The 144,179-nt window shown below is 35.2% G+C and overlaps 1 protein-coding gene across 1 annotated transcript; it reads right to left on the bottom strand.

Annotated features, from left to right (window-relative positions):
* Positions 1-36,415: 36,415 nt before the first annotated feature.
* Positions 36,416-91,603, bottom strand: HPR (hydroxypyruvate reductase). The gene is made up of 13 exons (XM_089800174.1): positions 91,451-91,603; positions 91,293-91,376; positions 91,063-91,203; positions 55,480-55,601; positions 55,215-55,296; positions 54,951-55,023; positions 54,552-54,643; positions 53,757-53,831; positions 53,553-53,660; positions 53,249-53,326; positions 37,249-37,293; positions 36,997-37,111; positions 36,416-36,917 (listed from the first exon to the last, which is right to left on the bottom strand). Exons 1-13 carry the CDS (start codon positions 91,571-91,573, stop codon positions 36,895-36,897), a joined length of 1,161 nt encoding a protein of 386 aa, XP_089656300.1. The 5' UTR covers positions 91,574-91,603; the 3' UTR covers positions 36,416-36,894.
* Between the last annotated feature and the right edge of the window lie 52,576 nt (positions 91,604-144,179).

Below are 144,179 nucleotides of genomic sequence, written 5' to 3'. Positions count from 1 at the left end.
TTTTCAGACATGTAAAGAGTTTGGTCATTTCACATCTAGATGTCCTAAGAGAGTAAGAAAACTAGACAAAATTATCTTTCTAATGAAGATGAAGAATTTAAAGAAAGTATGGAAATATTCTTAAATAATTGTGATGATAAAGATAATGAGCTTGAATTGGTTAAGGAAGAGGAAGTAGTAGAAGAGATAGCTTTGGTAACTATTGTTGATCCAAAAGCTAACCATGAAAATATGGAAGTTGTCATTGTGACTAACAATGACTTGCAGAATGATGTGCTAACTTTTGAGCATAGAGGAGAATAGAGTTATGAACCTAGAGAAGAGATAAGAGTTGAGATGTCAACTCCTACCCCTAAAAGGAATTTGACAAAGAATCACCCTCCTGAACATATAATTGGAAGTAAAGATAAAGGTGTGATGACAAGGAACAAAGTTAATGAGGAGATATGTCTGATATCTGAAGTTGAGCCTAAAACCATAGATGAAGCAACTAAAGATAATCATTGGATCCAAGCAATGAAGGAGGAATTGGATCAGATAGTGAAGAATGATGAATAGGAATTGGTTCCTAGACCTAAAGATAGGAATGTGATAGGAACAAATTGGGTATTCAAAAATAAGATGAATGAGAAAGGTGAAGTTGTGAGGAATAAAGCTAGACTTGTATGCAAGGGTTATTCATAGCAAGAAGGCATAGATTATGAGGAAACGTATGCACCTATAGCTAGAATGGAAGCAGTAAGGATTTTACTAGCTTATGTAGCGAACAAGAAGTTCAAGATTTATTAGATGGATGTTAAATCATGCTTTCTGAATGGAGAACTTGAAGAAGAGGCATATATTGAGCAACCTAAAGGTTTTCCTTTATCAAAAGACAATGACATGGTATACAGATTAAAGAAATCTTTATACAGTCTGAAGCAAGCACTAAGAACTTGGTATGTGAGGTTAGACAATTACTTGGAAAAGCTTGGAATTGATACAGTTATGACTGACAGTAACTTGTATCTAAAAGAAGTTGAAAATAGTTTCTTGATTTTTGTAATATTTGTTGATGACATCATTTTAGGAGGTAATGATGAAGCTAGTGATAAATTTTTCGAAGAGATGAAGAATGAATTTGGAATGAGCATGATAGGAGAAATGAAGTTTTTCCTAGGATTGCAGATTGTGCAGAATAATGATGTTATATTCATTTTACAAGCTAAGTACATAAAATACTTTTTGAAAAGGTTTTTTTTGGGAAGTTGTAAACCTATTGGTACACCGATAATAAATGGTCACAAGTTATCTAGCAAAGATGAGACACCTACAGTTGAGTAGAAGATGTAATGCCCCACCCAAAGATCCTTGGAACAAGGATGAAATACAAGCCAAGATAATAAAAAAATTGAACAAGTATGAATGTACATGAAAACATCATATAGGGATCACAAGGATTGCAATAGATAACTTCACCAACAATCTCGACAACCAATGAATCTCCAAACATCACTACCGAACTGACACACACACAACAAGAACTGAAAACCAAAAGACAATAATACAAGGAATCTAAGATCTTTCAGAGCATGGAAAATTAAGTAAAGCCAATGGGTACTAGAATCTCCAAAAATTGATCCCCAAAAACCAGTGGAGATGCCCCCTATTTTTTGCACGAGGGTCAATAGTAAATAGAATTTTACATAAAGATGTGTGAAATGCCCCATGAAGAAATACCTTTTCATGTGATGATGTGCACCAACTGGCATGAGAAGATACTTGGCCAAATAGCCAAGACACCTAAAATTGGTGTTGGGTTTCGGACAAGAAAGTGCCCAATACCACATAAAGAAACCCAACACACCACGTGAGATCATGCATTCTCGTGTGAGATCCCAAAATAGAAAGTTAGAGAACAAAAGGGTAAAAAGCTAAGGAATGAATTTCCTTCGCACAGGGGAGTACCGGATCCATATAGATTGAGGAACAAACACTCAAGTGCATAATCAACAAGATGGCATGAAACAAGAAAGAGGAACATCTATCCATCTAAACCATAGTAGTAAAAGGGATGTATTGAATGCAACATCGTAATGTACAGAAGCAACATTGCAATGTACAGGAGTAACATCGCAACAACTAAAAAACCAATGTAACTATGTGGTTCCTCCCAACTATCAATAGCATCATAAGACCATTGTGGATCCTAGCCCTCCCCCGCGCGTAACATCCCAAAATACTAACTATATCATCAGTGTTATCTTATGAGGATGTCACTAATAAAATGTGCTACAACATAAGAATAAGGGAATCTAACATGCTATTAGTAAAGCATTAGATAATCCAATAAATCAACCACATCATCTATCATATGCTAACATCATATGAATAGGAAATCTAACATGCTAAACTAATAAGCAATAGATATGTTGATAAAGCAATTCACATCATCTAATCATATGCTAAAAATCATAATATAGAAATGTGTAAAATAAACTAGCATCATCTAAACATGATATCCAAGCATTCCAATGAAAGTATAAATCACAAGAAAGCATACTCCAAAACCCAAAGTATCAAGTGAAAATATCCAACAACGGTCACACTAGGATAAAAGACTGTCTTTGTACACTAGTCCCCAGCAGTGGTATGGGTAGCTACACCTCCCAACAACATGAAACCTATATTATAGTAGGTCTTGATTAGACACTTGAAGGGTTGCTAAGTAGGGGTTGACATCATGGAGAGTTTCTTGGCATCAACAAGCCTAAGTTTGGATCGTGTGTCCTCAAACTTAAATAGGTGCTCACACATTGTGTCCTCAAACTTAATCAGGTGCTCACACATTTTATTTAGTTATCACTTAATTAAAACCCCCTCTACCAACCTATGGTGCCATGATCACTAGGCTATAAGATAGAAGCCCCCTCCATATGCTACCCTACTCTATCCATGCTCATCCAATGATGAGTTCTCGTAGGCATACAAGCTCCCAATCCAACCCCAATGATCATAACTTTCAGAAGTACCATAGAAGATCAGACCTCACAAGTCACCTAACGAATGTACACACACGTACTCATGTGTGGTGCACCACCATCATGAGGATCATAGCACAATGACTAGATGAGAACACAACCAAAAATAACTCAGGAGGACAGATTCTACATGAATCCCAATGAACAATAAAATTATACACCATGAAGTCACTCAACCAACCTCAATCTAGGAGGATGGATTCTACATGAATCTCAATGATGCAACAAGACCAAACATTGTGAACTCACTCAATCGACCTTAATCCAAGAGTATTGATTCTACATGAATCCTAGTGTCCACAAACAATAACAAGGGTCCAAAAGAAACAAAAGTACCAGGTATAAAATCACTCAACCAAACAAAAATCAAGAGTATGGATGTGACATGCATCCCAATGCAAACATAAAAGTGCAATAATGTTCTGACTGACATCTAAACAGATGATACTGTTCCATGACCAAACTCATGCCAAGAAAATCTAAGAAAATAGAGTGATACAAAACAAGGTAAAAACTCCAAAAATTGGAAAACTTCAAAATTAAAACCCATTTGGTCTTTGGGCACAAAAACCTTGAAAATCAAATAAAATTTGGGTTCAAACATTGTATGTAATAGCCAGCATAACGGAATGAAACCCCAAACCCCCATCCCAAAAATAGGGAAAATGTTCATACCTAACAAACCAAGCAGAACTAGCAAATAGAAATGGAGGGCAACACTAGTTCTCAACCTACTAACAAATGACTACCAAAAATAAAAGTTGAAATAGAGCAGAAACAATAAAATGGAAGAGCCCTACCTCATAGCCAAAAGGGCCAAAATGGAATTTGAACCATAAAATAAAAAACCCCACAAAAGTAGCCAGAAATTGCTACGAGCTCGATCTCATGATGATCTCATTCCCGTAGCTCCTATAACAAAAAAGTAGTAAATCCTCATGAAGAGGATTTTGGGTTTTACTCTCAAACTTTCTATTTCAAAAGTGAGAAGTGAGGAATTAAATTCCTTTTTGGATACTTATTCATTTTACTAGTGAATAATCGATTAGGGTAAATAACTAGCCAACCTAGTTAAACCCTGAATCAACCCAAAAAAAAGAGGTTATTCCTAGAAATAGGAATTCATCTATGGAAAAGCTGCTAGAAATTAAATTCAATAAAAATAAAAGCCTAAAAACCCAAAAATACATAAATTTCCTTAACAACTTTCATGACAATGTGAACCTCTAAATGCACAAACACGCTCACTGGTCTAATCACATAATGCAATTGAGTTTAGATTTAATAATCATCAAAAGGTTTAATAAAATAATTAAAATAAGGATACGTCGACCATACAAGGGTCACATTGGTAAAATATCAATGGTTGAATAACTAACTCTACATGCCACTATCGATGATATAAATCATATATACTAAACAACACAATCAAGTGCAACTGCATATAATAATATAGCTAAAGCAATAAATGCATTAAATCACCTAATTTAACCATTTAATTTATTATACTAAAATAATCCATTTAGATCACTCACATTTGCATAAAGCATAACAACGCAAGAATGAAGTAAATAACCATAGCATTAAATCCATCACATAATATAATTAGAGATATATGTCCAAATATCGGATAACCAGATATCATCATTAAACACACTGTCATCTCAAAATGGCATCATCATACAATATGATCAATTGAACATCATAGTAGTCTAACATCTATGATACTCAAATCAAAGTATAAAATCTGACCCTCAAGTCATATCAAATGTAAAACATAACATGAGTAACAAATATCTCTCAAATCAAAATATAGCAAATTAAATATCCACAATACATAGCCAATGAATCCAATGTAGAAAATCCATTTCTAATTATTTAAGCATTTAATAATGGTTGTTTAAACAACATGAAAAGGGCACTTAAAACACATAAGTGAACACAGTCATAAACATGACTAACCATTGCCATAGGAACCTAGTCCAGTGTAGCATAGTAATAGTACACAATGCAATCTCTACTCACATCTTAGGGTAATCACAGAATAACATCATGATACAACATTGATGTTGGTAACCAGGCACAAGCCTTAGTGAACCATAAATCACATCATACTCTTAGAAATCAGCCAAGGCATAATCAGAGCAATAGATATAGAACATAAATCCAAACACCTCAATGGTGTAGACCACTCATGGTCCCAATCATGATTCCATCACAAGGAGAGATCAACAAGGTTGCATCCATCAAGATGACTTATAGAAATCAAATAGGAGAGGCATTATAGAAGAAGTATAGATCCATGATTGAAGGTTTGCATATCTCACTCACACCAGACCAAATATAGAAAATGCAGTTGGGATTGTAGCTAGATTTCAAGCTGGTCCTAAAGAATATCATTTTGTAGTAGTTAAGAGAATATTTAGATATCTAAAAGGGACATCTAAGTATGGAGTTTTTTATGACTGATCGAGAAATTTCACTCTATGTCCATATACTAATGTGGATTAGGTAGGTAGTATGGACAATAGAAAGAGCACCAATGATGGAACATTCTTTCTTGGAGGAAGATTGGTTTCTTGGTTAAGCAAGAAGCAAGATTGTATTGTGTAGAGTATTGTTGAGGTAGAGTATGTTGCAACAACAAATAACTGTAATCAAGTTATGTGGATGAAGTAGATGTTGAAGGATATTAGAATTGAGATTGAAGAACCTATTATCATTTATTGTGATAACACAACTATGGTGAGTATGTCTAAGACTCATGTATTGTATTCTAAGACTAAGCATATATTTATTTAGTATCATGTGTTGAGAGAGAAAATAGCAAAAAAGAAGATCAGATTGGAGTATGTAAGTACTAAAGATCATATTGCAAATATCTTTATGAAGCCTTTTCCTAAAGATAGATTTGAGTACTTGAGAGGTACGCTTGGGATTATGCACCCACCTACTTCTAAGTAGATGATGTGGAGAGTGCATCAGTCTAGTGCTACAAAGCACTATTGTTTGACTAGACTAAATGCTGATGTTTCCCATATGGGGCAGTATATGTGATGGACTGAGTCATTGAGGACTCTTGGTATTTGGTATTGAATAGTGTTTTTGAGATGGTTGAAAATTTTATGTAGCATATTAGCAATTACTATTTAACAATTTGTACATTGAGATTGAGGTCCTTGACATTGATGTCAATGGGGGAGAATATGCATGAAAAACATCTCCTAAGGCATGGGTAGAGTATGTATGAGAAGAACTCCTAATTTATAGGGGAGTGATATCTCTTTAGAGGAACAAGAAGAAGAAGAAACAAAGTACTAATTGGTATTCTTAGAACTTCGATATTTTTTACCTATGTTTTTTATTAAGTAAACAAAGTTTTAACAGGTGACTAAAATCAAATAGTAAATGAAAGAAACTGACATTAAGTTCAGGGCATGAAATAATTCAATAAGAAGCAATAGGCCATAGAAGGCCACAAGAACTTGACAAAATAAAACATAGCCTCTGAAAGAGCAGGCAAGCCTAAGAATAAAAAAACAAAGGAAAAATAAAAATGCTAGTGGAGCCAATTAGGGCACCATATTTCTGACCAACTCTATAGCATTGATCTCCAACATTTCCATTGTTTTCTATCACTTCACTCATCAACTATATGTCATTAGGAGAGTCATCATTATCCCTCTTCTTCTTTTTCGATCTTGTTTTATTGCTTTGGCTCTCAACAAGGGGTTTGACATCATCTTTTAATACCCTATTCAACTCATTTTCCATGTCATCTTTTACCATTGTACTAACCTTCATCATAGTATGCAGTTGTTTGATATTATCATTTAAGGCTTTGATAATATTGAAGCTTTGGTTAACAATTTTGTGGAGAGAGCTCTCCATTCCTTCCATTCTTTTTTTTCACATTAGTAACCCTATTATCTAGTTTTGTAATTTTTTCAATCCTAACTTCCCCTTCCTTCCTTTCCAAACCCTGCAACCTATTCTTTATCTCCTCAATTTCATGAAAAATCCACTTGTTAGACCAGAAGTTGTCCAACATGTTGTTTTAGGCATTGTTGAGGCGATTCATCTCCACCTCCCTGACATTGTCACTAAGAATCACCATGGACAATTCAAAAATTTCCTCCAAATTAATTCGGCCATCATTACCCTCCAAGACCTTGGGCTAGATAGTTTCGCTCACAATGTCCATTTTTGCAGCCCAAGTTTCAAAGTTTCTTCAAACTTTTTTCCTACCCTTAGAGCCAAAAGTACAGGTGGTTTTTTTGTGCCATAATCCTCATTTATCTCCTATGGGCATGGAGAGGCATCTCTTGTCCCTTACAAGAATCTTGATCTGCATCCATTTCATTGCCCCTTCTCCTCTTGGTAGGGCTTTCCACCTTCCTTCAAATAGGGACCTTGCTAGTACCCTCTTCTTTCACATTATTCTCTTCTTTTGTTTCCATTCCCTCATCCTCTTCATTATAGTCCTCAACAAAATTAATCTTAGACTTAATAATTTTACCCATCGAGCCTTTCCCAACCTTGATTATATTCATTTTGGGTTCACTTTTATTCTTTATTTTACCCAAATCCTTTATATTCTTGGCTACCTCCTCTTGATCATCTGAATGAAGCCCATCACTACTTTCAGTGTCAGATGGGAGATAGGAGCTTTTTGTGCCCTTCAAGGACTCCACTTTTTGGTCTTTGAATCTGCTATAGGTTTGAACCTTAAAATGATCTTAAATTAGTAACAACAAGACCTCATGGAAAGTCAAGTTAGAATAAGATAACTTTTTATATCCCATGATATTCTTATTTACAAAGAAGAAGAGGTAGTAGAGGATGGAGATCTTAGTGCCATACCTAAAGTGGTAAAGGATGACAAAGTGACGGGTATGGACTCTATCATACCTTGTGTCCAATGTAATGTAAGAGATGATCACCCTAAAAATGAACCTCTAGAGTTTTTTATTGAAGATGGTTCATAGTACGCTCTTGTCTTCACCAAATCCTTCATCTCCTTAGCATTCTTGCCAAATTCTTTAGCAATATTGAGGGAAACCTTCTTATCCCTAAAGAATTTGATTCCCTCAGAACAAGAGTTAGTGACCTCTACAATAACACCTTCATTAACCTAAAAATTAATTCTATCAATCTTAACTTTCCCTTCTCTCTAAGATGTGACCATAAGTTGATTCCTCTTAGGGTTCCAACCACACAATTTCTCAATGTAATTTAAAATTCCACCTTCCCTTAGCTTCTCCCAAACCTTTGACCTCCTTTTCCATTTTTTCACTTCATCCTCTGGCTCTATGTGATGCCTTCCCCCCACCATAGTGTTGTTAAGAGTAGGGATGATTCTCTACAAACTGTGAGAATGAAGAACAAACCTCTAATATATCTCACTGAAACTAAACTTTCTTTTGTCCTCAGGAATACAAGAGCAATTATGATTACAAAACACCTAGAAAGTGTACCAAAAAGCCACCATATTAAGTTTCCTCATGTTTTGTTTGTGCTTAGCTTTCATTAAGTAATATGTGTAATTGACAACATTACCTTTCATCACTACTCTTTATATTACCTGTCCTCCCCTAGATTATTTCTAGCTCAATCATGCCTTTAACTGTCATCAAGAGTTTTTCACCATTAATCCCCCTTTTTGATGTGTCCCTTTTGACTACCTCGTTAGCCATCTAATCAACTACCAAATTTTCCTCTCTATATTCATGCGACACGTAGACCCTCTCAAAACTAAGAAGGATTTTTGTAGTTTCATCCACCATATTCTGAATAGACCAAGAAGGAGAATGTTCACCTTTGAGGCACTTTATGATGTTATTAGAATCCCCCTCCAGCCAGAGGCATTTAATGCCTATATCTTTTATCATCTTAGTAGTATAAAGGGTAGCACACACCTCAGCCAAGTGGTTAGTTTGGTGCCCCAAAGAAAAGGTGACAACCACTATGCCATGATCAAAGAAATTCCTAATCACCCCACCACTTCTAACTTCTACCAGATTACCTTTTTTCATCCCATCAAAATTCACTTTGTGCCACCCATATGGGGGCAATAACAATTGGCATTCTTTTCTTCTTTTCTATATGTCATTACCTCTTATGGTGTCTCCTGCAAATGGGTTAAATCCTTTGCAAAAAATATAATTTTCCATAAGGGCATTTAGAATTTTACCTGATTCAATCTTGGTAGGAAGGTTGGTATCCCTCAAGATACGATTATTGTGTTCTTTCCATATTCCCCAACCGAAGTGGGGAAGAGCCCATTTTTTATGGAATAAAGACTGGAACCCTTCCAAGAATTGTCTCATTTCCTAAAGAAGTCTATAGTCAAGGCATGGGCACACCAATCCAAACCAAAACCTTGATTAAAACTAGGCCACACCTCTCTCATAAAAGTGTAATGAATAAACAAGTTGTTTATAGAATCAGCTTGATTTTTGCATAGAACACATCTATTAGGAATATAGAGTCCCTTTTTGCTAAGATTATCAATAGTTAGAACCCTATTCTAGAGGAAAAGCCAAAAGAAGATGTTTACTTTAGGAATAAGGTTGGGGTACCAGGCATTCTCCTATAAAGGTTTGGTTTTTTTAAAATCTATGTTGCCATCAATGCCAAAGGGTGAGATTTTTAGCATGAATGTTGAATACTACATTGGGGGAGTATCTTGAGCATTGGAGAGTATTGATATGTTGCATTCATGACTATTTTTTTCATTGATGTCAACATAGCATGGTTTTTGTAAAGATTGGTTGAGTAGAAAACAAAGATCTTGATGGTATGGACAATGGTTTGATTGTTTGATCATCCATAGTTATGGACATGTTTAGCACAGTGTCTTGATGGCGTGGTCAACTGTGCAAAGTCTAAGTCAAAGACGTAAAAAAGTTGTACCTAATTTACAAAGAGCATTTTAGAGATAGAGTATTAGGAAAGTAGTTCCTAATGATTGTTGGATATCTTACATCTAGGATGTAATGAAGAGATGCGCTGGCAAGTAGTGACAGAGGACAACCTGTTGATGTCGCTAACTAGTGTGCAAGCCTTAGTATCACATGTGTGAAGTTTTGTATAGATTGTGAGAAAACAATGCTATTGTAGTTGTAATTAATTAATTATATTATGTTAATTAATTGGAAAAGCCTCAAGACCAACTTAAGGAATTATTATAAAGATATGGTATAAAGGAAAGATGTTTTCCTTAATTGTAAAGTGTATGATGTGTATTGAGATCATTGTTGAAGTATGAAGTGTGAAAAGAAGCAAAGTGATTCCTAAATGCATGTAAGTGATCCAAGGGATTATTGGATGTGAGATTTATGATTTGATTGCAATATCTAAAGGAGAAAAGGTACAATTAACAAGATAGAGAAATAGGAAGGAACAGTATAGTATCATTCTATTATTCTACAAGGAATAATACATAGATCATTTGGATAGTAGGTTCATTTTCCTTGCCCTTGAAGCTTTTCGAGTAGTGAGTCCAACTATCTTCCACAACTCCTAACAGGGTTGGCACAATTCCTAATAGGATTGGAATCTCCTAATAGGGATTCAAAGTCTCCTAACAGAGTCTCATATGTACTGAATGTTGTAACAGACTCCTAATAGGGTCTATCCTCTAACAAGGAATATTTATATTAGTGCATGATCTAGTGGGTCCCATCCCCATAAGGGTTTTCCCTCTAATCAATGGTTTCCCTAGTTAATATATCTAGTGTTATTATGTATGACTATCTTGTTGTGGTTTTAGTTTATATTACTCGTATGGTTAAGATTGTTAATTATGATATTAGTTGTATAATTGATTTACCCCCCCCCCCCCCCCCCCAGTTATATTAGTGGACTATATATTTTAACAAATGTATCATAGATTTCTCAAGGCCAAATGAAATATTTGAAAGAGTGACATCATCAACATGTCTAAGCTCCTCCTTAGTCATCAACTAAAAATGAATGAAGATCAGATACATGTATAAGTTTGTATGAGTTAAAATTATTGTACTATAAAGATTAACTTTAAATCAACTGTCATAACAAAATAATGTATACACTTACCAAAAAAGAAGGAGCCCATGGCTCTACATGCCCTTCCTCTCTCACATAAGGGTCTATAGTCTTGGTAGGTGCATGTGATATATCCTCCCCCCCAAATAGAAATTGATACTCATAATGATCTTCAATAGGACCCACACAAAGATTCTTACACATTATGCAAGTATGGGGAACATTAACATTTGATGTGCTCATCGATGATGAACTCATGCTAGCATCATCAACATAGGGAAGAAACACTAACCTAGTATGGGAGATCAATAGGCTACTCAATCTATGGATGGATCTAATAGTCTTAGAGATAGCCTCTACAATGATATCAAGATGTTGCACTGGAGAGGGGGGAGACATCAGTAGGGGGAACAAAAGTGTCATCTTTCTTCTATTGGGAAAAGGGTCTATTCTAGGGAGCTCCTCCTCCTATGCCAATGTTGGGCCTCATGCTCTAGTAGTTCACCTTGAGGCCCAATATAAATTCAACATATAGTTTTTCAATTAAATAGAATGGGACCTCTAAATTTTTGTGTGGTAGTTTGTCAAAAACCATCCACCAGCAACCTTAAAAATGTGCATGTATAGCTTTATTTGTGCACCATTTAATTGATAATTTGGATTTTATGTGTTCTACTATTTTACCAATTTTTGGGTTCACAAAAGGTTGAAGAAGGTCAAAGTGGTTATTGCCAACTCCTCTTTTGACGAAGTCACCAAGAGACCTCTTTTACCCTCCAAAGACTTAACTCCTCGTATCTATGATATCCCAAAGATCCACAAAGCCAACTTTCCATTAAGGCCCATTATGGATACTATGGGTTCCCCAACCTACAAGCTTGCTTCTTTCTTAGCTAAACTCTTATCCCCTCATGTTGGTAATGTCAACTCCTTTGTCAAGAACTCTAACCATTTTTTGAATTCATTAGAGATGCCAAATGTAAAGATGGGGATATTTTAGTTAGCTTTGATGTTGTTTCCCTCTTCACCAAACTCCCCATCCCTGATACTATTAATATCATCAAGTGCAAGGTTAATTCTAAGGTTGCCTCACTGGTGGAGTTATGTCTTTGATCCACTTTCTTCTCCTTCCAAGGGGTTATTTATGAACAAGTAGATGGTGTGGCCATGGGCTCTCCCCTCTCCCCACTTGTCGCCAACCTTTATATGGAACATTTCAAAGAGATTACTCTATGATCTTTCCCCCTTCAGCCTAAATGGTGGAAATGATATGTGGATGACACCAACATTTTTTGGCCTCACGGCCTTGAAAAACTTGAAGAGTTTCATGTGCATCTCAACAATTTGGTTTCATGCATTTCTTTCACCAAAGAGGTTGAATCGGCTAAGCCTTTCCCTTTTCTTGATATCTTGATCATTAAGAAACCTGATGGCTCCTTAAGTTGTAGGTTTTTCTACAAAGCCACTCATACCGATCAATATCTTCATGCAACTCCTCACCACCACCTGAGCCAAAAAGCTGGCATTATCGAAACCCTTGCCCTAAAAGCCTTCCATATTTGTGATGAAGAAATCTTAGACCAAGAGCTCTCCCACTTTTGCCAAGTCTTCAGATGGAATGGCTATTCTCACAAACAAATCTCTAGAGCTTTCAACCTTGTTGGTTCTTTCTCATGCTCCTCCACCCATCCTTCCACTTCTCCCTAGGATACCTCTTTGTTTATATCTCTTCCTTTTGTGGCCAGTATCTCCCACAACATCTCCAAGATTCTGACCAAAAATGGTGTTTGTGTGACATTCAAACTATTGACCACCTTGAAGAATTGCATCCCCCGCTTAAAGACACAAGGGATGTCTCCTTGGAATCTAGTGTCTATAAGGTACAATGCTCATGTGGCACCTCCTATTAGGCAAAACTGGATGTTCTTTCCACACTAGGATCAAAGAACATGTTGTGTACATTAAGCATGAGCGGGTTGTCAAACCTGCCCTAGCAAAGCACTCTTTTGCCACTAAGCATCATATATGCTTAGAAGACACACAAATCATGTTTAGGGAAGACAATCTTTTCTTTTCGTTTATTTATATATTTTTTTGCATATGCTTTTTCATATTCATATATATCAATATATACTCTTGTGTGTGTGTGTGTGTGTGTGTGTATAATATCTTTATGTCTTATCTCTATATTTTTTTCCTTATTTTATATGGAGACTTTTCTAGTTTCTCCTTTTTTATTTTTGACTGCCCCCTCTATTTTTATGTCTCTTAGTATTATTTTTTCTCTTTATGTATTTTTATGTCTTTTAATAGTTTCTCCTTTTTTATTGTTAATTATGTCAACTTAATTTTAGGTGCCCCCTTCCATCACCTTAGCCTCTCTTTTAAATCTCCCTTTATGGGTCTGGAGTCCATACTTTAGTTTTCCTTGATTCTCATGCATCCTGATGATGGATCATGTAGTATGATCCAAAATGTTGATGGAAAAAAAACTTACACAATCATTCCCAGAAATCTAATATAACATTATATATGGATTGTGGAAATCTGATAGTTTTGATCTTTGGTTATGTTTAGGGCTACAATCTCATCATAGTCCAACCTGTCATCAAATAAGGCATGCATTTTTTCACACCAGTGATTGTAACATTTTTTTGATCCATAAGTGTTTGAATATTATCCACTATGATGTTTAATGTAGAAAACATGGGAGCCACCAATGAATTATGTCATATGTAAGGGGTAAGTGCATCAAATGGGGGACAACAAGATGATCTCCAAATGTCACTTTTTTCCCAAGATCAACAAACTCCGATCTTACTGAGAAATGAAAGTAGTTATGTTCAAATTGAAGATGCAACAAAAAAAAAGTAGTGCATTTAATCTACTTTTCCAAACTAGTAAAAAAAATTTTAAATGGTTGAAATTAAGGATTAAAGGGGAACATGCAACACTGATACATTTGGTACCAAATTTTGATAGTGGAATTATTGCATCACAACTTGTCATCATCACAATCTTGACAGAAGACCATTAAAATTGCGACGATGATAGGTTGCAATGCCATAATTCTGACAAAATTGTTGTCAAAATTTGTTACCAAATGTAATGTAGGCATATCATTATATGTAGCTTGAAAACCCCTCAATTTGGTAAGATTTTATTGTATCAAATCTTCAACTAGAGGAGGGTTTCAAGGGGGTAGTGGATCATTTGATGGAGGTTGAAGATTTTGATGGGATTGTTGAATGTTTGGCAAAGAGTTTCGAGGAATATTATTTTGTGGCTCAATGCTATCAACATCATTTGGGCCAGTCATTCCTATTAAATTACAAAGAATCCAAAAATTACTAATTGTTTTGATAGTTTGTAATTAAAATGAAAAACTAGTGATTTCTATTTAAAAAATAATTTTAAATAGAATTCAATGAAAATAATCAAAAAGGGAAAAAAATTGACTTACTATTTATGAATTGAGGTTGCCTAGATCCTATACCCGATCTTAGATTGGATACATGAAATGGGTGCCCTTATTTGCAGCAAAAAAAAAGTGACTTTAGTGAGTTGACAATGAAGAAGTAGCACTCTTTTTTTTTGTAGTCACATGTTTCGGGTACCCATTATGGGATCAGGTACCTAAAGAGGTATGGATATACCTTTTTTCTTTGGTATCAAGATTGGTGGGAAAAAAGTCAGAACAAATTTTGAAACACTTTTAGACATTTTGAAACTACAAATTTTTGGCACACCATGATCCTACACATACCCTCATGTAATCTCTACCACTTGCAAGATGTCTCTAGTCACACTCAGTCTATACCTTCTAACTATAATAATTCTCAAATATTTAACTAGGTTCCTCATAGCTCAAGTAAAAATTAACCATGAATAGCCTCATTGTTAACTAATCCCTTGACCTAACTAACATTCACATGATTGACCATCTAAAAACTAGTGTGCCATTGTTCATCATCCTCCTTAGCATTGTCAACCTACAAAAGCTTGTCTTCTACCACCAACTTACTAAACCCCATTAAAATGGTTTTCGATACCATATATCCTCTTCACCTTCCACCTCTCCTACCATAATCTCTTCAAATTTATTACTACATACAAAAAGAACTTGTGGGTGGATACTGCAATACATGTAGTCACAAGTAGTTGAGCAAGGAATGAGACCAACTAAATAGGAAATAGCTTTCCTGGAAAATGAATCATGTCTACAACTAGTTCCTTGAGGGATGATTCACATGCCCACATCAAGAGAAAAGGACGAGCTAGAAAAATGGGAAAAACATGGGTACTTGCATAATAGGACATACCCTCCAAAATGCCACCATAAACTATCCAAGCATTCTCTACTCCAACTCTTACCATCTAGCCCATATTAAAAAATGGCATACGAAAATAACTACCATCATAAATTTCTTATCTCAATATATATAGTACTTCTTACTACCTCAATCTCTTGACAATTTTTGCATGCCTCCATCCAATCCTACAACATTCTTGCAAGTAACTTTAGATCTTTGGTTCCACTTACAGCATTGCAACAAACAATACTATCACCCACAATAGGAGCATTCAGAAGTTGTTCTTATTGGTAGAGAATGAAGTGAAATAGTATCACTCTCAACTTTGTTTTGTGTGACCCACAGTAGACATACATATGTGTGGCCTTAGTTTTAAATGAGTGCATAGTCCCATTAAACCTTTTGCAAGATACTACAAGTTACTTACAAATTTGTTATAGGGTCCTTTCAATTGTTGAAGGTGAACTTGCATCCTAGACCTCATTGTCCATCTTACTGATCTATTCGATCACTCTACATGTCACACCTCTTTTTAGAACTACTATATTTTATGACATGAATTATTTCGCGCCATAAATGGTTTGTCTAAATAAATGAAATAGTAGTTTTGTACATATGCCCTAAGTGGTTTTTAGTTTCTAAAACAATATTTTTTGTGTCGTAAGTGGTTTTGGTTTTACAAGTTATATAGTGGTGTTAGAAGTGTACCCTAAATGGTTTAATTTGGGATTAACTGTGGCTCTTGCAGGTTGTATCCTAGACAGGTATTGGTTTCTAGTTTAATGAATATTGCATAAATGGATCTTGCATAGTCCAAATTATGATTTCAAATACTATTATTGTGATAAAGGTAATTACTAAACTATATTTGGTCTATGATGCAATAGATGTTGAAAACCATTCTTTTTGTTTTGGATTAAGAGCAAAAATGAGTTTTGAAGGGACCCAAAACCCTTTGCATGAAAAGACTCTAAAAATTTAGCAATTCAAAAAGAACATATATGAAATAGTTACCCAAACTAAGAATAACACCACGATACAACAACTAACTATAACCTACAACATAGAACAGGAAATCAAGCACAACATAGAAACCAAACAAGGCCAAGACAAGAACCCTAGACAAGATGCAAGAGCATTAGCTCCATGTCCTTTTCCAATCTCTCCATTTTCTTCATGGTTTTATTTAAGGTATCCTCCTTTAGCTCTTACACCTTGGTAATTATAATGTCCCCTCTTTCGAACTAAATTTGAATGTTGTAACATGTAGCCATTCATTACTAAATATTAAAAAATTATATGTGGAACACATTAAAAATATTGGATTATGTAAATATTAATCTAAATACTACCCATACTACCCTTGCTAATCCTTCAGAAGTGATCCTTCTCAAATCACCTAACCCTCTAGTGAGAATTATATCTCAATTAGGTAATTAGCATATAAATAATGTCTTCCTTAAGTCTCTTTGGGATCTCTGGTAACACTACTTAGTAGAGATCACACCTTTAACCAAGTCTCTTATCTTTGACGTATGTATATATTTGACCACTACAATATATATTGTCTCTAAGAAATTCTCTACAAATCTCTCTCTAGGTTCCAATTTGAAATCCTAACATTGAATCAAGAATGTCTTCTAATCTTGAGTTTTCTTAAAAGAAACTTGACATTATATCGAATGACCTCTACCAAGTTCTTACTTGATCTTTATGAGAACTATAAATTTCTCATCTCAATCCTTCATCTAGGTTCCAATTTGATTTCCTGACATTCAATCAAGAATGCCTTCTAATCATGAGTTTTCTTAAAAGAAACTTGACATTATATTGAATGACCTCTACCAATTTCTTACTTGATCTTTATGAGAACTATAAATTTCTCATCTCAATCCTTCATCTTGATAATTTTATCTACCAAATGGTTTTTAATTTTATAATCCTTCATTGAATATATATTACTTCAATTCCCACCATTCAATATATATTAGTTTAGTTTCTTTACTTTTTCTACTATGGTGGTTTCGTAGTTCAACTCTCTTAGGTATAATTATTTTCTAATCCTCCCATATTTTATTTATCATCAATGTCCTTTTCAAAGAGTTGCAACCCTTCATAATCACAATCCTTTTGAAAAGTCACAATCCTTCACAATCATAATCTGTTGGAAAACTCATAACACTTCATAATCAAACTCCTTTGAAAAGTCACAACACTTTATAATCATTAAAACTACCCAAAAGGCATAACCTTTCATTTAATCAAAATCCTTTTGAAAAGCCACAACTCTTCATAGTTAAAATATTTTTGAAGAGTCACAACCATTCATAGTCACACCCTTTCATCATTGAAAATATTTGAAAAAATACTTGTTTTCTTCTCATTCCTCTTCTGATAATCCTTCTTTAACTCTTCTCTTCTTCTCCTCTTCATTCCTCTATAAAATGAACTCTCCTCCCTTTTATACCTTAATTTTAAAGAGTCGCATATTTTTATTACATCTCTTGACTTTTTATTAGATTTAGTTATTTTAAATTATATTATTTATTTACTTATCTATTTTATATTTATTATCATTTATTATTAAATTTTATTTAGAAAGATAACATACTTTCTACAATATTCTCTTGTATTTAATTTTATTTATTTATTTATCCATTGTAAATTTATTATTATTTTAAAAAAAATTTGAATATTATACTAAATATTATTTTATTGATAATATATTATATATGTAATTTTTATTTCTTATTTAGGAAATAGCCTACAATACAATGGTAAATTATGAGCCTCTTATCGGAGAGGTCTTGGGTTTGAATCTATTCACAATTTCACTTAATAAATAATAATAATTAATTAATTACAACACATAATAATTAATCTTGGCTTTGGCCTCTTACCAATCCAAAAAAAATTATTTCTTATTTCTATACTTGAATATGATTTTATTATCATTATTTATTTAATTATTATTAAGATTATATATTAAGATGGGGACATGACCTTCCTCAAATTGCTTGTCCTCAAGCAATTAGATAGTTCTTCTATTGATTTGAAAGATGCACCTCCTTTATTCTAAATTTTTAGGTTTTTTTTCATTGGCATGATTGACCTTATTCGAATTTTTATTGGCTTTCATATGAAGTATTTTTCTCCTCTTTTACCCTACAAGATGGCAAGATCATGCTATGATACCACTGTAATGTCCCCTCTTCCAAACTAAATTTGAATGTTGTAACTTGTAACCATTTGTCAATAAATAAAAAAATTAAATGTGAAACACATTAAAAATATTGGATTGAGTAAATATTAATTTGAATACTACCCTTCCTAATCCTTCGAAAGAGATCCTTCTCAAACCACCTGACCCTCTAGTGAGAATTATATCTTGATTAGTAAATTATCATATAAAGAACATCTTCCTTGTGAATCTTTGGGATCTCTGGTAATACTACTTGGTAGATATCACACCTCTAACCAAGTCTCTTATCTCTTAATATGCATATGTTTGACCACTACAATATATATTTTCTCTAAGAGATTCTCTACAAATCTCTCTCTGAGTTCCAATTTAGAATCCTGATATTCAATCAAGAATGCCTTCTAATATTTGAGTTTTCTTAAAAGAAACTTGGCATTCTAATGAATGACCTCTTCCAAGTTCTTACTTGACCTCTATGAGAACTATAAAGCTCTCATCTCAATCCTTGATCTTGATAATTTTATCTACCAAATGATTCATATTTATTTATGCAAAAAACATATCAAATGAACACGCCTTTGGTTCCCTTCAATTTTTCATTTTATAATCCTTCATAGAATATATATTACCTTAATTCCCAACATTCAATATATATTAGTTTACTGTCTTCACTTTCTCTACTATGATAGTTTTGTTGTTCAACTTGTTTGCTCCTGAATTAACAACTTTTTAATAACCCAGTGATAAGAACACATATACCTAGGGGAAGCTAATTCTCATACTCAATGCACCTATTTAGACAATAGGGCCAACTATAAGGTTATTCTCTCCTTCTCTTTAGGCTTTGCAAGACCTAGGCAGGTGAACCTTAGATTCTTTACATGGTACCGGTGTCAAAGCATATAATTGAATCTATATTATAGATAAAACCCTTGAATCTTATATGTTTATGCAAACATTCATGGAGATGAGATAGCTAATAATAGGGCACATGAATTCGATAAACTAAGTGAGGGTAACTCTTTTAGCTCTTCCAACATGAAAGAGAAAAGATTTGATTTATGATGTTGAATATCAACAAGACTAAGGTATGAATAACACAAACATGCATTCCCCAAGATGATCAATCCCTTATCCATTGGGCAATAACTCAGTGATAACATACATTTGGATACCCCAATACACTCATATATTAAGATATTTGAACAACTTGAAGGGGATGCAAAAGGGTTTAAGTTATTTGTCCCTAAACCACAAAATATTGCAAATTAAAGAGAGAGGAGATGAGAATAAGAATGAAACTAAGAAATTGGTTGTTATTTTTATTCATTTCATTAACACAAATGCATTAAGTGTATGCAAAACTTAGATAAGATGCAACAGATGATTGTACAATCTATTTTCTTCAAGGAAACTACAACAATGTTATTCATAACATAGAAATACTGAAGAATATGGTATCATAGTAGTTAGGAAATTATCCAACGCTGGAACCCTAGAACCAAAATAGGAACCCTATTAGTCTCATAGTGATAAAATTGGAGCCAACCTCTTTTCTCCTCATCCTGGAAATCCTTATAAAGGATTCAACAAGCTATAGATGAGAGGAGACATGTCATAAATCTAACTGGAAAATGCATGCAAAGAGATCAAAGTGATATTGCATTTAAAACATTCTTTATATCAAGACTAAACCAGGATAACGACTATTAAATCGGCATGATGGAACTTGCTATAGGAGTCATCAACTTGATTTGGTTAGTCCTCTTCTACCTTCAATCATGGAATTCTCAACTACCTCTGCAACTACCTTCAAAATATTTACTTCTATTTGGTGGTCATTCTATGAAATTGATTCTATTTGATTTTCTACCATATCCTTACTCCACCATAAAATTTGATCTACATCAAGATTGTGTTGCTCGAGCCACCAACCCATTTATCTATTCAGTGCCAACTTGCACCATACTTTTTTTTATTTATTTTATATCAATATTCCATCCGCCACCCTCAGGGTCAAAACCTAGCAAACTACAACATTTTACTTCTTTCTATCACTTCGTGGGCGCAAAGCACCCACAAGTTTTTGACCCTTTAATTAACTTTAATTGTGTGGTTACACCATTCCACCAATGGTTACACTTTTTTCTTGCAAATACACGAAAACCTTTGGTCAATCATTAAGTCGTGGCTTCGCACATCACTATGCACTTTAGACCTTTGCTCTTGCAACTAAGCAATCAACATATTATGCTTTGAGTTTGACTATATCACATGGTCGCAGTCTAATCACCTTTTATATTTACTATCGTGGCACCATGCAAACAAAAAGTCCCTATGAAAATGGCCCCACCTGCCACATGTCAAACTGTCACTTTGTCGCTATGGATATTGATCGTGCAACTTTCGTTAGTGACAAGGCAACATCTATCGATCTTGAAAGGATCTGATGGCTTTGACAAAACACCTTTTCTCCATAATGTTTACCTCCATGGAAAATGAAATTTTGACAACTAGAAACTTATTCAAGACTAAAATTTATGGCAATTTCCTATAAGGGTTGGTCCTACCACCTTCCACATGTCAAACGGTGGCTATGTCACTATAGTTAAAACATGCTCATCTTTTCAAAGAAATATAACAACAACCCTTTATCTCAAAGAAAATCAAGGGCTATCAAGATTTAGTTATTACTCGCACATAAAATGTCACCCCCGTAAGATTCAAATAAAAGCTTGGGTTATATTGCGAATTGAGACTTAAGCTAAGGCAAGATAATGCAGCAAAATTTAAAGGGCGCATGGGAAAATATGAAAGAGGATTTCTAAAATATTTTCAAGAAATTCCCGTGCATTTTCTTTAAAATGCAAACTATGTAAACCTAGCTTAGGGATTTAGGAAAAAACTAACATTAAAACAACCGACACAAAATAGGGATTTTCCTAGGGCAAATAATGATTTAAAAGCACATAGCCCTAATTTCTAAAGGAAAACTAGACTTTTCACAATGATTTTGCAAAAAAAATTACATGTCAAAAACCAAGCCAACACAACTCTCTTAGGTGTTATTGTTTTTTAATACTCCCATATTTTATTTATTATCCATGTCCTTTTCAAAGAGTTGGAACCCTTCATAATCACAATCCTTTTGAAAAGTCATAACGCTTCATAATCACAATCCTTTGGAAAAGTCATAACACTTCAATCAAAATTCTTCAAAAAGTTGGAACACTTCATAATCACAATAATACCAAAAAGTAACAACCTTTCATAATCAAAATCCATTTGAAAAGTCAGTTAAAATATTTTTGAAGAGTCACAACCATTCATAATCACAACCCTTTCTAAGAGCCACATCCTTTCATCATAGAAAATATTTGAAAAAGTCACTTGTTTTCTTCTCATTTCTCTTCTAATAATCCTTCTTTAACTCTTGTCTTCTTCTTCTCTTCATTTCTCTATAAAATAAACTCTCCTCCCTTTTATACCTTAATTTTAAAGAGTCACATATTTTTATTACATCTCTTGACTTTTTATTAGATTTAATTAATTTAAATTATATAATTTATTTACTTATCTATTTTATATTTATTATCATTTATTATTAAATCTTATTTAGAAAGATAACATACTTTCTACAATATTCTCTTGTATTTAATTTTATTTATTTATTTATCCATTTTAAATTTATTATTATATAATTGTTTTAAATATTTTACTAAATATTATTTTGTTGATAATATATTATTTATGTAATTTTTATTTCTTATTTAGGCAACAACCTACAACATAATGGTAAATTGTGAGCCTCTTATTGACGAGGTCTTGGGTTCTAATCTATTTGCAATTGCACTTAATAAATAATAACAATAATTAATTAATCACAACACATAATAATTAATCTTTGCTTTGGCCTCTTACTAATCCCAAAAAAAGAAAATCTTATTTCTATACTTGAATATGATTTTATTATCATTATTTATTTATTTATTATGAAAATTATATCTTAAGATGGTGACATGACCTCCTCAATTTGCTTGTCCTCAAGCAATTCGATAGTTCTTCTATTGATTTGAAAGATGCATGTCTTTTATTCTAAATTTTTAGGTTGTTTTCATTGACATGATTGACCTTATTCCAATTTTTATTGGCTTTCTATATTACTCTTTCATATGATGTATTGTCCTCCTCTTTTACCCTACAAGATGGTAAGATCATGCTCTGATACCACTCTAATGTCCCTTCTTCCAGACTAAATTTGAATGTTGTAACTTGCAATCATTCGTCAGTAAAAATTAAAAAAATTAAATGTGAAACACATTAAAAATATTGGATTAAGTAAATATTAATCTAAATACTACCCTTCCTAATCCTTCGAAAGAGATCCTTTGCAAACTACCTAAGCCTCTGGTGAGAATCATATCTCAATTAGGTATATATCATATAAAGAATGTCTTCCTTAGGAATATTTGGGATCTTTGGTAACACTACTTGGTAGAGATCACACATCTAACCAAGTCTCTTATCTCTAACATATGCATATGTTTGACCACTATAATATATATTGTCTCTAAGAGATTCTCTACAAATCTCTCTCTGAGTTCCAATTCAGAATCCTGAGGTTCAATCAAGAATGCCTTCTAATCTTTGAGTTTTCTTAAAAGAAACTCGACATTATAATGAATGACCTCTACCAAGTTCTTACTTGATCTCTATAGAACTATAAAGTTCTCATCTCAATCATTGATCTTGATAATTTTATATACCAAATGATTTATATTTATTTATGAAATAAACATATCAAGTGAACACACCTCTAGTTCCCTTCAATTTTTCATTTTATAATCCTTCATAGAATATATATTACTTCAATTCACAACATTCAATATATATTAGTTTAGTATCTTCACTTTCTCTACTTTGATGATTTTGTAGTTCAACTCTCTTAGATATTATTGTTTTGTAATACTCCCATATTTTATTTATCATCCATGTCCTTTTCAAAGAGTTGCAACCCTTCATAATCACAATCCTTTCGAAAAGTCACAACCCTTCATAATCACAATCCTTTGGAAAAGTCATAACAATTCATAATCAAAATTCTTTGAAAATATGTCTTCCAATCTTTGAGTTTTCTTAAAAGAAACTCGACATTCTAATGAGTGACCTCTACCAAGTTCTTACTTGATCTCTATGAAAATTATAAAATTATCATCTCAATCCTTGATCTTGATAATTTTATATACCAAATAATTCATATTTATTTATGAAATAAACACATCAAATGAACACACCTCTAGTTTCCTTCAGTTTTTCATTTTAAAATCCTTCATTGAATATATATTACTTTAATTCCCAACATTTAGTATATATTAGTTTAGTATCTTCACCTTCTCTACTCTGATGATTTTGTAGTTCAACTCTCTTAGGTATTATTGTTTTGTAATACTCCCATATTTTATTTATCATCCATGTCCTTTTCAAAGAGTTGCAAGCTTTCATAATCACAATCCTTTTAAAAAGCCACAACCCTTCATAATCACAATTCTTTGGAAAAGTCATAACACTTCATAATCAAAATCCTTTAAGAAGTTGCAACACTTCATAAATACAATAATACCAAAAAGTAACAACCTTTCATAATTAGAATCCTTTTGAAAAGTCAGTTAAAATATTTTTGAAGAGTCACAACCATTCATAAAAACAACCCTTTCTAAGAGTTGCATCCTTTCATCATTGAAAATATTTGAAAAAGTCACTAGTTTTCTTTTCATTCCTCTTTTAATAATCCTTCTTTAACTCTTCTCCTCTTCATTCCTCTATAAAATGAACTCTCCTCCCTTTTATACCTTAATTTTAAAGAGTCGTGTATTTTTATTACATCTCTTGACTTTTTATTAGATTTATTTAATTTAAATTATATAATTTATTTACTTATCTATTTTATATTTATTATCATTTATTATTAAATCTTATTTAGAAAGATAACATATTTTCTACAATATTCTCTTGTATTTAATTTAATTTTTTTATTTATCCATTGTAAATTTATTATTATTTAATTATTTTAAATATTATACTAAATATTATTTTATTGATAACATATTATATATGTAATTTGTATTTCTTATTTAGGCAAGAGCCTACAACACAATGGTAAATTGTGAGCCTCTTATCAATGAGGTCTTGGGTTCAAATCTATTCATGATCATGCTTAATAAATAATAATAATAATAATTAATTTAGGCAAGAGCCTACAAGACAACGGTAAATTGTGAGCTTCCTATGTGGGAGGTCTTAGGTTCAAATCTACTCAAGATTAATACTTAATTATAATAATTAATCATGACACATAATAATACTAATGAATCTTGGCTTCGGCCTCTTACCGATCAAAATAATAATAATAACAATTAATTAATTAATTACAACACATAATAATTAATCTTGGCTTTGGCCTCTTACCAATCTAAAAAAAAAAACGTATTTGTATACTTGAATAATTTTATTATCATTATTTATTTAATTATTATTAAAATTATACCTTAAGATGGGGACATGATGTTCCTCAAATTGCTTGTCCTCAAGCAATTAGATAGTTTTATTGATTTGAAATATGCATGTCCTTTATTCTAAATTTTAAGGTTGTTTTCATTGACATGATTGAACTTATTCCAATTTTTATCGGCTTTCTATATTAGTCTTTCATATGAAGTATTTTCCTCCTCTTTTACCCTACAAGATGGCAAGATCATGCTCTGAAAACACTGTAATGTCCCCTCTTCAAGACTAAATTTGAATGTTGTAACTTGCAACCATTTGTCAGTAAATTAAAAAAAATGATATGTCAAACATATTAAAAATATTGGATTAAGTAAATATTAATCTAAATACTACCCTTCCTAATCCTTCGAAAGAGATCCTTCTCAAATCACCCAACCCTCTAGTGAGAGTTATATCTCGATTAGGTAATTATCATATAAAGAACATCCTCCTTAGGAATCTTTGGGATCTCTAATAACACTACTCGGTAGAGATCACACATCTAACCAAGTCTCTTATCTCTTAATATGCATAAGTTTGACCACTACGATATATATTGTCTCTTAGAGATTTTCTACAAATCTCTCTCCAAGTTCCAATTCAAATCCTGACATTCAATCAAGAATGCCTTCTAATCTTTGAGTTTTATTGAAAGAAACTCGACATTCTAATGAATGACATCTACCAAGTTCTTACTTGATCTCTATGAGAACTATAAAGTTCTCATCTCAATCCTTGATCTTGATAATTTTATCTAGCAAATGATTTATATTTATTTATGAAATAAACATATCAAATGAACACACCTCTGGTTCCCTTCAGTTTTTCATTTTATAATCCTTCATAGAATATATATTACTTCAATTCCCAACATTCAATATATATTAGTTTAGTATCTTCACTTTCTCTACTTTGATGGTTTTGTAGTTCAACTATCTTAGATATTATTATTTTTTATTACTCCCATATTTTATTTATAATCCATGTCCTTTTCAAAGAGTTGCAACCTTTCATAATCACAATCCTCTTGAAAAGTCAGAACCCTTCATAATCAAAATCCTTTGGAAAAGTCATAACACTTAATAATCAAAATCCTTTGAAAAGTTGCAACACTTCATAATCACAATAATACCAAAAAGTAGCAACCTTTCATAATCAGAATCCTTTTGAAGAGTCAGTTAAAATGTTTATCAAGAGTTACAACCATTCATAATCACAACCCTTTCTAAGAGTCTCATCATTGAAAATATTTGAAAAAGTCACTTGTTTTCTTCTCACTCCTCTTCTAATAATTCTTCTTTAACTGTTCTCTTCTTCTCCTCTTCCTTCCTTTATAAAGTGAACTCTCCTTCCTTTTACATCTTAATTTTAAAAAGTCGCATCTTTTTATTACATTTCTTGACCTTTTATTAGATATAGTTAATTTAAATTATATTATTCATATACTTATCTATTTTACATTTTTTATCATTTATTATTAAATCTCATTTAGAAAGATAACATACTTTCTACATTATTCTGTTGTATTTAATTTTATTTATTTATTTATCCATTGTAAATTTATTATTATTTAATTATTTAATTTCATATATATATATATATATAAACAGATAAATCCTTGAATTATATTTTATTTTAAAAAAGAAATTATAAGTCATTTGTTCCAACAGGCACTGGTAGGAAAGAACGGGGAAAGAAAACTTCCAGTCTTGCTCGGGACATAGTCCTTTATTATATAAAATTTAAGGGGGCATTCCCCAGTTTATTGATTACATCTTAAAATATCAATTTGAGCTTGGGCTCATCAACATATTAAAATTTTACAAAGTTTACACTGTGCGTTTCCCTCAAGTGATCCAAATACATTATTAGAGACAATCGTTACTGAAAAGGTAGGGTTGATTCGAGCCTCTACTATGTTCCATTTGGTTGATCTATGCCCTGTGTCAATAGTCATAAACCATATTGCCAAAAAAAAATAGAATAAACCTTTTGTTTCCAATTGGGTTAGTAAAATTAAGACTGAAAATGTAGGGGTTAGAGACAATATACTTCTAAACCAAATTGCATCAAAGAGATCCAAGAGAGTAAATATTTATTAGATATCCCAACCAACTGCTTATGACTTTGTAAAAAATCAATCAATGCTTCAAAAGATAAGCATTCAGACATTAGCTTGTGATAAAGTCGGAATATGATTCAACCTTTAAACAATTAAGCCCTATAAATTCATGGAAACTTACTTTAACAGTAAGCCACATAGTGTAAATAGATTAATCATGAATAGAGTAACCCTAAACCTTATCATTGAGAGAAAATAGGACTTGATTCATTCTTAGCACCAAAAGAAGAACATCGAACCAACTGAGAGTTAGGTGGCCAAAAAAACATAGTTACCTATCTAACCGATCAATCTAAAAAGTAAAGCTAAGAGTAAGAGAACATGACATGGTTAATGGACATGCATTGAAATTGGCACAAGTGCCAAGTTAAGCTGGTCCTACAACCACCATGTGTATATTTGAAAATAAGTGTTGACCACCAACTTGAAACATTCATATCTACAACGAGTTTCATTCAAGCCTAAAACCAATATAAATTAATCTTAAGTAACTTAAAATGGATAGAGGAACCACATTCTACATGGGTAAAAGTCGAAAGACCCAATTTAAACCAGAGATTAGTTGAGCCACAAACTAAAAATTGAATGATTTGCAAGAGATTGGCATTTACAAATAATCAGTAGTTCTTAATATATAAAAATTTATAAAACTGAGAAACATTTAATAATAGCCATATTCTAACCCATAATAAAAAATATACAAAACATACATAAATCATATCTACAGACAAAATCAAGATTTCAAAAAAGCCCTACATACAGAAGGGCAACATAGTGGAAGTGGCGGACTCCATGAAAGTAGGGAGACAGGGGGGTTCCACAAGTAATACGCTACGAAAGGGGCACAAAGCTTTCACGGGGGATGCAAATGAATGGAGGCCCTAATATTTTCGGTGAATGACCATCATAATTATAACTAGAGAGAGAGGGGAGGTCATTAATTACCTAATGAAAGCCTTACTGACTGGTAGGGGAATGATGAGTTAATGGGAGTGTGAAGTAATTATTGCTTATAAAAATGTTACGCAAATTGCCTCATTTTTCATATGCTTACATATTAGATTCCAAATAACTAAAGAGCCTAAGACTATACGTTAAATAGCTATTAAGCCAAAATGCTTATTAATAATATCTCCTGCAAACAAGGACAAGCCACTAGGCATCTAAAAGTTATGATATAGCTAAGTGTTATATCTGTCGATACCCTTATTAGCTAAATTATCTGCCAGGGATAATTTTACTAATAATAGTGAAAGTTACATTATCCAATTTGGATTAAGAGGGCTATTCAATTTTTGGTTAAGTTATATATAATTATAGATTAAGATATTTTCACCATCAGCACCCTTATTTGCTAACTAGTCCGCCACTTTGTTACCTTCCCGAAAAATATGTAGAATCTGAATATCTTCAAAGAGGTCTAGGAGTTTTAGAACTTCTTCTAGTTTAGAATTTAAAACCCAGTTTGGGGTCTCCCATTTTCTAATGATATTTAGGACAATATGTGAATCTCCTTCAATAATAAGTTTTGAAATACTTAGATTTAGGCAAATTTGGAGAGCTTCTTGGAGGGCTTCTAATTCAACGAGGTTGTTAGTGGTTGAGCTTATAGATTTGGCCCTTTTAGAGATCCAATTGGTAGAATCATTATTAATGATGCAACCTATTCCGGCAATCCCAAGATTGCCCCTCGAGGCTCCATCAAAATTTAATTTGGTCCAACCACTTGGCGGGGGGGTTGGAATCCATCTACACTTGTCCCTCGCATCTTTATTTTTTTTTATACATAAGTTGGGGATTAATTAGATTTTTCCAACTTTTTTTCATTAGACCATCCCACCCTAAGAATGATCCTTCCTCTTTTGGGGTTTTCCTAAGGTGAGAATTTAAGGTTTCAACAATACAAGCCTCAATTTTGTTAGTAAGCTCAAATATAGTCATGTCCTGATTGTGAAATATTCTTCTGTTTCTTTCTTTCCATACTTCCCAAACAAGGCTAGATGGACAGATATTCCAGAGTTTAGCATAGATACAGCTACTACTATCAGTTAGCCAACCTCAAAGAAGATCATCCAAATATTCTAGCAAAGGAGTGGTCTAACCCAGCATTTGTCAAAGCCATTCCCAACAAGATTGTGTATATGAGCAATTATATAAGAGATGATCAATATCTTCACTATCATGCTTACATAACACACGTCTTGAAGGGCCCTCAATGCCAATCTTTCTGAGTCTGACAGTGGTTAGAATCCTATTTTGGGAGGCAGTCCACAGGAAGATGTCTGCCTTTGGCAAGCAAGAAGAGTCCCAACAAAGTTTAAGGGGAGTATTAACTTCTTCCCACCTCTGTGAATAAGTGATTATTCTATATCCATTTTTAACATTATATCTGCCATCTTTTGATGCTACCCATATGAGTTTGTCATTTCTCACTAATTGCTTTATTTTCCTCTTATGAATGATGTTTTCATAAACCTCTTTTACTACTGGTTCTAGGTCAATATTATCCAAAGTTTTCCATTCCCAACTTATATTTCCATTGATATCTTTTTTAGTTTTATAATTGTTGACCTTATGCCCGCAAAGTTTGACTCATTGATCTTTAAGGATTATTGGGATACATGTGCTATCTACTGGGGGGTGGCCATCCCAAGAGTCCTACTAGAAGAGAGCTTCATCACCATTACCAACATCCCAAGTGAGATATTTACTAATCAGGGATCTGCTTTTTACTATAAAATTCCAACTTTTGAATCCTTTAGGTAGGTTCCTCATTCTAAACAAGTAAGGATCATCTACATTTAGGTAATTTTATTGATAATATATTATTTATGTATTTCTTATTTCTTATTTCTATACTTGAATATGATTTTATTATCATTATTTATTTAATTATTATTAAATTATATCTTAAAATAGGGACATGACAATAACCATCATTTCCTTCCTAAAGCTTGCCCTCATTCTTTTGCTAGGTCCCTCCTTCATCTAAGCCATTGTTCCTTCATCCCTTTCCAAATTGATGACCTTATGACTTTGTAGAAAGTCATACAGACATTGTTGGTTCATCGTCAAACCATTTAGCCCTTCTTGGCTATGAAGCAAAATAGTAGTTTGAATGGTTTCTTTTTCTCAATCCTATCATTCCTTTGCTTCATCTTATAGTATTAATCTCCTCTTGGTAGTTTCTAACCTTATTAGCATCATTTCCATTCTGGACACCTTCCAATTTCATCCTAACATCTTGCAGCCCTTCATTGATGTTTTTTATTTCTTGCACTATCCATTTGTCAAATTGAAAGGAATGGCTATATTTGGCTTAAGCAATTTAGAGGATATTCATATCTCCGTCAACATTAGCTCCTTTGGTGTTTTGAATTTTTTTGTTTTCTTCCTGGACCTGATAATCTCCAGCATTATTATCTTTTTGGTTCCCTTCTTCGTCATCTTTGTCCATTTTCCTCGCATCTTCCTTGAAGTCCGCACGAGGGGTATATCCTCTAGTTGAAGAGCAACCTTGTCTTTAGAGCCAGTGGAGAACTTGTTAGCCCCAAAGTCCTAAGACACTAATCGAGCTTCCATCTTAGTGGCATCATAATTTGCTCCTTTTCGTCTTTTGAAATACTAGTAAATTTTACATCATTAGAGTTCTCAAGCTTCTCCTCAATTTCCTAGTAGAAGTAAATTTTGATATATGCCAAAGTTATTAGTTCCTTGTTTATTCATCATTGGTCTAACTACTTGCTTTGGATTTGGACGCAAGAATCACGTGATCACTTATGAAGGGGAAAAGGTATCACCGAGAAAGGGGGATGTTGAGTGGTTGTATCAAAAGACAAATCTAAGGATGGTAAGATTTGCAATCATAGAGTTAGTATACTTCAATAGCCGAGGTTAATAGGTCTTAAGATCAATAATTGATATTTTCCCTTCTCTAAAAAATCATGGTACTTTTCTATTGAACTATTTCGTCATTTTACCAATAGTCTTGCCCTTAGTATTGTGAAATTAATTTTGATATTATAATCCATTAAGAGAGAATTCCTCCTACCTATTCCACCTCTTCTTAAATCACGTTACACTTGTTGATAAATTTTTTATTTTATTTTTTAAATTAAATTAAAATTAATACATTATAATCATTAATTAGTTTTTCCAATGCTTATATTAAAACTCAAATTCGATTCATTCACTTATTAATCTTATTAATGCATTGAGATATCCGCGTGCTCTACTCTTGTCACTTTAATTCTTCGTTCTACTAGGAGGACATTCGCAGACGGGAAAATTTGTCATTTTTTGTTCTTAGGATGGATATAGTTGGGATTTACAAGAAGCCGAGCATCCGGGCCACCTCACAGCATCGAACGGTGAAGAATGGTGCATGCCCAACGTTTTGAGCGATGGGAAGGCATATGTATAGTTTCGAAATTGTATCAGGAATTAGAAAACATTGAAGAGAAGATGCAGTACACATCGTACCCTCAGACTAATTCTTTCTAGATTCTATCATTGTTAGAGAGAATTCTTTACTCATAGCTGACAACAAGGAACGAGTCTTGAGTTCCATGTTTTAAGACTTCCATAGCCTGTAAGCTGACGGAGGTCGTGTAGGAAGGAGTAGAAGTTGGGCAGATGAAAATGAAGAAAGCTAAAGGAGAATAAGATAACCACCAACTTGCTAAAAGGAAATCCTAAGCGTAGTCGAATTGGCCTGTTGATCAGGCATGTAACGCATACCCATTCTTTTCAACAAAAGCAATGTAGTTTTTTGTACCTGCCCTTTTATATACGAACAAATATGGGTAGTATTATCGTTTAGAAACTTGAAAAAGATCGATACAAATTTGAAACTTTTCAACTGTTAGTTCTTGTATGTGTTTCCTTAATTTTGTAATAATGAGATAATCACCCTTTTCTTCTCTAGTTTGAAGGTCATAACAGTTAGTCCTGCGGTATTCATTTCAGCACCAAGAACCAAATACTGGAACATTTCATTCAATTCAGATGTTTACCATTCTCGAAACTACCATTATTTTTGTGCGTTACATATAGATGAGAGAAATAGATGATGTTTTATCGTTTTTGTTCCCTTATTGTTGCTTTTGTTCATAGGTCTATGCGGGTGGAGAAATCTAAGCCCGAGAAAAAATTCATAAACTTACTTATCATCTAAATGTTCAGGAAACAGTTCTTCTGCCTATGAAATGAGTTCACAAGGTCTCATTCCAAGGAAGAGTCTAAACTCACATTATTGGAACATAATCAATTAGTCTTGTACTAGGAAGAGAAAGGGAACTGTTAATCTTGGAGCGATTACCTAAGGTTTCATTTGATCTTAACCTTGAACGTTTTTAATAATCTGGTCCTATCATTTAGTTATATCTTTTATCAATACAAGTTAAAAATTTAAGATGGCAGTTTCAAATATGAATTGAAAATTGAAGTGACTACTTATGAAAAGATCTTTTTCAAATTAATCTATACATGGATGTCATTTAACTATACCAACCTGACAGAAGAACATGACTGAAGTAATCTGTTTGGGCAGTATGAGCTGTAGACAACGATAGTGTAGTCAGAAGAAGTATTTAATTCCAACCTTATAAAAGATTCATGTAGAAGCAAGGGTCCCTGTGACAGTGGATCAGGATAATCAAACTTAATACCAGAGTTACAACTAAAAATTATGTATGTGCAAGTGGGAAGGGTGAGAAGCTGACTCTAATTGAAATAAATCCATGGCCAAGGTATACAAATTAGGTGATAGTTAGAATGAGAACGCCAAATACAATTAGGTTAGGCATCGTGCTGAGTTAGCATACACTATAGGGTACAACCGACTTATTTGTAGGTATTCTCATACTAGATCCTAGATACTTGACACAAACACTCACCATCCCTTGCGGAGGATCAGGTATGCTTCAAAAGATGAAGTGGGCAAGGGGGATTAAGTTATGATCCATGGTAAGATGGATAAAGTCCCTAGTGATTCCTCCACCCCCCCCCCCACCCAAGTCAAGGACAATCAAAACAGCCTCATCACTCTACTTCTTAATGCTCTTTAAGTACTCTTAATTTATCATTTATACCAATAATATTGTTTACGTAGTAATTTAAGTTTCCATAGTATCTGCATTTACTTTCCTACTTTACAAATATTGTAAAGTTATTCTCTATGTTGTTCTTCCTTAAGTTGTTCTCAATATATGCATATGCAAGATCATTTATGGTATCCTGTTAAGTTTATCTTTGAATTTAGTTACTTTTACTTATTCCTTAATTCAAACGAAAAAACTAGTCATTGCATTCTTGTTCAACACCAGCGGTTAAGCCTGCACTTGGGGGATTTGAGAAGGGTTTGTCCTCTGTTGTGCCTAAGGCTATTGGTAGTACTAGAAAGGGCTCTAACGTTAGGATTTCAGGAGGTTCATTACCTTATGCTGCTAGGATTGCAGCAAGGTCTTCGGTTCCTTCAAAGGGGAAGGTTCCTATTCTTGTGTGTAACCCCTACGTGCTCAATTTGGAGGAGGATGTGGTGCAAGATATTGAGGTACAGATTGAAAATATTTCAGATCATGCAGTGGTTTGTCGATTCTAGGATCTTTGGCCGAGTCTCTTGGACTTGCATGCATGGATTTCCAGAGAGTGGGAACCGATTTTATCAAATATTTCCCACCTTTTCCCCATGGTTAAGGGATTTTTCATTGCGAAGTTTGATTAAATTGAGGATTGAAAGTCCATCCTTTGTGGCCCTTCTTTCGCCCGGTCGAATCAGTTCACCCGTTAATGGTGAGACAGTGACATCTTGATTTCTCCCCTGCTATTGAAACTTTCTCTAAGTTTCCGATTTGGGTTAGTCTCCCTTTACCTTCCTCTTCATCTCTGGGTTGATTCCCGATTGGAAGCAGTAGGAGATGCTACCGGTAATCATTTTATGGTTGATGAAGACTCATCAAATATTTTGCATTCCACTTACATGAGAATCCTTTGTTGAGATGGACATTATTCAGGGTTTACCAGAAAAATCTTAAGTCGAGCTTCCTAATGGCAGAAGCTGGATTCAAACACTAGACTATGAAGGAATTCCCTTTAGATGTAGAAAATGCTAAAATACTGGACATTTGGTGGCTCTTTGCAGTCTTCAAAAGCCTAGGACTAATAAGGCTCTTTGTGGTGGAAGGGGGCTTCTTCTGAACACTACATTGTTTCTAAGAAGCTTGCTCCGGCTTCCCCCATTGTTGAGCCTTCCTCTCCTGTTGTTCATGCTGATCACATCCCTGTGCATGTTCCGATTGTTGCTAATTGTGTTACTATGGGTTGTGAAGTGGCTGATTTGGATGCTGTTGTGAGTCCCCCCACACAGGTAGAGGTTGTTCGTGTTGAGGTCCCACTGCTGCAGGCCTTCTAGCTGGTTCTGTTGTTATTGGCTCTAACTGCACTTTGGTGGGATCCACTGCGACATATTTGCTTGCTCTGGATTCTCAGGTGGTGATTTTGTTGGCTGAGGGATGGATCCCTGTTAATGGAAAACATTGTAAGAAGTCCTCTCCTCATTTCGAGATGAATCTTCACTCCCAAAAGAAGGGAGGCAAAGGAAAGTCCTAGTGTTTTTCTTGATTTATTTGGTTTAGGGTTTCTTTCACTCGGGGCAGATTGACACTTTATTCTTTTATTCTTTAATCTGTCAGTCCCTTTTGGCCCTGTTTTGTAGGGCTCTTCTTTGGTCTATGTTTCAAGTTGCTGCAATCTCTTGGCAGTCGGTCTTTTTGGTTATGCTTAGTCGAATATCTTCTGGCTGAGAAACTGTAAAGGGTTTTGGGGTCCCTTCAACACCAGTTTTTACCATTAATCGAAAACATTTTAGCATGTTACATTGCATAGTTTGTGTTGAGAAAATGTCACACCTTTGTCATGGTGATGTAGGTTAGTATTTTTCTAATGCACTCAAGTCTAAGAATGAATGAAAGAAAATTATTCTAAGGATAGAAAAGCCTGCAAAGTTGATGTGCTAAGCTAAGAAATTATGAAATGTGGATTGTAAATGTCTTTATTTTTCTTGAAAATATCAGGTAACCCATATATAAGACTTGCAGGTATCTTCCTTTAGCCTCTATTTCATACCTCAAGATATTTGCCCACCAATACAAAATTTACCTTCAGGGAACAGCCTCCATAATGCACCTTGCATTTATTTTATGCTTCCCAAGAAACAAAAACAATCTAAGGATAGAAAAGCCTGCAAAGTTGATGTGCTAAACTAAGAAATTATGCAATGCGGATTGTAAATGTCTTTACTTTTTTGAAGAGATCAGGTAACCCATATATAAGACTTGCAGGTATCTTCCTTTGGCCTCTATTTCATACCTCAAGATATTTGCCCACCAATACAAAATTTACCTTCAGGGAACAGCCTCCATGATGCACCTTGCATTTATTTTATGCTTCCCAAGAAACAAAAACAATCTATAGAAACAACTTACCTCCTTACCAGTAATGAATCTTTTGAAGTGAAAGGGTCTGTCTTTATTCCATTTCACTGTTCCTAAAAAGATTTCAATATTGAACTTTCTTAGTTTATTTGAATTTCAAATATAGAGGGGACTTGCACAAGTAAAATGATGTTTCTCCCTAAATGTGAAGTTCTCTTACACAAAATACATATTTAATCTCCCTTAAAGAAGCTTGAATGTGTAACCTACATCTTTGCTTCTCTCCCAATTTGAAAAATATAGTTCATCACCTTTTTACTTTCCATATGAAATATCAAATAAAATATAAGTGGATGTAGGTTTGACTTTAGGTGAATGTTATGATCCCTTGGTCTGTCTCTAGTGCATGCAATTTTTTGTATCTAGTGTGTAATGTACAGCCTACATATGTGATTAGAAAGGTTTAATGAGATGTAACTAAACTTCTGTGAGATGTGCTATGAGCAGGTCAATTTGACATTGTTTAGCTGTCCCATTTCTGCAGTAAATGGACACAATTATAGTGGTTGTTCTCTAACAATAGCATTTATTCTGTCAATCAGGAGAAATAGATCAAGCAATCTGAAGATTCTATCAGTGAAGAAAATGTGTTACGAGGATGGGCATTTCTATTACCATTCTTGCTGGCCAAGGCTCAACAATCTGCCACCTATTAAAAATTTCAATTATATATGATCATGCTAGTTTTGCAAAGATTTGTCAACATTGCAATCAGTCTCATCATCCTTCATGAAGATGAGGAATCATATTAACAAATGTCACATTAGTGAACATGTAGAAAGTCAAATGACTGTGTATCACCTTCATTAGACAGGTTGAACCAAAATGTGTCAACGTCTACTAAATAAATTCCATCATACAGATGCATCTGATTCTCTATTCAATCAAAATGCAAATTAATATATATTTATATATACAGTGGTAGGTATTCTATCCAGGACTTGAAGGATTTATTGCATAAATTGCACTATACATATAACTTTCATTTGAGATTCTAAATTGTTCACCAAGTCTGGCATTACAAGCAACTGGCAATTAAAAGCAACACTTCGGAATGTACTAGCCTTTTTTTAATATATGAATGCCTTTTTCAATATTTGATGCAAAAAAACTAAATAAAAAGCTGGCCCTGTGCATTCTATATAAACCTTCTTTAAAAATGTCAAGACCCTTCTTAAAGCTTGGAAGACAGTAAACCTGCACACATCATACCAAAATTCAAAACATGTCAAGGATCTCAAAGATGTGAAGTGGAAAAAAAATATAGATACCGTACCTAATGCTTTTGCATTGACAATGCTTGGACAGGCAGCTGGAGGTGCAGAGCTCTCATCTAAGAAAGGTTCTATCTTATTTGCATCCGGCCATATAGGGTAACCTTTAATCTTTCCCTGCCGAAGTAATTCAGTTTATCAAAAATCATCTTACCGGACTTATAGAAAAGAAGGTTAATATCTAGATGATTGAAGCTGAAATTCAGATATTACCCTACTAAGCATGAATGACAAAATGTGTTGCCTCAACTTACTAAGACATTTAATGCAGCGAGTGTAGCCATCCCTTCTCGAGTCCACTGAACAGAGAGTTGAAAAGACCATTTAGCATTTATTCTATGATTTACAGATGTCGCTGCTAGCAAGAAATGGTCCATACCTAAAATTGAAGCTTCACTAGTTGTTTGGGTTTTAGTACTTCAGTTTATCAAAGATTCACCAATAAAATTCAAAGCCAGAGGACATTGGCTCCAAAAGTTAAAGTTACAAAGTGCCTATTTCTAATCCCTAATCCCTACAACATGAATAAAAATAATTTCTTATAAATGCAAATTAAAACTTGCAAAATACTCTAAATCAGGGATTGGAACAAATACTAAATAATTTGGCATCAACAGATGAAACAAGAATCAGATGTTATGACAGTCCTTTTAGTAACTACGTGTATTTTTAACAGATAGAAGATCAAAAGTTCTATTAAGGGATCCCAACCCTATTTCTGAAAAAAGGGCTATATAACTAAAGCAACCAAAATCATGCCTACAAAACCCCAGATAGAGTCTGCAGGAAGAGACCAGAGCACAAGCCAAACCATAACATGTAAATATAAAAAGTAACAAAAAAAAAATGCTAAACATCTGCATACTCAGCACACAAATGTGAGTGTCAAACTTAAATATAATCAAAAGGAAACACAACATAAATAACCAATGGATTAAGCATAAACCAACAGGAAAAAACTAATCACTCAAAGGGGACACCCCCCAACACTCGATGCCATGAGCACCCAAAGCCTCATTCCAATGATTTAAAGCCCCATTGAGAGACCCTCCACCAAAGACCACTTAGCACTACCCAAGTCAGCCAGATCAACAATGTTATCCATCACAATGTCTTTTAGCATTTCAATGCATTTGAAACCAATGCACCAAAACATCACCTTCCAACCATGGCATGATGTAACCACTAGATTCTTCAGGGATCCCTTTATGTTATGTTACCAACAAACATGTCATCACCATTCTCCAGTCTTGGCAGAATGTGGATCCACATTCATTAACAAGGTCTGTATTTCTAGGCATCACCTTCTCCTATAAATCCCAAGTCTTGTCTTCGATCTTCAAAGCACTACCTAGTTGATTCGTCAACACAGCACTTCCCTCCACAAGTTACACAACACTAACCAATTTGTCATTCACCAATGCTATTAGCATTTCAATCCCTTGCTTCATCCAGAAGTACCACATTTGGCAATTTCTCTGCAAAATTTGTCAATACCAAGAACCTAGACCAAAGCGAGCCATAATCAGCTGGGCACTCCTCACCCAAAAGTCCTTTTGCAGTCAGCATGGCTAGATTAGAACGCTTAAAACATTGCTCAAAAATGACCAAGTACCCTACCCCAACTATGAGCACCATTATAATTCAGAACAAATCAACTCAAAGCCACTAAAAAGCAAAAAATCATGCTTAAGAAACCATGAATCACAATCAGCAGTCCAATTCACCCCAACCACCATACTAAAATCCATTCTTCCCTACTTAGTAATCCCTTAATTTTTAGGCATTGCCTAATTATTGATCACGTCCAAACTTCTTTTAACCATATTTCACAATGAAGACTTAAAATAAATATTATCAAGGCAAAGGATCACCATTCACATAAAAGTTTGAAACAAGCAAAGCCAACCATTAAAGATGGTGTCATACAATTACAGATGAAGTGTCCTACTAAGGACTATCCAACCATTCAACCTCATTGAAAACACTTATAATCAGTGCATATTGAAATTCAAATGTCAACACAATCTGAAGATAACAAATTGAATTCAATAAATATATGCTCAATAATAAAGATTATATCCTCAGTTTTTGTTGCAAGGGCATACAATTAGTCTGGATCTTAGTCTTAGTTTATAATACAATTCAAGAACTTCACATTAGTGTGGCCACAAGAAAGAGCATCCTCAAGCTTATCGCTCTGTCCTCGCTATAATTCTGTGATACTTCATCCTCAGATGTCTCCTTGCTCTCCATTGTCCTTCCACAAATGCATTGGATCTCCTTTTAAGTGGATCTTAGCTGTAGAAGGATCTTAGTTGACCCAAAATAAGAATTAAGATTCCAAACTCATTCTGGCTCTAAACACAAACCTTCTTAGGACCAATATCAATGTAATGCTTGGATATTTATTCTACACATAAACTAGGTCTTCTTCATTAGGGAATTTGACAAGTCATCTCATGAACGAACAATTTGAGAAATCGCATTGCATTAATGTAGAGAAGCAAGCCTTCTTCCACTTTGATATCACACTACAGCTTTGGAATCAAATTGTGGTGCCATGCAGTTGAATCCATCGTCTAACCTGAATGCTCAACAATTGACTGCAGAAAGTGTAACTATGACAAACCCATATGATTGGAAAAGAACTGCCAAACTATAGAACAAAAAAAGAACTGAAAGTAAACATTTTGGGTTGATGAAAGATTGCTCTTAGATGCTCCTGGATTAGCGTGTGGGCAAAGGAAGACAGAGGTTGAGATAATACAAGCCAAATTATGATGACACCAACCAAAAATGGTCAATGATCCTCAAAATGTAATTTCTCCAAATTGGGTATAACACAATACTTGCTATAACACAAGATGGCTGTATTGTAAAATGCTGATTGCTTGTATCCAATACTGTGCTGATCCAAATTCCTTGATGAGTCTGGGTTATATACAATGATTTCTAATTATTTTAGTTTTCAATTCTCTTTCTACTATGTTTTCTTCTAAATCTGCTAAATGTCTGTTCATAATTCTCCTTCAGGTTTCCTATAATCCTGATTTGTCTGCCTCTATATCTTCCTTTTATCCACCAGATACTTTTTTGATTTTTCCCAAAAATTTTCTATTTATTCCAATTATGTCTTTCTCAAAAGGAGTGACTCCTCAAGAGATACAACTTCATGAAGGAGGTTGGCCAACAACAAGTAATTAACTCTAATCACTGCATTTTTAGTATGAGGTTGGCCATACTAATTATCGTCTTCGCCAATCTTCATTGCTTCTTTACACTCATTAATCACTGCCCTCTTATATTATTTTCTGCTCTTCTCATCCTATTCCTAATCTCATTTCTACTCTTAAATATACAACCTTATCATTATTCAAGAGGGAATCCACTTAATTCAATGAAAATAATGTTTAGTTTATTCTCCTGATGGTCAGTCTTAACAGACACAATTTGATTTTATTGAACTTTGTTTTGAGTTGACTCTGGGCATAAAATCATTATCTCAGGCTGGTCATGACACAAAGAACTCCAAAAGATTATAATGACAACTAATTCCAAGCATTGTTAATCACGGGTAATGCAATCAAAACAACTCTATTGTCCCTACATCACAAACAAGCCTTTGAAAAGAAATGAAAGCCATTATATAGATGGGGGAATACCAACAAACAATCACAACCATCCAAATTAGACAAACATTATAAAGATCAACAGCATTATTGGCAATAAAATCTACCACTTATTGTGTTCGCTACAACAATGTACCACCTCTACTGAATCAAAATTGTTTGTCCTTGTGAAAAAATCTTCCTAAAATAGCATAAAGCTTCCAACTGAGGCAAAGGACTTTCTTCAAAGAATTAAAAACTACTGAAGAGTCTCTACACTGCTATATGACAGAAGTCTTCTATATAGGTCATGATTACGCCAGCTAAGGGTGCTTCCCATTCAGCTTCAATATTGGTTTTGTACTTGAATAGGGTGACCCTCCAACTACAAAAATGCCCAAGCCATCCCTAACACAAAGCTGGGATTCGCTGGACAAAGATTACTACTGGAAGCTCCATAAAAGTTGAGATTCCTACACTAAAAAGGAGCTTTCCAGTTTTCCTCAATTCTATTAATCATAGAGAATACTAACCCATTCAAGGGAGAACTTAAATAATATTCCATTGATTAGCTATGTGAACTACAAAGTTTGACATGAGCACCACACTTTTTAAGTTTTTTATAAATCACCTTTCACATGTTCACTAGTGATACTCTCATCCAAGCTCAACAATGGATGGGGCTCCCTTTTCAAAAAAAAAATTGGTTTATTTCAAGCCATATGTTACCATAATGATAAAACACAAAGCAAAGTTCTCCAAAGTGCCTAAAGTTTTTAGTGCCCACAGGCCAGCTGTAGATGTGTTGTTCCAAAGAGACCAAAATAAAACAACTTATCAACAATTTTGAAGTAGATTTTCACAGTCTACTCCATATGCCAGATGCAAAAAATGTGATGCAGCAAAAGATGATTTCCAGTCTCACAAGAATTAGACTATAATGGGCATATTGAGAGGCCAAAAATGATATCTTCATAACATTCATTAAAAATTAAAATTTTGCTGCTCATAGCCAGCAAAACAAAGGTGTTACAATTGGGAGGCACAGTGGCATACCAAATTAGCTCTACAAACTGATGTTCCAACTTGGGCAGCAGTCATTTTTTGTTAATGTGATAACATAATTTGACTTTATAGTTTCCTTATTTATTGCCAAGCCAAGATAGGGAATCAACTTTTAAAAGTTGCAGGATCCTTACTGAAGTCAAGTGCGCCCTTAAAAAGAAATTGTGCATTTGGAATGGGAAGCTGATCAAAGTTGCACCATTTGTCTCGACTCTCCATAATCCATTAGAATTATAGACCTCCCAATAGTTCTTCACTTTTGGGCCCATTCTAATGTTAGAACTCTTTGAACCACCCTAAATCTACAAACTTGCCAAAGGAGTGTTTCCAGCCCACTACTCTAGTCAGAAACCTGTATTTTCAACATTTCCTATATTCCAAGAAAATCTAGCAGCCATAGTATCTCTAGATGAACAGAAAGTTTCAGATCACTCAGCTGGCCAGAAAATCATCAGCAGCAAAAAAAAACGATGGATAAAATATCACCAAATATTTTAATCTTAAAAGATTGCACCAAAACAGATTGGGGTCTGTAAGAAATTTCCCAGCAAGTTTGGCCCCAAGAGCCAGGAATTGAAAAGGTAGATCCTTCAAACCTGCATCACCTTGATGTTTGAGACAGCAACTTTTTTCCCATTTTATCAACATGTATTGTTTCTCCTCCCCAAAATCGAATTTCCAGTAGATCAAAATAATAGAATGATTCACACCTTTCAGAAAACCCAAAACAAAACAGTAGATAAATGAGTATAGCTTGTAGCACTGTCTTGATCTTGATATTGTGGCAAGCCAAGCTTTAACACTTTCTACTCTGAGAAGATAACTTAATTTAAATTTTCACAATAGTAGTAGATCATAAATTGCTTTTGATCATACCAGTTAAAAAAAATACTCTAGATATTTCCTAGCTAGATTTCTAAATTAGAAGCCATTATCTCCCAAACCTTTTTCTGCAATTTCAAACTTATATTTGAATAGAATATTTCGGGTTTTGATCTATTAATAGACTGAATTGTGCTTATGCAAAATCTGCCATGTAGTAAACATGGTTACCACATATTTAGACTAGCTAATCAATGTTAAAGTTGTAAGTTGTAACCGACACTAGATTTTCTAGAGGTTCAGAATTCTGTAAAAACTAGAAATGCATATCTGTAAGCAAAGAAAAGCACAATGATCCACAACCTAAATGAGAGTTCCATGGTTACTAAGGGAGACCTAGATGGATATTGGAACACCAGTTTCAGAAAAAGTTGGAGACGAATACTTGGAGACATTACATTTTTTTTTTTAAATATTATATATGAAGTAAATTAGAAGAAAACATTACACAACAGATATGCAACTTTAAAGAATCTAAAATACTGATATGCATAAAAATTGAAGTATTAAACATTTTACAGTATTGCACTACATATCATTTCATGGCCATTACCATGATATAAACCTTATATTTTTAAACCATAATAACTTGGAGATGGAAGATAGAACCGGGAAGGGAATGTTATAATTTTAGAAACAATTTATGGGGATCCTCAAACATGACTATATTTTCAATCAATTGATAAAACTTCAATACAAAACATCTAAATCCTTATTATATTTTCTCTTCATACTATTATCCTTTTAGGATTCAACAAGGAAATCCTCTCCTGTTAAAAATTAGAAAGAGTCTTATTAACTTTTTACACCAAAATAGATAATTACAAGTGCAGTACTGTATTACTTCAGTTCTTTTATCTTGTGGCAATCAAATAACAACAATTTATGAAAACTCGAAAAAATTTAATCATGAAATTGAGAAAAATCTATAGAAAGTTTTTAAGTTCCCAATTTTCAAGGAATGCTTTTGGGACACATATAGGAGCATCTTAAGCCACCTACTATTTGGAGATATTCCAGCACCAAGGGCCAAACCCTAATGGAAAGTGGGCCCCCTCCATGCTCTCTAAGCTCTATTACCCTCAATAATATTCACATTCACTCAATTTCATTTCCTCGGCTAAGTTGAAGCGGATATGCAAGTCCAACATAGGTGAGGAGTGTAATTGAGGTGTTGCCAATGCAAGAGGGGTGAGGAGCAAGAAGAGAAAGAAGAGGATTCTATACCATGTTGGATTTACTGATTTTTCAAAAGAAAAATTCAGTGTTACATTGGTGCGGGGGTGAGGCGATGCGAGGGGGACGTTGAGACGAGTTCGGGTGTGGGAAAAAAAAAGGGCCTCAATTTGGGGGCAGCGGTGAGGGTGCGGAGGGGGGAGGTTGCATAGTATACATAAATGACTTAAAATGCTAATCATGAAATGATACATCAATATAACATACCAAATATAGTTGAATATAGAAAATTGAAACACGATTCACATACCATAAATTCAAACTTCATACTTCAAACTTCATAAGCATTACCAATGACCATAACATACTCATAATAATTTGTAACATTAATAACATTAAACATAATGATAAATGATAAATATAAATCATACATAGTACCATGTATGTCTACCATTGACTATGAAATGACAAAGACAAAAGATTCATAATTCATTGTTCAAATATGACATATCATAAAGATGCTCATGATTACAATGAGAAGAGCAGCATGAAACAATGAAATGAAATAATGTATCATGGCCATATCAAAGTGAGTACAAACTACAAAATGACAATAATGAGAATGTAAAAAACAACACCCAATTAGGGTTCCCATGTAAAAAATGGCAATAAAAATATAATATTAAGAAACTTCAAAAAATTGACTTTTTTAGTTGGGTACCAAACGCACCCCCGCACATCCCCTAGGCGCACTCAACATGCACCCGTGCGCGCACCGAGATACTTGCATCCCACATCCCCAATAGGTGCTCCAATTGGTGCAGTCGTGGTGCGACATCGCCCAAAGGGCAGTGGCGGAGCAAGGGTGCACAATGCTCCTGCACCCAGGACATATGCACACCTAGTGCGCCTGACTTTTTACCCCGTGTGCACGCTGGAAAAATTTGGTAAGTTTCAACTTTTTCTCAATTTTTAAATTTGATAATAATTCCATAGACATGGCTGCAAATGCATATGATTCATCGCAGTGTTCAATGTTAAAATTGTTGTCAAGATTCACATTGAAATTTAAATATTTTTCAAATTCGTCAAACTAGGCTGAAAAGTATAAAATCTGTATTTATATTGTTTATCACTAAATTGCCAATTCAAATTTGGGGATGGATTCGGGTTTGAGAATCCAATTCATGAATTAGTGAAAAACAAATCTCATTGTGATTTGTATGGATTCATGTATGTATGCATTATATATTCAAAAAAACAAGAGAATTATACATAATTGTACAACTAAGTCATTTTATAGAATGAATCTATGATGATTAATGATTGATCAATGCCAAATATAAGAGATAAACATTATGATTCAAAAGAAAGTCATCATATGGAATTACTAAATTAAAAAATGAAAATTCAAAATATACTTATAGTTCATTAAAATTTGAAACATGATTCAATATTTATGAATCATAAAATATTTCATCAATCAATAATGGATTAGCAAAATGAGAGAGCAAGTGGCTGATGACATGTGTTTGTGAACTTTAGGGTTAGAACAAAAAATAGTAATAAAGAATTAACTTTCATTAAGTTTGGCCCCACATTTTCTTATTTTGTCCTGCGGGTCCCTGGGGATTTGCACGGATTCATGCCAGATTCCCCCAGGTAGATCCTTGCCTGGCCCGTCCTGGATTCACACAAGGTCCAGATTTTTAACCTGAGGGTCCATCAGAACTGCCCTAAATCTGAAGCCCAAACTAGTTCCATGGCAAGTGCAGCTGCAAGAACAGAGTGCCTGTCCACATTACTAGCTAAGTATCCTTTTGATCAGAAATCTCCTCTCAAACAGTTTACAACGAAATTACAAAGTAAGTCAGGGACATCTAGTAGCAGAAGGTTGTGTAAGTGTTACTTTTTTTATCAAGGAATTTTTCAGCAGCATTACAAGAGTTAATGCACACATTTTTATTGGAGGGAAAGGTGTGGATATTTGTTTGTTTTGACGAAAGCAGAAAACCTCAAATACAGAGCTGACATCTATGGGGTGTTCTTGATGATAGTGCAGCTACACCTATGCCTACTACCTACTACTTTGTTTTATTGCACACAAGTTCAGCAGAGCCAACCATAGAGTTTTAATCATAATTTGTGGACAATAGTAGGATTATGCCAAGTTCTTCAATGTACATGTAGGAAAGGGTAAGGAGAAAGACAAACTAACAAGTAACCCCATAACTGATTTTTGTTCAATGTGCAACTAAAGGATGATATAGATGATGCTATTGGAGAAATATTCTTTGCCAATAGCATCGCATTTCATGTAGCTAGATATCCTTATTATAAGGAGACAATTTCAACAGAAGCAAGGGGAGAACTGTCATATGTGTCACTAGGTGAGACAAAATTGAGGATAGGCAAGAAGACTACTCCAAGATCAATGTGTTGATGGAGAAAATGAAGGATTATTGAGTGAATAGTGCATGCCATATAATCATGTATGGGTGGACAACATTAGGAATCATCCACTCATTAGTATCACAATTAGATGTACAGAAAGCCAATATTTTATTAAGCCAATTGATTATTCATGGCATCAAAAAGATGCTAATTTTCGGTGCAGGGTCTGCACCTCATACCCACCCACTAGGTTTGGGTGCATTTCGGCCTAGTGGCTCACACACCGGTACATCCAAGTCTTCATAGGGTGCACCGTTGGGCGGATGCACGCACAAGCAATTTTAACAATTCTGATTCTGCCCTTTAAAATTCTGCAATTTTGGCAGAGATTTTCCATAGAGCTTTTCCACAATTTTTGGCAGATAGTTTATACATGATAATTTATCCATTCCCTGAAAATAATAATATGTTAGATAATTTTTACCTAATAATATAATATATATGGCCCATTCATCGATTGTACTAATGTGTGCTTTTGTTCAGATAATTTTTCTTTTTTTAATTTCTACTCGTACTATAATATATTATTATAGCGTAATAACAATGTAAAGTATACTATTATTATATTAGAATTATAGTATAATATATTGTGTAATAATAATATTTGAATAATAGGCAAGAGCATACAACACAATGGTAAATTGTGAGCCTCCTATCTGCGAGGTCTTGGGTTCGAATCTATTCGAGCTGAACTAATAATCATAATAATTAATTACAACAAATAATAGTGATTACCCTTGGCTTTTGCCTCTTACCGATTAAAAATATTATCATTATTATATTATAATAATTACAATGTATTATAAAATATAATTAAATTATTAATATAATATTATTATAATACAATTCCAAATATTTCTACATATAACTTTTTTATTTCTATATACATGCATGTAAAATTATATATATACATCAATGTTACCAGGGGATGCATCCCCAAACTAAAAAAACCTGTCCCCATATTGGAAATGTTTTGAGGACTTAAGGATGACAAGGGGACTGAAAAAACCTGTTCCCACCCCATCCCCTTTTTAAAAAAATTCACTGAAAGATCCCAGAAACATGGGGACTTCAAAAAAAACATTAGAGACATTCGTACATCCTAGGGACAGTTAGGGATGCCTTGGAAGTCCTTGAGACAAATGGGTGTCCCCAATGAGATAGGCAACATCAACACTTAAAGTGGGCCCCTCATTCCAAGCTCCCCCTTACATGCTTATTACTATTTTCCATTTATTAGTTAATTCATGCTATTGGGGTCTTTGATTAGTATATGACACCACTGCATTAAGGATTGTGAGATTAAGAATGTTGTTATAGTCAAGCTATACATGCAGAATCATATGGTAGACTATTTGCAAGATGTTGGGAAAGTTTGAAAAGTGTGTTACAGACCTATAACATGCATTTTTATGTCATTTTGTGGCAATATGTTAGTGTTAGGTTGGTCTAGCATACCTAACCTAAAAATTCTAGGGCTAGGGCTAGGCTAGGGATAGGGCCCTAGAATTTTGAGGTTAGGTATGGGCCGTAGCCTAAAATTTTATGGCCTATAATTTTATGGGGGCTAGCCCTAGAATTTTTAGGTGAGGTTAGATATGGTATGGGAGACCCTCGAATTTTATAGGCAGATTATTTCCCCCTAAACAAATCCTTTAGAATAGCAAGGGACTGCAATATGTTAGTGTTAGGTTGGTCTAGGGTTTATTTTTGGGTCCTTTGCGGAAAATGTGGTGAATATTGGTGGTTGCATCACTATCTTATTGTAACAAACCTATAACATGATCGGAATTGTATAGAAAACCTTTATGTATTGATATTAGTCCACTTACAATGAGTTTCAATTTGGAAGGTGAAATATTGTTTTTGTTTCTATTGACAACGAATTCTGAATTTTGTTCTTGGGTGTATTTCAATTTTGTATGTTATTATTTAAATATTACATGCATATTGACAATAATTCCAAATTGTATATGCATATTAAGGATTGAGTTTGACTATTGAAATGTTGTATGTTAAGGTTTTGTGATGTTTAAAAGGCATGCTCTATCCATATTTTGATTTTCATATGAATAGAATGTATATACACAAATTTCCCTATATATTTTAAATTTTCCCTATATTTATATAGTTGTCTCTTTTGTGCCTTGAACTTGGAAAAAAACCTTGTCGTCCTAGAAACTTGTTCTCTTGTCCCTTGTCTCCCCCATCTTAGAAACTTGGGGTAACATCTTGGAGAGAACAATTGAGTTACAAAAGTTACTACAACTTGTGGTTATGACAACAAATAGGAACCAATGGGCCGAGTTCAAGACATGGTGGGGGAAGAGGGTGAAGGGCACAATAAAGAGTGATGTACTTTGGAGTGATGGAAAATCTAGTCTCTATCACTGCTCTGATTTTCTAGATGATCAAATATGCAGATAGAAATGCACCTAATCTTGGAGAGGTTTATCAATGCTTGATTTTGTGCTTGACCAGATGAGGGTTGTGTGAGAGTACCCATGTTAGTATTCTACAATGAGCACATTCAACTAATCATTCATCAAAAATAGGAAATTCTCAAAACTCCCTTCCTTGCACATGGATTGCATATGCATTGAATCCTAAGTGGTACAAAACTAGGCTTGGTAAAATTACAATAATACAAGATGTCGAGGTGAAGGGAGGGATCTTTAGGACTATTGAGAAGATGTATAATCTTGTAGATGACAGCACAATTCACACTAATTGGACCAAATTTACAACTCTAAGGGATTCCCTTGAGGCAACCAAGGTGGATATGGCAACTATGGCCCAATTTTTTGGCGGAATTACCACAAAATAGAAATCTTTGACATCCACTTGAGCCATTTATTTTCTATCTCGGATTTCTAGTTCTTAAATTATTAAGAGGAACTATTCTACCTATACCTTCATCCACTCTCTAAAGAGGAACAAACTTAACTCTTGGAGAGTAGAGAAGCTTGTAGTTGTAGATAGTGTTTTGCATCTCATTTACTGCAAGAAACTTGTGTACAAAGAGTCTTACAACGCAATGGGATGTAAGGCAAAAGAACCAACACAAATTGATGAGGATGCTAAAATTTCACGGCAAGATTGGTTGGTATGAGTTTGGTGGAGTTTGATCGTGTGGAGTCTAGTAGTTCTAGTGATGAGTAGTTTGGGGATGATAGGTCTTCCTTCACTACATTATGTTATTTTGCTACCATGCTACTTAGTGTAATCATCTTTATGATATTTTGGATATAATAGAAATCTCCAACTTGATATTTTCATTTACTAATTCTCCATTTGGATATTTTACTAATTCACCAAAGTTTTATTTGAAATGTAATTTTTATGCATATTTTGATAACAAACTTTTAGAGTACTTTATGCATGTCAAAACTTCCTCCTATTGTCATCCCCCTGAAATCCCTAATTTAGGCAACTTTTGTCAGGAAACTTAGTGGAGCATTGCAAATGTGTAGTAGAACTAGTCTTTGTATTAGAAGAGGAAGCTCCATGTAAAACATAAACTAACCTAACATGAGCATATCTACTTGCTTTTCTTGCTATGAATAAAACTAGATTGTGACTTTTCTGGATTCACCTAGGGCGAAAGGCAACGATGCTCTTAAACTCGAGGCAAGAGATTTGTATACCCTTTGATTAAAAATAAATCCTACAACTACATGCTTTCACTATTTATCTAGAAGCTCAGTTTGACTAATGCAAGAACACATAAAGATTGACTAGGTTAAAACCATAGTAACGAGAATCGCCATGAAAATGCCAGTTTGGCAATTCAATTCATGGTTCCTGATTTTTTTTGAACTAGTGAATCAGATCAGCAATTTCATCGCATGAATCGCTGATTCATGTGATTTATGCAAAAAATTGCTAAAAACACCTTTGTGAATCGCGAAAAAGCGGCCGAGCTTGAGGATGATGATGAGGGTTGAGCTAGAGCCTTGTTTTTTCATTTTTACAAATACCGATAGACATACATTTCATGGATCTTCATCTTACATACATTTATGATTTGATGTCTTATGGATCTTCATCTTACACACATTCTATGATTTGACTCATTATGATCCTATGATTTCTATTTACTTTAACTACAATTTTAATTTTACGTGTAACGTAGTTGCGTATGTGATGGATTTATCATTTATGTTCTATGTTTATGTATGTTAGCTTCTATTTGATGATGTTATAGTGTGTTTAAGTTATATTCAATAAAGGGTGCATGAAATAAGTTTTAAATTGTTAAAATCTCTAAATTTCAAGGGTTTTTTAAATTTGTCGATTTGTGGCCGATTCATGGCCGACTCCAATAAATGGTTGATTCATGGCCGATTCACGATTTGAATATGCCTTGCCGATTCCGATTCTCATTACTTTGGTTAAAACACACATGGGCAAAATGCTTTGGTAAACTAAAATAAGGGATCTATACAAAGTCACAATCTTCAACCTTGTGGAAATTGCAAATAAAAGCTTGCAAACTCAATAAAAGTAATTTATCTCTTAGTATTGATTACAAAACATTTCAATAGCTATTTTAAAGAAAGATTGGTTAAATAAATTCTATTGAATGAACAATGAAAATATATATTACTACTAATGCTGAAATTAATTCCTTCGCTCGATAGCACTTTTGCCTTACTTGGGAACTCCATTGAATAATGTGGGGAGTGGTTGGTTGGGAGGAGGGGAAGTGAGGTGGGAGAGGGATTTGGGAGTCCTCATGTGGACCACATGCAGGACACTGAATTATAGATTAACATCAATGCAAAATACTAATTTCAGCACTATGCAAGCATGGGAATTACCATGAAAAAAATCTAAGTGCAAAATAACACTCATTTATAATGTTTACAAAGCTATTGCATATGAATGACTAAGAACTCTACTACTATTTCAACTCTAGCTACTAACTTGATTGCATTTGATCCTATCTTTATTACAAAATTCTGTCCACTAAAATTGAATACTGAACTCCAACGAACTCAAGTTGATTGCTTAGAAGTTAGAACTCACATCTCTCACATGGCAAGAGATGATTAAAATAGCAAACTCTAGGTTAAAAATAGAGATTGCTAAAACTATCATAAAAGATGAAAAAAAAAAACACAAACTAGAATAGTAAAAAATGATGATGGTTAAAAATTGATGTGGATGGATAATACAAGTTCTATAACTTTTCTGATCATGGCAAATCCTCTGAAAACATCTGAAAGAACCTTAAAAGTGAAATTTCACATTTTGAATTCCTTCGAGGCCTGCAAATCGGATTTACATGCACACCAATACTCAAGAAAATAGACTCCGAACTTGTACCTTTGATTTCCATTGTACAAGGATGCACTTGATCACCAAGTGTGCACTTGATAACTGAATTTTGAAAGTTACTTTGAAATTATATTTTTAAGAGAAGTGTCCAGCTACACCCAAAATGCCCACCTAAAAAAAACCTTCTTTTCATGTTGCATTTTGAATTCCCTCCCTTGTTGAGGCAAGCACTTCTCTATGCACACCTCTTTTGATATAAGACTTCTTTTGATCTCCAATATTAGGTGTGCACTTGACATTTTCATGCAGACCTATACACTATGGTTTTGAACACTTGACTTTCCCTTTATACAAGTCAGCAATTCAGGTGCTGCAGGCACCTGACAATGGCATTTCAAACTTTGACACGACCTAAAACAATTGTTTAAGAGGTGTGTAACTACAACCCAAACACACAACCAATAAATAACTGGATTTCAGTATTTTCTTCATGAGGTATACCCTTCTTGCTTAAACATACCTATGCTTGATCACTAAGTATGTTTAGACACCTCCCTTATGAGGCAGGCACCAAGGAGTCAAGCCCATACCTTATGATGTAACCTTCAAGTTTTCAACAAATTTCCTTTGATAAGATGTATGTCAATCCTCCAGGCATGCAAGGTAAACCCTCTTCCTTGGAATGTGCTAATGACGCTCTAGCACAAACCTATATGCTAGACTTTGATCCATTTTAAAGTTTCTTCTTTTAGAGGCACCTCAACCCTGAAAATGTGTACCTCTGTATGTGAATCTACCCTTGCTTTGTTAAATACACCCTTCACAATTAGATGTGCACCTATATACAGGGTTTTATATATGATTGTACTTACACCTTTATCAGGTTTACACTTCTTCATTTACACACCTTTGTAGACTATATCTGACTTTGACTCCCCTGTATCCAAGTGCATCCTTGATCTTATTCTTGAAAAACTTCTTTCTTCTACCATGACGGAAGTTTTCAAGATCCTCATTCATGAAAACATTCAATAAAGGGCAAAAAGACAACATGGCAATGCAGACTGGACAAGAATTTATCGTGACTTGCAGGTAAATAACAGACTTCAATTTAGAAACTTGACAAAATATTAAAGTTTCATGTGCGTACAACAAAAACTAAATCACTATAACTGAATAAAACGGAATGCCACAGCAACTATTAATTACTCACAGAAGCTAAGCAGAACTCGGAAAAACAGCATTTTATTTGGTTATAGCGTTTTAAAAATTAAAAAAATTGATGGCCTATTACTTCCCATGCAAGCCACTTCCTTCACAGCACCCACAGAACATAGAAAAGGCAAAATAAGCACAAATAACAATAAAAGAGGCCCATAATGCTTCCCAAAGATGTGTTGACACCCATGAACTCTGATAGAAACTACCCTGCACAGGACACGTTGGACAATTGCACCCATGGCATATGTCACAAGTGCAATCACAATTATTTTTTAGAGCCTGTTGTCACAACAAAAAATACAATAATATGGTGAATCGATGACTTAACATCCTTGAAAATATCAAATAACCTTCCATCCACAAAATGTGAATAGAAATAATAGGACACCACAGACCCACAATATTTCTAAGCTAACTACTGTAACACAACAATACTTAAAATTCCTATTTAGACTTTATATGAATTTCTTAGAGACAACTAGAAAACTATCTGTGACCAGAACCTTCACTTTTTTCCCATATCATTATGGTTTTAAAATATACTAAGAGTTTGTGCAATAACCTTTGAAGCTGAAGCAATATGTGGTACTACAACTGCATTATTTTGCTCTGCAAGACCCGGCTTCATGTATGGCTCATCCTGTAAAGACCAAAGAACAAAATGATTTAATATCAAAAGCTTTTGGATTATTATTTTATCCAAAACCAGTAAATACTTTAAAACGATGGTTTTTCTTCTACACTAAGTACAATTTCATGATTGGTAAGGTTGAATTGGGAGTTAAACATATTTTTTTACATTGGACTACATCAATATTCTGATAATGTAGTCTAAAAAAATTTATCTGATAGCAAAATTAAATCACCTCAAACACATCAAGTCCTACACGAAACATTGGATTTGCTTTCAAATGCTCGACTAAGGCCGCTTCATCAATCACTGGACCTCTGCTGGCATTTACAAGAACTGCTTCCTGCCATCCAGAAAATGGTATGAATTTCAGTCATTCAAATGTGGTGCCAAGAATTAGATTCCACATACCCAAACAGACTAAGAATAAGAACCTTACCTTCTTCATTATGGATAATCTGTCTTTGTTAATCAAGTGATAAGTAGTCTTGTCTAGTACAGGATGAAGGCTCACCTGTCAAAAAACAGTGTACATCAGAAGGTAAAATATAAACTAGTCTATATATCTTACCTTCAACAGGTATTTCCAAATCTTGATGTAAGAAAATGAAGTAAAAATAGTGTACATATCTTGGCTTCGGTAGATATTTCCAAAGCTTGATATAAGAAAATAAAGCAAGATAAAGATGCCATATAAAGATCAAATAAAGCACTAGCAAGGAATAAAAACACATTCAGGCTTCAAACAAACATAGGTAGAATTTAGTCCAATGTAACTACTTTTTAATCTTGTAGGGTTATGTTATGCACATAAAGTGGGTGTGCCTAAGGTGATTGGGATACTGAACACGTCGTAAAAAACAATGCATTATAATGCTTTCTGTAACCATCCTAAAAAATTCTAAGATTGATGACGCGGTGTAGGCAGAATTCTATCTTAAAATAGCCGCAATGAGCCGATTCCAGAATGTATCTACTATCAATAATCTGGAAAACAAATCCTTAAAACTTTAAAAAGTATCAATCCACCAAGGAGGAGCCAATGTTGAATTCCACATCATGTAAACTTTTAATATTAGTCATAGCATTTTTTTAAAACAGAAATTTTCAATCTGTAAATAATCTAAGTATATGTAAGCATATGAGCAGTCTGAAAAATAGTCTAATAAACAAGTCTCAAATCAAATGATTACGATCTATAATATTTTGACAGTGTTTCAGATAAGACTCTAACCACATCAGCCTCTCTGAGCACCTCCTCAACAGTGGGTGCCCTTTTCCATGTAATTGGTGTTTCACCTTGGGATTTCAGAAATCCACCATAAGCTGCCAAAAGCCACCAACATAGTTAGTCAAAAGTAGAAGGACAACTCTAGCAACCAAGAAAACAATATGAGGATCTATAAATCTCCATTCAAACTAGAAGTCTGATTTAAACTGACAAAAGTTGTCTAGACTGACAAACAGGATAACGTCCATCTAATGAAAAAACAATTCTAGCAAGCACATATACTCCACGGCAAAATGCTATCTTCAGAGATAAAAAATCATATAGAATCACTACCCTTATTGCTTTAATTTAATCAATAAGCCACTTAATGTATTGACTGCAAATCAGTCAAAAACTCCCAACCTGTCAAAAATTTCTCAAGTCGAACCGACTGATATAAATCATAATATATGAGGTTCATTTTGAAACCTTCAACCTGAAAGAGACAGCAATAAAATTAAGCATATGGGTATGCAATACTGTTCTCACTGCCTTCCATTCCACTCAATTTTCAAAATTAACAAACCAGAACTGGAAATGGACTAGCTATGTATAGCTCTATCACTTTACAAATGCCGGCTTCTATTCTATTCTATTCTATCCAAAATCATTATAAGATAGTCATACCATCATTCGAGCATATGCAGAGCCTATCCTTCCAGCACCAACAATGCCAACAGTTTGTCCCTTGAGCAAGTTTCCAACAAATCTACCATCCAATAGGATTATTTTATTGTAAACAATGCAAGACAAATCTTGAAGACACTACTGAAAAGGACTATTTATATAAAGGCCTGCGTCAAAACAAGGCTATTACTCTTCACATCAACGTAACTGCTTCTTTTTCAAAGGAGGGAGTCTCAAAATACACGAATAAATTCAGATAACTTACAAGTGAGGTAGCCAACCATCATATAGGCCTGCTCTCATAAACTGATCTGCTTCAACAATTCTTCTAGCAGCTGCTACAGATAAAGCTACTGCCAACTCAGCAGTTGTTTCTGTTAGAACACCCTGCCAAATGACAAATAGGTTTATGACAGTGATTAAATAAACCCAAAAAATCATTTCTCATTTTTGTCAATAGTAAAAACATTTTGCATTATATTAAAAATTAATTATAATTGATTACATACTGAGACTTGCTAACCATTCTCAGATGGCATGAACATGACAAAAGCTTATTATTCAAACCAGAGATTAAAATTAAAATCCTAAAGATAGTCACCAAACCAGCCAATATCTCTGCTGATTCTAGATCCAGTATGTCCTGGAAGGTAATGCCCAAAATCCCCGTGGAATTGAACAGGCTTCAGGAATTTGGAGGGCCAGATGTTTTTAACATTCTCTTGCTGAATGCAAGAAAATGCACTATCAATGCGGCATTTCCAGGTAGATTCCATGGTAATTCAGAAGTTGGACATTATATAAAAAAAAATCCAACGTTTTGAGTAGGCAAAAGTGAAAATCCTAACCCTTTATTTTTGTGTTCATATTAACCTTTTAGCCAAAACAATGAAGAAGTGGCAGATAACAAGTCTAAAAGAAATCATTTATCTGCAGAAAAGGTCAAATAAGTAGTGTCGACTAATTGGCATAGGCTCTAAGTCACATATATTTGATCACACTCTGAAAACATATGACACTTCTTGTTTCTCCTTTTCATAGACCATTCCACTAATTCAACTGTCCACCAAGTTTTGGTTTACTAAAATGAAGTGGCTTACTACTCTCAGTTATTATCAAGAGTTCCAGAATATTTCATAATATATTCCTCTTTTGTGCAAATTATTTCATTACAAGTGGATGTAATAATTGGTCTAGAATGCTCCACACCATGCAATATTTAACTAAAGATTGTAGCCACCTGAGATCCAGGAGCTTCAATGAAAGCACAAGAAAGATCAAATGCAAGAGAATAACTCTATACAACCAAAAGATGCAAATGTACAATGAGATGACTAACTGAGAATACACAAGGAACCCCTTAGTTATATAGAAACCCATGAAGATCTGACCTCACATGTCCATTTTGGACAAATAAAAAGACTAAGCTTTCTTAGAGACCCCAAACTCAATGGTGATCTCAAATTTGCACCAACAAGCTCCAAATGAGCCTGCAATACAAACACCCCAAATCTGGTAGCTTATCAGATTTTTTTTCATTCTCCAAGGCATCATTCAATGCAAGAGCATCTCAACGTTTCAAGATCTATCAAGATTTGCAACCTAGATCTCTCAATAAAGACTAGCAAGAAACAATCCCCAAGCTCTGATAACATGCAAGAGTTAGCATAGAATGCAATATTTGATTAAGATCTTAGCCACCAAAGATCTAGAAGCTTCAATTAAAGCACAAGAGAGATCAGATATGAAAGACTAATTCTATTCTATCAAAGGATGCCAACATACTATGATGATCTAACTCAAAATTACAAAGGGAACTCCTTGGTTGAATAGACCAAGATCAGACAGAATTTCATTAGATTATGAGGTGTCTTAATCTTACGACTTTAGACATAAAGTGATTACTATCCTATGAGTATCTTAAGTAAACTTCAGTAACTAATGAGAATAGGATTTAGATGATGAACTAGCAAGGTAATACACCCCTTTCATACCAAAAATTTAAAATGTGTATTTAATTCATTTTAACCTTCTAACTTAAAACAATGAAGTTGTAGTGGACAACAATGAGAATGTATAAGAAGTCATTTATTGGCAGAAAACGTCAAATTAACAGTGCTGCCTAATTGTCACAGGCTCTAAAACACATACATTTGACTGTGTATTGAGGACATATGTAAAGTGATAACTATCGAACGAGTACCCTATGTAAACTTAAGTAACTAATGCAAATAGGATAGCAAGGTAATACACCCCTTTCACACCGATAAATTTAAAATTTGTCTTTTATTCATTTTAACCTTTTAACTTGAAACAATGAAGTTGTGGTAGACAACGAGGAGTTGAGAAGAAATCACTTATTGGCAAAACGGTCAAATCAAGTGTTGCCTGATTGTCACTGGCTGTAAGACTATTACACTTGACTGCGCATTGAAGACATGTCAATTGCTCATTGTTGCTCATTTTGACCGACCTATCTACTAACTCAAACCTCTACCAAGTTTTCTATTTTCTTCATTTTTGTTAATGATTGGTAGCTTTAGTTGGATAAACTATAGTGCAAATAAATATATATATATATATATATATAAGTGTAAGATATAATATACATTAATATAATATATATTAAATATATGAGATATTTATTTGTCATTATATTAATTACATTATAATGAATAGACATGTCCTCTGAAGAGAACATGTCTATCCATACTTCATCCTATATTAGAGAGAGGGCTGTCATTTGGAAAGTATATACCAAATACAATGGCAGTACTATTACATTTGCAGCAGATCCGGAAAACTCAACATGGTATCAGAGTCAGGCTGCAAATGTGCTTATAGTTACACAACATCCAATCTATGAATGATTTGACTATCCAGTCAAAAGGAATATAGAGGAACAAATATATCTGGGACATTACTTAATTTATTCATCATTGGAAGACATTGCAAGCAATTTAGAAGTGTTCTCAGCACAGGGGGAGAAGAACATCAACAATACTCTATGTGGGTTGCAAGCTCTTTTGCACCTCCATCTCCACAAAACTCTAATAAGATCTGTGTCAATGTTCTCATCCAACCAGCACGTGGGTTCTACCTTTGAGTGTGATCTGACTTATCACCTTTGATAGTTGCTGACTTGCGGCACTATATTGCATTTCTTGAAAAGATATCGGAGATTGGGCATACGAGCATTGGTGGCATCCATTGGTGAGTGAGATTGATTGGCATTGATCTAGCACACACACCTGAGTGAGAAAATCCCGATCTCTACCTCGGAAGCATATCAATGAATAAGGAGTTTTTTGAAAAATATAATGATCACCTAAGGAAAATAATATTTAGGGCGGAAGCAATCGAGTTTCCACTTAATTAGCAATCAATAATATAAAGATTATTGTCTCCTTTCTAATGGTTGTGCGATTAAGGAGAAGAAGACGATGAGCACTCAGTACAGATATTGTGCAAAGTAAAATCATCAATGTGTGTGTTGCTTCCTTATCTTTCTGTGGAGTAAATCAGTGTATTGACCCTCAAATTATTTGCGAATGCTTCAGCATGATCCGATGTTGTCTCCACAAACATCACAAAATTCAAAAGGAAAAGGGTATGTGCCTAGTCATTTAAGCACAGTCGGGTGCACCAAGCGGTCTCATTTGAAGAAATACTACCCAGTAACGATTGGCTGCTATGCATCGTGGTCTTTTAAGTCCTCTTGGATGGTACATACTACAGAACGCATATGAACGCATCTTTCAGCTTGATACAAGATCTGATAGATAACGACAATTATAAGTTATCACGATTGATAAGAAACATGGTTTTTAACATCAATGAAAGTCAAAGCGATAAATATTCAATGGAGGATGAAAATTGATTCATGCGTTATATTTCCTATATGAGCTCACCTTATGAAAGGAAATATTTGAAACACAAGGACGAAAGCATGTGGAATTCAAATTCAAAGGGAGTCTGGCATCTTCAAGAGGTCTAAATGTCAATGAACTCGAGCTTCAGAGGGAGCAAATGGGTTTAGTCAACTTGTGACAATCTCGATCTAAGTTACCAGATTCTCTCTAGCAACCCTCAAAGTCTGGTTCAATTCTGTCCAAAGTCTGATCCTTGTCAAATTCTCGCCCAATTCTCCTAGAGAGCCACAAATTTGCTGCAAAATCTATCAGAGGAATCTGGGCAGAATTCAGAGCGAATTTTGAAGAGTTCACTGTCCAACAGTCAAACCCGAGCTGAATTTGGTCTCAAAACAAATTGTTTTTACTTTTTTAAATGGTTTTTTTGCCTAATTTGGTTTATTCAATCCTCCCAATGTAATGACCCGTACCAATACTGGTACTATCCTGAACCTGATTTCTCTGTTTCCCCATTTTTTAAAAGTGAACCTCAGAGTATGAACCCAAATAACAAATAACCAACAATGTGAATGACAAATAATATTTCAAATAGGTATTTGTTAGAACTCATTCAATAACACATTCAGAAAAATACCCGCATGCAGATGAAAATACGAGCAGCAAGGTAAACCCGAACTTTCGCCAATAAAATTGTCTTCAAAATGATATTAAAGATTCAAGCATAAGAGAATACATCACAAATCAAAAGCATTAAACCAGCAATCTCACAACAATCCGGTAGCTGTAATATAATTAGCAACTTCCAAACAACTCTTAAGACGTTATTGTATTATACAACAGTAATACAATAACCAGCAACTATAAATCCAATCTTAAACATAGTTCTATAGTCAGATTGGAAAACTAAAGAGAAGAACCTGTAAGCGCAATCAAGACACCTGAAATGATATCTCCCCTGACAATGGGTTTTCGTCCACTGCCTACTTGCACGAGGGGCTACGTCCTCACACTAGCTAAAAGCTGAAGCTTTCTGAAAACTCTCACAAGAGAGAACTAGAAATCTAAATAGTAAATCAAGCATACCGAATGAAAGGGTCTCTTCTCCTTTTATTCTCACAGTTTTGACTCTTTGACTACCTTTCTGTCTTTTCATCTTATCTCTCCTTGTCCCCTTTTGCCCACTTCGAATATTAATTTGACTTTTAATTAATGAAGTTTCAGCTCTCCTAGTAAATTTTAATATTATAGAGATGACCCCCTTAATATTTCTAATGTCCCCAGAAAGGGACATTACAAGTCTCCCCTCCTTGAGATTGCTTGCCCTCAAGCAATTATACCAAGATCCCATATGAATCTACAGTTGACCCTGTGGCCTGAACTAAAAACAAATCCGGCCAAACTGTAAAGCAAGGTGTCACGCTGTAAACCACCTATCAACTGGGTTCCTAGATCCCATATTACTCTCTGGAAGAACTCGACACCTGCACCTATAAACTGATCAGCATGGATCAGCACCATAACCACAATAAAATCCTCATTCGACCATAGATACAATTTGCCAACACCTGGATCCCAAACTCTGTTATGTCATTCTAATGCTATGATGAGGTAGAAGCATATCAAAGGTCCATGTGTAACCCAATAGAGTGTAAAGACCTACCCTAAATGGGTGATGTAGGAAATGAGTTGCTCATAAGCTAAAACCACTATCTCAAGGACATCAAAACCAATAGTATTGTCATCAACCTGGAGAACTCCCAAGCATATAGGTGCTATAAAAATTGAAAGATGTTGAAAATATAACCACATTTCTCACATAGCTACTCCACCAAGAATTACTGAGAAGGAAAATCACCCAACTTCTGAGCAGGTTGGAATCAGAAAATATGTTGGGGTTGATCAACTAATAAGCAACAGAAGTTGATTCATCATTCCCAAACTGAGTCCCCGAATCACTGTCAGGATCTGAATCAGTATTCCAAGGTCTGAAATCAATTTCTTCCTCCTCAAGGCAAACAAGAGAAACTCCCTCATCTATCATAAAAAGTGGGTTATTGGACGTCCAATCAGCAGCCACTTCAAACAAGGGGTTATCTATCAACTGAAAGCGATCTAAAGTTTTGCTACTTAATCATTTGGGGCAGCTATCCAAGTCATAAGTTTGCTGAATGCTCTCAAGTTCATCGATGACTTCTAGGAAAAATTCCCGTCTCATTCTGTCCTCGTGTTCCCAAGATTGATTCATGACCTTGATCTCATTTTCTGCTCCTTGAAGAGAAAATCGAGCATCATCTAATGCCTCATGAGAATCCTTGAGCTCCTTTTTGAGCTCCATAATCTCATTCCTTTCTTCATCTAGCTGACCAACATGAATTTCAGCAACCTTAAGAATGTTATCCCTGTCGGAAAGCAAATGCAAATAATCTGATTTCATAGTCTCAAGAGCTGTCATGATCACCTGCAGGCTAAGTCACAGGGTTCGCCGAATTTTCGGCTTCAGATTCGAAATTCGGCGAACCCCCAAAAAACCGAAAAGAAATCGTTAAATTCGTCAAAAAATTTGTATGCCAATAGTTGCCTTGTCGTTTTACATAGAACAATATGCATCTGAGGGTAGCATCGAAACAAACTCTGGCTTCTGAAGTTCTCATTCATCCTCAGCTATCGTCAACCTAGACCGGCCGCAGAAGCGTCTAAAACTACGGTCCATCTTTGGAATCTGAAGTAGCTCCGCTGTTTTGAGACACGCCCAGTCACCGACGATAGCATTGTAAAATATTTATGAGGTTTTCATTTTGTTGTTTTAGGTTTGAAGTATATTATTTTTTATTAATACTTTTCAACTGTGAAATGTCATTATAAGTCTCAACGTGTCTTATAATATATAATATTTTTATTACTTTTGTTAAAGTTAAATATTTTATATATTGTTTTTAAAAAAAAATTAATTTTTTACACATTTTATTTACTTTTAATCAGTAATATATTAATGTTTTGTACGTTTAGTCATGATTATTAATATTTTTTTTATTTCAGTATTTTTTATGTATAAAATTAAATAAGAATATTATTTTTTAATTTTAATTTTGTTTATTAAATTGTTAGTAAGGATAATTTAGTTGATTTTCTATTGTTATATTTTAAAAATTTAAACATATGATTTATTTCACACTTTTTTTTATGGCTTATATCTTTTTGTTTTGTAGATTTGAATAGAAAATTTGTTTGTGTGGAATTTATAAACATTTTTAAAGATTTTATATATATATATATATATATATATATATATAAAATTATAATTTTTTGATATTTTATAAGGCGAATTTAATATCGAATTTTTTTCGATTTTTTTGCTTTGTCGAATTTCATTCAAACTTCATAATTGTCGAACTCGAACTCGAACACGAACCTTGTGACTTAGCCTGCAGGTTAGCAACAAGCCAATCTCCTTCCACTCCCTTTTGAACCTTTCTGTATAGATCTTCCACCAATTTATGAGTGTTGTCGTAACGTATCAGAGAAGTTACAATACTACCTTCATTAACCTTCAGCTAATTCTGTAAGGCATGTATTTCATTATCTCCCTGCTGAAACTATTCATTGTCTTGCAGTGTCATCTTCAGTTATTCCTCTAAATTCACGTTCTGAGTATCCTGAATATAGGCTTTATGATGCCAAGGTCCCAAACTGCTATTATCTTGAGTGCAATTTGCTTCATTATTCTGCTTGACAAGGCTTACCTCCAATTCACCAACAAAGAAAATTGCACCTTGTGTATCATCTGCTATGTGATCGTGAGAAGGTTGCCCATCTCTGGAAGTTGTCTGCTCCTTTATTTTAAGATCCAAAAGATAATTCTAATCTATCAAAATTTCTTCGCACACTCCTGTGTGTTGTTCCTTTGCAAAAAGATCCTGGGCCAACTCCAAATACTTTCATTTTGCCATATCAGTCACATTTAGTTGCTCAAGATAAAAATCCATACAATCATTGAATGATAGATCATTCTAAATTCAGTTAAGGAGTCTTTGATAATCCATGTAGATGTTGAGGATTTCAGTTTTTACAACAGAATCTGAATTCTGGGTTGACGATTCGTGTGGCTTCATAGCAGCTTCTTGAAATTATTCTAATCCCTTCCTGATTTTGTAGTCCAGTCAATCTAGCAGCGCTAAAACATTTAACCTTCCTCAAAGAGCTAGAAACCTAATTAAGAAATCTGCTATGTTTTATCGATATTGAATGTCTCAAAAGCTCTAATTTGAAGTACTCACATTATCCAAGCTTACGAAAGTGCCGACAAATTTTCCTATAATTTTGTACATGCTTAAAAACCAATATATCACTGAAGAATCATTGGATAAAATGAAGATTTCAGGAACATAAATTACCATAGTCATGCATTATTCTCTTCCAATACAATGATTACAGTAACACTCAAAATGTTCTTCAGCAGCTGTTGTATGCTCTATAAAAAATTCTCTGTCACCACTCTGTTATTATCTGCATGATGTTGTGGACTGATGATCAATGCTTAGCAAACCATACTCCATACCCGATATAGAGCCATCTTTCAAACAAGAATCAAGTACTCAGAATATTACAACTGGGCTTAATAGTGTAACCTCTACTACATGCTGATCATGCTTGTGAAAGCCACTGTTTACTCTCAAGCAAAGAGCTCTCTAATAATTTATATTCTCCAGCTCTAATAGGTAGATTTCTTGCGTCGCCTATGAGACTGTTAAAATCCTATACTGAGGGAGACATGGAGGAAAAAGGAGCCTTAAGGTTCCATGTCAATGCAATAGAAACCTCCTTAAGCTTTGTGATTTCATTTAATTCCAATCCAAGTGTTGTACCACTTTTTACAAAAAATTTAAGAAAGCAATCAGTTCTTTAACTTCCACTATAAGACTACTACTGTCCTCATTGTTATCATGAGCAACATTCCATGCATTCTAACTATGCAGGAGCAAATTTCCAGATTCCAGTAGTTTCACTGCTTTAATACGCCAGTCTCCAACATTTTCCAAGGCTTTTTGAAGGAAACCTGACTCATTAAGTGTGATTTTGAGATTGGCAAATGGTGTTTGTTTTCTTGCCACCTGATATTTCTGCTCTTTCAACTTGGGCAACAATGCCTCCTGCACTTCTGCATGGTTCTCCAAATCTCTCACTTAAAAACTCAGTCATCACTCTATGTTAGCCATATTCTGTGTCATCAGATATCAGAAAAGCACATGCATGTTTGCAAGGTCACAATTGAGGATTTGATTCCACAATTTCTTCTCTAAAGTTTTTCACCTATTTCTGAGTTGTTGTACCTCAAGCAGAAAAAAAATCAAAATCTTTTGCTTTTGACAATGTCTTCGAGCATGGAAAAAAAATCAATGGTCGTGACACATTAAGCAAATATATAGTAGATTACAAAAAAAATTTAAAATATCACTCTATACCATGTTCTAGAAAGAACCAAACACTTGAAACCATTTCTCACGACACTCTATATTAGAAGGAGAAATGTTGCTTTCAACTTTGTTGAGTGCTTCTCCAAAATCAGACATGGTGATGGGGTCTTTTGCGGTGTCCTCCTTTGACATATTTTTTTATTTCATCACGAGTCTTTCCTGCAAGCTTCCGCCTCATCCCATTCATGGATGCATCTCAACAAACATTGGTCAAATCATCTCCACTATAACCATCTGTACGTCGTGCAACTTCATCAATGTTGACGTTTTTTGATACCTGAAAGCTCCTGCTATGATAACATTCTGCTACAAAATTTGGCTCCACTGTATTTGCGGTTAACTCCTTGCACGTCTCAACCAATTCGCTCTTGATCTCCATATACTTCACATTTTCCTTGGCGTTACAAATTCCAATTGTTTGCTCCCCTTTCAGTTACGCACATTGTCTGACACCTTACACTTGCAGTTGTCGTTACGAATTTGAGGATTAATGAGTTACGTATTTAGATGGGTATTTGAAACCTCTGCAATCATCCATACATACAAACCGACAATTTTCTTTGCATGTGAGTCAGAGGGAAACAACAAATGTCGACCCAATACTCCTTTCACACCACCAACTTACGATATACTACAATGACGAGTCGCTCCCACAAGAAAACGCTCATAACATCTTGAATGTGAGGTTGCAGTAACACCCTTCCCACAAATAGCAGCTACAGAAAATGACAGCCAATGGCGGGAGTCTATTAAATTTTTTGACTATAATCTCCCCTCTGCTCGATAAAACTAATATTTGGTATTCGGATGTGTAGACCTACCAATAACACAACTAAATCAAGTGATTAAATTTAATAATCAACTCGACCCAGACTGTGTTATCCACAACCGTCCAAGGATAATAATCTCTGCAACATATAATAGCCTCCCATCAGATTGAATTAGTCCCACGATAATAAATATTTCAGGGTCCTCAAACGATTTGTTTCCGCTGCATGGCAAATATACACTATTAATATATTTGCGTTGCTCACATACAAGGCACCAATAATCTTTTCTTGAAGTCTCGATTCCCGTCGCAATCGTTGTTCACTTTTATTTGCCACGTCGAGGGCAGCATTCCGAAACAGATATAAATGGATTGGCTGGAGTCCTGCACTCTTATGACAAGCATTTGTTTTGTCTTCTCCTCCTCCTGAGCCTGACTTGTTACTTCTTATCTTTTCCTTCTATAGATTGTTCTCAAGTTTGTAGAACATTCAAGAATCACGTTAGTCCTTAAAAGTTTTCTTTGAAGAAAATCAAACTGGCTAAGCTTTGATTATGTAGACCCTATCTGGAGGCTGCAGAAATAATCTTAGTGCAATAAGCTAGGTTACTTTCCCTTCTAATCACCAAAGGCTCCGAATTTGTTCTTCTGCCAAAGGTTTGTTCTATCTCTGCAGTAAGAATAGATAGAAGAAGTATCTTGGTCTGCACATCATCAATAGGCTGAACTCTAATGTTAAATGGACTACAATTCAAATATGTCAATGTGAAATCTAGAAAATCTGAATCTTTCACATAGCTCGCTGCTCTACAATTCCATTCTAAACCCAATGAATGACATTGTGTGTTGATTTCAAAAGTTAAGGTGAATAGAAACTCATTTCAACATTCAGATTGTCACTCAGTCAGTCGGTTGTGAACTTCAACTCAATATTTCCAAACATTCATGATATCACACAACATTTCAAGATTCTCACTTTTGCCACCAACTCTGCAAAGTAATATTCCCATAACGTTGTACTCTAAATACTTTCCTTTGGGCTAATTATAATCTTTGCTGTAGATTTGTCTTAAATCAACCCTTTTTGAAAATACGTTTCAGATAAAAAGAATCTCTCATTAATATTTTTTGACTAAATTCCACAAGATGGCAGGACCCTTGGCTCTGATACCACTATAATGACCCATACCAATACTGGTACTGTCTTGAACCTAATTTCTCTATTTCCCCCTTTTTTTAAAGTGAACCTCAGAGTATGAACCCAAATAACAAATAACCAACAATGTGAATGACAAATAATATTTCAGATAGGTATTTGTTAGAACTCATTAAATAACACATTCAGAAAAATACCCGCATGCAGATGAAAATACGGGCAGCAAGGTAAACCCGAACTTTCGCCAATAAAATTGTCTTCAAAATGATATTAAAGATTCAAGCATAAGAGAATACATCACAAATCAAAAGCATTAAACCAGCAATCTCACAACAATCCAGTAGTTGTAATATAATCAGCAACTTCCAAACAACTCTTAAGACGTTATTGTATTATACAACAGCAATACAATAACCAACAACTATAAATCCAATCTTAAACACAGTTCTACAATCAGATTGGAAAACTAAAGAGAAGAACCTGTAAGCGCAACCGAGACACCTAAAATGATATCTCCCCTGCCAATGGGTTTTCGTCCACTGCCTGCCTGCACGAGGGGCTACGTCCTCACACTGGCTGAAAGCTGAAGCTTTCTGAAAACTCTCACAAGAGAGAATTGAAAATCTGAATAGTAAATCAAGCATATTGAATGAAAGGATCTCTTCTCCTTTTATTCTCATAGTTGTGACTCTTTGACTACCTTTCTGTCTTTTCATCTTATCTCTCCTTGTCCCCTTTTGCCCACTTGGAATATTAATTTGACTTTTAATTAATGAAGTTTCAGCTCTCCTAGTAAATTTTAATATTATAGAGATGACCCCCTCAATATTTCTAATGTCCCCAGAAAGGGACATTACACCCAACCCTAAAAGTGACCACTAAAAAGACCAAAAAATATGGTTTATATGTCATTTATGCATTTGTGAGTGAAAATGAAAACTTGCTTATAGAGGAAATACAAATTGACAATTGATGAAGTCCAAATTGACAATTATAGAGGAATTTCTTTTAAAAACTATGATATATTCTTTAAATCCAGGGCTTCAAATCTGAATCTCAACTTTTGAACTAGCTTGGTTAGAAGTCCTCTATTTGCACATATCTTTTGATGATTCCTTTCATTCTTAAACTGTCCTTTGATATGGAAATATGTCCTATGCATGCAACCAAGCAAATGTATGATGTTGTATGTATGGCTAAATGATGCAATTAGTATCCTATTATATTGAAACATAGATATGGTGGTGTATTGTTCTACGTTGCTTTGCTATTAGCAAAGTGGTTTATGAACTTATTTTTTCTTGAATACACACGCACATATATATATTTTAAAAGATATGTTTTGGTACGAACGAACCCAAGTCAAATCCGAACCCAATCCCAAAAATATTTGGACGAATTTCAAACCTGAATCTCGAATCCACATCCATACCAGAATCTGAACCGGCAACTTAGATCTTGATCATAATGATTGCGAGGGAGTTTCACTATTGAAAGTGAAACACTTATGAGGTAAACTTGATTTACTTGATTATTATACAGTATACTAATGAAATCATTTAATGCCTTATGGGCCCTATGTAAATCATGAGGAAATGACGACTTCCATATTACACAAGTAATTGGTAAAAGATTGCTTGTTATTAACAAAGACTAGATGGTCAATTTATACAAAAGAATGAAACGATGTTGCCATAGGAAACGATCATAAAGAATAGAAATATTCTATTCTAGAGAAAGCAAAAAACGAAAGCAAACTAAAGCTAACTAGATATTTACAATAAATAACCATTAACTAAAATAGATGACTTATCTATTATTGCAATAACCTCCCTTAATGGTTAATCTATCTAGAACACCAAGTTGTCCTCTAGATTTGACAAACTTATCAAGACCAAGAGGCTTGGTGAGAATGTTTGCAGTCTAATCTGTGGTAGGAATATACTGCAAATCTATAGTGTCGTCTTCAACCAGCTGTCACATGTAATGACAGTGAACATCCACATGCTTGGTTCGTTCATGGAAGACTAGATTTCATGCTAACTTGATAATGCCTTCATTATCAACAAACAGAGTAGTTGGTCCTGCTGGTGACATCTGCATATCCCCAAGCATCTAACGAAGCCAAATAGCTTCACATCTTACCTTAACAGTCCCTTTGTATTTAGCCTCTGTAGAGGAGAGAGAAACTGCCTGTTGCTTCTTACTGATCCATGTGACTGCACCGGATCCCAAACTGAACACATATCTAGATGTTGACTTTTTATCATCAAAAAAGCCTACCCAATCTAAATCTGTAAACTCATTGAGTTTAGGATTAGAACTTTGAGAGTACAAAAGTCCATAATCTGAAGTGCCTTTCACATAATGAAACACACTTTTTTGCCATCCAATGGTCAGCCTTAGGAGCTGTCATAAAGCGTGAAATATAGCTGACTGCGTAGCTAATATTAGGCCTAGTAGCAGAGAAGTAAATAAGGCTGCCTACTAGTTGCCTGTATGTAGTATCATCAACAGAAGGAGAATCAAACTTTGTTGATAACTTGAGATCTTTCTACATAGGTGTAGATGCAAGTTTGCAATCCTACATATGGAATTTGTCTAACAAGGCCCTAGCATATTTGGACTGAGAGATGAATATACCAGAAGACTATTGCCAAACTTCAACACCTAGGCAATAATGCATGAGCGCAAGGTCAGTCATATCAAAAGATTGGCATAAATTCTGTTTGATTCTCTGAATCAAAGATGCTGAACTGCCAATGATGATTAGATCATCCACATAAATAACCAGAAGGATGATGTCACTGTCAATAATCTTGATGTACAGATTTGAGTCTGAAGAACTCCTCTTGAAGCCTTGATCACTGAGGTACTTATCAATTTTTATGTACCATGCCCGAGGGCCCTGCTTCAAGCCATAGAGAGCTTTTACCAATCTGAAAACCTGATGGTCTTTACCAGCAACCTTGAAACCAAGAGGCTGCATCATGTAGACCTCTTCATGGAGATCACCATTCAAGAAAGCACTCTTAACCTCCACCTAATGGACCTTCTAGCCAAACTGTGCTACTATGGCTAGGACTAATCTGATGGTGCTCATCTTTGCAGTAGGAGCAAAGGTCTCCTCATAATCAATGCCCTGATGCTAAGAAAAGCCCTTCGCCACTAAACAAGCTTTGTCCTTATCCAAAGTACCATCCGATTTGTATTTGATTTTGTAGACCCATTTGCAGCCAATGGGTTTCTTCCCTGGTGGAAGATCAGAAAGGACCCATGTGTTGTTCTTCAACAGGCTTTGGTGTTCAAATGTCATGGTCTGTTCCCACTCTAGAATTCCTTTAGCCTCAGAATATGTTTGAGCTTCAAACACACTGTGAATGTTGGCCATGAGAGTAAAGTTAACAGAATCTGTAGTTTTTCTCTTTCTCCAAGCAGTTCTCCCATCAATGAGCTCATCATCACGAAGATCAGCAAGTGTCTTAGCCCACCACTTAGGTCGGATAGGAGAATGACCAACATTAGTACAAAGAGATGCTTGATCAGCAGGATCCTCATCAGAAGAATCTATATCAAACTCGGGTAAAGCATCTACAAAGTGAGGTGATCCTGCAGGAGAAGCCGGAGGTCCCTGTACAGGTATCACTGGTATAATTTGAGCTGCAGGAGCTACTGGAGCCCTCCCATCAAGTGGACCTAATGGAAGTCGAACTCCCAAATCATGAGCCTGCATAGGCTGGTCTGTTGGATCAAGAACAAGAGAAACATGCATGAAAGGTCCTCGCTGCTCATCAAAGACTACATCACGATTGTAGATGAGACAAGATGTCTCAACATCGATTAGGCGGTAGGCCTTGTGAAGACCTCTATGTCTAGCAAGCATGAGTTTCTGACTCTTGGCATCCAACTTGGTGCATGAAGCATCAGGGATCCAAACAAAAGCAAGGGAGCCAAAAACCTTCAATGACTGATTCTGGGCTTACGACCTGACCAGGCCTCTTCCAGAGTTTTACCTTTGACCGCCATTGTGGGTGATCGGTTCAACAGATAAACTGCAGTGTTAACCACTTCTGCCCAAAACTGCTTCGAAACATGTCTGTGTTTGAGCATGGATTGAGCCATCTAGCTAATTGGCCTGTTTTGACATTCAACTACATTGTTCTGTTGTGGCGTATGGGGTGTGGTTAACTGGCGTTTGATGCCATGTGTATCCAAGAAGCTAGAGAAAACATTACAACAAAATTCCCCCCCATTGTTTGATCTAAGAGTAATAATAGATTTCCCAAACTCTTTTTCAACTAAAGGTTTAAACTTCCAAAATACAGGAAATGCATCTAATTTCTTTTTAAGGAAATATACCCACATTTTTCTACTGAAATCATCAACAAACAACAGTAAAAACTTGGACCCAAGAACAGGAGGAGTGGCCATAGGGCTGCAGATATCGACATGTACAAGTTGAAGTATCTAAGAAGCTCACCACGAGTTGCCACTAATAAAAGGTATGCAATGTTGCTTCCCAACCTGGCATGCATCACAAACTCCAAGTTGTTCAGTTTGAATCTTTGGCAATCCAAGAACAAGCTCATCCCGAGCAAATTGTGAGAGATAATGCACATTTAAGTGCCCATATCGTTGATGCCAAAGTGTGCTATCAAAAGACCACCGAGCAGCCATAGCTAAGTCCTGAGAATCGCCAGAATCAATAAGTCTGAAAAGACCATGATCCTCAAGACCCACTGCAACAGTAGACTTAGTTGCCTAATCAATGATGGTGCACTACTGTGAACTGAAGGTGACTGCCAAGTGTGGAGAATGTCGCAGCAACTGACTGACTAAGAGTAGATTTAGTTCCATCCCTGGAACATAGTACACATCAAGGAATACAAGATTCTACCCAACAGACTGAACCTAAATGTTGCCTTTGCCGACAACCGTGTACTCTTCTCCGCCACCAAAAATAACAGTCTGAATAAGGCTAGTAGTCAGTAAAGCAGTCTCTACGATGAGTGAAATGATGAGAGGCACCTGAATCAATGTACCAAGCAGACGACTTCACATGATCTACAGGTCTTTTAGCCATGAAGGCATAAAGGCAGATTTCACCCGCTCAGTGTGCTCTGAACTGTTCACTTTGGGCTGCGAACCTGATTGCTTAGACTAGGCAGCCAAGCTTTTCCGACATTCAACCTTCATGTGTCCAAACTTGTGGTAGTAGTTGCATTGAATATTCTTCTTTTGAGAACCATCTGATGCTAGAGCAAAAGACTTCTGTTGAGATGGCTACTGAAACTTGCTTTTATCCTTCTGACAGGATTTCGCAACAAAGGCTTGTTCTGTGGAGGTGGAACTGGAGCTACTACCGAATCGTTGTTTCCACCGATCTTGCTGAAGCAACAGTGTGCAAAGATCAGTGAACTTCAAATCAACACCAGAAGATGTGATGTTGAGAGTCTCGATAAAATGCTTATAGGATTTTGGTAAACTCCGAAGAGTGATAATCCTCCATCTTGCGACCGATGGCAAGTAACTGATCACGAATTTCCTAAATCCAATTCAAGTGTGCCTGGAGCAAGGTGTGCTCATCCATGACAATAGAAAGAAGAGTGTTTTTCAGAAAGAAGGCTCTGCTTTTGTCAGAAGTCTCATGAAGACCTTTGAGATGTGTCCAGATCTCAACAGTTATCTTGCCGAATGGAATCTGAGAATGTTGATCATCAGCCATAGATAATTTGAGAAGCATTACTGCCTCTCGATTATTTAGATCCCATCTTGATCAGGACTTGGAGAAGTCGGACACTTCGTAACACCCAGAACAAGTTGATCGGTGTTCCAATATTCAAAAATTGCGATGATCTACTAGTTCCAGGTGCCATAATTTTGACCATTGAATTTGGAGTTATGCAGAATATTTGTCAGAGATGCCATGGCACATTTTTTTTAATAAAAAAACTGTGAAAATCTGTGAAGGCACGTTCTTCGAGGCAAAAATACAAAAGACCTAGAAAAATCGGAGAGTGACTCAGAAGAGAGCTCGAAAAACCGAAAAAGAATATGTTATCGTTTTCTAGATCCGCTGGCTTGAAAATCAAGACACCTAGAAAAAACAAACAACCCAATTGAGCTCTCAAAAAACCCACCAAGAATCTCTGATCAAAAAAAATTCTGAGGTCAAAAAGCTAGGGTTTCAAAGAAAACCATATGCGGCAGCTATGGAGGTCAATAGTATCAGATCATTCACGACATTATTATGGAAGATTTGTTGTCAAAAAGGGTCGTAAATGCTGGATTCAACAAAAAACGGCACTACAACAATGATTTTGGCATATAAAAGACATGTTTTCAGCAAACGTTTTGCAGCTCTAGAAAAACAAGACTCGTTTTTTTTTGCAGGCATTTTTCAGACTGTCGCTGCCAGAGAGTAGACGAGGTCTCTAGTGGATGCAAGCCGTGAGTTTCCAAGAAAAAACGTAAGAAAAAATCTACGAAAATGCCCAGAAAAAATCCACAATTTTCCAAGATAATGACTGCTATATCCACAAAAACACCCAGAAAAAGTCCACGGTTTTGATATTACGAAGCAAGTATCATAGAATAATTACGAAAATAGGCTCTAATAATTTCGGAAAAAGAAATTATAATTTTCAAAAAAATTAAGAAATAGACTATGATACCATATTACAGAAGTAATTGGTAAAAAATTGCTTGTTATTAACAGAGACCAGATGGTCAATTTATACAAAAAGAATGAAAAGATGTTTCCTCTGGAAACAGTCGTAAAAAATAGAAACATTCTATTCTAGAGAAAGCAAAAGACGAAAGAAAACTAAAGCTAACTAGATATTTACAATAGATAACCATTAACTAATATAGACGACTTATCTATTATTGTAATATTCCAAATGATTATCACTTGTATTTGTTGATGTTACTGGAAGATGACAATCTTACAATAACTTAATCTTCTATCATGATAGACATACGTGTGATGGCTAAAACCAATCACATTAGATTATGAATGTTCCTATGGTAAGTTCACATTACCTTTGAACAAATTTTGAGTTATGGCACGAATATCATGAGACTTGTTATTCTTGGTCAAACCGTATCTCTAATATCATATTGAGATGATATCTAAAACTAGGTATCAAGTGTTAAGTGATTCCTCATATCACGAGTTAGGTGATATGTAAAACTAGGTATCAAGTGTTAAGTGATTCCTCATATTACGAGTTAGGTGATATGTAAAGCTAGGTATCACATGTTAGGTGATTCCTCATATCACAAGTTAGGTGATATGTAAAACTAGGTATCACATGTTAGGTGATTCCTCATATCATGATGTTAGGTGATATGTAAAACTAGGTATTATTTGTTAGATGATACTTCATATCATGTGTTATGTGATCATGAGATATATAATATGATTATACCACTTATCTTCCCTAGCTAAGAGGGAGTATTGATGATTGTTGCATCAATCAGATGTCATATGAGTTGACATTCTCGCAATCATTATTTACATTAAGATAATATGTTATTCATATTGTGTATGAATCTTGTTTATCCTCTCTAAGCTAAACGGGAGTGTTAATGATTGGTAGCTTTAGTTGGATAAACTATAGTGCAAATATATATTATATATGTGTAAAATATAATATAGATTAATATATGAAATATTTATTTGTTAATATATTAATTACATTCTAATGAATAGACATGTCCCATGAAGAGACATGTTTATCCATACTTCGTCCTATATTAGAGAGATGACTGCTATTTGGAAAGTATATACCAAATACTGTAATGGGCACCCTAGATATGCCCAAGAACTAAACCAATTGCTGAAAGAGATTGTAATGTCTTTGCATAGATTTAAACCACATAACATGAACAAAAACAAAGGAATTCATGCAAACTAAAAATTGAACTACTGCTGAAATAATATTAGTTCTCAAACTAATAAAATTAAATACATAGCAACTCACTAATTACTCCAGCATTATCAAATACATAACAAACTGTTCAACTCACTAATTACACCCAATCTGCCTATGGCTGGAAATGCGTCCAAGCTGCCTGTTAAAGAGTTGATAGCAATGAATTCCAAAGGCCAAACCCCAAGGGAATGACATCTAAAATGTCACAAGAGAGGATGAACGTCCTCTAATGCCAAGAACAAAACTGTACATCCAAGTTCCTATCAAATGCAATTCACCATCATCCGATGCTAAACAATGAAGCTCCCACCTCTATTTATACTTTTCCTTTACCTTTCTAGAAGGAAATAAAATATTAATTAATTGCATTTACTAGAAGCTTCCTCCTTCCAATAATTAATGCATTCTCTAGAAACTCCTCCCTTGCAATACAATAATTAATTGTGCTTCTAGAAAATTAAATCACTGGAGGCTTCCCCCTTTCCAATAATTAATGCACTGTCTAGAAGCTTCTCCTTGCAATACAATAATTAATTAAATTAATTAAATATAACGTCACCTTTTAATTTTAATTTATTTAATGACTTTATAAGAAATTAATTTAATCAATTTCCTCTTATTTCTCCACCTAGCCTTTGGAGAACGTGAAGGCTAAGAACTCTACTTAGTTGCTCAAAAAATGGGGACATTACAGTCTGCCCTTCTTGAAATTGCTTATCCTCAAGCAATCTCAGTCCTGTTTGTTGTAGCACCTGCTCACTCTCCCAAGTAGCATCTTCCTCTGACAGATATCTCCTTTAGACTAAATATTCTTTAATCAACCTGTTTCGCAAAGTCCTTTCCTTAGTAGCCAGAATAGCCTCAAGAATCAATACGAGTTTTCCCTCCTCATCTAATGGTGGCAATTCTGCAGAAGGCACAACTTTCTAACCGATGGCTTTCTTAAGCCTCGACACATGAAACACATTATGCACCCAACTGCCCTCTGGAAGCTCAATCTCATAAGCAACCTAACCCACCTTGCGAATCACTCTGTAGAGGCCATAAAACCTAGGCCTCAACTTCTTTGCTTTGCTCTTCTTGAGTGATGATTGTCTATATGGTTGTAGCCTCAGGTAAACCATATCCCCAACCTCAAAGCTGTGTTCTATCCGGTGCTAGTCAGCATACAATTTCTGTTGATTTTGGGCTTGCTGTATATTCTCCTTGAGCACCCTCAAAATATCCTGACTATCCTGCACGAAGTGTTTTGCTTTGGGCACTCTACTATCCCCCAAAACCAAATCCATGAAACTAAGTGCTTCATAACCATACAGTGCCATGAATGGAGTCATCTTGATGGACATATGATAAGTGGTGTTATAACAGTACTCTCCCATATGTAGCCATTTGACCCAAGCCCTCTGTTGTGCAGTCACATAGTTCCTCAAATATCCTTCCACCCATTTATTCACAATCTTTGTCTACCCATCTGTCTGTGGATGATAACTAGTGCTATGTGTAAGATTTGTACCACACAACCTAAACAATTCCTGCTAAAAAGTACTCATAAATTTACTATCCTGGTCGCTGACAATAAAACTACGTAGCCCATGTAACTTGAATCTCTCTGAAGAAAAGATCAACCACTTGTGTTGTTGTGTAAGTGGATGGAATAGCAAAATCTTTCTCTTGTACTCATGGTAACCCGGTGATGAAGTCCATAGAAATACTTTCCCATTTCCTATCCGGAATGGGCAAAAATTGTAACAACCCTGTAGGATATGTGTGTTCTCCCTTATTCTGTTGACAAACTGCACATTCCCTGACATGCTTCTGAACATCATTCTTGAGCCCTTTCCATGTGAACCGCTCACAGATCTGCCCATAGGTCTTAAAGACCCCAGGATGTCCAATTGTAGGTGCATCATGAAATGCCTTCAGTATTACCTCCCTAAACTGTGATGAAGGAATCAAATATATCCTATCCTGAAACTTGATCAATCCATCCATCACCACATAATGATCATCTTGTATGGTGCCTGCAATCACTCCAGAGGCCCAAGTGTCCCTCGCATACTTTGCTATAATCTTATTTCTCCAATCTCCTGTAATCTTAGTTAGAGCACAAATATGAGGTCTCTTGGATAAAGCATCTGCCACCACATTCTTTTTACCTTTGACAAACTCAATGTCAGAGTCATAAGCCTGTAACTTCGTAATCCACTTATGTCATCTATCATTCAAATCACGCTGGCTCATGAAGCATTTGATGTTGTTGTGATCAGTTTTGATAACAAACTTTCCCCCAACTAGGTAGGGTCGAAACTTAGCCAATGCATGCATAATAGCCAACATCTCTTGATCATAGATGGAATAGCTCCTCTCCACTCCACAGAGCTTCCTACTCTCAAAAACTATGGGATGCTTCTCCTACATCAAGACTGCCCCAATCCCATCTCCTAACGCATCACAATGAAGCTCAAATGGTTTCATGAAATCTAGTAGAGCTAGTACTGGACATAATGACATCACCTTCTTGAAATGATCAAAACATCTCTGAGCTGACTCTGTCCATGCTAAGGCCCCTTTCCTAGTAAGGTCTATCAAGGGTGCAGGGATCTGTAAAAATCCCTTAACAAATCTCTTGTAAAACTCACAAAGACCAAGGAACCCCTTAAGCTGTGTAAGATTCATAGGAGTAGGCCAATCAACAATAGCCCTAATCTTTTCGGGATCTACCCAAACTCCATCTACGCTGATGATATGCCTAAGATATAGTAGCTCAGTCATCCCAAACTCACACTTAGATTCCTTGGCATATGGTGACCCTTTCTCCAAAGTGGACAACACCATCTCAAGATGTTGTAAATGCTCCTCCCAAGTCTTACTAAAGACTAAAATGTCATCAAAGAAAATCAAGACAAATCTCCTAAGTTGCTCCCTGAATACCTGATTCATGCAACTTTGGAATGTAGCAGGGGCATTGGTTAGCCCAAATGGCATAACCAAAAACTCAAAGTGGCCATCGTGACACCGAAAATTTGTCTTCTCAATGTCCTCCTCCCTCATCCTGATCTGATGATACCTTGACCGTAGATCAATCTTTGTAAAGAAGCATGCACCATGTAACTCATCAATCAACTCATCTATTCATGGGATGGGATATCTATTCTTGATGGTCTTCTTATTTAATGCCCTGTAATCGATGCACATGCGCATCGTTCCATCCTTCTTCTTTACCAACACTACTGTTGAAGCAAAGGGGCTCTTATTAGGCCTAATATGCCCCATCTCCAACAACTCCTTAATTGCCTTCTCTATCTCATCCTTGTGTTTCTTAGGATGACAATAAGGAGTAATCATAACTAGTTTGGCTCCCTCCTTGAGCTCAATAACATGCTCTATCCCCCTGTCAGGAGGAACCCCATGCTCTATCCCCCTATCAGGAGGAACTCCCTCTGGAATCTCGCCAAATACGTTAGTGTGCCTATCAAGTATCTCCTAGATATATGGTGGATGACTCTTCACCTGTGGTTCCCGTGAAGCTAGCATAGTCAAACATTCTGCCGCCCACTCTATGTCATTATGCCGAAGAAGTCTCTGCATTCTCCTCAGGGAGACTACTCTGCATCTCCCGTCTGAAAGTCCTCTAAGTACAACAGTGCTCCCTTCATGCTGAAACCTCATCTCCAATTTTGCTAGGTTGAGTGTGAACTCAACTAGCGAGGCCATCCATGTCATGCCAAGGATGACATCATAGTCTCTCATATCTACTACATAGAACTCATCCTCCAACTCATAGCCATCTCCAAACCCGATGTGAAGATTAGATATCTTCCGAGTGCATAATAATTTGCCACCATTAGCTACCATGACTCTAAACCTAGCATGTTCCTTAGTCTATAAACCTCTCTTGGCTACCAATTGTGCATCTATAAAATTATGTGTGGCCCCAGTGTCAATGAGTGAGATCAATTTCTTCCCATGGATAGTACCCCTGACCTTAAATGTGATTGCCTTCTGAGCCCTCGTTAATCGTGCCAATGACTTCTCATCTTCAGGAATGTTGCTCTCCTTTGTAGTGCTATCCTCATCTGAATTAGAATGTTGATCCTCCCTCTCTAATTGTGACTCCTCTGCTAAGAAATACTCTATTTGATTTGCCTTAGCCTTGAGAGGACACTTATGAGATAAATCTCAAGGCTCTCTACAATGAAAACCTAGCTTCTTCTTTCCCAAATCATTCAAGGTGTGATTATCCAACTTATCTCTTTTTGGCTAAGCATCCTTGTGAAAAGATTTTTTGTCTTTCTCCTTGTCCTTTTTCATATAAGAATCCCTATGCTGAAATCTGATCCTAGAAGAAGGTGCTAAGTCATGAGCCTTTTTAGTGGCCTCCTGTAACATAGCTGAGTCATGCCCCTTGACCCAACCGCGCAAGGGATCTGAGGGTCCATCCATAAACAACACTACTAACCTCCTCTCTGAAATATCTGTGACCAACATAGCTAATCTCTAAAATTCACTGATATACGTCTCAACTGATCCCCACTGCTTGAGTTGTGCCAACTCCTTAAACTGTAATTCAGGATCCCTGGTATCAAATCTCTCTATGAGCTTCTTAATGAACTCCTCGTAAGATGTGATCTAATTATGTCCCAAGGTCACCATGCCATGGTGCCACCACTCATGTGCTAGTCCATCCAAGTGAATAGCCGCATACTTCATAGCCTCCTCCTCAGGCATAGGATTCAGTTGCAAGTATGTATCTATCTTCTGCACCCAAGCTTGTACGGTCATCTTCCCTAAAGCATCATAATAAGGTAAAGAAAGTTTCCCAACTTTCTTCCTCAACATAATGTTTTGACTTCTTCCTCCTAATCTGGGCATGTGTCTCATCCTCAAGTCCATATTATCTCTGAGGGAAATATCCGCCTGAAACTCCGGTCCACTAGCCTCCCAATCCCTCCTAAATTGATCCTGTAACTCCGTAATCTGCAATTCATTAACTGGTTGAACTAGATCTCTGGGTGGGAAGGTGGGTAGAAGAGGTCTCGAGCTTGTTGTTCGAGTTGGGCGTGCAACATGTCTAAAGTTATCAGCCTCATTCCCATTGTTGCCATGTCCATTATTAATGTTATTCTCAAAACCATTGTTGTTGCCTCAGCCTCCATTTTCATTGCCCCTATTGTTATCGTTTCCCCCATTGTTATTGTTTCCATTGTTGGCATCGCCTAGATTAATATGGATGCCCATCTGTCTAGCCATGAGCTATAACATCATATCCATTCGCCTGTTCTGCTCCTATTGCAGACCCTGCCCCTCCTCTAATGTACCTAGTAACCTGAACATTACATTTTCCTGATCTGGACTGGTATTCCTGTCTCCATCTAATCTTGTATTCCTGTCATCTCGGTCACCCATATTGTTGTCTTGTTCAAAGAATATCTCTTCTATATCTGTATGATTGGATTGTATGTCCCTTTGCACGGATGAACTAGCTTGTTCGCTCTGCAAGTCTGAACTCCTACTTTGTCTTGCTCTGATATTGTGGAAAATTATAAAACACTTGTCGCATGCTCAAACATAAATGTTGTTTCAAATACCCTATAAGACCTCCATAGGATGGCAAGACTTATAGCTCTAATACCACTGTAATGGGCACCCTAGAAATGCCCAAGAACTAAACCAATTGCTGAAAGAGATTGTAATGTCTTTGCATAAATTTAAACCACATAACATGAACAAAAACGAAGGAATTCATGCAAACTGAAAATTGAACTACTACTGAAATAATATTAGTTCTCAAACTAATAAAATTAAATACATAGCAACTCGCTAATTACTCCAGCATCATCAAATACATAACAAACTGTTCAACTCACTAATTACACCCAATCTACCTGTGGCTAGAAATGCGTCCAAGCTGCCTGTTAATGAGTTGATAGCAATGAATTCCAAAGGCCATGATGGAGCCAAAATTCATCAAGTTTCCATTTTAATGTTGTAGCATAGAATCAAACTTTAAAGTTTTTGTGACTTTGACTTCTGTTATTTCCAAATTTGGTCTACCTAATTAGTGCCTCATTTTAGTCTTATTTTCTCTTTTAATCAACTGATCAGATTGCTAATATTACAAGTGTGTGTAGTTACTCCCTGTTCTTAACTATATGTGGCATTTATCTATTCAAATGCGGTCATTGAAAAGTATCAAATTAATGTTATGAGATTATATGTTCGTATTTGATACCAGACATCATTGCAAGGTTCAGAACAGGAAGATGCTCATAAGAACAGAACCAACGGTTTAGAGGATCAGAGATGCCTATTCAATCTTATTACAAGTCGTCAAATCTGTAATGGAAGCCTCCAAACTATATTTATATATCATTGACTTCCAGTTTTCAAATATAGAAGTGCACAGTAATCACTCAGGAAGTTTACTTGGATATTGGTACTTTGCATCAGAATGAAACTTCTTTGGACAAATCAATGAAGGGCCATGTCAGTATTTGATATTCTCTGTTGAACATGTAAACTACAAGTGGTGAGTTGCAAATAATATATTCAAATGGATAAAATTGCAGAAGCACTTTTGAGATGGCATTCATTATAAAGGAGTAACAACATACAGTAACAAAAAATCCTTTGATCATCTTAAGGAGGGCCTTCAATGTACCTTGGATGAAAAAGAGCTAGAATTCTTTATGGCTTTCATTTCAGTGCTGACACATCTTTTCAAGAAACCAGGAAGTGATATTGATGATTTGACAGCACTTATTTGGAGAGTATATATCCCTATGTTGAAAAGAGCATTTATTGCACATTTCATCTTGCATAATCAAGTTGTAGAGGCATTGGCTGATATTGCAACGGAAAAGCATTTATGGGGAGAGAAGGACGTGCTATTTCTACCTTATTGTGTAAAGGCAGTCACATCTTGTGTTGCTTTTGAGCCACTAGACCATTCATCTTCTAACTTGCAGGCTTATGTATGCCCCTCAGTTATGGGTACCATGACTAGCATGAACGCTTTGAAATTATGTGGAGAACATTTGGGACTCATAGATGGGCTTTTGCCTTTATCAATGGCATGCCAGTTATTGGCTACAGTGATGCAAGCTGAGTTCTAGTGGAGTTAGGTTACTTGCAAATGATGGCTGTGGCAGTCATAGCTCTCCTGTCGAGATTTTTTCTAGCCATATAGTTTCATATCTTCTAGATGCAACATTGAATATGCTTTCAGAATCTTTGGATTGTAAAGTGCAATATTATGCGATACCATCTCTTTTGAAGACAGTCGATAAACTTGCATTGCTTGAAGCCAACTCTCCAGGGAAAGTAGATGTCAATTCTTGGGTACTTGTCATGCAGAAAGTTTGGAGCTCTTGCAAGTCTCTGTTTCCCAGGGATCACTTGAGTGCGAAGATGGATACACAGCATTGACTTTGGTTTTGGAATTTATGTTACCTTCTGTTAGTGGTGGGAGAGAACATTCTGAACATACAAATTCCTTTAAAATGTTTGATGTACGGGAAGAAAAACAATTCTGGAGTACCTGCGATGAAGGTTTAGGAATTAATATATTGGGGAAATCTAAATGGCAGACGTTCACGTGATGAGTCCATGCCCTGCTTCTCATCAAATACAGACATTAATGTGCCGACAAGTAATAATGAAACCATGATTCTTTGTCTTCTTTTGTTTCATTCCAAATCAGGTCGAGATCTTGAGGAATTTCTCTACACGATTGCGGGAGTCTTCACACATTTATTGGCCGTGGGGGCTATGGAAAAGAATACAATTATTTGTGATGTTGTCTAACTTCATTTTTTTTTGTGGCAGGTATGCTGTCAGGTCTGGAAGCTTCACGTGCAGGAGGGCAGTAAAGGAATTTTCCATGCGAAATAACACTTCGCAGACAAACAGCATAGCGGATAAGCACCCACAGGAAGGGAGGCTATTGCATATAAATTATAATCCATAGGAGAGATAATACTACCAATTAAAATTCGAACCATATTAAAGGATAATCATCATTGGTCAGTTATTAGTTTTGAAGAGGTGTGTTGCTTGGTTGAGTAACCGATGTTCCTCAAATGTTTATAAATATGTGAGACGTAGAGCCAAATAGCCATTGGTATTACTTTCAAAAAAGAACAAAAACTTTGCATATTCAAAAACATGCATGTTAGTAAAATTCTTTAAAGGGAGATTTTTGAAGTTCTGAGCAAAGCAAGTGGAGATTGAAAAATCGTTGAGCATAAATACTGAAATTGTTTGAGATCGAGCTGTGTTGAAGAGAGCATCAGCAATCTGAGTGTCTTCAATACAAGCTTTCCAACAATAAAATTAGTAAGAGTTTTATTTGTTTTAGAGTTAAAATTCATTTGATTTGTCCTTTATGATCGTCTCATTATTTGTTTGTTTATAATTCATTATTACAATAAGCAGGTCAAATTGTTTGCTCCTATTTAAATCTGATAAATACGAATATTGCAAATATTGTTGTTTTCTTTATTTGTATCTATTTTGTCCATTAAATGGTTAAAGCATTATAGACTGATTTAAATAAGTGGAAAAGCGAAACAATTTGAGGCATTGTAATAACTGAATCATTTGCAAATATTAGATGATTGGCATCATAAAGTTGTATGAGAGAAATATATATTTGACTCTATTACCCATTAAAATTTGGCACTAATCATTAGTCTATTCAAGATTTTCAATCCATATGCTGGCAACACTTTAATTTATTTCCTTTGAGAATTTGATCTTATTTGTTGTAATTATTCATTTTAAAAATTTCTTTTCAGCAACGCTCAATTCTAATAGTAAAAATTTGAAGAATAATAATCATTAATTACTATCCACAAGATTTCCTCAAAAACTTGCCACTTGAGGAATTTATTTTTGCGTTATAATCCGTTGTAAATCATTTTGGATCCGAGTTTTTGCTATCCAAGATTTGGGTGAACAGGCCTTGGTCTAGCGGAGCCAAAACTGCAGAGGATTTGAATTGAATAGATTAATCCTTTCAAGTTGGCCAAAATCGGTTAGATACCCAACATCGAGCAAGCAAGGCTCATAGATTTCTAATCAGCGATTTTGATAACCAACAGGCCAAACCCCAAGGGAATGATGTCTAGAATGTCACAAGAGAGGATGGACATCCTCTAATGCCAAGAACAGAATTGTACATCCAAGTTCCTATCAAATGCAATTCACCATCATCCAATGCTAAACAATGAAGCTCCCACCTCTATTTATGTTTTTCCTTCACCCTTCTAGAAGGAAATAAAAATATTAATTAATTGCATTTACTAGAAGCTTCCCCCTTCCAATAATTAATGCATTCTCTAGAAACTCCTCCCTTGCAATACAATAATTAATTGTGCTTCTAGAAAATTAAATTACTAGAGGCTTCCCCCTTTCCAATAATTAATGCACTGTCTAGAAGCTTCTCCTTGCAATACAATAATTAATTAAATATAAAGTTACCTTTTAATTTAATAATTTATTTAATGACTTTATAAGAAATTAATTTAATCAATTTCCCCTTATTTCTCCACTTAGCCTTGGAGAACGTGAAAGCTAAGAACTCCACTTAGTTGCTAAAAAGATGGGAGCATTATAGATACAATGGCAGTACTATTACATTTGCAGCAAATCCGAAAAACTCAACAATTTTCAATTCCTAGTTTTCATTTATTTTAAAGTCAACTTTCATTCATAGTTGAAATTCTCATACTCAACAATTTCTTCACAATGCCTAAGGAAAAAACTCTGCAAAAAACCTAGCATCTTAAAAAATTGCTTAAATTTAATTAGAAATATTTTTTTTGCAAAATTCAATGAGGACATGCATCTAATGAGTCAGAAAATGAGTAAACAATAGAAAGAAGTTGAATCTAAATATATTTAAATGCAAATTGGGTACAAAAAGGCATCCTTATGTGGAATGTTGATGGCTGGTAGCCTAATAGTCTAAGCAAAATTAAAATTGCAAATTGTATCTGTAAAACTATTAGGAAAAAATGACATCTAAACAGTCTACATATTCATCTTCCTCTTCTCGGCAGCTCTAGTAAAAGCTATGGGAGGGGTAGGGGGTTTAGTCTAATGAGTCCGTTCTAGTTGAGCCTCCTCGCGTGGCACAATTAGCTACAACTTGACTTCCATCCTAGATATAAATGGTGCTAGCACTAGCAATGAGTCTTCATCATCCTCAACCTCCTCATCCTCCTCAGTGTCATCTAGTTCTAATCCACCCCCTCCTCCATAGCCTGCTTCTCCAAATCATAGATCTCATCCTTTATAAACAATGGAGCTTTCTCTTGTGATGTCCAATCATTGTAAGGATCGATATCATCCAAATCGAGTGGATCAGTTAGTGTTCCTTTTACCTTGTCTACAACTGAAGGTTATATTGCACAAAGACAAGGTCATTGAGGTGTTTTTATGGTAACTTGTTCCTCTTCTTCATGTAGATGGACTCGAACAAGCTCCAATTGCGCTCAAAATTGGATGAGCTAGAAGGTTGACATAAGATTTGGAGGGCAAATTTCTGCAAATTTGTGACATTTCCACCCTGATTTTGCCACCAACCATCTGCAAAATAAAATATTGAAGAGTTAGAAAGTAGATAAAACCATATTTTAATTTTTATCTACTTATCATGCAGGAGAAAGATTCCAAATTTCTAAATATTAAACAATGAGTTTGAGTAGTTCTTCCTCTCTTGGCCAAGTCTAAAGAGAATAGCTTGCCCCTTGCATTCTAGTAAGTGTAATGTCCCTATTTTAAGCAAGTCTCTACAGTTGGCTAGGTGAGTTTATCACTGCGACCCTCATGAGCTATCGGTGAGATTCAAGGGTCTCTATTGTAGACTTGCTATTTTTAGCAAGTCTATTTTGGGCAGTTGCCATATTTGGCAGTGCAATTGGTGGTGCTAGCAACTAGTCATCATCTGCATTGGATTGACCTATTTAATGGATGGAGTTCATATTTATTAGAGCACTTTATATTATTCATGTTATAAAAGAAATTGTGATGATGAAGCCTTTTAAGCAGAGTTGCCAGAAACTCCTTTGTCCCTCCTTGGGCACACGTATCCCCATATCCAATTTGGAAACGTATCCAATACTCCCTGAATACATGTTGAATATTACACCCATGTCAACCTAAAAAAGTTGATTTCCAACTGCACCAAATACTACATAATTTGATGTTTTTTTAAGATTAGGTGCAAGTCTTCCCAAATTTAATGTAAAAAACTTTATAATACAATTGTTTTAAAAAATGGTATAAACAAAACCCGCACCAAATGAGAAAGACAACTAAAATGCTGTATCAGCAACCCATTTTGTTGGGTTATCTTCCAATGCAACTCTAGTATTTCTGCATATTGTAAAGTGTAAAAATTACTTATAAATATTTATGTAGCATTTGTATGTCAATATTGTTTCTGAACTAATGAAAAACTCCTCTAATAACTTAGAAAATTGTGTTAAATATATGTGTATGTGATATTTATTAATGTCATATCCAACTGTATCCATATTGGGGATCTTAAAAAATGGCCGCATCTGTACCCAAGACCATATCTGTATTTCTATCCATATCTGTATCCATGCAACTTTGCTTTTAAGTGAAATGTGTGAAGAAGCTAAGTGCCAATTTGTGTTATAAATATGGCTCCATTTGAGAGGGAAAGGATCCAAATGTTTATTTGCTTTTTGATTATTTCATGTAAGGGCTTTTCTGTGTCCGTGAATTTCAATCCACTGCTGAAGTATAGTGTGATCGAGTTATTTGGTAATCTGAATTCTGAAGCTATTCCCTTCTGTTTTTCACTATATCTGGGAAGCTTCTCAATGCCGGAGGATCTGATGTTGAATGTCTGATTTGAGTATTGTTATTGTCTACGTATGGGCATGGGTTCCTGATGTTAATTGGTGGGCATTTCATCTGCAATTGAATGGCTAAGTCTATCTTATAACTGACATGAGAGAGCCTGCAATCTGGGCATTTGCATAGTGGAATTGGTTCTGCTTTTTCCTGAGAATTGTTGTAGGTTTCTTTCATCACTGTTATTACTGTTTCTAGGAAGACAATTGTGCTGGAAGTTTGACGACAATCCTATCTGCATTTGGACGTAAGTTACACTGGCATTTAGGTGTCCAACATCAAGAAATCTGGGTCAAGTTATTCCTGCATTTCACAATGCCAAATTCCTTGTTATTGGCATTAAGTCTATCAGCTAGGTGTTTGGAAATTGTTGCATTAGCAGACATAGGAAATCCTGGGCCAAGGCGGGGTTAGTTCTGCATATCGTATGTTTTTCTTGGTGGACACAATGTGTCTCATCTCAAGCTCATGAGCCTGTGGTTAGCATTCAATCAGGAAAAGTTTTGTTGGGACATTCCTCAGCTGGCGGATCTGTTCAACACCAATTTACCAGGTGTCACTATCTACTGTTATCCAATGCTCTTTGTTGGCATTAATTTCTAGTTGGCCACCTGCAAATGTGAGTTGCGTTTGGGTTGCAAAGGAGTTGGGCAACATTTTGGTTTCCGGCTTTATTATCAGGTTCCTTATTCGAATTTCATTGTGAGATAGAACTAAATAAATTTGTGCTAAGAAAATTTGAATAGGCTGTAAAATACGCCAAGTCTGTGTACTGCTGCAAGTGGTATTACTTCTAGTTTTCCCTGCCTAATGAAAAATAATTTGTCTGGCCATGACCAATTGAGTTGTACTAATTATTGCTTGAAATTGATGCCACTTAGTGGTTGTTGACATTGTTAGTTGTGGGATATTTGCCTTTATTTGAGTTTGATGTTTCATAAAATAAGGCAGTCGCAAATTGCAAAGCACCCCGAAATACACATTCCCTCATTTTGGTTGATGTGAGCCAGTTGGGCTCATTATAGTTGTATCAAAGTGGTTTCCTGCCAGCCTACAGAAATTGGCCTCAGAGTTATTGAGATCAGTACATTATTCAAAGATTGTGAATGTTTATTCAGTGATTTATTATTCAGTAATGGCTTAGAGATTTATTTGGGGTAGGCATTATACCTGCAGAGGATGCACTTCTCCACCTAGGGATGGAAAACTTGGGATATAGTTTGGTACTATGGGCAACGGAGGTGTTGGTAGTCTAGGTGGTTCCCCTGATACAGGTTGTAGGGATGTTAGAACTGGTTCCGAGGTGGATAGAAAGGCCCAGGAGACATTACAAGATCTTGCGCATTGTCAATACCATGTTGCCAAGGTGTTGAGCAGCTTTCTGACATACTCTAGCGGATTACACTCCCTAGAGATTGGAGAAGGGAGCAAGGTGCTTGTGATGCTTCTATTAATTCACACAGGTCCTGAGTGGATGACAAGTTTACAAATGGTGACAAGATCAGAGCAGAGGGCAAGGTCAAGATGGTGGAGTTGACAAGACAATTCATAATGGCACAAATGATAGGCCACAGAGGCCCACGTTCCTGCAACCTGAGACAGATGCAGTCAGTACCAAGACAGAGGTTGCACCCTTTGCAAATGACGTGGTAGCACACTTTGCAGAGCGGGATGCTCTACTGCAGGCAATCAAGCAGCACTTGAATTTCGATAGATTCCTGACCCTAACGCATGAGTATTCTAGAGGGATGCCTACACCTGAGAGACACAGGCCTCGACAGACTGATTTACGTGAGGTGGCCCGTAAGATGACATTGGAGCACTTCAATGGCAGTGGTACAGTGACAACTCGATCTTGGATCCATAAGCTCAATACTTATTTGGCTTTGCATCCTATGACGAAGGAGGGCACTATAAGAATTGGAGTGTTACACCTGGACGAAGTTGTCAATGGTTGGTGGTACCATGCATTAGTCTCCTTGCGGCATGATCTGATCACTTCCTATCAAGAGTCCGTTGATCGATTGATCGAGAGATCTGATAGGAAGGATCCTGAGGTGTACTTCAAAGAGTTGCCTCAGCTGAGGCAAACTGGTGGCTTAGAGGCATTGTTAGTCTGCCCTTCTGGAATGCAATCAGCATTGCCACAACTTGCATGAGTAGATCATAATCTTCATCTTTATTCTCTATGACTAACTCTTTAACTCCATTAATCAAACATTTCCCAGTGTTCTTACATACCTTTCTGTCAATCTTATTCAAGGATTGCAATTTGTGTAAAACTCCATATCCTTCAACAACATTTGCATAACCATCATGCATTGCCTTCGTGTCAAACTGCCATGGTCTTCCCAATAACATATGACAAACATTCATTGACTTAACATCCCATAAGACCTCCTCATGGTAATCTCCTATTTTAAATTTATAACTAAACATTGTTCACTCACCACAAAATTTGATCATCCTGCAACCAAGAAATCTGGTATGGATGCAGATGCCTTCTATTTTTAAGCCGCAACTTGCTTACCATTTCTTCTGAAACAAAAACTGTCCGTACTTCCACTGTCAATAATGACATTCTAAATCTTGCCCTCACAAATACATCTTGTCTGAAATAAACTTTTACTCTGAACTAATTCTTGTCCTACAGTCATTAAGGTTCTTCTTGCAACATGTGTTTCTCCGTTCTCTGCATCTTCCAATTGTGATGACTTAGCATCTTCTTCATTTACATTTGTGACTCTCGCTTTGCCTTCATCTCTTCTTCTGATGCTTGCATGCTGTGGACATTCATATGCCTTGTGTCCTCCACATTCAAAACAAGTAATCTTGTAGATTCCTCTTCCAAACCCTCAACCCAATCTTCCTCTTCCACTGGAATCTTGTTCATGGGGGTATGAACCATTATTCCTTTGATTTATATTGTTTTTGTGGTCTTCATTATTCTGATTTTTCAGATTTGAATCCTTATCCCAACCTCTGTATGATCTTCCCTCTTTTTTTCGTCTTCGCCACTTCTTTGCTTGTTTTCAAATTTCTTGTTTATTTTTTCTTCAAAGTTCAGAGCATATCGGAATTCTTAGTACACTCAACTCTTCTTGAATGTTTGGTCTTAGCTCATTGATGTAATGAGCAATCTTCTACTTATCTGCTTCAAAATGGCTTGTTCTAATTAAAATATTGTAAAATTCCTCCAAATATTCTCTTACCGTCCAATTTCCTTGTTTCAGGCTTTGAATTTTCCTCAACAAATCTAACTCATAATCACTAGGAATAAATTGTCCTTTCATCATTTTCACCATTTTATCGCATTTGTAAATTGTGATTTTTCCTCTTCTTCCTCTTCCAATCTATACCTCCTTCCACCAGATTTTAGCATGCCCTTTTACTTTTCTTTAGCAAACCTCACTTTGTTTCGATCCTCTATTTCTTCAAATTCAAAGTAGTACTCCATACGATATATCCAATCTATTAATTCTTTTGGATCCAAGTTCCCATTGAAGAAAGGAACATCAATCTTTTGGTTTTTTCCTGATCCTTGTCAATGCTTTAATAAGAGAATCATTTAGAGTTGTTCTTTATGCTTCACCTTCAGCGTTTTCTTCTTATTTTGAAGTTTCTTCCGTCTCATCATCTTCACTCTAAGATGCTCTAATCTGCACAAACTCTCTTCTGATTTCTTCTTGTTTAGCTTCAACCTGCCTCATGGGTATCATCTAGAGTATTTCTTACTCCAGTTCTGGTTCTAAATCTACCCCAACCACATCAAGCTCTACTTGTATACATTTTCACAACACCCACAAGCTTGATCCTGGTGCAAACTGCATCCCTCCAACGAATCAACCTAAACACTCGGAATCAACCTACCCTAATACCACTAATGCAGAGGCTAAGGCACCACCCTTCTCAACTGTCTCAATCAGCACTCAAAACACATACAGTCTAGAATATATAACAGAAAATACAAGGAAATAGACGGTAGAGTAATGCAGCGATTTTCAAAATTTCCAACTGAAACACAAATAAACTTGCATTACAAAGTGGTGAGAGTCTATTGGCTTCACTTTACAACATTCTCGCCTGGATTAGGTCATTTACACCCCCCCACCCTGACACCTGCAACAACATAAAATAAAATCTTACACTCACCAAAACTCCAAAACCCAAAAAAACTCCCCAAAGCTTTTCAAGACAAAAATCTGCCACCCACCCGCCTCCTCCCCACCCACCCCACCAGAGGCTATGATGTCTCCTTTTAAGGCCACCACCCAAACAAAACTTACATGCCCATCATCAGGGCTGCTACATTACATTTGCAACCACTCTAATTTTTGGTGGGGGTTAAATTAGAACGAAACGAAGATATTAAAAGACAATTTATGGTCAAGCTATGGAGGAATGTAACCCATAGTAAATGCGTTTCAATATTCTGTAGGGTTCCCTCCACGTGGATACCCCTGCATCAATAAAGAGGAGTTTAGTCTGAGGTGTCATAATGAGAGAGAGAGAGAGAGCGAGAGCTTCGTTCAATTTGTCCAAAGAATCAAACAGCATGACAACATTTGATGGTAAATGTTAAACTTGTAACTGAATTATGCATACATTGTTCGGAATGGTAAGATAAACAGGAAGCCACTTGATTGCCTCACTTTTCATTTGTATGGAGCGAATGACAAATTAACAAAACTACTTTTGGCCGAAGGTTTTTAAGGAAAGGAATTTTAGAAAAATGAGGAGTAACATACAGGAGTGTTGCCAACTGCAACACCATATTTATTCGCAGCGTTGACATCGACATTGTTGTAACCAACAGCCATATTGCTATATGCACTTCCCCCTGCTCTCTTGAGGCATCCGAACAAGGTTTCCCCCCAGTCCTCTGTCAGCTGCACACCAATTCAATTTAATTTAATTCAAGAAAGTCAAAGAAAACATAATCCAAGTTAAATGAAGCTATTAAATTCAGTAGATATGCCTGGCCAATGACACCATCGCATTTGTTGCCAATCAGTGCCTCAATGTCTTCGAGACTTAAAATTGTCTTCTTCTCCATGCATATCTGTAATCAAAACCGAGATAAATAGCCATTTGTCAAATTAGCTTAGGACTATGTAAGATGTTTTGCGTGCATACCTCGAGACGACAGTCAGCGAGGGTTAGGAGGTTGATCCAGCGCATGCCAGGCATGGGTTTAGTACTGACAACCCTGTGCTTTCCCGATGGATTCCACACCTCTATCGCCAGTGACTTCGCCATTGCTCTCACACCTCCGCTAATGCCTCTTCTCATTATTTCTCTGCTCGTCCTCATATATAATGGGATCGCCTTCTCATCTCTTCCACACAAATTTGCTTGCAAACAAAAAATCCTTATTATTATCCGCTCTCACTATCTCCTCCATCTTCTAAATTCCTCATCATTATCCGCTCTCACTATCTCCTCCATATTTTTCCATCGGAGTCCTCGCGTTTCCTCTGAATACATGCGCAAGCTGACCGAACCAAGTTTACCATTTCACATACTAGCATTTAACTTTCAGCAACAAATAACAATATCAACAACTTATGTTTCTTATTTTTATCATATTTATACGTTGACATATGGCATACATTCTACAAAACCATATCAGTTTATTTGTATTAATTCTTACATTCAAAATGAAAAACTCTATCAATTGACTCTATCAATTGACTCTACTTTACGCATTTCTCACATACAGATAAAATCTCTTAGTTAATTTATTAATTTTTAGATTTCCATTTTGTATCCAACTTTTGCATTTGTATTTGTTTGTGGTCTTTTGTGGGATTGATTTTTTTAGTATAATATCCTCTTCTTTCTACAATTTACTTTGTCTCTATAATTATCTCTTCTTCTTTTTTTCATTTTTCTATATATACATATTTTCTATTCTATTTAACTTTTATTTTTCAATTGCAAATTCTAGGCTAATGACATTCATTCATATTCTTCGTTCTTTATAGAGATTCTAACAACCAAATCATCATTGTTGATTCAACTACAAAGACTATAGCCTCAACTAAAACAATCTAGCATTAGATAATGTCTTTTAGTTAAAATTGTTTTTGATTAGTTGTCTTTGTAAGGTTTATAGTTGTCTATGCAAACATCAAAATTTGACTTTTATTTTGTCATTAATTTCCTTCAAGTTAATTGTTCCTAATTATTTATGCACTTCCCTAATCATCCCTAATCTTCCCTAATTACTTCATACTCATCCTTAATAGGTCCTAGTCTTCTCTAATCATAATCTAATCTCCATGAATCACCTCCTAATTATCCTCAATCATGCATGATCTTCCCTAATTACTTATAATTATTCCTAACCATTCCTAATCTTTTCTAATTGCTTCTAATCATTGCTAAATATTCCTAATCTTCCCTATTTGATTCCTAACCAATCCTAATTATCTCTATTATTGTGTTTTCGCTCAATAATATCCATTGAAAGGTTTTTATTCTTTAATAAATCAACTATTTTCTCATAATTAATCAATTTCATTATTATGTCCCTTCTTAATTATTTAATTATCTAACTTCTTTTCTACAAATGGATAAATCATTTTACTTCATTCCAATGCCACACATACAATGAATAGTTTTTTCACATATCTTTGCAAGAAAAAAAAAACTCTAATACTTTATATATATATATATATATATATATCTTAGTCAAAAGAATGAATAGATATTTATTTACTCTAGGTTATCTCATGAAAATAAATAATACTAATTATTTGTTCTCCTTTTCCCACTCTCTTATGGTTTATGTCATTCGACGTCATATTCCTTTCAACATCTTTCCCATTGTCCCCTAGCTTTCACAAACTTTCTCCTATGCAATTTTCATTGCTCATTCCTTCTGGATTGAATTCAATCTCCATTGTCCATCTCTTCCACTCTAAATCTATCAATGTGAAGAAACTTGTACATATTTTCTTAAAGCACACACAATAGATCTTCCTTTTATCTAATTAACTTGTGTGTAGCTTTATGAGGGTACCACTTTTACATTTTGGAAAGAGACATAAGGAGTATGGAGATTTATAAGAGAGTGTTTGCTTCATGTATTTCCTGTTGACCTTATTGTGCCTATGGTTTTGATGTTATTTTGTGTATCACTCTTGTTCCTCTCTTTCTCCATTGGATAGTTTGATTTCACATATCTGTAAGAGTGGTTTTTGGTTTCCCATTTATTGTTTATGCAATTTACATTTCAAGCTATACATTTAGATTTCCAAGCAGGGAACCCACGTCCTAAGTTCAATAGATTTTTGAGTTCTTGTCAACATTTGTAGGTTCTACAACAAAAGGGTGCTTCCATTTCTTTGATAGCTTTGTGTTTAGGCCATTACATATGTAGAAGGGCACATCCACTAAAGATGGATGCTATTGAATTTGCAAAGGGATGTTTGTGCTAGAGCAAAGAGGTGGTTCTATGTCTCATATAGGTTCTTACATTGGGTATAATGGTATTAAATTGTTGAAATTGCAGTTTTAAAGTTAAATCATTTATTTCATGTTTTTAGTTTGTACTAACTTGCATATTGATATTGAAATATAATCTAAACCATTTTTCCAGCTATCTTATGGACTTTCTAAGGTAACTAAAACTCCTAAAGATTTTGTTGTAGACAACAAATCAAAAGTGAAGACCTCTAATTCATAATTTCATAGCATTCTTGTTAGAATGGGGTTGTCGTTGCACCAAAAGACTGATCTATCAATGTCTGATATAACCACTCAACTTATAGTACACAAAAGGTAGTTAAGCCCTTGTCACAAATCCTGATGGGAGCACTAAAAAAATTTCTAACAATCCCCCCTTCAACGTTACTTAAGGGTCTAAGGATTTGAGCCTATGACCAAGCTCTGATACTGCTTGTTAGAATGGGTTGTTGTTGCACCAAAAGACCAATCTATCAATGCTCGATACAACCACTCAACTTATAGTACACAGGAGGCAATTAAGCCCTTATCATGAATCCCAAGGGGAGCACTAAACAAATTTCTAACAGTTCTAGCACATTTTCATTGTTTTCTTAGACTAGAAAATGTATATATTTGTTGGTTTGAAAAGAACTTTATTTGGTGTATCTTATGTCCTTGTACACTTACTATTTTTTGTTTCTCAATATATTGTGAAATTTCCATCTACCCTTGACTTCATAAACCTTGGGTGCAAGATAAATCATAATTTATTTGTTGACCATTTTGCACCCCCTTGTTTTCCAAATATTGCCAATCTCATGAAAACCAAGATGGTAGCCATGTCTACGTCCTTTGGACTATTCATTAATTACCATGCATGATAGGGATACGTAAAAACTCTATTCTTTTCTTTTATATCCCTAAGTTTTAATCTCTTATAATTATATGGCATTTTCTTATGAATATTCCAAGTCGCAACCATGCGACTACCTTTCATCGCTTGGTCGCTACAGTTTATGGCTTAACCATTAGGGAAGCTATGCATGTGTGACACAGTCTTCTCAGCAGTCAACACAGCTTCATGGTTTAAAGGCCAAACATCCAGTTAACATTTGCAATGAAGCAATTTGCTTTTGTCACATGATCACAGATCAAGTTCTGCCCTAAGAAGACCTTTGAAGGCCCACGATCTTCTCGGTCGTTGGATGAAAGAAGATCAACGCTTGGCATTTCTGTGCTTTCTAAAGTTGTACAATGTTTAACTAATGTGCGGAAGCGACAGGCTACCACGTGTCATGCTGGGCCAAATGCATATGGATCCTCTTCATCTCATCGTCATAGGGGATTAAGGATAAACCATTGTTAGAGTGGTGATGTTGCGAATTACTCTTGATCGCTTGCTCGCAAGAGGTTAGGTATAAATTAGGGTTAAGATTGTGATACAGTGATTGCTTTCATCATGACTTTGCAAGGTTAAATGATGGAAACTATTTGCGGTTGTGACTAGGTGACCATGGTTAGGGGTTATCTTCGCCGAATCACAAGCATTTCATGTCAATTAGGGTTCAAGCCACGACGACACAAATGAAAATGCTAATGGTTAAGTTTTCAGCGATCGTAGGGTCATAGACATTTAATGCCAATCAGGAGATAAACTGTGACCTAGCGAAAACAACTAATGATGCTTGTTTGCCTGGTCATTGGTTTTAAATGCTAAGGCATAAATTGACCAAGAAGCAACAAATGGAGGTAGTTGCTAGGTTGCAATAGTTAAGAGGATAATGGATAGATAAATTGCAACACAATGATCAAGCATGACATGAAGGGCAGTAGCAGTTTTGCAAGGCCAAACAGTTAAATTGGAAAACAAGTTGTGAAGCTGCAATCAAAGGTAGTTAGCGGGTCAACATAAAGATAAACAGTTGGATGAGATGGCAGGATACTTCAAGGGCATTGGGCTACATGGTGATTTTAGATGGTTGACTCCTTCTAACTTGGTGGCATGGCTAACTTGGCATGTTGAGAAGCAAAGAAGTAACTCCTTGATGGTGAATTGATCTTTTGATCGTCTGCAACCACCTTTTTTTTACCTCCATGGCTGGTAAATGTAAAGGACATTCCTCATGTCACCTACTTTATCCATCTAACCAATCTTTCAGTTATGGCCACCATTCCTGTCCCTTCAAAAGTTGAATATGCACATAGGGATCAGATTTATGCATATGGGTGCACACCTGATAAGATGTCTTCAGATTTTGTAGTAATTGTTCTCTACAACCTTAATGGAAATAGTTGATTTTGGCTTTCAGTAGAAGTTTCTTAGTTATGCTTGAACTATAAAATAAAGTTTTGGACCCTTTCCAAGGGTCCATCTTTTCTCTGATTCTATATTATATTTTATGCTCTTATACCATAATTTTCTTGTAGTATCTCTTCTTCCATTAATATATTGTGTAGTACCCTCTTGCCTTGTGTTAATGTATCATCTTATTCTATAATTGTATGATTTTATCTACTTGGCTTTTGAATGATATACAGTGAAATCTCTTCCTTATAGCATTCCTTTAGTTTCTGATCTACATACAGTTGTTGGGTTAAACAAGGATTGGATCTATATACTTTGAGATTATATTGATGAACTATGCATTCTTAGGCAGGGATAAGGTTAGACATACTATTTGGTGTATCACCTCCTCTTAGATTAGAATAGGTAGTTTTCCTCTCAAGAACTAGTTGGGTGCATCCTGGTAGTAAGGAAACCAACCTTCTCCGGAGACTCAATCTCACAATTCAAATCCCACAGCTTGGAGATTGTTTCCATGTTTCACAAGGTTGCCTTGCGTAAAAAATTTAGGCAAGGGTGCAAACTTTTGTGGCAACAATATTCATTTTTTTTCTTCTTTTAGAGGGGTTTCCTAGGGATTTCATTACCCTAGGGAATAACCCAAATTGGCATTTTCCTTAAAGTCACTATATCAAAGGAAAAAATACAAATGTTGGAAATATATGATTTTATATTGTACACATCTATGATTCAATGCTCAATTAGGACCCATTTTGGTGTTCTCAAGATTTCATATTTGCATGTATGATTCATCCCTATACTACCTACATTTTAGATTCATTTCCATCTTTTGGAATCCCAAACCAAATCCCATCTTCTTTTGGTAGGAAGAGGATGCCTTATGAATCTTCTCAAAAAGAGGATGACAATGCTAACCTCTTATAAAAAATTTATGTTAAATTTGAATAGGGGGATTATCTCATTGATTTAGTAGTTTTATAAATTCTTGTCAACATCCTTCAAATTTTGCTTTCAAATATTGTGAGAAGTATAAAGAATCATCATGATTTCAAGTGAACTACTACAATTTTGCAAAAAAGCATTCAATATCAATATTTTAAGCATTTCTCAAGCATTCAAGATATTTTCAAGTTAGTGTTCTTCATTTTAGCAAAATTCTCTCCCATAATAACCAAGTAAAGGAGACCAAAATCAAGTAAGAATAATCTTTTTTCCATCTACATTCCTTCAACCATCCATCCTTCAAGTGAAGAGTCAGTTGAGCATAATAAAATTGAATATCTTTGAGTAATATATATGAATGTATTCATTTGTGAAGGACATCCATTATAAAATGGCATTCAAGAAACATATAAGCATCTTTATAGACATCATGATCTCAATATACGAAGCAAATATAATATTTACTTTATATTTACATCATTTTCTTTCATGCAATTTCATTTCTCTCTAACTGTAGATTCTTCAATAGGGGTTTGATTGACGAAATCCCCTTTATATACAAAATTGTCCTCCATTTTCATCTGTAAGAACACATGGCATTTATACGAGCTTGGATATGAAAAATCTAGGAGCTAACTAACAATCTACAACTTAGTTCACTCAAAACCACAAGGGACAAGATGCCCCAAGACTCCTTTTCTTAAGATCATGATTCCCCAAATGACCTCTTTCCTACAAAACAAGCTTAAATTGAAATGTCAAGTTAGTGGTATTCTTTGCTTTCCATTTTTGGTACGTGTGTAAAGTTGTCTATTATTTATTGGCCTATAAATATTGTAACTTGTCATTTTTTGTCTATTTTATCTTCTATCTTGCATTATTCAACCATATTTCCCCAATAAATTCTAATATATTACTTAAAAACAAAAAATCATTGTAACCACTTAGTGCTCAAGTCCTACTTGAGGCTAGTGTGTCATCTTCCTTTTGATTGTGTAATGAAGATTTAGTTAAGTGTTGTATGAAGAAACCACTCTATATTTCTCCTATTGTTTTCCTAACCATATTTTCTTAATGTAAATTTTGGTGAACCCAACTCATTTCTAGTTTTTATGTGACAGTTAAATGTATATTTCATTAGGTTTCATGTGCAATTATGTGTCTTATTCACAATTGTATTGCACAAGTTTGATGAGTGTTTACATATTTAGTTTCAAAATTGTATTTGTATTGTTTAAACATGTCTCTTTTTTTATTTCCTTATACATAAGTGCAATAAAATTAAGTACTACTTATAGCATTCCAATAGGAAGTATTTGTAGAAGTTGTGAAAACCAACTTCACAGTTCCCCAAGAACACTTGCATGCAAATAACCATTGCTGAAGAGAAACCAGAGAAGGAAAAAAGCGCAGCTTGAAAATCTCAATGGAGTGAGAGCAAAATGTATTCCAAGATAATGAAAATTTAATTACAAGAGTTCGACCTTAAAGGTGAATGAAACCCTAAAAAGGAAATAAAAATAGGTTGTGCATTATAATTAATATAAAATATTAATTATATGCACCTAAGAGATAGCTTAAGTAAACTAGAGTAATAAACAACTTGATTAATTAAATCAACACAATCTAATTAATAAGCGTAAATAAATAATTACTCTAACACCCCCCTTAAGCGAAGCTCAGGAGGTAAGCTAACCTAGCAAAGCTATGAAAGCATGAAAATGGGTCCTAGCAACAAGACCTAATCAAGTACCCAAAACTCTATAAACCGGAGACAAAGGAGAAAACCTAGCGGGAAAAACTCCTCTCTAAAAAGAGATAGAACAAACAAGCTCAACTTTTGTAACCCCAAGCATAGACCACAACTAAAGATATCATGGCGATGCAAAAGGTTTGGTGAAGATGTCAGCAACTTGTGTGTCAGTGGAAATGTACTCTAAAGAGAGAACACCAACCTGAATTTGCTAACAAATGAAATGCATATGAAGCTCAATGTGTTTAGTATGTTGATGCTCCATTGGGTTGTAGGAAATATAAATAGCACTCTAATTATCACACCATATAATAGTGGGACATTCAAGAGGAAAAACAAACTCAGTTATGAATTGCCAAAGCCATAAAATCTCTTGACTAGCAAGCACAACTACTCTATACTCAGCCGTTGTAGATGAAAGTGTGTGAGTATGCTGCTTCTTGCATGACTAGGTGATAGGGCCAAAGCCAAGACAAAAAACAAAGCCAAAAGTAGACTTTCAATCATCAACATCATTGGCTCAATCTGAGTGAGTGTAGCCAACAATGTGAGAAGTCCCTAATGTGTAATGAGTGTCGTACATAAGTGTGCCCTGAATGTATCTCAAAATACACTTGGCAGCTTGCCAATGACTCTCATGAGGCTCATGTGAAAACTAAGAGACACGACTAACTACAAAGTAGAGATCAGGATGAGTATGAGTTAGGTGCAACAAGCTACCAACCAACTACTAGTACAAGATGGGATCCACCAAATGCAAAGTGCAAGAGGTAGACAAGGTTACACCCAACTAAAAAGGTGTAGGAGCAGGCTTGAAATCAAGCATGTCAAAGTGTCAAAGCATGTCAAGAACATACTTCTACTAATAAACAAAGATCCCAATAGAGGACTGAACAAACAATAGACCAAGAAAGTAGTGTAATAGACCAAGATCAGTCATCTCAAACTGTTCCATCAATGCACGCTAAACATCCTGAAGCATAGAGGATGAGCTACTAGTGAGGATAAGATCATCAACATAGAGCACGAGGATTAAAACCTTAGCCTCAAGACACTAAATGTACACGGTAGGATTAGAATGACAGTGTGTGAAGCCTGTAGAAAGCAGAAAGGAGTCCATCTTCTTATACCAAGCTTCAGGGGCTTGTTTGAGACCATACAATGAGCGAAAAAGTCTGTAAACCAAGGAGGAATCCTACACAAATCCTTGAGGCTGCTCTATGTAAATCTCCTCAATAAGATCACCGTGTAAGAATGCACTCTTCACATCCATCTGAAAAATGGGCCATCCCTAAGAAGTTGCGAGGGATAAGACAAGGCAAATAGAGTTCATCTTGGTGACAAGGGAAAATGTCTCAGTGTAATCAATACCCTCAACCTATGAAAAACTTTTCACAACAAGATGAGCCTTATACTTATCAATCAAACCATCAACAAAAAAATTAGTATGATATAACCATTTGCATCGCACTAACTTTCTTCCCTTAGGAAGGGTACAAAGATCCCAAGTATGATTCTTCATCAAAGAAGAATACTCCTTCTCCATGGCATTGTCTCACTCAAAATGTCATGGCACTACTACACATGTCTAAGGATCACTGCAAATAGCATGACTCAGAAGACTAGAACCTGTAATATGTGACTAGGTGTGACAAGAAGTGGAAGAATCACCAGCCAGAGATCCTACAGCCTCAATTGTAAAACAAGCCCATTTGGTCATCTGTGGAGGATCCTATGGCAGAGGTAAATGGGGATCACCAAGATCATCATCCTCATCATCTGGAAAAGAGACTGGAAAGGATGAGGGAGTAGTGGTAAGTGAAGTAGACTCTAGAGGCAAGGTATCTACTACAAGAAGGAATTCATCAAACTAGACATCACATCGAAATAGGACCTCTCTAGAATTAGGATCAAACAACCTATAAGCCTTAACATCCTCACAGTAACCAACAAAAATGAGGTGTTGGCTCTTTCGCTCCATTGATCTACTCTGAGCATCTGGTACAAATGACCATGCTTTACTACCAAAAACTCGAAATGAAGATACATCAGGCTTGATATGAGACCAAGCCTCCTCAAGAGTCATATGTCAAATTTCCTTGTGAGACATTCAATTTTGAATATAGTTGGCACAATTGACTGCCTCTACCCAAAAGGACGAATCCATGGACCTTGATTGAATCATACAATTAGCCATCTCCTGAAATGTTCTATTCTTTCTCTCTACCACACCATTCTACTGAGGGGTGTAGGGACCATGTTTAGAGCAAAAATCCCTGAAAGCTTGGTTCACATACTCCCCCCATTATCTATTTGTATCCACCAAATAGAAAGACTAGACTGCTTCTCCAAAAATGTCTTGAAGGCTCAAAATTACTCAAAGACATCAGACTTGTACTTCAAAAAGTACACCCATGTGTGTCTAGAGAAATCATCAATGAAAGTAAGCACATATCTGGCACCAGAAAAAGGAGTCGGAAATGACATGAGCTCACTATGAATCAATTCCAATGGTGCCAAAGCACGAGTAACTCGTCCATGTGGAAAAGGATCCATATGTTGTTTGCCAAGAGCACAACCTTGACAAACACCATATGTGTAGGAAATTTGGAGAAGCCCAAGAACAAGTGCATGTGTGCTCACTTGCTGAAGATATCTATAATTGACATGGCCCAAATGCTCATGCCAAAGTCTATTTATTGAATCTACATGTGCTACAAGATAGTAACCTATGCCATTAGAAGACTCAAATCCATCAAATCTGTAGAGGCAAGGTGCAGAGTCAACACTCCTAGTAGCCACTATCAACTCAGAATCATGTAAGTCCCAAATAACCACATCATGTGGTGAGAACTCAACTGTCTTACTAGAGCCAAAGTGATAGATTTGATAAATAGACAATAGGTTTTTCGAGATGTCAAGGACAAAAATAACTTCCTAAAGAGAACCTCCCACTAATGCAACAGAACCAAAACCCAAGACTGAAAGATGTGAAGAGTTCCCAACAACAATATGTGAAGTAGCATAAGGAGCCAGTGAGGTGACCAACTACTAAGTGTTTTTCATATGGTGAGAGGCACTAGAATCAAGAATCTAGGTAGGCCCAGAAGTCATAGCTCATGTAGTAAGAGCGTGACCTTTCCCTATAGGGGGGGATGAAGACTTGGGAGCTAAAATGTGATGGTCCTGTATGGCTTCCTCTAAAGCCTCCAAACATTTCCAACACCTAGAAATGGGATGTCCATCCTTTCCACAAAAACTGCAAGTCTCAACTGATTTCTTCTTAGTTTTGGAGGTAGACTCAGTAGACTTCGAAGAAGATTTACCCTTGGAAGGGTTAACTGGAGGTTTGGAATCAGTTTTTGATGTATCTTTCTTCGGTTTGGTTTTTTATTTTGGTTTCCCCTAAGAAGATTGAGCAACCAATGCTTGGTTGGAAGAACTAGAGGCATCCACTTGTTGGATCTTTGCCTATTCACATGTCAACCAATCACAAAATGTCTCAAAAGAAGACATCTGATGTCTATTACCCAAGGCATCCATAATGGAGTAGAAAGTGGGAGAAAAGTTCTGATACTATCCTCACAACTTTGAGAGTATCAAAAAAATATACTCATCATCTATTTTGTATTTCCCACATCCCTACAAAATTGAATGCAGAGATTTGAACTTCATGAAGAAGTCTTCAATCGTGGGAAAGTTGGTAGGTGTCAAAGAAGTCAACTTTGCATCAAGTTGTAGTGCCCATAACTCATTCACTATGCCAAACAAGTTGTGAAACTTGGTCTAAATAGCTCGAGGAGTGGTCAAACCATCCAGGTGAAATAAGAGACTATCAAAGATGTTCAGTGCAATCAATCCCATGGCTTCATCCATTTTGTTCTTGTGCTAAAGAACCTCAAAAGGATGTTGTAGGATAGGTTGATTCTCATCCAGATATGACCATAAGCCTCATGACATAAGAAGTCAAGTCATGTGTGCTTTCCAATTGTGGTAGTTGTGTGGCGTTAGCTAGGCCACAAAAGGGACTGACATTGAGAGAAGAAGATAGAAGTAGAAGGGTTGATTATGAAGTAAATTACAGAAAGGAAAATGCACCCCCCTCCCCACAATGTATAAATATATCCCTCATAAACCAAAGAAACAACTATGGAAAGCACAAAAACTAAGAAGAAAACTTGGATGCCAAATGTAGAGAGGAGGAAACTGAAGCCTTTACTTCAGTGCCAAAAATAGGACTTCAAATAGCCTCGTAAGAAAATGAAACCTACATCATTATCTCCAACTCAAAACCAGCTTTTTGGTGCTTCTTTTAGATTGAAAAAAGACCTCTGTATGCTCAAATTATGGCCAAAAAATGAACTACTCCAAAGAATGAGCTCTTTGGAAAAATATAGGCACTGGAAAAAATTTGATGGTTGTATGGCCGTCAAATGGCCGTCTGCCAAAAAAATCTAGTCGCAGAAAAATGATGTCAGCACACCAAACAATGACATCATCCAACTGGAAAATGATGTCAGCAACCTAATAATCCCCTAGACGAAATGATGATGTTAGCTTGATGACAAATGGCATCATGTGACAAAAAATGACGTAATGTTATTGTTGTCTATCGAGCGGTGGGTTGGCAGTGGTGGCAGTCGTCAAGCGAGGTTGCGCTAATGGTGGTAGTCATCAGTCAATGCTACGCCAATGGGGCCGGTGGGATGGCGGCCTACTGGTTGCTATGGGGCATAGGCTGGGTGCGGGTGGTGCTCTAGTGGCAGCAAGGTGGCATGCTGGTGGCCGCCAAGCGAAGCGCCCAAAAAAAAAAATTTTGATTTTTTGATTTTTTGATTTTTGCAATCCGTACAACCCCTGAGAGGCCAATTTTTTTTTCCAGTAGTTACGGTGGCCAAAATTTGCAAATTTTATATGAATTTCAACTATACCAAGCCTTTTGAGCGCAATGGTAGCATCTATTTTTTCCCAAAGTGCACCAAAAAAAGATGCCTCCTCCAAATTGAATAAAAAACCTAAGAAAAAATTGGGCTTTCTATCTTTGAATCGTGGCTTCAAGATCTCCAAACTAGGTAGCAGCAGGGAAGCTTTGATATCATGTAGAAGTTGTGAAAACCAACTTCATATATAGTTCACCAAGAAAACCTACATGCAAATAACCAATGCTAAAGAGAAACCAGAGAAGGAAAATAACATAGCTTGGAAATCTCAATAAAGTGAGAGAAAAATGTATTCCAAGATAATGAAAAAGAAATTACAAGAGTTTGACCTTAAAGGTGAACGAAACCCTAAAGGGAAAATAAAACTAGGTTGCGCATTATAATTAATATAAAATATTAATTATATGCACCTAAGAGATATCTTAAGTAAACTAGAGTAATAAACAACTGAATTAATTAAATCAACATGATCTAATTAATAAGTGTAAATAAATAATTACTCTAATAGTATTTGTAGGCTTGTGGGTTCTTTTAATCCTAATTCCTCTATGTTTCCTAAGAATGTTGATGATACCAATATGCCTACTAATAACATTCACACTATTGTTGAAAGCTTATCTTCCCACTCTTCTCATGATTAAGATGAAACCTTAAGAGTGTTTCCTACCCAATCACAAAAACTTTCCCATTATTTGAAAAATTGAGCAATTATTAGGTCGAGAATATTCTTATACAAAATACATCACCTTGGTAGACAATGTAAGGAAATCGATTCACAATTATGTTGATTCATTACCTTATTGTTTATCATCTTATTGATAACAATGTTAAACATGTTAATTATTATTCTCAAACTCTTATTTAACTCAATAACACTACTTCTAGGACTTATATTCCTATTCATATTTCATTACCTAGTGTTTATACACACACTTCACCTCTCATGACTACACCCATTTGAAACATTAATCCTACACATGTTAGTCTTGGGAGTATTCCTAATCTTATCATTCCTCCTCCAATTATTCCATGTGTTTTCCAACCATCATCTATGCCTACATACAACAATTTATCATTTTCATACATCAATGTTACTTCTATTTCTCATGATTTTCCAAACCTTTCACACATGTCCAGTACCAATCTCTCTACTAAATCAACCAACAAGTGTCTTTCTCAAATTGTGTTCTCATTTCAACATCAAATTATTTCCATGACTCAATTCAAATTTAATATTCCCTCTTTTGACATTGCTAATCCTTTAGCACTAGACATCATTATGTCATTATCCCTCTATAAATGAAAAACCTTACCTTGATACTTGTACTAGAAAAAGTGATCCCTTGACTCATGAATAAAAATTTAAAATACTTAGTAACTTCTCTCATGATCTTAAAAACATTACTAAATATTAAATAGAACATTTAAAAATAAGCCCAATAATATTGTTATTTATCTTCTTATTCTATTGTTTCATTTCATAAACTTGTTAAAGTTTTCCTTCAAAAAACAAAAACAAATATTGTTCTTAAGATTTCCTTGACTTATTTATTACATTGAAAGCAAGGTGTTAAAGAGAAGGTGATTGATTAGTTTGGTAGATTTAAACATTTTCATGCTCAGATTTATTATTCTTTTTGAATAGTGATGTGCAATGTATTTATTGCTAATTTACAAAAAGATATTAGAGATAAGATTTTTCTTTTTGAATTCTCTTTATTTACTCAATTGTGTGTTGTGCTCCATTACTAGCTTCAAGTGAGTCAATTTGAGAGACCCACTCTAATGACTCTAGTTGATAAGAGTGATGTTGATTCACACCTATTTCAAAAACCTAACGGCTTCATCAAGATCAATAATTCATTAAATAATATTGATGTGCAAGTGGCAGTTGTATCCAAAGGTGTGTCTCCTTTCTCATCTATTTTAGAACATATTGAGCTTGGTCATGTTTATCATTGATTTCAGAAAGGATTTAATGAGATGAAGATGGTTTTGGTGCAAACAAGTTTGGTGTCATTCAAGAATAACTTTAAGAAACCCCCTTGGAAAAAAGTATAAAATTTTGGCGAATCCAATATTATTTCAGGGAAAAAAAATTCTTATGCAAGGCATTGTTTTTTCCAAATTATGCAAAATTTTAATTTCTATTGACAATTTTTTCAATGTCATAATAAAAATACATAAACAAATTTAAAAAATGGTGATTAGACATTTGGGTAGAAGCAAGAAGTTGGGTATCAATTCCATGTAAGTCCACAGTACCCATTTTTGAAAAATATTTTTTAAAAAAAATTTTAAGAAACAATGTCCATTTCTAAAAATTCAAATTATTTTTTTGGGGGTATTTTAATGTCGATTTTACTTTTTCAAAACGGGTACCCGTTTTTTGAATTTCAAATAATAGGTGCCTATTTCTTACAACATGGGGGCGAAATTTTTTTCTCCTACCTTAGATTTTGGTTCGAGATAGGCTTGGTGAAACCAAGCCTATGTCTTGACCTCTCAAGATTTGGCTAAGGCACTGAACTGACAAATTCACACCTTGCCATAATTTTTAGAGGGTCTTCCTGATCAAATTTTTTTATGAAACAAAAACCCATTAGAGCTCTCATTTTCTTGATTTCAAAAATATAAATTTTAGTGCTATGATTTTATTTACTATTTTTGCATTATTTTTTAATCAAAGATGGTACCCAAATGTAAAATAGTGAAATTCACTAAAACTTTAATAATTTTTTTATTATATATTTTTCTTAAATTAATTTATATGTCATCAATCTACATACAATTCTTTTGAGTTTAAAAAAATTGAAAAAAGTGAAATTTTAATCAAATTATGGTGTCCATGCACAAGAGGTTTTTAAAATTTACCTTTATAGCCAATTAATAATTAATAATAAAAAATTACAAAAAAATATTATCATCAATCTTAAGTGTATTAGGTAACTCCCTTTAAAAGGGTTTATGAAAATTCATTTATTTGTGTCACATTATGGTGTCTATAAACGAGTGTGGTATGGTCTTGAAATAGGCATTTTGAAAAAGTGGTTTTAAAAGATACATACCAAAAAGAAAATCTATCATATGGGTACACAAATAAATTACATATTCAAAAAGTAGATTCTGAACACTACAATTTTTATTTCTAAAGTTTTTATATATTCAATCTCTAGATGCCTCAAATTTTAACATCAATTGACAAAAAATTTCAAAAATAGGAAAAACACTTCCACTTTTTGCCTAAAGGTGGGACCCAACTTCTTGCACTTACCCATTTATGAGGGGCAAAACTATATATTTTATGAGGTGAATAAATATTTATGTGAGGCCAAAATATTTAATAAGTAAGGTGAATCATGTTTTATAAAGGGAACTTTTAATTATTGTGGAAGATGTTTGAGTTTACAAGGTAAAAAATATAATCATAATGGTGAATGTCTCGTCATGCAAGGCCAATGCCAAAAGGTAATCCACCCAATACATAATTAACACAATGTCTTATTGTGTTCATATCACCTTTTTGGTTGCTAAGTTGTCTACAATCACTACATGACCATACTAATAAGCACAACCACATAGGCTCACACTATAAATCAATTAACCAAGATCATTTGACGGGTCGAGAATCAACAATTGAAGTTTTATTTGGGGACCAATTTTTTTAAGTAAATGAAAATCTCTAGGAAATTTCCAAAATGAAGACATATATGGAGCCTTGACATGGGTTACATGATAACTTATAAGAAATATTTGTCTCATGAGTGACTATGACATTCTTAACAACTATCTAATGATGATGTAGGTCACATGATTTCAAAATTGGTACTCTAATACAATTGCGAGAATTATCAATTTCTCATGCTTTTGCATTAATGGGTAAGATTTTATAAGTACCTAGTGATATGCACAAAAATGGTTATTTATGGACATTCTTGTTCCTTTGTTCTTCAACTTCAACTCTATTTTCCTGTTGGTAGGTATAATGTATGAGGTGTCGATGGTTGGAATTTTGTATTTTGCCTCTAGTTTAAGATTTTAAGTCTTTTGATTATGGTGTTTTTATAAATGGTTAAAGGTTTTAGGTTTGGGTCTACATATTTTGTGTTCCAATAGGGACACTCCAATTGGGTTGAGAAGCACAACAACTAGAAGCCCTTCTTAAGCATGATACCAAATAATGTGCTCATTTTTGTCTATAAGGGGGTTACGTCTTTTGTAAATGTTGTTGTGCTTATGGTGCATGTCCTAGACTTCCCTCTAAATGATAAGAGATGCCTCATTGTTATAGACACAACATCATGGTTCTTAACATCCCTACTTGACCTCAAAGGAGACAAGACAAGCTTATGCTACTAAGGAGGGTGTTCAAAGAAGAATATATGGTGGACAACATTCACATTGTTATTTTTCACAAAGGTAGGTGTAAGGATCCCTTAGTTTAGTGAAATACACAAACTTCCATAGTAAAACAACAACGTGGCAAGACAACCCTTTCTTCTCAATATGAATACAAAGTAGTTGATGTGGCATTGTAAGTGGGTAACTATTGGGAGGGATTTTTTGTGAAAATGGTTCCTCCTAGAAGATTTGATGGATGTAGACTACATATGACTCAAGGATTTCTCTATGGGCATCCTCTCTAGAGAATTCTTCATGGATGGATTAGGAGACCCTTAGTGGTCTAGATTCCTCATGACCTATCAATATGCACTTGTTTTTTTTTTTAAATTTTAAATTGAGCATTTTCTTGATCTAGGAGGATACATTAAGACAAAAAAATTACAATCTTACAATCCCTCAAATTAAGTATCACTACAAAGATCCCAGAAAATTGAACCCACCACAACTTGAACAAGTGAAAAAGGAGCTCATAAACATAAGTTATGCTTGGTCAAAGTTATGGTCAAACAAACAAACTAAAGGTTGACTAAAACTGGTGAAAATGAATTATTTGAAATCTGTGAAAAAATTATGCCAATTTGTAGTGATTTGAACTAGGACATATCAAGCACTATTCATCTACTGAAGAAGGAGAATCATCCAAGAGTGGAGAGAAAAGAAATGCAAAACAATAAGGAAGACCTACATGTTATCATTGTGGAAAACCTAGACACAAAGCAAACATTTGCAAAAGAAAGATTTGTATGCATAATCCTAAACCTAAGTTCATTGGTAACTATTCTAATTGCAAGAAACAAGGACACCAAACACATGAATGTAGGTCAAAGGCAAGTGATACACCTATTGCACCTAGATTTGAAGGTCATTGCTACAACTGTACAAATATGGACATAGAGCTCAGGAATGGAGATCCAAGGTAAAATCTAATTAGACATCTAAGAAGTAAACATATGCACCTAAGCAAGGTAATTCTTACAATTGGGATTATAACACATGGTATAATTGTCATTATTGTTGAAAATATGGTCACATTCCAAAAAGTTACATTAAGACACATTTCAGGGGCAGTTACAAGAAATGGTTAAATGGAAGCGTAGTTTGTTTTAGTTGTCACAAGATTGGACATGTTAGTAAGAACTGTAGGACTCGAGCACTAGCACCAAACAATGAACACATCAAAGGAAAAGGTGAAGTTGACATAGAACAAACGAAGAAAGAGATGAATCAAACTTGGAGAAAGAAAGTAGAAACTAGAAGTAGTGGATCAAGTGAAGTCGAGATCACCCAATCCAATTGATCAAGTGATCATACCACTTCCAACTAAGAAAAGAAGGTACATAAGGAACTATTCGCTTGAATGAAAAATCATATACCAATTCCTAATGAGAGATATGACTAAAAGGCCATTCAACAAAATGATACACTCTACCAAGAAGTAGACACCAAAGGACTATTTGAAAGTGACAATTTCAATGAAAGTGATGTAGCAGTAGCAAACCTATTGGAGAAGAACAACATCGAAATGAAGAAGTGAGCGGATTGAAGAGAGAATATGAAATCCAATCAGTAAGACTATGTGAACTGACTAAACAGAAAAAGAAAGTTGAAGAAGATAATGCCATGGCTAATGAAGACAAGAGACAAATGGCTATTATACTTGAAGAAAGTTCATCTAATGTGTAGAAGCTTATAAAAAATCAGTTAGACGTGATGAATCGATTGCTACTTGTTGATCAAGTGCTGAACATAAAGGACATAGAGATTGGAAATTTGAGGAATGAACTTAGATCTGAGAAGGAAGTAATAGAGGGGATGAATAAACCAAGTGAATCTATAAGATACTTTGAAGAACTGATGAGATCACCAAGAACACCTAGTGACACCTTTAGAGTAGGACATATCAAGCACTATTCATCTACTAAAGAAGGAGAATCATTCAAGAGTGGAGAGAAAAGAAATGCAAAACAAAAAGGAAAGCCTATAGGTTATCATTCTGGAAAACTTGGACACAAAGAAAACATTTGCAAAAGAAAGATTGGCATCCACAATCCTAAACCTAAGTTCATTAGTAACTATTATAATTGCAAGAAACAAGGACACCAAGCACATGAATGCAAGTCAAAGGAAAGTGATACACCTATTGTACCTAGATTTGAAGGTAATTTCTAAAACTATCACAAATATGGACATAGAGCTCAAGAATGCATATCCAAGGCAAAATCCAACTGGACATCTAAGAAGTAAGCACATGCACCTAAGCAAGGTAATTCTTACAATTGGGATTATAACACATAGTATAATTGTCATTATTGTTGAGAATATGGTCACATTCTAGAAAATTACATTAAGACACATTTTAGGGGAAATTACAAGAAATGGTTAAATGGAAACTTAGTTTGTTTTAGTTGTCACGAGATTGGACATGTTAGTAAGAACTGCAGGACCTGAGCACTAGCACCAAGCAATGAACACATCAAAGGAAAAGGCAAGTTGACATAGAACAAAGAAAGAAAGAGATGAATCAAACTTGGAGAAAGAAAGTAGAAGCTAGAAGTAGTGGATCAAGTGAAGCCAAGATCACCCAATCCAATGGATCAAGTGATCACACCACTTCCAACTAAGAAAAGAAGGTATGTAAGGAACTATTCACTTGAATGAAAAATCATATACCAATACCTAATAAGAGATGTGACTAAAACTTCACATCTGCATGAATCAAGATGCACTAGGACATGTCTGAGAAAATAATTGAGCAAAAGAATTCATATGCATACTAGATGTCGAGTGTCAATGTTATTGTTTGTAGTGACCAAGTAATGCCATATGAATTAAGCATTCATACAGGACCAAATTGATATTTGGTTGAGCTAAGCATGTAAACACGATGAAAACTGAGCGATGGAAGTAAAGTAGTGTGAACAAAATGTTATGTAAAGGCCAAGATAATTGTAATGCACCTAATATAGTACAATGCATTTATTGCAAACCTAATTTGACATATTGAAGGTATATATCAACTTTTTGAAGTTCATTTTTATTTACCAAGCGATTTTGAGCACCTAGGTGATTCAAAGGGGATTTTAACAAAAGTGTGAGCATATCTCAATGTGCCATTAGAAAAATTGCAGATTGAAGTAAGTAATACTTGAAGTCCCAAGTTTAGTTATTTTTGAAGTTGTTGAAGTTAAGTATTAAAACCCTATTTTCAAAAAGGCATCTTCCATGTCTGCTCTAGAAAATAAATGTTGAAGGAAAGAAATGCAAAATTTGTGAGGAATGATCAATGTCCTCCACCAAAATTTAAGGCATACCCTGACATCGCAATGACTAGAGACACATCAGGTGCCCTATCATTTATTCCACCCAAAGTTTTGATGGTTCATGATGTTTAATCATGTTACATGTGTAAGGTTGGAGAGATTGGAGATTATGAGTTGTGAGTTGCTTATGATAAACTATGTGACAATGGAATTGATGAGGCCAATTATTGCCTCTATTTTATGTTAATTTTAAATACTCTATTTTTAATAATGTCAAGACATTTGTGAACTTATAACTAGCTGAAATTATGATAAAGTCTAGATAGAACTATTAACCCATGGGAAGATAGTTATGTCATATTTTGCTAATATTATACATATAATGCAGTATTTCATATAACCATCAGAATGTGTGTTCTAATATTTGGATTTAATTTGATTATGCTTATTTGCATAAATATTTTTGCATCACAACTAACTTGTTAGGGAAGAAGCTGGAGAATGGTCAACAGTATTCAAGGAGTGTTAAGGCCCAGTTGTAGTGGAAGAACCATAATGGTACCAGGAGACATGACTGCTACAAATGAGGAGCTATTATTCCAAGAATGTAGGGATGAAGTGTTGTTATATTCCCTCTACATTTACTATTGTGCTGAATTGGTTACCCAAACTTTATTGCTTATATCGCAAGCTATTATATTTCCTTCTCCTTCTTTGGCAGATATGTAGTTTGTTTGTTTTCTTTCCTATTTTAGAATAAGTATCGATCCTCTATTAATAGGGATTGGATTGATAGTTTTGGTGTAGAGAAAAGTTTTTGGAAAAATGTTGTTAACTCTTGTAGTGAGTTGTTTTGTAGTTTTATGTATTGTTCTTATGTAAGGAGTTTTGAAATATAATGAAATAATTCTTTGCTTACATTTTGTGTTAGTAGATTAGCAAGAAGCCAACCAAGGGGGCCCACTTGGGAGGTGGATTAAATTAGAGTAGTGTAGATTTACTTCCAACATTTCTAGCATTTTAAATAGAAGTCATAAGTTTCTTCCTGCAACATCATACTTTGTGAATGTTCTTGTAGCATCTAAAAGAGAAGTTATAGTGGATGGTCTGAGTTGAAATATAGGTTAGCATAGAGTTGTATTTTCAGCATTCATTTTAGCAAAGATTTTAGTGTGTTACCTTTCTATAGCACTTGTACAGGTTCTCTATATGCATTTTACTTTCTTGCAACATAGGCATAATGACTCCTTAAGAAACCTAGCACATATTGTGCTGACCATTTCAAGTATATGTCCCTGGGTTGACAAATTAAATGCACCTCATGGTGGGAGAAGTAATCCTATGATTGAATAAACTATTCCTAAGTAAGGCCTTGGGCACGATTATCACATACCTATTGTGAGGCAAACCATCTTTTTGGCATTGTTGCCAGGGATGGTGTCAGGCTAGGAACATCTTTTTGGGTCATAGTTTTTAAAAAAAAATTAGCTAGTTTTTTAGAGATTTGCAGTCCTAAACATTGCTTCATAAGTGTGAAGAATTCAATTGCATGCATCAAAGAGGAAGACAACAAGATGAATATTATAGATTTCTTTTTCAAGAATTTGTTAATTTGAACAACGAAATTAAAGAAGTTGAGTTGTCTTTTGAGGATGCAAGCCCTGATTTTCCTACAACATCTTCCTTTGGATATAAGAAGTCTTCATCCTTTTGTTGAAATCTTGGCCAACTTTCTTGATAGTTCTGGTCCAAATCCATCTATTATTAACAATTTCATAGCCAATGCTCCTTTTCAGCCACAACCCCATAATCAAATACCTCTAGTAATGGCACACCCTACTTTTCCATTTCCTCTCTTGAGCCTCATAACCAATGCTAATCTCAAAAATATACCCTCAACTGCTCTTCCAAAGTTTTATAGCCTTGTAACTAAGGATCTTAATACTTTCTTATTTGAGTGTGACATACTATGTCGTAGTTTTGACTATAACACTGATGTCCACAAGCTCAAGTTGTACCCAACAACACTAAAAGAATAAACCTTATGATGGCTCATGGGCTTAGGAGCCAATGCAACAGGTACCTGGGATGAAATGCAAACTCTATTTATGGAAAAATACAAAGATTACTACAAGGGGAGTGATCCAAGAGGAGATGACATTTTTAGAATATCACTAAAGGAGGACGAAACATTGGAAGACTATGTTTCACATTTTTTTTACACAATGCAGAAGAACCCTCAGCATGTACTAGCAGAGGATTCATAGAAACTAGTCTTCTTGAGAGGGGTAAACGATAATTGTTCAAAAGCATTAGACCTAATGGTTGGTGGTGATGTATACCAATCTTCTTGGGATGACCTCAAGAAAATATGTCTTAACTACTGAAGGGAAACTATGAAGAAAGGTAGAGGATACAGGTCCACAACCACTAAAGGGATTAGTTAGGGCATTCCAAAGCTTGAAATATCTAATCTACTCTTAGATTTCAAGCAAGACATCATAAATGATGTCGCTACACATCTCGACACAATGACTACAAAGAAGAAGCATGCAAAAGTTGAATCATGATTAGTGGAGTACTATCCTCACTATCACAAACAAAAGCAAGAATCTGCATGTAAGCTGGTAGCCAACCTAGAGAATCAACATTTACCAATTGAGTACATGAAGATAGAAAGGGACAATGATCAAGTGTTCTTCATTGCTTAAAGTCAACCATGGGCTTCAAGATAAGGTATGCCTCAAGATCCTTTACAATTTTCAAATCCTTACAATAATTAGTGGCAAAACCAAAGTTATCATAATCCTTTTCAGTACTCCCAACATCCTTGGAAAAACTAGCAAAACAACTAGTGGCCTAATCAACAAAATAATCCCTAGCCTAATCAACAAAACAACCAGTGGCCTAGTCAACAAAATCAATGGCAACCACCACAAGGAAATTGGCAGCAAAATAACCAATTGAGGGGGCCTCCACAATGGCCTAACCAAAATCTTGGTAACACACAACTACTGCCTCCTATCCAACAACTTGCAATAATGTCACTTCCTGTAGCAAATAATACTAATCGTAAGCCAACCCAATTGCCTGCTCAATCTTAGCTAAAGAACAACAAGCAACAACAACAACAAATGTAGACTATTGATACTCAATAGTGCCCTACATATTCATTAGAGGTATTTGATATCCATTTGAGATCAGGTACAAATTTGCCTACACCAGGATACCCTATTATCATAGAAGTTGTAGACACTCTTGCAACACCACTTCCAGAAGCTACATTGCCAAATACCAACCTGCCAACTAATGTACCTAGCAGGACTACTAACCATACCTTTATGAATCCTCCCTTTTCACATAGGCTAAATAAAGAGAAATATGTATCCCAAGAGGAAGAGACATTTGATATTGTTGAGCAACTAAAAAACATGCACATCTAAATTCCTCTATTCCAAGCTATCAAGGATGTCCCTCTTTATGGAAAGGCTATTAAGGAAGCATGCCTTAAGAATCTTGGGGAGAAGAAGAAAGATCCTCAAATAGTCCATGTTGTCGAGAAATTAGCAAATATCATGTTAGAGAAGGTTGTGATACCAAAGTATTCAGATCTTGGTAGTCCAATAGTTAATCTGATCATAAATGGACAAGCTGTGAAAAAAAATTTAGTTGGTCTAGTAGAAAATGTGATGAGTAAAGATACAATGCATTGGTTACATATGGAAGGCTTAAGAACAACTCCCATAGTGTTACAACTTACTAATAGTTCAATTGTCACTCCAGATGGTCTCATAGAAGATGTGATAGTGACTTTAGATTCATGGGAATACCCTACTGATTTTCTTATCCTATCACCCAAAGTTAAACTTGTTGGATATCCTATCATATTAGGGAGACCCTCGTTACCACCAATGATGCTAAAATTAGTTGCAAATTAGGTATTATGACAATTTCAAATGGTCAAATCATAAGGAAGCTAGAACTATATCCACCTGCCCACCCTCAACCAGACTTGGGAGAATTTATTTGGCTAGATTTAGGAGATGAAGAGGAAGAACTAAATTTTGTAGCTCAACTCATGATGTTGCATAGGCAATCTTTTCTAAAAATGCATGAGGAAGATGATGTAATATAGAGCATTCTTACTAATGAGTGTATAGTGGCCAAAGATATTGTTGAAAGTTATGTCTTAAAGCTATGTACCTACGAAGACTATGTCTACCCAACAAGCCCTAAGATAATTGACCAATTACTAACAAGTGAAGTACCTACAACTCTAGTACCAAAAGTGTCAATGGTAGAATTAACAACTACTATGGAACTTTCTCCTGGTCATAATCTCCATGTAAACAACAAGTTATATCACAATTGGAATTGTTAACCAAGATCCTCAATCAACATGAAAAAACCTTTGCTTGGGATTATAAGGATATGGTAGGACTGAGCCCTAAACTCTACACCCATAGGATATACATCAATGATAGAAGCTTTCCACTCCATCAGCCTTAGAGGAGAATAAATTCAACATTGCACAAAATAGTTAAGACTGAGTTACAAAAGTTGTTGGATGCTAGATTCATCTATCCAATCTCTAATAGAAAATGGGTATCACCATTAGTTATTGTACGTAAGAAAGGAGGAAAGTGGTTGATATGTGTAGATTATAGAGAATTAAATAATGCCACAAAGAATGATCACTTTCCTTTACCCATTATCGATCAAGTTTTGGATACTTGGGCTGGAAATATATACTTCTCATTTCTAGATGGATACAATGGGTACAATTAGATAAGTATTGCTCTAGGAGATCAAAAGAAGACCACATTTACATGTCCTTGGGGTACCTATACCTATTATGTATTATCATTTGGCTTATGCATTGCACTTGCTACTTTTTAGAGAGTTGTAATCAACATCTTTGCTGACATATCACATGATTACATGGAGATATACATGGATGACTTCACTACATTTGGTGTCACATTTGAGGAAGCCTTGGAGAACTTGGAGAAAGTACTAATCTAATGTGAAGATCATGACCTATCTCTTAATAGTGAGAAATTCTCTTTGATGATGTAGAAAGGGGTGGTATTGGGACATTTTACCTTTGAAGTTGGAATCCAAGTAGATCTTGTGAAAATAGAGGTAATTCTCACACTCTCTACTCCCACAAAGCAAAAAGAATTTATATTTTTCTTAGGAGATGTTGTCTATTGTAGGAGGTTTATCATAAAATTTAGTTAGATAGCTAGTCTTCTATATACTTTTCTTACCAAAGAGGTTGAATTTTCTTGGACAAAGAAATGTGATGACTCCTTCCAATAGCTCAAGTCACTATTGATAATTGCACCAATACTTAGGGGTCCTGATTGGATTTTTCTCTTTCAAATACATATAGATGCTTTTGAGTATGCCATAGGTGTAGTCCCAGGAAAAAAATCTCAACATCTTGAAAATATAATCTATTATATCAATAAGAGCCTTCATGGACCAGAGTTATACAATGACTAAAAAAGATTGTTAGTAGTAGTTTATGCTCTAAATTTTTTTTGACATTATATAACTGGTTATCCCATATTTGTTCATACTAACCATGCAACAATTAAGTATCTCATGAACAAAACTACCATTATAGGTAGGTTAGCAAGATGGCTACTTCCTTGGAATTTGATATTGTAATCATTGACAAACTTGGGAAAGCAAATTTGGTAGCTAATTATCTATCCAGAATCCACTATGATGAAGAAGATACTACTTTGATAGATCATACATTTCCAAATGAGCATTTTTTTTATATTGTTGTCCAAACCCCATGATATGTAGATGTAGCTAATTACATTGCAGCTAATAAAATACCGACACATTTCTCTTATAAGGATAAGAAGGTGCTTGTAGATAAAAGCTTCTATTTCTCTTAGATTGATAACACACTATTTTACACTGGACCTGATAAAGTTATGAGGAGATGTGTATGAGAAGATGAGACATATGACATTCTACATGCATGTCATAATGAACCATATGAGGGGCACTTTGCAGCAAAAAGAACAATGTTGAAGATTTTAACAATTGGTTACTATTGGCCTACACTTCATAAAGATGCAACCAATTATATAGGGAAGTGTGATAAATATCAGAGCATGGGCCAACCAAAAAAAAAGATGAAATGCCTCTCAATTCACAAATGCTATTAACACCATTTGATAAATGGGGAATGGAATTTATTGGTCCAATAGATTCTCCATCCAATGGGAAATCATATATCCTTGTATGCACTAACTACTTGACCAAATGGGTCAAAGTCAAAGCCATGAAGCATTCTTGTAATCATAAAGTTTTTGAATTTCTATATGAATAAATTTTTACTTGATATGGTGTACCCATAGAACTTGTTACTAACCAGGGTGCCCAATTCACTTCCAATCTAATCACATAACTCATGAAGGAATATAATATTAGACATAAGAAATCAAGCCCCTATCAGCCTCAAACTAATGGACAAGAAAAAGTTACAAATTAGGAGATAGAAGCCATCTTGGCAAAGACAGTTCATTTGCACTACAGAGATTGGAGCAATAGACTACTAGAAGTTGTCTGGGCATACCGAACAACATGGAAGACTACCACAGGGTTAACACCATTCAAATTATTGTATGGAAAAGCAACAATTCTACCCATTGAATTTGAACACAAAACTTTAAGCACAACACTAGAGTTAAACATTGATCTTCCTGCAACATAGAGAGAGCACTTATTGCATCTTAATTCTTTGGATAAAATGCACAAGTCTACCCTAGAATGCACATAAATCATATAGAGGAAAAGGGAACAATGGAATGACTCCCACATTAAGAGTAAGCAATTTCAAATTGGTGACTGGGTATTGCTTTATGATTCCATATTTAAAGATGTACCAAGCAAGCTATAGACATGATGGTTGGGTCTCTATGAAATAAGCCATGTATTTGTAAATGGAGCTTTCTAGTTAACCACAATTGATCTAATAAACTTCAAGTTATTTATCAAAGGACATCGGCTAAAGTTGTATAAACAACCCCAAATGAAAGATGACTTCCTGCAACAATTTCAACAACTAGTTTCAAATGCACGATAGGTAACACTTCCTATAGTAGAAGGTGTCGACCTTCTACCTATAGCTATTCAATAAGAATTCCTTCAAGCACACCCATAATAACAATTTTATATTTCCATAAAGTTCAATTCTCCATTCACTTTCTAAATTCTTCTTTTTCAACTCATCTCATTTCTTTCTCTATCACCCACCCACCTTCCACATCATCATTTTGCTATGCTTTCAATAATATGGTGAGTTTGTTGACGTATGCTGTCATTGCCATTCTTTGACTCTCGCCACCTTTATTTGGCATGTCCAATGATCAAATTGGAAGGTATAAGCTTTTCAAATTTTATTCATTTTTAGTGCATAAATTTAGTTGGTTATATCTATTACTACATTAAATATATCATTGTGGTGTTATGCCAATTCTGTACCTCATGCAAAGTATGACAAGTGAGGACACTTGTCCATGTTTCATAGGGGGCAGGGAAGGTTACTAACTCCCATGACATTTCTATTTATTCATTAAAGATCTTGAAATATCTACTCTCTCTTTGTTTGATTAAAATCCAGTTGCCATAGTATGCAAGTGTCAAGTGTCATACCTTTATTCCCAAATAATTCGTCATTTTTAGACTAAGATGTGACCAATTTAAATGATGTGATGCACATTAAATTTTGAGGTGATTCTCGCATATCTATGATTTATTCCCATTTAAACCACATTATTATTTCTTATAACATATTGATCATGACAAAAATTCACAAAAAAGAATGTGAAAAGGGTTTGCAGTTTTTAAAAAAAAAAGAGTCTAAAAAGGGAAGAAGGTAATTGTTGCAAACAGAGTAGAGGTTGAGATTAGTAAGCAAAAATGGGAGGACAATTGCAGCGATGTGAACTAGTAGAACATAATGTTTTACTTTCTGATGTAGGAGTAGTAAGAAGATTTAATGCATGTGGTTGGCTAGGATATTTCTTGAAATGAATGGAGTTTGATGAAGAAGCAGCTATTGAATTTATACATACATTTGAGGAAGGTGAAGCAATAGTATGGGGATTGATAGGTGTTGCTATAGAGGAATGAATAGTAGAAGTAATTGGGTTACCAACAATAGGAGAACACTACCCCAATGCGTACAATGCTAGATTAGCTAGGGCCCAGCTTTTCCTACCAAGTGACCCTCTATTGGATATTACTAAATAGGGATGCAAAAGTATGTCTCTTCCACCACTATAAAATGAGTTGGCCATGCATATTATCAAGTATTTTACTGGTGAAGGAAGATTTTCTAATTTTCACACACATCATTTTAAGTTACTCAATTATGTAAGGCATAATTTTCTAATAAATATCCCCAATTTCTTGTACAATATGTTATGCATTAGTGCTGAGGAAACCCAGAAAGAAAAGGACAATTATGTTACTCACCATGCTCTAATTAAATTGCTCATAGAAAGATCTCTTAGGGATGTCTCTCCTATGTCATGGGTTGAATTTGTCCAACATAAAACCTTGCAACCTCTGATTGCCCCTAATGTGTAGCCCAACCAAGATAATGTAGTCCCCATTGACACAACTATTGAGAAAGGCACCCAAGGTGCAAAAATTAAAATGTGCAAGAAAATGTGCCTTTACCTACTCAAGTGAGTAATGTACCTACTTCTGCTTGAGCAAAGAGAAAACAAAAGTTACAAGAAGAAACATTAGTTTTAACAGTAGAAAATGAAACCCTATAGTCTCAAAATAAAAGAAAATAAAGTTGGTTCCTACAACAGCTGCTCCTATAGAAAAGACACCAAAAAGGGTTAGTAGGAAAAAGCCTGCGGTACTTGAAGAAACCCCTATATAAAGAAGCCCTAGAATGAGAGGGCAAATTCCTAAAGTGTCCATGGAAACCCAATCCACTTCACCCAAACAATCTAATGAAGAATCTCCAGTACAAGTTGTCTTGGATGATTCCCCCAGTCAACCTAAAATTTTGGACATTCCTCAAAACCTTGATGAGGAATGTAAGGCTGAAATGAATGAAAGCCAAAATAATTCCCCAGCAAGCCAACAAGATACCCCATGCTGTAAAAAAGAAAAAGCCCCAATAATGCACCAGTTAGCCTATTTAAGAACTATCCTAGTTCTCTATAAGAAAACATGGCTTACAAGCTTCTTAGAACAATCATGGAGGGAACAGATGAAGAAAAATAACTAGGAAGAGGAAAGTGGCTCGATTACCTTACAAATGCTTCTTTTTCAATTATATAATAAACATGTGTTAACAAAAACCCTATGGGAAGATGAGAACAAGGAAATGAAGAAGGTAATAAAAAACAAAGGTGAAGAAATTACAAACTTAAAAGAGAAATTGGAAAGACAGAAGCAAAAGATGGATCATGCCCTTAGATTGGCTAACCAAATGATTACTTGTAGGCCACCACCTAGGATCTATACCATCTATTTAAAAGAAAAATTCATTTTATTCTAGTTGACGATGACCCTCAAAGATATAAATACAGAATTCTAGTCAAATCGAGAATTCTATGGTTTGTACCAAACTCTTCCATCATGGAAACAAAATTTACTCTATGAATTGTATGTGCATAATTTCATTATCCCTACATAAACTCAATGGAACCCTTTGCTTAACATAGGGTATATACACCTTAGGGCCCTAATGTATTAGATGCACAATGAGGCCAATTATGATAGACAATTGAACAATTATAGAGATCAGGAGAGAACAAAACCCCTGCCATTAAGAGTAGAGAGTAATAAACTAGAAGAAATCCTTAGGGATTGGTTTAGGCTGACCTATGGAAATGTTAACTAGGAAATAAGAAAAAAAATCTTTGAGGCCAGAAAAAAAGTGTATGCAGAGTATGACAATGTGCCTTACTTTTTCTTTCAAAGAGCCATGGCCGATGTCAAAAGAAGATGAGGTAGATTGCCCAAGGGATTCTAAAGGTCAGAGCCACACAACTCTATCAACCTAGAGGCAACCCTTCACTAAGTACCAAAATACATGTAGCTAGGAAGGCAAACTAGACCAGAACTTTGGTGTCCATTAACAATGCAACCACCTATGCTCCTTTGGCCCCTATATGACATCAACTCTGAACGACTTGACAGGTTGTAGGAGGATTATAGAAGGAAAGTTTGGGAAAGAACAAGAGGGTTCTACTACACTTTTAAGAGTAATAGATGAGGGAGGACTAAGGTTGGAGACTTCTAATAAATGACCAGAAGATGCAAAGCTTGAGGACAAGCATTAAACTTACCACGGGGTAGATGATGAGGCCAATTATTGCCTCTATTTTATGTTAATTTTAAATACTCTTTTTTTAATACTGTCAAGACATTTGTGAACTTATAACTAGCTGAACTTATGATAAAGTCCAAATAGAACCATTAACCCATGGGAAGATAATTATGTCATATTTTGCCAATGTTATACATATAATGCAATATTTCATATAACCATCAAAATGTGTGTTCTAATATTTGGATTTAATTTGATTATGCGTATTTGCATAAATATTTCTGCATCACAACTTGTTAGGGAAGAAGCTGGAGAATTCTCAACAACATTCAAGGAGGAGCATTAAGGCCTAGTTGCAATGGAAGAACCATAATGGTACTAGGAGACACAACTGCTACAAAGGAAGAGCTATTATTCCAGGAATGTAGGGATGGAGTGTTTCTATATTCCCTCTACATTTACTATTCTGCTAAAGTGGTTACCCAAACTTTATCACTTATATTGCGAGCTGTTATATTTCCTTCTCCTTCTCTGGTAGATTTGTAGTCATTTTGTTTTCTTTCTTGTTTTAAAATAAGTGTCGGTCCTCTATTTATAGGGATTGGATCGATAGTTTTGGTGTAGAGAAAAGTTTATGGAAAAATTTTGTTGACTCTTGAAGTGAGTTGTTTTGTAGTTTTACATATTGTTCTTATGTAAGGAGTTTTGAAATATAATGAAATAATTCTTGGTTTACATTTTGTGTTAGTAGATTGGAAAAAGCCAACCAAGGGGGCCCACTTGGGAGATGGATTGAATAAGAGTAGTGCAGATATACTTCCAACATTTCCAGTATTTTAGATAGAAGTTATAAGTTTCTTCCTATAGCATCATACTTTGTGAATGTTCTTGTTCCTGCAGCTTCTACAAGAGAAGTTATAGTGGATGGTTTGAGTTGAAATATAGGTTAGCATAGAGTTGTATTTTCTACATTCATTTCAGCAAAGAGTTAAGTGTGTTACCTTCTTGTAGCACTAGTATAGGTTATTTGTATGCATTTTACTTTCCTATAGCATAGGCATAATGACTCCTTAAGAAACCTAGTGCACATACTGTGCAAACCATTTCAAGTATACATCCCTAGGTTGAAAAATTAAATTCCACTCATGGTGGGAGAAGTAATCCTTGGATTGAATAAAATATTCCTAAGTAAGGCCTTGGGCATGATTATCACATACCTATTATGAGGTAGACTAGGAATCCTAAAAGAGGACAACAAGATTGTTGCTAAGAAAGGGCTTACTCATGCCCTAGCATTTCCAATGGCATTTAAAGTGGAATGGATAATTATGGTTAGAAGGTGGACCAATCAAGATTAGCAAAGCAATAATCTATTGAGTTACAAGTTATCCAACCCTAGATAGGGTAAAGACAATCAAATGTGTAGCGAAGAATGCCATTAAAGATCACATAAAGGCCAAGTGGAATAGTCATGGAATGTTGATTGATGGAATTAAAGATCATGTTATTGAATTTGTAGTGCATGTAATTGCGCACAAGCTATATCAGTTGAGCCAACTGAACAATGTTCCATGCATTACAGTTGAGCTAGGTTATAAAATTGTGAAGAAAGACCATAACTAAGACCTAGCTGGGCTATAAATATTGCAACAACTATTTAAAAATCTTGGAGCAATTAGGAAAGCCAAGAATACATCTTGTAAGTTGGGATCTTTATTAGTTTGTATATGTTATGTGTACAAAACTCATTTACTATTGTTGGCATTGTTGCATGGGATAGAACTAGACCTATAATTGAACAAATTAATGATTTCATTGAACAATTGGGTGAAAATTTTGAGACCATAAACGATGGTTACTTTGAAGAGTTTAAGGGTAAGATGAAGAACAAAACAAGAATCCTACAATTAGTGGTAGATCATTACTATTGAAGATTTATGTTTCATGGTGGACATAGATTTCACTTATGCACAAGAAGTGTTACCAAGAGTTTCATGGTTGAGAACTATGCAATATGAAGTAAATATTAATGAAGTCACTGTAGCGGTAATTGTACAGTTATCTAAAGAAATTAATAAGAATGTTGAGCATTTTGAAAATTATGAGTCAGCCAAGATTAAAATGATGATGCAAACTAAAGAGCCCAAGATGGACTGGAAAGGGAAAAAGATGATAGCTGATCTTGAGGGAAAACTTGGTGAAGGACCCCTCTAGATAATAGAAGGAAAGGGTGAAGATGAGAAATCTGAAGAAGAAGAGGAGGAGGAAGAGTCAAAGGGTAATGGAGCTAGTTGTTTCCAAGTCCACAACATCTAAGCAAGATTGTAATTGTTGATCCTAAGGTGAAGAAGGATCTAAAGAAGAGTGTGAAGAAAACTATTATCCCTCCTACACCTAAGCCTAAGAGAAGAATAATCACAAGATCCAAAGCAACACAACCCCTAGTTGCTAAAACAAAGAAAATTTTAGCAAAGAGAAAACATACCACAAAGGGATCGATCAAATTCCACAAAAGAGGCCAAGAAGGAAGTTGGTTGTCACACTTGATGAGGAGGAGGTTGACATAGAGAAAAATGAGTTTGACAATTTGAGCAAGTTTCAAATTGTATCTAGATGACGTCCTATGACAATTGACTAGGTCTGTGAAACAATTAGGAACTCAAATGGCATATCAGGCTTTAAATATTTTAAATATGATTCTTTAAATAAGGAAGACATGAGAAATTTGAGAAAGCCATGCTAGATATGATGGAAAAATTCAAATAGACACATATAGAATTAGGGAAAGGTATTCTTAAGGATTTATACAATAAATTAGATGCAAAATGGAAGTGGGCATTATCCAGTAAAAGGAAAACAAGGGAAACCACATTGGCCCAAACAATTTCTGACTTAGGAAAGACACATATGTCTATTGCCCTAAGAGATTTTGCAAGCAAATTTGTGCCAAAAGTAAGGGCATCCAAAATTTTGAAGAATAAAGTAGAGGATGTAATATAAGAGCACATTTTTTCGCTAGCAAATTTGTGTCAAAAGTAAAGGCATCCAAAATTTTGAAGAATAAAGTAGAGGATGTAATACAAGAGCACATTTTGATATGGAAGAAATCATTTGGATTGTTACTTCCATCGTGAATAGAGGAGAAATAAGAAGAAGGCATGGATGCTATTGAGCTACAAAATCAAGATGATTATGATGAGCATGAAGAGAAAATAAGGAGGACAATAGAGGGGAGTGAGAAACAAGACATTTTAACTATAGAAGATATTCCTGACTCCTTAACTCCAAATTAGACTATCTTAACTTAGGAAGATTTGAAGAATGCAAAAGAAAACACCTCAAACACTCCTCTCCCATGCACAAATCCAATTTTACTACAAATTCATTATTATCCACCGATTGACAGTGCATCAATTGATATTTATCAAGATACATGTGTCATAGTTTTTGATTCAAATATGAGTGCCAGACAACAGGGTAAAGCAATTATTATACTCAAATATCCACCACCCACACCCACTCATGTAATTGGAGAGGAAGAAAAAAAGAAAGGTGAAGCAGATCAATCTACTCAAGATGCCTTAGGACACCATGTTTAGGGAGCTAAGGAGGTTGAACCATCTAAGCTAATAGAGACCAGGAAGTCTAAGGAGAAAGAGGCTATCCAAGCCCTCATGTAATTGTCGAGTATTGTTCTATTGCAAACTGATGCATCTAATGTTATACCTATTCAATAGTTTACACCTACCCATTAGGGGAACACTTCTACTGAACAATAAATACCAGGACTGAGTGTCATAGGTACACATTTTTGAATATCATTTTTGAGTGTCAACACCCCATGGTCTCAAATAATGGAGAAGAAGATTAAGTCACTAAAGTTTAGATGAGGTCATTACACTATCCAAGTATGACCCTAATAAAATGACATTAGAACAAATACATATTCTACAAGTATTGTTGAGTCATAAGAAAAAGCAAGACTAACTTAGAAGGGAGTTTATGTAGAAATAGGTACTCAATGATATAAAAGACATTTTTGTAGATGCACTTGATATTCATGATGTGAATGAGAAACAACCAATTTTGGAACAATTAGTTTGTATAGTTGAGAAGGTAAATAAAGAGGACATAGAGACCAATGAGAAATTGATGAGATGGTCTAAGAAAAAGTTTATGTATAAATTCTCAACAAAGATTGCAATAAAACAAGTTGAGCTTTCAAACCTTGCAAATAGTTTGGAAGGAATTTTGTAGATTATTCATTCTTTGTATATAAAACTTTGTGATGTTAAATTTTTCACTACAGAGAATCAACATTCAATTGATTAATTACAAGTAGATTTGAAGGTTAGTCCTAATTCTTTATGGAAGAAAGCAAGTTCAAGCTCTCATTTATTTAATAAATTGACATTTGGTCAAGGCAGATTAGTCAAATTGATGGCTAAAGACAACAACATAAGAACCAACTTGATTTCTATTCAAACCATATTGTTATCTATGGAAGGTAATGCGTAATGAACTATAAGTTGCAACAAACTTAGTGAAGAGAGATCTACATCTCTATATTGCAGAAAGTTTAGTAGATCTAGCTACCCAGCTAGAAATCCATATTCAAGTATTTTAATAAGAAAAATCAAGACAAAATCATGGATTAGAGGCAATTTTACTAAATCACAAAGTATTTTCGGATAAATACAAGTTGACCCCTACAAACCCCAAGCCATAAGTATCAAAAACAAGGGGGAATGTTAATCATGACACAATAAAGGGGGAAATAATACTTATGACACAACCACAAGGAGAAAATAGAATCAAAATTAGATATATACCACACGTGGAATCAAATATATGAAATATCAGATATCACCAGGGTATGAAGAGACATGTATATATATTGTATATAGTGAATTCAAGTCTTTTTGGAGACTGAATCATAGTCTAAGGGGAGTGTTATTTTGTTATTTTTAAATTTTTAATGGATTGCTAAGTCATGACAAAGTGTTTTTGTCACTAATGTCAAAGGGGGAGATTGTTGATCTCTAAGCCTTTTTGCCTATTAGTGTCCACAACTTAGTCATTTTTTAGGCAACGTTGGTCAGTCATCACTATGATCGATCCACCTAATGAAGGTTGAGTTACATGGACTTTTTTATATTTTTATTACATGTCGAGAAAGTCTAAGGTTTCCAAGCACCCCAGTTTAGATCGAGGCACAATATTTGTCAAGTAAAGGATAACCAAAGTTGAGCAATGTGAAGATAGTTTATATCAAGTGAATCTGTAATTGTTGAGGAAATAAAATTTGAGGGACAACATAAATATCAATTATGACCGAGCATCTGGATATTCAAGTGTTGAGTAAACCAATTTTGGCATATGTGTTTGTAATGACACAAACACTTATGTAAATCATTTTGGCTGCCTTCTATGCAATATTTATGGATTGTAGAGATAGTTAAGGAGATAATTGCATTTTTTTTAGAGGACACCAATTCCTAGGAACATAGAGCAAGCAATTAGAAAATTAGAAGGATTAAGCGATAAAAGGGACAATTCTGGATCATTGATCTTGATCTAGAACCTACTCTAGTATCTATTTTAAGAAGGTTTCAAACCCTAAATCAAAGTGAATGCAATGAAGGAAGATTGTGAATATGTGAGAAGGTTAAGGATAAAGAGAGGAAGGCTAAGTTTGATAATCAAATATAGTGATCAAACAGAGCAACCTAGCAGTGAAGGGCAGAACATAGAAAATCAAATAAGGAGATCAATTCAGACAAGGAATGAGAAAATCTGTAATCTAGCATAAAGTGCTAACTGAAGGATCAGGTACTGAGACATTCTAACTAGTGTATTAGGGAAAATATCTTAACAAAGTGGTCCTAACAAACCTAATTAAATCTCCTAATAGAGTGCTTACTTCATTGTAAGCTTAAATCCTTTAATCAAGGTAGACTTGACAATCTTGTAAATCTTTCAACAAAGAAGACCCCTTATAGGATAGATCACCATAAGTGATCAAAATTGTAGCCCTAATAGGTGAACTTTATTGCTGCAGTAGTGAAGATTTGTGGGTATCCCCACCCTAGTTTTACCTTCACCTTAGAGGGTTTCTGGGTAACCAATTTTTTTTTTTAATGTTTACATTTATTTTCATGTTTATGGATGTGATGCATACTTAGATCTATTTTTATTTTTACAATTCATGATTATATGGTATATGATCGAAGGTATGAGATGGATTAGGAGTGAATACAGTTAATAAGTTATTTTGTTTCGAGGATAAAAGTTTTGTAGATCCTAATTCACCCCCTCCCCCCCTCTTAGTATCTCACTTCCCAATAAGACTTCCAATAGAAGCAACTCATATTGAAGTAGGTGGACTAAACAAAAGTTTCAGTTCAAAGAAGGAATTTGTTCCTCCTAAATGTAACAAGAAGGGTAATAGAGAAGCCATGGTGAAGAAAGGTGAAGGTGAAAAGCCTACATGTTCATATTGTCAGAAGAACATGCATGATGATGGTAAGTTTGAGAAACTCCATCCATAGTTGAAACTAAAGTAGTTTAAGAAGGTTTGTAAAGGAAAGCAAAAGACCATAGTGTTCAAGATGTAGGATCGTATTTTGACAATGAAACAAAGATATATGTTTTAGGTTTAAAAGGTAAATCTTTCATTAGTAATGATTCTACCACTAATGTTTCATGTTCTACTTCCAAAATTCATGATGTTCCTGAAGATAGTAAAATATATGAATTATTTCATATAAGAGTAATCTCAAAGAACACTAAAATCAACACACTAATAAATAGAGGATCCCAAGTTAATATAATTTTAGAGGAAGATATTAAATAGTTGGAAATGGAAACTAAGCCACATCAAAAAACTTATCCATTAGGTTGGGTGTGCAATGATAACATATTGTGAGTAACAAGGCAATGCAAGATAAAATTTGCAATAAATTCTAAGTATGTAGATGAGGTTTATTTTGATGGGGTGCCACTAGACATCTGTAGGATTGGGTTGTGTATCCCATACTTATATATGACAAGAAAGGTATCTTCTACATGGAGCATAATAAGTATCATTTGTTTAAGGATGGAATTGAGTGTATTGTAAAATCTCATGAAATCACTAATGATGGATCAATTGTAAACACAAGACATTTGAAAAGGATTGTAAATGCAAGCAATAAGTTGACTCTCATGTCTATTTCAACTAGTAAGGATTGGGTGCAAGCAAAATCAAGTCTTCAATCAGTGATGATAATAGAGAATTTGAATGATTTAATTTCTAATGGTTTTTCTATGTAGGAGATCCAGAATGTTGATACTTTTTCCATTTCATCATTTTTTTATTTCATATAGAAAACACTAAGGGTAATCTCAAAGAACACTAAAATCAACACGTAGATAAATAGTGGATCCCAAGTTAATATAATTTCAGAGGAAGATATTAAATAGTTGGAAATAGAAACTAAGCCACATAAAAAACCTTATCCATTAGGTTGGGTGTGCAATGATAACATATTGTGAGTAATAAGGCAATGCAAGATAAAATTTGTAATCACATCTAAGTATGTAGATGAGGTTGATTTTGATGTAGTGCCACTGGACATTTGTGGGATTGTGTTGGGTATCCCATACTTACATATGACAGGAAAGGTATCTTCTACATGGATCATAATAAGTATCATTTGTTTAAGGATGGAATTGAGTACATTGTAAAATCTCATGATATGAATAATGATGGATCAATTGTAAACAAAATACATTTGAAACAAATTGTAAATACAAGAAATAAATTGACTCTCATGTCTACCACAACAATTGAGGATTGGGTGCATGCAAAATCAAGTCTTCAATCAATGATGATAATAGAGGATTTGCATGATTTATTTTGTAATAGCATTTCTATGTAGGAGATCCAGAATGTTGATACTTTTTCTATTCATCATTTTTTTAATGTTTATGAAGAGTCAAATGTTTAGACTTCTAATATGGTGTATAGGCAATATTGGACAAGTGAGGTAAACATGCTCTTAGTTTCATTCTATATAAAAATAGATTTTTGGAGGTTCAAAAGCTTCTCAGTAGGGGTGAATGGTCTAGGAGGATCCATGAAGGCCAAAACTTTTATAGTCTCATAATCACTCAAATTCAACATCACTGTGAAGAGATCAAAAATGTAAACCCAACACAACTTGAATGAGTGAAAAAGGAGCTTGCATGCAGAAGTTACATTAGGTCAAAGTTGTGGTAAAAAATGCAAACAAGAGGTTGAGTTGAAAAAAGGCGAAAATAGATTGTCTCAAATTTGTGCAAAAATTATTTGATGTTGTGCTGCTCATCACACTAACTCCAAAACTATTTTATATTAAAAAATAGAGTTTGTATGAGGAAGTTATGGTTAATCAAAGTTTCCCAAGAAAAGGGTTGACTGAATGACCTCAACATAGCATGACATGTAGAGTGACATGGCAGTTTGATCAATCACTTATTGACACATGGAAAACAATGTGCCAATGAAATGGAAACATATATGACATGATGATATGGCAAGATAAGGTGACGTCGTAATGTACACTTGAACCAATCTAGATGTGACATGTGTCCAACTATAACCAATGACTTGATGCCATGTAGCACCTTGCCTTGAAATATTTTCATTATTTGGTAAAATATTACTTAGAGATTTGAACTTGTAACCTCAAGTTCCCTAATTTTCTTTGCTATCAAAATAAAGTTGACAGGTTATATATATTTTGTTTATAGAAAAGGTAAGTTGCTCCCATATGCTATTTTTCCTTCGTACCAATGTGTCAACCACTAATTTTAAAATTAGAATTAGTATAGGTTATATTTGTTGGAGTTTAATGGTGATCCAAAAATAAAGTAAGTTAGGTTTAGCCCGGGCTTTCCCCCAAAATGCATACGTACTAAAATAAGTTTGATTTAAACTGATTTAACTTTCAAATAGTTTTTTATTAATAAAATAGGTTTTGAAGGACCCCTAAAACCCTCTACATAGCTTCAAAATATTTAAGTCATTAAAGCTCACTAATAAAAAAAAAACCAAAAAAACATAGACAACCAATGAATAAGGAAAGCATGAAGGTATACACACTTAAAATTGTCCTAAAGACTATATTAATTTATTTAATATTGCACTTGACATTATAATTAATTATTAATTAATTAACTATATTTGTCATATTCTTCTACCGATTTAATTAAATTTATTTAATTAAGTGGGCTCACTTTTCTAAAGTATTTAAATTTGATTTAAATACTTCCATCCTTAATGTGTTAAATTTATTTAATACATGGCCCTTCATAAATCCCCCTTTTAAATAAATTCTTTTTATTTAAATCCCTCCATCTCATTAATTCTTTTAAATCTATGATTAAATTAAATCTTATTTAATTTAATCTTAAACCTAGTCTAACACCTAGTCTACACCCATCATTTTCATCCTTCCAAGCCTATCCACCATTTAAACCCACTTAATTACCTTAATCATCTTGCTAAACCCTTCTTAAGTCTAAGTGTGTGCTCACACATGTGTGAGACCACTCCCACTTCTCACACCTCTTGCAAGCTTTGTCCCCCACTCTTCTCTCCAAGTTTGCTCACACATGTGTGAGCAAACTTTGAATGTTGACCACTTGCATGGCTTGCCTACATGTTTCCTTGTAGCACTATGTGGATGCCACATAGATGCCACCTCACTAGGGCCTCCCTCAAGCCTATAAATAGAGCCCTTGTCTCAAGCATTTTCATCTCCTCCACATGCATTGTTATCATGTTAGTTTGAGTTTTGAGCTTTCATAGTGATTTCATGCTAGTTTGAGTTTAGAGCTTTCATAGTGATTTTCATGTTGCATACTAACCCTTGGTAGCTGATTTTAGATTATATTTCCATTGTTAGATTTAGCTTATTCATGCATTTTGATCTTCATTTCACTTGCATACTAGCTTAGTTTGCACATTAGCTTAGTTTTCTTTATTGCATTCCATCTCCACATCCTTGAATGCTTTCAAACATGGCTTCCTCCATAGCCATTGTTTGAGGTGTTCTTCATCTCATATAACATAGTTTCATAGTTTCATCAATCACACTTGCACCTTCACATCAAGAGATTCAAACATAGTTGTGTTTGGGAGAGCACACCAAACATCCCTCCAATCTAAACACACCAACAAGGCCTCTCATGGGTGCCTTTGTTGAGCTATTTGAGGTTGCTTGAGGATTTGAGTTGTTGGTTGCTTTGAGTTACAAAACTCAAGCAAATGTTAGTTAGTTTTCTTTCTTTGTTGAATATTTAATGCATGCACATCAACTAATGTTTTTTTGTTTGCTCTTGCTTCCATCAGGTCAATTTCTGTAGCATACACTCTGGCATGCCTAGTGGGACCCACGTCCCTATTTTCCATCCAAAAATCTGTCAAAAAATCCATATCTTGCAATCCAAATCCTCGCATCATCATTTGCGCTGAACACAATGTCATTTGTGTTTATCATCTCTGTAGACCAACGTCTAAGAAGACTAGCATATGCAAGAATCAACATCTCTATCTTGTAGTTTAAAAGATCACATTACATTAGAAAACCTTATTTTAGCATTTGTGTAGGTTTATTCTGTCATCTATGATTTTCACATTATCGTTTGTGCATAAAATTATGTTGTCTGTGTTGTTCAAACTATCGTCTGTGTTGTGTGCAAAGTGTACTTTGTCGTTTGTGTGTTTCAGCGTCTCTACACCTAGAACTGTCATTTGTGCCTGACAAATAGTACCATCTAACTGCAAAAACTATACATTGTAATTTTTTGTTGTCTGCATTGTACAACATCTACGAGTTTTGATGTCTAGGCATTTTGGCATCTTTGCATACTATTGTCTGCATCTGTGAACTATCGTCTACACTTTTTGACAGAGTTGTGAAACTTTGAAACATTATTATTTGCTAACTGGTGGTTTGCAAGGATTGTTAATGAATTTTCATATAGGAAATAGACCTTGAAAGAATTAAAACATACCAATAGTGACTTTTATCATGAAAGAAATTTGTAGTGATTTTTATCACTTTAAGATTAAAGGTTAATTAACTTGCATGTTATAATCATTTGTCCTTTGAGTGAATGCTACAAATTAATGAGTAATCTCCAAACACACTCTTGAGTGCCTAAAGAAAAAAATTTCATCCAATCTTGAATACCTTAAAGGAATTTATTCATATTTGATTGGAATGGATGTTTAGGTAGAAAACTCAATCTTGAATGCCCTTAAGGAATGAACCATGTTTTCATTAGAATGTATGTTTAGGGTAGAAAACATTTAGAATTGGTCCTTAAAATAAACTCATACCCTCTTGAATGCCTTAAGGGAATTGACATGAATGTTTAGGCTAGCAAACATTTGGAATTGGTGCTTAAAATGAATTCACATACTCTTGAATGCCTTAAAGGAAATTGATTTCATTTTCAGCAATTTGTTTATGTTCACGAGCAATTTACTTTCTTGTTGACAAATCTGCATTTTTATTTATGTTGATGATGATTTCAAGTTGGAAAGAACATTGTATGCTTTAAAAACGCGTGTCTTCAAAGTAGATTACAAAACCTAAAGCTTCATTGGGAAAGAATGTGTGTCTTTTAAACCCCAAGGCCACTTACATATTCTCTCCCCTCGCACCTTCGGGTAATCTTGGGTGCACAATAAATAAGTGGTCTTATTTTTCTTTTTTGGGAGGCTTGCTTGAGGATTTCATCACCCCTTGGGATGACCTCAACTCTAGTGTTTTGGCGAAGTATAAAAACTGGGAGGTGAATTGAAAGACACCTCTCTTGGAAGTAAAATCTTGTCATTCTTGGCTAAGCCCCGAAGAACTTTATACCTTTGGGAAGTGAAGGAGGACATTTGGGTTACCATCTCCCCCCAACTGTGTGGCATTATTTTCTTTCATCTACAGATTTGGGCCTCATGTACTTTGCGTATATCAAGGACACCCTTTACATAAGCCTTGTATATCCTAGTTGTAGCCTGATTGTTTAAACATTCAAAACCAACACCAAAACATCAAAAAAGTGCAAAATGAGTGAAATTGTGAGCTAAACTTCAAGTGAGTGAAATAGTGGTAAGTGGGTCCTCTTGACTCATGATTACTTTCAAGAGTCCTATATTGGTCTAGCATTTGAAATTGGTTGAGTCTAGTTTGTGCTTGAAATTGAGTCTTGTTTTGTTCCTACCATGACTGACAAAGTCAAACATAAGAAGGTGAAATTGTCCAAATAATTTGTCTACAAGGAAATGAAGAACCTAGTACATGGTGACAAACAATTTTGATACACTATCAAAGACATCACAAAAGAAGAAGCTAAAGAAGACCACTACGATAGAATTGAGTACAATGCAAAACTTTGAAATTGGTTTACCTTCCTAGGAGTAAACCCTAGGTTTTTGTTCCCAGTGAGTGAGGATTGAGTTAACCATATAAGTGACCATCACACCTACATTTTCCACATATAATTTTCTTTTTCCACATTTCTAGTCTTCCATTTGCAAATTTCCTCTAGAGAACTTGATCATTTGAACCTAAGGACACCTTGCGAGATCACAACACTAGACCTCTTATCCCCAAGCAAACACCTATCACTTATTTGGAATCACAAGTCCATCACCAAATAGTGAGTAATCAATTTGGTATTTTATCTTTCCTAAAGATCACTTGACTATCTTTGGTAGGAGAAATATATTTTCAGCCTATAATCACACTTTGTTTGCTAAACCAAGGTCTTTTGTTTACATTTAGGTTGTTGGCCCCTTCTATTGCATAAGGTTCCATAGTTCTCTCTCACCTTCCTCTCTTTCTTTCGTATTCTTCCATCCATTGGTTTGGTCACTATTGTATGGTACATACACAATCTTACAGATTCACATTAATCCCATGTCTTGCTTATTGGAGTCATTGAGGCAAAAACAGATGGAGAATCCTTTTCCTCTAGTTCAAACTTTGGCATGCCTAGCTTAACATCCACACAAGAACTAGAAGATCCTTTTCATAACATGACTTTGGGAAATGATGATGAGGAAGTATACCAAGAGGAAAACCCTATTGACAATAATAATATCCCTAATGATGTCCAAACATTCCTTGTGGATCTTTACAATGTCAAAATGATGGAAAAATCTATTAGCGCAAACAAAAATGTGATCTTCTTGAACTTGGTTAAAGATGGTGTTAATGTTCTTACAAGCTTTGAAGAGATCACCTTGTTTAGACAGATTACAAAGGGTGGTGCTCCCATATTGCCAAATACATCCCAAGCATCTAGCCAAGGACCAACGGTGACAACTAGTGCTACATCTACATCAAGTGGCACCACACAACCAACATTCCAATTAAGTGTTGAACATATCCAACAAATCATTAGTGCCATACCCAACACTACTATGCCTACTAGTATTTCGTTGTCCACCTTAACAGGTCCAACTGTGGGATGCTTAAACATTGGGTAAATGTCTACTCAACAAATGGCAATTCCAACACAACCAATGTATTCCACTTATTCACAAATTCCAATAAGTATGGTAAAAACATCTATGCCAATTCCAACGACTGCATATCAATACATTGGCCAAAGTGGAGCACTTCCACCACCTCATAATACATTTGGAACTTCTTATAGCTTGGGAGGTGGATTTAAAAATGCTCAACAATCACAAGTGCAACCAAACCAAGATTTAGTCCAACAATTGCAAGAACTTCGGAATTTGGTACATAGCATGACTAATAAAGGGGTGAAAGATTTCTCTTTTGAGGAAGTTTGTTCCTTTCCATTTGATAGATCTATTAGCATGGTACCATTCCCACCAAACTTTGAGATTCCTAAATTTGACAAATACATGAGAGAAACATGTCCTATCACACATCTCAAGGAATTCTCGGTGTTGTGTCAAGAAGTAGCCTATAATGAAGATTATCTTAAGAGGCTCTTCACATGAAGCCTTGGAGGCCCCACACTAGAGTGGCTAATGAACTTACCCGAGGGTTCCATTACCTCTTTCAATGACTTAACAACAAAATTTGTAGCACAATACTCTTACAACATTGAACACCATGCCTCATTACGTGATTTGTGCAACATAAAACAATGAAACAATGAAACATTCACCAATTTTCTACAATGGTGGAGGCATCTTGCTAACTGCATGCCCTACAAAATTGAGGATTACCACCTTGTGGATATATTTATCAAAAAGTTGATACCAAAGACGTCTTTTCACATAAAGATGACTAGCCCTGAAGATTTGTCTACATTAGTCAAGAGGGGCAAAAGCATTGAAAATAGGCTTTTAGACAAAGCTGTCATTAAACATTATAGTTCATTATCCTCAAAAAATGACACAAACAACAATATCAATCCTAAGTTTTGGTCCAAAAACAAAGGTGTCACACACGATGGTGTCATTAATGTTAAATAAGTGCAAAACCTTCAAGGAGGAAACAACAACAACTATCATAACCGAAACAACAACAATTCGAACAATGAAAATTAGCAATCTCACAATCAAACACAAATTTTCCCTTGCAACAACAATAATTACAATCGTGACTATGATTGAAATTCAAAATTCACTAACTTTTGTGAACCTTTGGAAGCCATATTCCAAAAACTAGTGGAACACAATTTGATGGTATTTCCCAACACACGGCCCTTTGATGTGAATCAACCCAAATTAAAATGGTATAGGGAAAATAAATATTGCAAATACCACCAAATCAAAGGACATGACACAAACAAGTGTATAAAACTCAAAGTCTTCATCCAAAATCTTGTTGATGATGGGGAAATTAAGGTAGAAGGAGGGCCATCCTCTAAAAATGCTAAGCTAAATATATTCCAAAAGCCATTTCCTGATCACAAAAATGGCAATAACAACAATGGGAATAACAATATGAATAATGCAAATCGAGCTTCCACATCAAATGCATTACCCTATGACTATTCTACTAACCACATATCAGGGTTTGACTCCTTGTGTGGTAAAATAGAAACCAATGATATATGTGGATTTGATTCCATGTATGGTCACATAGAAGAGGTAGACACTCATGTGAATACCCTTGTCCTACAAGCAGCTGATTGTGATGCAACCACTCGATGGGGAAGACTTACTTTGCAAGCTGCCACTCCCAATCACACTAATCCATTAGTTCCACATGCGCCTATTACACCATCTACTTCACAAAGGCCTACTTCTCGCTATGATGTATTGCCCCAGTTAGGTAAGACTCTTGCACAAATATCCATTCTTGAGCTCCTCACCAGATCACCCATCCACAAAGAAATCTTGGAGAAGGTTCTTTTAGAGTCTCATGTTCATAAAAACATTAATGCCTCCCAATTCATCACCATGATTAGAAACCTTGCCGCACAACAATACCTTGTCTTCATAGATAAAGATTTCCAAGGTCCTAATCCCCACCATAATTTTTCGCTCCACATTGAAGTCCTTATATAGTGACATAATATTAAAAGAGTCCTTATAGATAATGGATCCAGTTTGAACCTATGTAAATTAAATATGATTCAGTTTTTGGGACTTCTAGAGGACCTCCTAGATGTCAATAAGAGGATAAAAATCAAAGCCTATGATGAGAGGGAAAAAGAATCAAAAGGAGTAATCATGTTACCACTAAAGGTTGGAGTGACCATCATAAATACTGAATGCCATGTCCCAAACTTGGATTTTCCATATAAAGTTTTGCTTGGTTAACCTTGGATACATACACTAAAGGCTATACCATCTACCTTCCATCAATGCTTGAAATTTTCTCACCAAGGAAGAGAGGTCACAATTCCAAGAGATCCCACACCTTTTGCCTTTTGTAAAAGATTGGAAGGTGCACCAACAAATTTTTGTCCAGTCAGTGAGTTTGCTAAAGTTATACCTAAGCCTCTCACAATAACAGAGTCACCTTCCATAAAAGTGCCAGAGTTAGCTACTAATGATTCCAATTCCTACAAAAGATAAGAAAAAGTGGAAGATACTAAAGTCAATACTATAGGGAAGAGGGTTACTTTTACTGATTTAGGAATAGGAGAGTATAAGTTTGAAAATGCTTTGTGTGTTGGACAACTACCACTCTCTGCCCATTCCTTTGGAAAACCTTCACAATTACCACCTCTTGCCAACAAAGAGATTGTGCATATCAACAAGACCACATTTGAACATTGGGGTTCACTTAGTGATGAGCATATAGAATCTAATATCCTAGATTGGCTATACTATGATGGAAAAGATGAACCTGTGGAATTCCCCAAAGATAAGTATGTTAAGGCCCCTCCCATTATCAAAAACATGGGATATCATGTTATCAGCCTTGGACCTAAAGAAGATGGAATTAGACAACCCCTTGAAGTTAATAGCTATCCTAAAGGACTTGGTTTGGGCTCCATTAAACCTAAGGTATCCTTTGCTAACAACTATTGTATGGTTGAATTTGATTCTGAGACTGAAGAGGAGGAATTCTTTGAAATACCCTTCCAATACATTGAGGATGACCTAGATAACCATATCTATGCAATTACCATAGCCAACCTTTCATCCATCGACCTACCTCTCACCAACCCTAACATGATAGACTGGGACCTTCAGGACACACCACTAGCTCTTGATATCTATAAGTCTGATGAGGCAGTGATGGCACTCTTTGGCCTTAAGAATCTCCAAGATTATGAACATGAGATCCAATACAATGAGGAAGCCTACTTTGGTAGGCAAGTCAAATCTCTTAGTTGCAAAAGTGAAAAAGAAAATAAAAATGGAAAAATAAAAGAAACATCCTTTAGTGAAAACTCTTCTAGGGCACTTTTGGATGAAGAAAAAGATAAAATAAAGGACACATCTTTTGGTGAAAACCTCCTAGAGGTGCTAGAAGAGGGAGAAGTTGACTTGCCATTCAAATCTTTACCACCAAAAAATTCATCTATTTTGAATGAGGACACAATTCCAGTCAACTTGGGTACAGAGGATAATCCACAAATCACCTACATTGTAGCTACCCTAAGTCTGAAAGAGCAAAAGGCAATGACTAAATTTTTGAAAAAGGGTAAAATTAATTTTGCATGGACATATATAGATATGCTTGGTTTAGACATAGATTTGGTTGTGCATCACTTGATAGTAGATCCCAAGATTAAACTAGTGAAGCAAAAGTTGCACAGAATGCATCCTAAGGTAGCATGTTTAGTCAAAGCAGAGTTGTAGAAAATGTTAGAGGCAAAGTTCATCTGCCCTATTGATTATCTTGAATGGGTCTCCAACATTGTTCCTATAGGGAAAGCATCAGGGGGCATCCATGTTTGTTTAGATTTTCAAGATTTGAATCTCACATGTCCTAAGGATGATTTTCCACTTCCTAACATAGACATTATAGTGGATTTGACTGCTGGACATGAGATGTTGTCTTTGATGGATGGTTTCTCTGGTTACAACCAAATCAAAATTGTAGAAGAAGATCAACATAAAACAACATTTACCACCCCACGGGGAACCTTTTTTTATTAAGTCATGCCTTTTGGCTTGAAAAATGTTGGTGCCACTTATCAACACACAATGACCACAATATTCCATGATCTTCTATATGTTATAATGGAGGACTATGTTGATGAAATCCTAAGAAAATCAAAGACACGTGAATCCTACATTGATGTACTCACCACCATTTTTGAAAGATTAGAGAAATACAAAGTGCACCTAAATCCTAAGAAATGTGTGTTCGGGGTCAAATAAGGCAAGTTTCTAGGCTACATTGTGTCAAGAAGAAGTATTGAGGTAGATCCCACTAAAGTAAAAGCCATCATGGAAATGCCTCCACTTACCACATTGGAACAACTAAACAATTTTCAAGGAAAGTTACAGTCCATCAGACGATTTGTGGCACAGTTAGCAGATAAGGTCCATCCACTTCAACATTTGCTTCATAAGGACACTAAGTTTCAGTGGGATTGTCTATGTCAGAAAGCATTTGACCAAATTAAGGCATACTTGGCTAATCTCCCAATTATAGTCCCTCCAATTGTAGGATGACCATTGATCCTATACATTTCAGCCACTTCCATTGCCTTAGGTGCCCTTTTGGCACAACTAGATGACAATGGTAATGAGCAAGCTATATACTATCTCAGTCGAACACTAGTTGGTTATGAGTTGAATTACACTACTATCGATAGAGCTTGTTTGGCTGTAGTCTTTTGCACACAGAAGCTAGACCATTACGTGCTTAATCATACTACTCATCTCATTGCCAAGGTAGATCCACTCAAATATTTGCTATCAAAAGCCTCCCTTACTGGCCAAGCTACAAAATGGGTCTTGATTTTGAGTGAGTTTGACATTGTTTGTAAAGAATGCAAGGCCATTAAGGGACAAGTAATTATAGATCAGTTTGCTGAAGCTCCTCTTCCAAGAGACCATCCCATAGTAGCAGATTTTCTAGATGACACTATTATGACTGTTACCCCTACTACACCATGGAAACTATTTTTTGATGGTTGATTCAAACAAAAGGGATTGGGGGCAGGAATTTTGTTTGTTACACCGCAAGGAGATCTCATTCCTAAGTCTTATAAGATATCATTCCCTTGCACAAACAATATAGTTGAGTATGAAGGTTTAGTCATAGGATTGCGTCAAGCTATTAAATGGAATATCAAAAACCTTCTTATCTTTGGAGACTCACAATTGGTTATTAAACAAGTTATAGATGAATACCATATAAAGGATAAGAAGTTGTTGCCATATTATAGGATAGTTGAGGATCTTAAACAACACTTCACAGAGCTAGTTTTTTAGCCTATTTACATCACAAAACCATTCCCATAGCCCTCACTCCAAATCAAAGTAAGACCTTCATCCGTCGCATTGCTTGATATACCATCCTAGGTGACACACTTTTTTGAAAACACTTTGATGGCACCCTCCTCCGATGTCTCAATTCAGATGAAGCTAGAACGACATTAGAAGAGGTCCACCGAGAGATTTGTGGTGCCCATTCTAGTGGCCTTATGTTAGCAAAAAAGCTTCTTAGAATGGGTTACTATTGGCCTACTATGGAAGTAGATGCCCATCATTTTGTGAAGAGATGTGTCCCTTGTTAGCAACATGGTGATTTGATACATGCTCCTACCCAAGACCTCCAACCCACCATCACTCCATGGCCCTTTTCCCACTAGGGATTCAATCTTGTTGGTCAAGTATACTTAAATTCCTCAAATGGCCACAAGTACATTATTGCTGCCACTAAGTACTTCACAAAGTGGGTTGAGGCTATTCCATTAACCTACATCATTGGAAAATAGATTTTGAAGTTCATCTTGAACTACATTATCTGTCATTTCAACATACCTCAAGGCATCATGACTAATAATGGAACATCTTTTAAAAATTAGGAAGTTGCCACATTGTATAGGAAATTTGGAATCACCCAGCATTTTCCCACCAAATACTACCCCCAAGGCAATGGCCAAGTTGAAGCTACTACTAAAACCATTTTGAAAATCCTAAAGAAAACCATTGACATAGCTAGCTGTGATTAGCACCTCCATCTTGTTCCCACCCTTTGGGCCTACCATACCTCCATCCGTACCCCCATAGGAGCCACTCCATTTTCCCTTGTTTATGGTTTCAAGGTTGTCTTACCTATGGAAATTAAGCTCCCTTCCCTTAGAATCTCTCTCAAGAATCTGATGTCTAAAGAAGAATATAGAGTTGCTTGCTTGCAAGAGCTGCAACTCCTTGATGAGAGACACCTTAATGCCCTAAACCAACCCCACGTTTATCAAAGTCACCTTGATCTTCAGTATCACAAAAAAGTCAAACCACATGAATTTGAGGTGGGTGACTTAGTGTTGTAGCATAAGATGAAGAATCTCCAGAACCGTGAAAAGAAAGGAAAGTTTGAAGCTTATTGGCTTGGTCTGTTTATCATTACACCCAAATATGGTTCTAGGGCATATTAGATTGCCACTCCAGAGGGAGATCCACTCCCTGACCCTTAAATATCCAACATCTCAAGTGGTTCTATGCTTGAGTTTTGCAGTTCTTGTACAATGTTCTTATAGTCCCGCAAAAATCCAAAAAAATTAGAAAAATTAGAAAAATCCAAAAAAAATCATAAAATGTTCCTGAAAAAAGACTAAAAAGAAGGAAAAGTTCCTAAAAAAGGCATTTTGATCCATTATCCATAAGGCTCATTTCACTTCACTCCATTCCACCATTTCGTCTTCCTATTTGTGTAAAGTCTTATCTAGCTTATGCTTTTCATGCATCTAATAAAAAAAAGACCTCTTGTCTATGAGGCATTTTTTCCGTCGACTGCTTGTTCTAATCCCATCACACTAAGCTTTTTCCACAACAGTGACCACAATAGGACTTGAACAAAATCACCTTTGAGACTTAACGATTCGAGCAACTTGTTCTTTTCACAACATGTGCCAAAAACATACAAATGATTTGTGATAATTGAAAACAAACAAAACAAACTTTCATAGGATGAATCCTTTCTATAGGTGACATTACGACATTCACTTCTAGACCTAAGGTTCTTGGCAGGAATTGTGGACTAAATGATTACTTGGTCATGAGCTCTCTTTTTGGTTGATTTCATTTTGTGTGTTAGTGGAAGCCTTTTATGGTGCGCCTTGATCTTCCATATTTGGTTGTATGTGAATGGCTCTCATTGACTACACGTGTTGTTTGTGGTATGATATGTTTTTAAGGCTTTACCACATATGTGTTAGTTTCAAGTTATGTTAATGCATTGCACACTGGGGGCAATAGGTTAGTACACATTCCACCAAAGATCCCTAAAAAGATTTTGGGTGTACCTAGACCTCTCTAGCATGTATATAACATTTGTTCCATCATGACTATGTAAACTACACCTATTGTTCTAAAGTCTCTAGTCTATGCAAAAGAGTTGTGTCATTTATGCTTCTATAGCATATAATGCATAAACTCGTTTGTAAAATCAAACTAAGGTGTGCTCTTCCATATAAACACAACTGAATCTCTTGATATCATGTAGTCAGGGTTCATGTAATATAGGGTCTCATTGAACTGTGCTTGAGACAAGGGTCCTGTTTATTTCCCCTCTTCTATGCTACGCTACTTGGTTTCTATGAGTGAAGGGTTTTGATAGATAATCATTCCTTAGGTTCATTCACATTTCATTTCCATTTTAGGTTGCATTCATTCATTTTATATTATGATACATTTCATTATCATTTCATTAGGCATTTTGTTCATTTATTTAGTTTGCATCCTTAGTTCATTATATTAATCCGTTACATGCATCCATTCTAAACATCACATCTAGGGGCATATACATCATAAAAACATCTCATAAATGCATCCATAGATGTAAAATAACATAATGCATACATCTCATAGTCACTAGTACACCTACATCATCCACATGTTAGGCATCATATACATATATATACATCATAGGAAACATCACATCACACATCTTGCATCACAAACGTCAGTATCCACATCATAGATATCATATGCATCACATAATCCATACACATATAGGGCCATCAAATCATTTCATATAGATATCATCAAAAAATAAAAATGTTTGTATAGTCCACATACAAAATCATGTAGTATCATGTAGTACAAATGCATCCTCAAAAACTCGCTGCATCTACCCATATCTGTCAAAATTGATCGCTATACAAAATCAAGTCGCTGGCTGTGAGGGGGATCAACCCCCCCTGTGTCACCCCCTTGTGGAGGTCTATGTTGTCCTATAGACCGCTCTAATCTAGCCTTGCCCCCTATCATCCATGAGCTCGAGCCTATCTGGAAATTCAGCTACCACTAATCGACAGGCACGACCTCATGATATAGTGACCTATAATAGGCTGCCTCTTGTATGGGGTGTGCCTCTGCTTGGCTGGCTAAAATGGCCTCTTGCATGACTATGATGGCTTCCCCAAGCTATAACATTTGTCTAGCTATTTCCCTCTGCCTACGGTACTCATCCAGCTGTACCTGATGGGTAGCCCACTCGGCTCGTAATGTGGCCACCTCTCCTTAGAGTCTCTCTAACTCTGCAGGCTCCTAAGCATATGCATGGACCTCCATATCAGTGAACTCCCTAACATCCACCTATGCCTGTAAGGCTACTAGAACCTCCTATGCACTATCTGCTCTCACCCTTTGCACCTAGAACTTTGCTTGTATGGCCGCTAAGGCCTGCTGTGCATTGTCAGCTCATGCTTGCTCTCTCTGTGCTACACCCTGTAGTCAGGCTACCTCTACATGGAGACTATCTCACTAAGCCCTGACTATGTCTAGGTCCTCTGCCTACCCCTATCCTTGTCCTTGTCCCTATACCTACACCTATGGCCATTATACTGGTGCCTGTTCTGGTGGTTACAATGGTATCAACC

The sequence above is a fragment of the Cupressus sempervirens genome, chromosome 9, assembly GCF_028749045.1.
Source record: "Cupressus sempervirens isolate cs-2001-9-10 chromosome 9, ASM2874904v1, whole genome shotgun sequence".
NCBI lineage: Eukaryota > Viridiplantae > Streptophyta > Pinopsida > Cupressales > Cupressaceae > Cupressus > Cupressus sempervirens.
This window is presented reverse-complemented; position numbering and strand designations above follow the sequence as displayed.

What these genes read in the sequence shown, in the direction of transcription:
- HPR (XM_089800174.1), bottom strand. Translation starts at nt 91,573, where the DNA reads ATGGCGAAGTCACTGGCGATAGAGGTGTGGAATCCATCGGGAAAGCAC. An exon ending in TTGCAGTTGGCAACACTCCT is followed by an intron (nt 55,602 to 91,062) that starts GTATGTTACTCC and finishes GTCATTTGGCAG; the next exon opens with GGTGTTCTAACAGAAACAAC. An exon ending in TCGCTGCATTAAATGTCTTA is followed by an intron (nt 37,112 to 37,248) that starts GTAAGTTGAGGC and finishes TTACTTCGGCAG; the next exon opens with GGAAAGATTAAAGGTTACCC.